At 41.7% G+C, this 143,731-nt stretch overlaps 6 protein-coding genes and 1 pseudogene across 11 annotated transcripts; 4 read left to right on the top strand and 3 right to left on the bottom strand.

The window, feature by feature from the left end:
- The first annotated feature begins 2,771 nt into the window (after nt 1–2,771).
- On the top strand, nt 2,772–32,509 carry LOC115807976 (rho guanine nucleotide exchange factor 4-like). 2 transcript variants are annotated; one of them, XM_030769198.1, is made up of 11 exons: nt 2,772–2,970; nt 22,405–22,550; nt 26,661–26,840; nt 26,987–27,181; nt 27,556–27,735; nt 27,828–28,060; nt 28,255–28,384; nt 28,521–28,652; nt 28,855–29,098; nt 31,785–31,862; nt 32,352–32,509. In XM_030769198.1, the coding sequence occupies exons 1-11, from the start codon at nt 2,772–2,774 to the stop codon at nt 32,507–32,509; spliced, it is 1,875 nt and encodes a 624-aa protein (XP_030625058.1). The 2 variants fall into 2 exon arrangements, with proteins under 2 accessions (XP_030625058.1, XP_030625060.1); XM_030769200.1 differs by lacking the exons at nt 2,772–2,970; nt 22,405–22,550 and having other exon boundaries at nt 26,700–26,840; nt 31,785–31,883; nt 32,349–32,509.
- A 5,458-nt stretch (nt 32,510–37,967) lies between these two features.
- fam168b (family with sequence similarity 168 member B) lies at nt 37,968–41,603 on the bottom strand. Its single transcript, XM_030769342.1, has 7 exons — nt 41,546–41,603; nt 40,236–40,324; nt 39,974–40,057; nt 39,359–39,501; nt 38,914–39,094; nt 38,433–38,557; nt 37,968–38,263 (listed from the first exon to the last, which is right to left on the bottom strand). The coding sequence occupies exons 2-6, from the start codon at nt 40,303–40,305 to the stop codon at nt 38,445–38,447; spliced, it is 591 nt and encodes a 196-aa protein (XP_030625202.1). The 5' UTR covers nt 40,306–40,324; nt 41,546–41,603; the 3' UTR covers nt 37,968–38,263; nt 38,433–38,444.
- A 913-nt stretch (nt 41,604–42,516) lies between these two features.
- Nucleotides 42,517–44,759, top strand: fbxo45 (F-box protein 45). The gene is made up of 3 exons (XM_030768993.1): nt 42,517–42,993; nt 43,653–44,009; nt 44,211–44,759. Exons 1-3 carry the CDS (start codon nt 42,676–42,678, stop codon nt 44,394–44,396), a joined length of 861 nt encoding a protein of 286 aa, XP_030624853.1. The 5' UTR covers nt 42,517–42,675; the 3' UTR covers nt 44,397–44,759.
- Nucleotides 44,760–47,181: 2,422 nt separating this feature from the next.
- On the top strand, nt 47,182–51,530 carry nrros (negative regulator of reactive oxygen species). Its single transcript, XM_030769420.1, has 3 exons — nt 47,182–47,263; nt 48,384–48,504; nt 49,470–51,530. The coding sequence occupies exons 2-3, from the start codon at nt 48,397–48,399 to the stop codon at nt 51,420–51,422; spliced, it is 2,061 nt and encodes a 686-aa protein (XP_030625280.1). The 5' UTR covers nt 47,182–47,263; nt 48,384–48,396; the 3' UTR covers nt 51,423–51,530.
- Nucleotides 51,531–54,999: 3,469 nt separating this feature from the next.
- On the bottom strand, nt 55,000–63,608 carry sh3glb1a (SH3-domain GRB2-like endophilin B1a). 5 transcript variants are annotated; one of them, XM_030768190.1, is made up of 11 exons: nt 63,410–63,608; nt 62,480–62,621; nt 60,982–61,110; nt 60,401–60,534; nt 59,454–59,546; nt 58,954–59,043; nt 58,190–58,213; nt 57,324–57,413; nt 57,073–57,173; nt 56,739–56,961; nt 55,000–56,301 (listed from the first exon to the last, which is right to left on the bottom strand). In XM_030768190.1, the coding sequence occupies exons 1-11, from the start codon at nt 63,470–63,472 to the stop codon at nt 56,194–56,196; spliced, it is 1,197 nt and encodes a 398-aa protein (XP_030624050.1). In that variant the 5' UTR covers nt 63,473–63,608; the 3' UTR covers nt 55,000–56,193. The 5 variants fall into 5 exon arrangements, with proteins under 5 accessions (XP_030624050.1, XP_030624052.1, XP_030624051.1 ...); XM_030768192.1 differs by lacking the exon at nt 58,954–59,043 and adding an exon at nt 58,761–58,782 and having other exon boundaries at nt 58,190–58,233; nt 59,457–59,546; XM_030768191.1 differs by lacking the exon at nt 58,190–58,213.
- A 4,421-nt stretch (nt 63,609–68,029) lies between these two features.
- LOC115806742 (crystallin J1C-like) lies at nt 68,030–71,973 on the bottom strand (annotated as a pseudogene).
- Nucleotides 71,974–76,234: 4,261 nt separating this feature from the next.
- On the top strand, nt 76,235–135,078 carry vav3 (vav guanine nucleotide exchange factor 3). Its single transcript, XM_030768984.1, has 28 exons — nt 76,235–76,441; nt 86,547–86,663; nt 103,741–103,799; nt 103,912–103,977; nt 105,753–105,861; nt 106,221–106,313; nt 106,627–106,695; nt 106,815–106,918; nt 107,027–107,126; nt 107,322–107,417; nt 110,155–110,223; nt 111,396–111,482; nt 111,963–112,048; nt 112,247–112,379; nt 113,278–113,387; nt 115,244–115,345; nt 116,365–116,462; nt 118,918–118,925; nt 122,124–122,148; nt 123,413–123,546; nt 125,697–125,762; nt 126,230–126,264; nt 126,454–126,570; nt 127,623–127,710; nt 128,329–128,455; nt 132,014–132,094; nt 133,307–133,458; nt 135,034–135,078. The coding sequence occupies exons 1-28, from the start codon at nt 76,235–76,237 to the stop codon at nt 135,076–135,078; spliced, it is 2,583 nt and encodes an 860-aa protein (XP_030624844.1).
- The last annotated feature ends 8,653 nt before the right edge of the window (nt 135,079–143,731 follow it).

Genomic DNA, 143,731 nt, shown 5'->3' with positions numbered 1-143,731 from the left:
ATTAGAGATTCATTAGCCCTTGAGTCAAGTTCTCCAGGAGGAAAATTTAATAAAGAGGCTTTTTCAGTCTGACTCCATTCATGTAGCTCTGCTGGCGTGTCTCATGAGACCAGGATGTTCATTCAGCTTCTTCTCAGGTGTGTGTGTATGTGTGTATGTGTGCGCACATGCATATGTGAGTAGTAAGCAGACTGAAAGAGCTCAAACAAGTTCTAGTTCATTAATGTACATGGTCAATGTAACATACATATAGATGGATATGTACCTTACATGCACAACTAAGCACACTGACTCTCTCTCACACAAACACACGCACAGACACACACACTCACAGACACAAGACACAGACAAACACACACACACACCCACATACACACTTGCATATCGTGATGGTGAGGTCAGAGCTTTTGCGCCAGATGTCACTTCTGTAATTAGATTCATTTGTGCTTATTGAATTCAAAGATGGCCGGGAATTCAAATGTGATAGCAACCTCTTCAGCTTTGACTTTATAAGACCCCTTTTTTACTCTCAATTTTGGTTTTGTTATAAGCTCCATTTTCATCATAAATTCATGAAACTTTTTACGATGCAAAATGCCTCCCTGTTGTCTCATAAGATCCACAGGTAAATCATTCTCCATCCCTGCATGGTTTGATCCAAGAAGATGTTCAGTTTTGTGGAGAGCTCCTTCAGTAATGAGAAATCCTGCCTGGGATCTGCTGTTACATTAAGAATTTGTGCCTCTGGCTTTCAGTCTCAGCAGCTATGACATAGCTGACTGGCGGTGTGTGTCTGCCCTGACCTCGTAAATTACACTGGGCTTATCTGTACTGTTTCTGTCTGTGGCATTTCAGCAAGAAGGTTCCCTTGCTCTCTTCTGTGTGAAAGTTCAATAGCTGCATAGCAGTTTATCATTTATGGTGTGTGGTATGGTGTGTGACATAATTTTTCCAGCTTCACGCGACAAGCTAGTTAAGGAGTGTGACATTTTAGGTGTCCGTCTGGCATTTGGGTCGAATATCTGTACAAACATAAATCGAACAGATTTAAGTCCTAAATACCACCCAATGACTCGGATGGTTGTATCTTGGTAAAATGTACGTGTGTTTGTGTAATCTGGTCATCTTTTATGATCTGGTGATGGATCTAAGGTAATTATCTGCATGTGGTTAGTCACTGTGTATGTCTCAACCTGTTCATGCTATTGCTGATTGTTCTTCATAGTCAGCGTCTTTCATTATGCCGTTGTAGTTCAGTGCCGTTTGCTGCTTCTGCTTTAAATGAGCTCTCTAATAAATTCTAACACGTTATTCATATTGTCAGCGTAGCATGTCTTATATATTAATTTCTCGGCTGGTCGCTCTCCCGTCGTCACTCTGTGTGCGTGCGAGTGTGTGTCTGTGTGTGTGTGTGCGTGCGTGTGTGTGTGTGTGTGTGTGTCCGTGTAAACAATGGATTTGTATTCTGCTGGTTTATTTGGTGTTCATATGAAATAGCTATATCTTCTATGGACAATCCAGTTGTGCTGACTTGTTCGGATTTTGTTATCTGTGTAAGCAAACATTACATTTATTTTCTCCATAATATTTTATTTTTCTTAAAACAGTAATAAATTTTGTGTGTTGTTCTTACTCTTTGCACTGGGAATATCAATATCGGACCATCAAGGTTATTTGTAACAGTCTTTACTTATGGGGCCCAGAAAGGGGTTTCCACTGTCACTGTAAAACAGTTCTATGAGAAACAAACTACCCTAAACAAACTAAACAACGACAATGCAACATGTTCTCTGTTAATACACAGAGTAACACTGAGAAGTAGTGTGACCATTAGAGGTTTGTCTGGTGTGTGAATTCTACATTTTATTTGGAGGATATTACATATGAAGTATTTGGTAGTGGTATGTGTCTAATTACATGCTTTACATGCTTGAACATGCATTTGTTTGTTTGTTTGTGTGTGTGTGTGTGTGTGTGGGTGTGTGTGTGTGTGTGTGTGTGTGTGTGCGCGCGCGCGTGCATGTGTGTCTGTGTCTGTGTCTGTGTGTGGGACAGAAAACACAGTATCATCATTCTGAGGGTATTAGCTGGAACATTAGAATTTTCTAAGATGATTGTGTATACTCAGCCACAGAGGCAGAAAATCCCTCCTCATAGCTTCTTCTATGACAGATTAAAAAAAAAAAAAAAAAAACACTAGAGCTTTATTCATGACTGTCAGGTTTCAGCAATTTTTTCCTAGCGGCATCACTTAAGAACCAGCTGAGAGCTGGGGTGCGGGGCAGGGAGGGAGGCTGTTTTCAGTCCCATCTTGAGAGGGGAAAGAGCTGTGTGCTTCAGATTTTCATGCACCCAACACAGCAGTGACATAGCACCCCCTTGGTGGACCCCCACTGATGTCAGTGCATGGCTCTGTGTATGTATGTGTGTGTGCTCAGTGGTAGAGTGAGCAGGGAAGAGAGAGAGAGAGAGAGATTGAGAGAGAGAGAAGGAGGGAGAGAGGGAGGGAGGTGTAGCAGGCTGATCCAGTACAGTGGTAGAGTCTAAGCACTCAGTAGCTGAGGAGAGGACAGCTGTGCCAGGTATTAGGTTAGCGCACACACACACACACACACACAAACGCACATTTACAGACAAACACAAGAGACCACACATTCCGTATCTCTGGGAGTCACTGGATCAGCTCCACCTGCTCCTGCTCCTGCTCCTGCTCCTGCTCTGCGTGGCTTTTGCACTCTCCAGCCTCCTGGTCTTCTTCTGGAGGGGGTCCCATGCGCACGCAACAGGGTTCAGAGGGGGCTGTGCCCTTGCCTGGGGGGAGCTGTGGCAGCAGCAGTGGCAGTTCGGGCCTGTCGCCGGGCTCGGATTCAGACAGCAGCTTGGGTCCCGGGCCAGGTGGACCAGTCACAGGGACCCTACGCGGGGTTCTGTCCCGGTACTGGAGCTTGGAGAGTCTACACTCCACCACTGGTAAGACAGGAGCTTAGACAAGTATTTCAATGGCTCTGGAGAGAAGTAGCTTTTATTAGTGATGGCATGTTTGGTACGAGGACTTCGTTAATCGTGTTTGAATCTGTTGGTGATTACTTGTGGCAGCCTGTCACCTGATTGCAGCTGTACTGCACAAACGAGGATCTGGTACAATTACCTGTATAGACTGTTACTGTTGGTTGATGATGATACATCCAATGAACAGATCTTTTCATTCTTCGGCTGAAGAGGGTTGCTGTTTCCTTTTTTTTTCCGAGTGAAATTTGAAATTTGTGTCTCTGTAACTGGAGTGCTTGAGTTTCTGCTTTAAAGAAGTACAGCACTGTCTTCTCTAGTCTTCTTGACGTGGATTAGCTTAAATGGTCTTACTAGGATTGTTAGCATTTCAGAAAAGATGGATGGGGAGTGGCGAGCAAATGAAATATGACTTTTAATAGACTCTTATTTGGAGGACTGTCAGTATATAGCTTTAGTAAGGCAGTGACATTAAACTCAGTGTGTATACACTGTGTGTATGTTTGCTTGATGTGTGCGTGTGCATGTGGTGTGTGAGACTGTGTGTAATCGTGTTTCTCGGCGCCTGCGGTACCTGTTTGCAGTGTGTGTGTGTGTGTGTTTTCCCGCTGTAGTTGCCAGTGGAGCTGCTTGACTGCTCTGCGTTTAATGAGGCGCGAGAGCTCAGCCCATTAGCCACAGGCGTTAGAGAGCGGCCACATCGGCAGACGTCACCCACAGAAAAATGTGCCTGAGTCTCAGCTTCTCACTCTGGAGTTTGTTGTCGTCCTCCCAACGCCTTCATCCAAGCTCTTCATATTCCGGTCTCTGAATCTCTATCGTCATGGTGATGGTGAGGGGGTGGAACCGTGCCAAGGACTGGAAAGTGCAATATGAGCGCAGCTTTACTAAGTTTAAGCTGACTGTAAACATTTACAGTACTGAGCACTCAGAGAGCTACAGTAGAAAAGCCTGATTTTATTAGAGCAGGGCAAATGGGACATGGTCATATGAACACATAAATGCTTGATAAGACACAGTACTGTCCTTGGAGAGGGTTGTTTTGTTTTGGTCACAGTGGCTCGCTCGCTCTCTTTCTCTCCCTATGTGTGTCTGTGTATATATATATATATATATTTCTCTGTCCTGCTTTCCATCTCTATCAGTTTATCCTTGTCTTTCTCTCTGCCTCTCTCCTTCTCTTCTGTCCCCACATTCTCTCCCTCTCTCTGTTCTCTTATCCTCGTCATCTAAGTGAGGAGCCTGTTGAAACCTGCATCTTTAGTAAACGCAGAGCTCTAATGATTCTGTCTTTAGTGAGGATGTGCAGAAGCCTAGAGCACATGAGAGAAACCAGAATGCAGAGACAACCAGGGATAATTCCATTCACAAAAGCATGACCAACACACACACACACACAATCACACACGCGCGCACGCACGCACACACACACGCACCTTCTGTGCTAGATTCTGAGGACTGACTGTTGATTTCCATATATAATACTTACGTCCTTACATTCGTACATTCATTCCAGGATCCCTGTAAAATTCAGCAGAGTCTGCTATGCTTGTGTGAGTGTTTTAGGGCTTAGTCCATGTCAGAGTTATTTGATGTCAAGTTCAGCAGCAGTGGACAGCAGCATGTTCATTTGCTGAAGACAGGATCCTGGTGATGGCATTTCATAGCAAGATTGATTTTACAATTTGCATCTTTGACCTCTGAAACAGCCTGGGGTTGGGGGTCGTGCCAGAAAGTGGGCTGTAAAAAAATAAATAAAAGCATACAGAATCTAGTTAAGGCTGATAAATCATCTGGTTTGTCCTTGCTGAGTGAAGGTGAAGCACTATATTTTGTTATAGGGACAGAACGCTGAGCCAAAGGTTACGGGAGCAAAACCCGATTTCATATGATGTGGTGGCAAATCTTCTCCGCTTACGATTGGTTACAAGGTACAGACGCAAAATCTTATTTGAGTGACAGGCCCTTGCCACACCCTTCACCATCACAGTGAGGTCATCAGTCCACTTTATTCCATGCCCTCCAGCCTCTGACACCAGTAAGTGGCACGCATGAACACTGACAGAGAGCTAAGCGTGTATTGACTAAGAGCAGGCTTTGTCATCGGGCGGCGTATGATTACCCTGCTCACCGTGATGTGACGTTTCAGTCCAAACTTTTACTGCAGGCTGCATCAGATAAGCAGCTCTCACTCAAAAGAGAACACAAACGATGGCTTTCAAGCTAAAGCTGAGCCTATACCAATCAGAATCTCTTCTTGTCACTGGAAATGAGAGGAAGGCTGGGAGGAGGTAGAGAGGAAAACAAGGGATGTCTAAAAGTGTTTATCCAAAAAGAAAAGGATAGAAAAAATAAAAAAAACCATTGAAGCTCGGTTATAAAATAGGTCATATTTACGCAGCTAAACAGCCCTGAGCTTTTTTTTTTTCACAGTGTTTGCTGTCTGGTGTAAGAGGACACCCACAGCTTATGGGACTACTTTTTTTGTGAACTACTTTTTCACATTTCACAGCATGAAACTTCAGTAGGTTTATCTCTGAACTTTAAGAGTGCCAAACAATTTTGCCGTGTCTCGTCACAAGTAGGGCACTAACGCTGTTACTGTCCAGCCGTCTCTTTTCAACTCATTGCAAACGGTTTTACAGGTATATCCCATGACTTTAGCTGTTTGGAAAGATTAATACCTGTTGCGATACTCTGTGTGAAAGATTTGGATCTCATTGATATTCATTTGTTGTACTGTGGTGGAGACACTGTCTACAGACGTGTGACCAGGATGGGGGTCAGTGAGCAGGGGGAGCAATTAACCAGCTAATGGATTTGTAATAGGCCCATGCCATTCGATTAGCTCTCATCACTTTTACCATAAAAGAGATTTAAAGCTCTCCTGTCTTTTGTCTATGAATCCTTCGCAAGTGATGTCACAGGAAGACTGCAAGGAATCAATGGCCTGAGTGCACTTCCACAGTTTAACCTGTACAAATTGTATTTAACCTTTTTGAAATCTGATCAATAATTCAATCATACAGGAGAGGGGAACAAAAGACTAGACTCTACTCAAGACTAGACTCTTGGCTTTTTATTGAATGACCTTTATTAGTTTGTTTACTGTTTTTCGTGGCTTTTGCCATTCTGTCCCTCCAGCTTGAGGGGTTTTTTTTCTTTGTGAGTAAATATTTTAGAAAGTTCCTAGCTTTAATCCCTGAAGAAATACACTGTGTTCCAGTAGCAAAGAGCACTTACATAAAAAGCCACAACAACAGGAAATTGTCTTCTTTTTTTTTTTTTCCTTTGGCTTCTCTCAGCTCTGACTTCAGTATTGCGTTCAGGCTGTGGGATTTATTGATATGATGAAATAATTTCACAGTGTATCATGCATTTGTTTGTGTACAGTTATGTATTTTTTTTTTAATGAAGATCCCCCTGTGAGGGATGGTTAATTGTTTCTAATTGCTACTAAGAATTCAGGATGAGATGACAGCATTTCTCCATCACTGAGATTATTTTTTTTTTGCACTGTCTCCACTGGCGTGATCAGGCTTCATTTAGGGGCCTTGTTTACAAGCAGAGGGACTTTTCAAAGCTAATGCTAAGTGGCATCTCAGCATATCAGGGTCTCATTTCACAGATGATGTATAATTGTCTGCGTCCTTGCCTGTCCCTCAAGTATGCAGAAAGCTGAAGTAATTTTCTTTTGTCTCTGTCTATGGTTCTCACTCACTTCACTCATTCTTTGTACTCTCTCTCTCTCTCTCTCTCTCTCTCTCTCTCTCACTTGTTCTATCTCTCTATTTTCTCTCTCCTTTGTGAAATTAGATATTTCTTTCTCCTCAAATAGGAATCCTTCCAGCTCTGATTCTGGCATGTTCTCTGAGATGAAGCGGAGCAGAAACCTTTCTGGGGCTCAGCTCCCGGTACCCCTGGTACTCCCACACTTTACTCCCCCTCGCCTCCTGCCAAGCTATCAGAATGTCACAAAGGCTTTCATTGAATGGGTGTTGAAGAGAAAATGACCTCACAGGCTGGGTTGTCACATTGTCACACATGTCTGAAAGGACAGGTGTGTGACAGTCAAGGGAAAGAGTGAGTTCTCCACATTCTCCGGCACAGACTAATTATCCATTTATGCGTTTGACTGCACTTAGCGCCCCCCCCCCCCCCCCCCGCGCTCCCTATATAGTCCTATACATTCTCACATTCTCACGGAGTCCATTCTCAGGACTCCGTGCCTGAGATTAAAGTGGGGTGTGAGTTGTACTGCAGCAGTGGCGTGGACCAGTTCTGTGTTTAGTCCCCACTGAAGTAGTGTGGTAATACAGAGATTTCCTCTGAGGTGTGCTGAGTAAATCAGAGAGCGTGTTCACCGTTAGACCCGTTTGGATATGACTCAGTGCCCTCCTTCTGGAAACCTGCTTTATTTCCATCTCCCACTCTATATTTAGGCCCCAAAATTCATTTGGCCCCTTTAAGTGTACGTGTAAACAGTTTTCGTACCAAACCCCAAATCCTGGTACATATAACAGAGAGCAGATTCTGTCAAATAACTGAACTACTTTTCTATCTCATTTTGTAATTTAGCTGAGGCAAGCATAGTTTGATAAACACATTTTTCCACAGCACAGTTTAAAAAGAATATCTGAATATTTGCCTGAGAGTTATATAAAAATACATATTTTTGTCATTTGTAGACATGACTCAGATTCGGTTGCTTATTTGTGTCACAGCTCTGTTTATTCTTTACTGTCAGCAGTTAAGAGTGTAATAAATTATCCTGTGTTCACTCTCTTGTCTTCTCAAATACATGCTCTCTCTCTCTCTCTCTCTCTCTCTCTCTCATTTTGTCTGCCTCATTTTCACCGCTTTTTCATCTCTTTGCTGCTTTATTGTTCATGCACTTGCCTTTCTTTTTTTTTATCTCTCCTTTTTAAAGACTCCAATGTCTTTGTGCTGCATTGAGATGCATTGCTGGCAGCCCTGTGAGTATCTTTGTCACGTTTCCAGGTGCTATTGAGACGCAGGTGCGATCACAGGAGCTGACACGTTTTTAATTGGTGTTTTTAACGTTTTTCTCACATTTGAGTTTAGTGGAAAGTGAAGTTGATAGTTGCACTGCTGGTTGCTAATGGCAACATGGGTTCAGAGAGAGTTCTTGAAATGGAAGTGGAACCAAGGTTAACTCCTTCAAACTCATAAGTTTGACAGATTCAGCCAAACTCACATGTCTTTCTCTTCATGAGCCTGTCAAAATAATAGTCATGCATAAAGTCAGGGAAATGAATGGCTATGACCCTAACTAAATATGTCTGCTGAGAGGACAGAGGGAGAAGCCATTTAATAGGTTGGATTTTTTTTTGTTTTGTTTTTTTACATCACCCTGATGATTTTATCCAGCAAATTCCAACCTCAGTTAATTTCCTGGGCTTTTAAGAGGCTTAGCTGTTTAGATCATGTTTTGTAGTTTGGGACATACTTTACCTCTTAAGGCATCTCTGTTTTTATTGAGAAACTCAATTTCTTATGTGACAGGTGGTGATGTGAGTTTGAATAAACACATTTTCCTTCCATTTAACGTATCAGCAGACCTTGCAGCATGCTTTGAGATTCCTTTCCCTAAGTGGCTGATTCTAAAACACTCACAAATCAGCTGTATAAGGTCTGCATGATAAGGCATCAATTGTGCAATTCCTTAGATTAGCTCACCTCAGCCCTGACCTGTACTCACTGCAAATAAATGTTTGTCAGACCTTGGACTGGAAGAGCTGACAATTACTCTTCAGGACAATAGATTATGTGTGTGTGTGCGTGTGTGTGTGTGTGTGTGTGTGTGTGTGTGTGTGTGTGTGTGTGTGTCAGTGTGTCTGTGTGTCTGTGTGTATCTGTGCGTGCATGCTTGCATGTGTGCGTGTGCATGTGTGTGTGCACGTGCATGTGTGTGTTTTTGTGAGTGGGTGTGTGTGTGTGTGTGTGTGTCCATGTGTGTGTGTGTGTGACTTTGAAGGCCAGTCAGATTGTCAGTGAAAAGGAGACAGATAAGTCCACACAGTGAGCCTGACATTTGGAGATCTGAGCAGTCTCAGCAAGGGTGGGGGTTGGGACGTGGAAGTAGCATGTTTCTTACTACAGAAAGAGAGCCTCACAGTCGGGTACACTAATGTTAAAAACTGAAAAGGAGGATGACCCCACAAGGCCACAGAGACAGAAAAAAAAAAGAAAGAGAAGAGAGAAACAGATAAAGAGAAAGACAGTGAGTGAACAGAGAGAGCTTTGGAGATAACCATGAGCTGTGTTCTAAAGTGAAATGCCACAGCAGATCGGCAGAGTTATCTGCTCCTTTTGAATGTCATTCTCACAAAGGCCTCGTCTGCTCTGTCTCGATGGACAAAACCAACCCCCCCCCCCCCCCCCCACACACACACACACCACCCCCACCTCATTGTCTTTCTTTCTCTATCTCTCCGTCTCTTTCTATCTCTCTGTATCAGTGTGTGGTTGAACCTGCCCCCCTTCCTCCTTAAGGTGTTGGGAAGCAGCTCCTTTTACCGTGCAATGAGGGAAGGATATACTGGCAACTCAGTGAGGTTTGACCTTGAGGCTGGGAGTACCTTATAGAGAGCATTTAAGTTTGACTGGCATTATTTTGAGGGAGAGAGAGAGTGAGATAAATCGAAAAAAAGAGAATGAAAAATAAATGTGTGTGTGTGTGTGTGTGTGTGTGTGTGTGTGTGTGTGCGTGTGTGTGTGTGTGTGTGTGTGTTTGTAGACTGTACCCCACAGCCCTCAGAATGATACATATCATGAACAACAAGGCTGCACCAAATTCGCGAAGTGAAAATATATTAATATGTGTGATAGCATTTGGCCGTGTGCTAGTGTGAATGTGTGTACTTCCCAATACATGTCAAAAGCAATGAACATACAACCACCCACTCAATTTTTCCTCTGTCCTCACATTTCTGCCTTTCTTCCACCTCACTGACTCTCTCCATCCCTTTCCTCTGTCAGCGTGCTCGGAAATAGTCATGAGGGCTTTGATTCTTTATCTGAGTGTGAGGATGGCCCCGCTACAGAGGAGAAAACTTCAGTATAGTCAAACTGCACACCAGCAGTCTGAGGACATTAAGCTTAGACAGGACCTATGCAGGAGATGACACCAGAGTAGCCGCTGGTCAGAGCACTATGATTGGATGTCTCCTCCGATGATGGAGCCTTCATCGTTGCTGTGCATTAGAGAGAGAGAGAGAGAGAGAGAGAATCTTGCTCACTGTTATAAGCAAGGCAGCCACTGGGTTTGTGTGTGCTACCCATAACCCACTCTCCTGTAATCACTCACTAGAGAAATTATTCAAGGCCGGAATTGGATCCTTGTTTGACCAATGGCATTTTTCATAAAACTGTTCTCTACAGAATAATGCTTTATATTTCCTTTTAAACTCGACTAGGAAAACAGTGTATAATTAATGTCCTAAACTCCTTCAGAAAAAATTTAATGTCCTTAATGTCAGACTGACTGTTACATAAACAGTTTTGTATCGTGTTTATTTCCTCATTTGAACCAACTTGGACTTGACCTGAAATTCCCGAGACGTGGACTTTCTTGCACTCCGTGCCCTAATATGCACTCCCTCAAAGGCCATGGTCCCCACGATCTGTCTCTGCGTGGGGGCAAGCACAGCCCCACAGGATGATACGTATGACACACACACACACACACACACACACACACACACACACACACAGCGGGTCAGAGAAGAGCCCTGAAGAGCGACTTGTTCTAGTGTCATACAAAGTCAAGTGTAATTTCATGCAGGAGAATAAAGTGTTTGTAGAAGCTGAATTTCTCAGTAATGGCAACCCAGTTTAACTGGTGTTAATGTTGAAACTGTGAGAAGCGTGTCTTTCGTTGGGACTGCATTTAACACAGGGAAGTCATCTCTCCTTTATAGGGAAGAGAGAGGGTTTTTTTGCCAGAACAGATTGCAGTATTTGTAAGCTACAATGCCAAAACTGACTGTGTACCCTTGTTGTTAGTTTGGATGAATGCATCTGTAGGGGTGTGTGTGTGTGTTTGTGTGTCTCTGTACGCATGAGTGTGTATTCCTCTGTGAACATTCTCTAACCCTCCCCCATGACTAGTGAGTGGTAAAAAAATAGCAGCGTAAACAAGTTGTCAGCCAGCGGTGTAGTTAAACAGGGCTAACTCAGCCTGCTGCCCTGCTAATGACGGGCCCAGCAGGAGTTGTTCAGTGGCTCTGCCTCCACAATGCTCAGAAGGTGTTTACGGCCATGCTAGGATGGAAGGGGGTGACTGTCACCACAACAAGGACCTGCTTAGAGCGTTGGTGCCCAGCTGTGGGAGACAAGACAGGGAGGGTTAATTCTGGTATGGTTTGGAGATGGTGCGGAGAGGAGAGGAAAATATTAATGGTGGAAAGATATAGTGGATAAGGTATATAGTGGTAAGCTGAAGATGGAAGGGAAGGCGAGCGGGAAGGTACAGGTCTGAGCAGTAAAAGCTTGTGTTATGTCAGATATGAAACAGATGTGAAGATTCATCAGCAGCCCTCCCATTCCTTTTGAGACCATGTATGGGCATCAACTGTCAAAGCCACTTAAAGCCAAGACAGCTAATGCAAAACAGCTCACCGTCCTATCAGTCAAACCAACTCAGAGAGCTACTTGGAGTTCACTGAAAGGAAAGAGAGAGAGTGAGAGAGTAAGAGAGAGATAGAGAGGAGGAGAGAGAAGGCTACTCTCTGTAGAAATACCAGCATAGTGATTGTGTATGATAGGGGTCATTAGTCTGAAGCGACCCGTGTGTGGTGAGTGGGTTGGTATACACTCATTTTTATCTGTGCTGCAGATTTTAAAGGAATGCATTGGCTGATGCATGAAGTCATTTTGTCATTGCTGGGCTTTCGCTATCTTCGTACACGGTGTGTGTGTGTGTGCGTGTGTGTGTGTGTCTGTGTGTGTGCGCCTTTTTCTCTTTAATCCGCTCTCTCCAGGGAGATATTTAGAGATTATCTTTTCCGTTTCCGTCACGTTTCGACCTTTGGCAGCTGCATTCCAGTTTCACGTTGCCTTCTATGAGAGCTGCAGCTGGAGGAGAAAAGCTACATTCTGACCTGGAGCTTTTAAAATCCTACTAGAAAAGCATCTTTTACAAAACGCCCTCCCGTGAGACGCCTAATAAGAATATAATCCAGAAGCACGTTCTTTACAACCTATACTGCAAAACTTGTTATCATTGCAGATTCTGGAATGTATGAAAGGATCAGTTGTTCATCTATTGCTCTGTTAGCTGCATTGTCTAGTGAACCTTAAGGATCCAGTTCTGGGAAGTGTACAGTGACTGTGTAATGACGACTGGGGGGTGACCAACCTCTGTCTTGGCATTCATAAGTTTAAAACAGACCAAAAACTTGAGGAAGTGTTAAAATCCTTGGGACTGCTCTCTATCTCATTATTACAAAACTGTTCCTGATCATGTGCTCTTTCCTTGAGTCAAAAATCACGCCGCAGAGAATTCTCTCATTCTAACCATGGTTCTTTTCCTCTCCTCATCTTTTCTGCTCTCTCCATTTCTCCCTCATCACTCCTCCACTCCATCATGTTCAGGCACTTACTAGGGGAGCGATTAGGTGATGAGGCGTCTCGCGCCCCATTGTGGAGCGTTTATCCACTAGCGACATGGAGGCATCGCTTCTAGCTGAGTCCATATTTCAGCGGTGGGAAGCTCATTAGGAGAAGGGAACCTCTGGGTCTTGACTTGGCGCTGCTGCTGTCAAAGTTCAGAGCTTTGCAGGTTGTTAGCGCTTCCATCTCAACTCCTTCATCCCAGCACTGGGCCACCGAGAGCAGGGACACCCCTCTCTACTGGACTGGATTGGACTGCTTGTCAGCCTCCAGCCTCTGCTAATTAACACAAAATCACGCTAGCAGTCAGGCTCATCAGCACCACAGGCAGAATTGAGTCGAGTGCCACTCTAATGCCTGAAACAGAATTAAGGCCAAGAGGACAGAAATGTCTGAATGAACGAACTCGTTTGATCCGGATAAGTCTGTGTATTTACACTGACTGTAACACACACGTTTTACATGTGATTGTGGAAATTTCTGTGATCAGTTCAGTTATTATCCTTTATCAAAAGCTAGGAACTCAATACAGACTATAGCTGCAGATATTAACTTGAGTAAATGAATCACTGAAGACAGGTTCATGTGAGGATTAGATATGATCACGCAATTTGAATTTTATTTAGACTTTAGGCCAAAAGGTAATGTTTCATAACTCATAGTTATAGAAATAAAGATTCTCAGATAAGCATGACTCACTTCTCATCAGATTAATGTTGTGGGAGTTGTTTTTGTTGTTGTTGTTGTGTGTGTGTGTGTGTGTGTGTCTAAGGGTCTGCATTCCTGTCTTGTTTTCTAAATCCTCCCCTCATCAGCACGGGCTGTCTGGCTCTCAGCTGAAGGCTTGTCTGTGTGTGTTTATTTATGTGTTAGTTCAATGACACAGAGGGGGGACAGAACTAAATTAGCTTTGCTGTGCAGGAGTCCTACATGACAACGGGGAACGATAATGCAGTTTTTGTTTGTTTTGGTTTTGTGGTGTGGAGTATTTGAAATGCTGTCAGAGCAATCTGTCATCTTATTTTTCAGGAATAGTGTATGGTGGTGATTCCTCTCTCTCTCTCTCTCTCTCTCTCTCTCTTTCTCCCTCTCTATCTCTCCTTCTTTCTCTCTCTCGTTTTACCTCTCTTTCTCTATATCTCACATTTTTACATCTCTCCAGCATAGGGATCTTTGCTTCGTAAATAGTCTTCAGATTGTCCGCTGTACAGAGCATTAGGCTAAAGTAATTGCAGTTCTCTGTGGCTTACACACGGCCGGTGGTAGAGATCTCATACCCATATACCTGAATTGTGTTTGCTCATGGTTTAATATGAAACCCAGGGAGAGATATGGCTTATTGCTAGCATTATAACCACAGGTGTATACTTTGCATTTCAATGATGGATTTGAGAATGAGGTTTAGGCCTGTTCTATGTTTCTCTCACACACATATCACCAACATTCTCAGAATGCTGCAGTCAGCAGATAGCTGGGCTTAAACTGCACCACAACCACTCACTGTTGTGTGGACATGAAGAGAGAGTGTTTATGATTCTGTCACGCATGCACACACACACACACACACACACACACACACATATACACACACACACACACACACACACACAGACACATACAGACCTGTTTTTTGCTATCACAGACACAGACCTCCCACCCCCCACCCTCCTATCTGTTGCCTGCCTTTTCCCAGCAGGCTTTGCTGGCCTGTTACGATTTTAGAGCATCATTTGTTCAAAGTCTGCTTGGAATTTCAATGCACATGACAGGGATGCGGTCACTCAGGCTTTTAAATTCACCATATGTTTATGGAGAGGGTTTGCTCATAAAATTCACTGTTGTGAGTGTTGGTGGAAAAGAGGCTGTTATAGATGACATGAGTCACCAGCAGGTCTGCCCACAGTCTGATATGTACTGAGGAGTGGGACTGCAGAGATTGGACCTGTAAGAACTGTGTGTGTGTGTGTGTGTGTGTGTGTGTGTGTGTGTGTGTATGTGTGTGCGCGCGTGCGTTCAGTATGACAGGAGGACAAGAGTAATGTGGTGATGGTAAGGTTACTGTAAATGTGTGATGTTAGTTACAGCCCCAATCAATGAGTCCCGTGAAACTGCTGCCTTTACTAATCTCCATCGATCCTCCCCTCACACTGAACAGACACTCAGAGTTCAACCTCTGCCACTGCCCAAATCTCATTAAAACCCCATTCAACCCCATCTGCCACAGTGAACCTACCCAATATGAGTCTACATACACACACATTCACTCACTCGCCCATATACATATACCCACACAAACACACACACTTACACACAGCCACACGTACGCACACGCACACATACTCATTCCCGCTCACACAGACGCGCGCCCGCACTGACTAACACACGCACTCATACAACCAGCCAGTCTTCCATTCATCTCTTACCAGCACGTACAAACCAGATTTCCCTCCAGCTGAGAGTGAATGCAGTTGTCATGGTGCTGATACGGAACAATCTGTGACAAATTGCACCACAGCATTGTGTGTATGGCTCCAGTTGTTCAGGAGAAGACAAACATTAATCTTGGAATTTAATCTTTGCTTGGGAGTGCATCGGCAGCAATTACTTCAGAAATACTCAGACCCCCTTCCCACCGACATCTGTTCAGAGGGTGAATAGCTGCTTCTGGATTGGTCACCTCAGCAACAGTCAGGGTCCCCTACCTGCTCTAATAGCCCAGTACACTGGGTTTGAACCTAGTGACCCAGTCTGAGTCTACTGAACTCAGTCACAGATCAATAGAAGGAGCTCCATTACCAGGACTGTCACAGTGGCCCCTGTACACAGGCTCTGTGTGTAGTCTAGTATTACGTCTCTGGTGGATTATTGCCTCTGTGGTTATGGGTGATACGATACCCCCTCCTTGTACATTCAGGATTTATCCAGTCCTGTTTATTGTCCATCCTGTGCTTTGAGTTTTAGACCCATAAATGTGTCTGAGGATTAGAGAGACTTTGATAGGCTGCATGACAGGAGAATTTTTGGAAAGAGGTCATTGTGTTTGACTGTTGTGACTGGTTTCTCTCATTACCCAGAAACCCCAAAGTTATATCTCTGTTTTTGCTCCACCAGACATCTCTGATCTGAGCTTCGTAGACAGCGAAATATGCTTGAGTTACTCTTGGCATTGCCGCGTTATGTTTTGTTAGGTTTGTGAGGTTAGTCACAGGAAATGCCTGCTGTCGTTGTTTAAAAAAACACAGCAACGCCATAATCATTAAACCGCATATATGTGAAAGCACATTAGTGTCATATCATGTTGCCATGGTGCCACATTTGATCACAGCAACAGCAGGTTATAATATCACATGAGTAGTAAGTTTGTATATATTGAACATGTTTGTCTGTGTGTGTGTGCGCGTATGTGTGTGCATGAGTGTGTGTGTGTGTGTGTGTGTGTGTGTGAGCTCGGCAAAACACAGTGATAATCACAGCTCTCTGCTGTACTCAGGCAAATCCCATTTGTGTTTCAATTGAAAAGGTCGGCATAAAAATTGTACTCATAAGTCATTTCCAATATACAGCTCAGATACTGTTCATCATAGCGTTTGTGGTAAGATCTCCTCTCCCATCTGTTTTAACTGAACAGATACTCTGAAGGACACATCCCGTAGGGGACTTTACATGTGGACTGATAGATGTGCTAGGATGCTGTGCATGAGTTCTCTGGCTTCCTTAATGGAAGGTGCTCCATCAGCACCACATCTCCCCACGTCCCCAGCACCCTTCCCCTAGCCCGCAGTCACGGACAGGGACACAAATAGGTCAACAGGCTCATTACAAGTACACTGGGCACCTCCAAGAAATCTGTGATTCTCATTTTAGACCGGGAGAAATGGAGAAAAAAAGACAGAGAGAGACTCAGGTAGAAGTTGGTTTTTTTCTCTCTCTCTCTCTCTCTCTCTCTCTGACCATTCATTTAATCATGCCCGTTCGGCACCCCTGCTGGACTTCTCACAGACAGGAACCCATTTCAGTCAGTGCCTCATTACGAACCTGTGTGACTGACGGCCGCCCAAGTGACACCCTCACAAAAGACTCCTCAGGGATGGACAGGACAGGAAAAGAGAGAACACACTCACACACACACACACACGCACGCACACACACACACACACACACAGACACACACACACACAGATACGGAGAGAGAGGGAGGTGTCTAATTTTATGAAAGCACTGTCTGTATCATATCTAAGACACACATGGCAAACCTGGCCTGGGTGAAAGGGAACCCAGAGGGCACAAAGCCCAGCTCATGGGGTATTGTTTTTATCAGTCTTATTTGGACATCCTTGGTTCCTTTCCATTGTTCATTCTCTGTCTGGACTTTGCTACCCTGCATGGGCAGCTTGAAGACAAGCAGACGTTACAGATGGGCCACCTCTGTTCCATCTAGCTTAATATGACTGACTGTGTGTGTGTGTGTGTGTGTGTGTGTGTGTGTGTGTGTGTGTGTGTGTGTGTGTGTGTGTGTGTGTGTGAGAGAGAGAGAGAGAGTGTGTGTGTGTGCGTGTGTGTGTGACTGTGTACAGCTTGGTGTGACTGGTCAAAATGACCTTGTATTGCATTATACAATGCAAAGCAAGTGCATTGTAGAGTACATAGCCTGTAATCACATAGCCATAGTAATTCAAATTTAGTACCCACTGTGAACAATCTTTCCCATACCTGATCTACTTCCCTTTTATTGCAACTGACAGCTGATGACAGTTGCAAATATACATCATTCACAGGGCGGTTCAGCATGATTGGAGAAAAAAGTACCCAGCCACAGACCCAGTTGGGTGAGACTTGAATCTAATGCTTTACCCATCTTGAGGGATTCGAAAGGCTTGATGTTCCACTTCCCACCTACAGAAAACACCCCCCCCCCTACTCCATTACCCCAAATAACCAGGATTAAAAGGCCCTCTGCCCGTGAGAAGTCTCTCTGAGGAATGAGCCTTGCTGACACTATAGAGCGAGGTGCTGGCTGTCTGCCTTCGATGGGTCTCCTGGGGAGAAAAAGAGTGAGAGGGGGGAAAAAAAGATGGAGAGGGAGAGAGAGAGGTGAATGACAGAATGAGAGGAGAGAGAGAGAGAGGAGAGAAGAGGAGAGATTGGGCTCTGAGCCCTGTGGATGTGACAGGTGAGGCAGATCTTGACTACACGCTCTGTCACCTCTGCCAGGCGCTGCCACCGCGCCCGTCTCCGATCCGCCAGCTCCCATCACGCTGACAGAGGGCACCGCCATGCCATGCCCCTAACCAACGTCATCGCGCACCTTCCTCAGTGTCACTCACCCCCTAAAACCAGGGTACAGCCTGACTAAAGTAGGTCAAAGTTACCCCAAAAGTGCTTACTTAGCCATAGCAGAGACACAGTGTTGTATTTGGGAAAATAAGGAGTTTAGTGCAGGACTCTCCTGATGCCATTACTCCATTAAATAAAATATGTCTGTTTTAAAAAGTGCAACGTAATATCAGTATCACAGAAAAGTGGTGTTGTCGACTGTATGCCGGTGCATTTGACACAGAGGTCATGCTGACTTATGGAGGTCTGTCGCAGTCGGCTGTTAAAACTGCTCCATTGATTTTAGGGGGGCGGTCATCGATTGTGCTGCTACTGTATTTTAATGAGCTTATTGATGAATATTCATTTGTTGCAGTATACGTGAGAGACTGACTGTAATGCTGAAATGGATTTGAAGAGGAGACGTAGAGTCATGGCAAACATCTGGCCAGCGCTTGCTCCCAGACCAGTGTACCCCAGGGGAGCTCCGCTCCCAGAGAGTTAAAGGGGGCCAAGAGAGAGCGTGAGAGAGAATGCACATAGGATGTGATGGAAAGAATGGTAAAGAGGCATGGGAGGGGGAGAGAGAGAGAGAGGGAGACTGAGAGGGAGAGGGAGAGAAAGAAACATTACCAGGCACGAGTGAACAGAGTCACGAGAGGAGAAAGAACATGCCTTTACTCCTTTCATCCACTCATTCCAGTTTCTTTTCCTTTCTGCTCTGCTGGTCCCTTTGCATACGTGGAGCGAGGGACCGCCTGTGGAAAAACTCTCTTTCTCTTTCTCTTTCTCTTTCCCTTTTTCTCTGACTCTCTCTGTATCTGTCTCTGTCCCTGCTCCCCCCCCTCCTCTTTCATTCTCTCAAACACACACACAGCAACACACACATATACATGCACAAGTGCACGTGCACATACACAGCAGCGTACACTCACACACACACACACACACTTCTCTATCTCCTTTCAGTCAATACATCTTTGCACATTAGCAAAATCTGTGGAACAGTCGTGAGTTAGACACTAAATAATAAGCTATGCCATCTGAGTATAGACCTAATGAACTATTCTGAATTACAAAATACTTAAAGTAGTCTGTAAGTACTTAGAGTAGTCTGGGACTGTCACTAGCTGAAGATGAGCAATCTGCCTCATAAAATGGCCTATTAATATTTTACAAAAGTTTAACTGCTGAGTAGTTGCAAAATGATTTACATGCCAATCAGACAAAGAAGCGTCTTTTATGTGAATGTGAATGTGAAACCTCAAGTTTCTCCGTCACTCTGTTTTGAGTGAAGCAGGTTAAATGTAAGATTTTACAGAAATCACTCACTTTCACTGTATTTCTGTTCATGAAACCCTTGTTTGTGCAATACAGTAGTTGTCTCTTAAACAGCAGAGAGAGGAAGAGAGAGAGAGACAGTTAGAGAGAGAGGAGAGGGAGAGAGAAAGAGAGAGAGAGAGAGAGAGAGATGGAGAGGTAAAATACACACAGGAGGGGGAATTTAATGACAGCTCGATGTGTTTCCTCATGCCCTGGTGATCCGCTGCCCTGGGGCTACCCCCTGTCATGGCCTGGTTAACGAGCAAACTTGGTCGACAGAGTTCTGTGAGAGCTGGGCGCTCACGCGGGCATCAGCAGGCACGTGCCAGGCCTGCGCCAGCCTCTAGCCCATCGCTGTGCCTGAATTCACCCCCCCCCCCCCTCTTTCCAACTGCCAGGGAGAAGAGAGCACACAGAGTAATCTCTGATCTCCAATAACACTAACCCAAATAAAGCAGATCAGCTCAGGGGAATCTCTAGCTCTCTCAGTCTCTGTCTCCATCTCTCTCTCTTTCTCTCTCTCTCTTTCACACACACACGCACACGCACAATGCTCACATACACAGTGACAAACTCACATACACAATGACATACCTTCACATACAAACACGGAGACAATGAGATGCCTACACACACACACACACACACACACACACACGCACGCACTGACATTCATACAGACATAAAAGCAGATGCCTTGGACATGTCCATCTACGCCCGAGTGTAGACATGAATATTGTCTTTCAAGGACAAAGAGCACTAGCACATTGTCCCTGAACACTCTGCAATACACACAGAGAGAGTGTCATTCACGTTAAACGCAGCTTTTATACCCTCTTATCTAACCTGATTGACATGTGCAAAAGCTCACTCAGAAACCTCTAGAACAAGGCGACTGTGGAAAGATGGACTGTTCGTAGTCTTATCTCCAGGGAAACGTCCCCGTCGATTCACTAATAACAGAAGCAATCAGGACATAGACGTCTCAAAGATCAGTGAGGAGCGTGCCGAGGAGTAGGCCCCTTTTATCTGACCCATCACTGATTGCCCTTGGCCAAGATGGATGTGTACTGTTTAATCTTGATTTCTTAGCCTTAATTCAGAGTCAAACAAACGACAGCACACAGGAAGGCAAAAGCAGAATGATAAAACCATTTGTCTTTTTTATAAAGTCATTTGTTATTGCAGACTCTGCCTAGACAATGTTTTTGAGGCGGATAAATGTTGAGAGAGAGAGAAAGAGGGAGAGAGAGAGAGAGAGATGTGTGCGGAGGGGTTTGGCAGTGGTTGTGTTTGTATACCAGTCGTGGTATGGCAGTTTGAGGAATGGTCCATAGGGAACATTTGTAATCTCCTGTCTCCTCTATGCACCGAAGATGAGGCATACAGAGCAATCTCAAGCCTGCATTTTACAGCTGCTAATAAATAAAAGGCCACTCAATACCTGGCCTCCTGCCACAGCCTTGCTGCTCCACATCAGTGTGCAAGAGCACCTCCTAGTGGACAGCCTAGTGGACAGCATTTCTACAGACAGCAGAGACATGCAACCTGCTGCTACAATTCAGTAGTTATATATTCAGTTTTTCTCTCAGCTGTTTTATGAAGGTGGAATATTTCTGGGAGAAAATTTAAGACAGTAAAATACATTGATTACTAAAACTAAAATGAGGTTTTATGAACCGACCAAAGCATGTTTCTAGATAACTAAGGCAAAGGAAATTGGGAAATTTTGTGCTGTAACGTAAATTTTGGTGAATTTCATGAAAATATGAAAATTCACAAGGATCCCTCAGGGCTGATGGTGTAAAGGTAAAGCTCTGATGTGATATAGATTGTGTGTATGACTAGAGACTGTATGATCAGGCCTCATGGAGTTTTTTCCTCAAGGGAGGCTTTTGTGATAAATGCATTACAAACGTTGTACTGAGGTGCAGCTCTGCTCAAGGCGTAATGTATGCTTTTACGAAGCAAATTTATCCAATCAGTTTCTCCTCCCGCCTCCGGGGGGTTTCTGCATGCACTGTGCTTTCTCATTATGTACAGCTCCCCGTCTCCACGGATACCTCAGTGCTGTAACAGCTGTGTGTGTGTGCAGGCCAGAGCAGTAGGCAGGGTATTTTTAGCCTGCCATAACAGGTACCCATATGCACAGCCACTGAGCAAGGACTGATGTCACTCAGAGGACATGTGTGTGTGTGTGTATGTGTGTGTGCGTGTGTGTGAGTGCGTGCACGTGTGTGTGTGTGTGTGTGCGTGTGTGTGTGTGTGTATGTGTGTGTACAGGCTTGCTGGCAAGCAGAGAAAGTGTTTAATTTATATAGTGACATACTTTCCCTACATAAACTCATTTGTGTGTGTGTATATGTGTATGTGTGTGTGTGTGTATGTGTGTGTGTGTGTGTGTATGCTGGGAGAATATGTTTAGTTTACAGAGCCATATGCTCTCCCTACATAAACTGGTACATTAAGGATGAGACAGATTTCCCCTTAAAGCAGTGGGACACAGTACAAAATATAGAGGTTTTGTTTTTCTCTGTGCAAACATCCTCTGTCTGCTAATTACATAATAGTATTGTTATCACAGTAGCATTGTATTAGCATTATTGTTTTGTCATTCATCCATCACTTATTAGTCTATTTTCGTCACCTTTTTGTTCTTGAAGAGATAGAGTTAATAATGTTTGAGAATGAGACTGCAACACTGTACATGCTGGCAGTTCTCTGTGGCCTTAGAGAAAAAAAAGAAACATGGAACAAAATAGAATGGCTCTATTTGGTGTTTTAGATGTTGTTAGCAGCATTTTTTTTTCTAAGGGTGTCCCTAGAAGCATGATGAGTCAAGCTGTGTGTGACTTAGAAGAAAGAGAACCATTAGGGACATGAAGATACAAGGGCTGTTACTTTTTCTTCAACATATAATGAGCAGATATTGACTTCATCACAATGTATTGCCTATGTTATTCTGTTGGTTCTTATTTCACTATGAGGCAGATGACAAAAGAAAGGTTTGGAGGCAGTGATGTGAAAAGAAAACCAGGTGAATTGCCTGTCCTTATGGGCTTATAGTTAGTCTAATGACTGTTCTCTGTCTCTCTCGCTCTCGCTCTCTCTCTCTCCCTCTCTCAGCGCTGGTAGTGCCTGACGGGGCTCCAGACAAGGTGGGTTTGGGGGATGATGCGGGCAGTGAGGAAGACCTCTATGAAGAGTTCCGCAGCTCTGGACATCGCTTTGGGCACCCCGGCGGAGGAGGAGAGCAGCTGGCCATAAATGAGGTACATCAGCCCTTTCTTCTCTCTCTCTCTCTCTCTCTCTCTTACTCTCTCCCTTATTGCTTTTTCTTCTTCTCCTCTGTCTTACTGCACTGGCTCCTAGGCTCACTCTCAGCACTGCAGTGCTCTGCTTTTGCAAGCTTTTCTGATCATCATGGAATAATTTAGGTGTATGGTAAGGTGTGTGTGTGTGTATATGTGTATATACAAACTGTAGCTTTAAATGACTTTGCAAAGTCACAAAGGGAATGTAAGCACCAATGGTAAGTCAAAACTTATCATGATCTGTATATATGCATTTTATCATAATGTCAGATTTATTTTGAAGATAACTCCGGAGAATTATTGTCATTATCACGTGTTCATCAAGTCAGGTTTGCTTCACACGTACAGCAGTGTTAAAACAGAGAACGTGAAGTCTTGGTTCTAGAGCTAATAGCCAAGCAGGCTAACATAGCAATTACACCTCACAGAGCATCAGACCTGTAAAGTTTGTGAACGAGCTTGTTGAAAAACTCTTAGAGCATGCTGGGACCTTTGCTTGTTACCTGGGAGATATGGAATGCCAGTAATGTTCTGTGAATGACTGAAATATTCTACTGTCCCTTTCCTCCGCTTCACAGCCAATCCTTTTGATGGATTCGAGACAACATCTTGCAGGGAAACAATTTCAGAGGTTTTGAATACAATTTAGCTAAAAACACCAGGAGAGAGGCACAAGCTATGTTCCATCCCATAGTAAATGAAGTAATTGCCAGGGCTCATTGGCATGGCTCCTTGCTTGCTGTGTTATAGCAGGCAGAAATCTGAATGTTGAATCACTGCAGTGTGTTGAGTTTTAGCTGGGAGTGGAGTTGACTTTTTATGTCTTTGGAAATGTGTTGGGTTTGGTCTGTGTTTGTAAAGAAGTGAAAAGAGAGGGTCTATGGATTGTTGTGGTTCTACACTTGGATTCCTAGATTTTCTGTATAAAAGTGCTTGTGTTGTATATGGTCTAGACTATTAAGTGCAGCAACACTGTTAAGGTATAACCATATATTTGCTTTGCTGTAGAACACTGAGCTGTGATTCGGTAACCCACAAGCCTTGTGTGATTCCTTGTATGTGTGTGTGTTTGATAGGTGAGAATGAGACCGTTATAATTTGCAAAGCTTTCCCGTATCTACTCTTTTAATGGAGACAGCTGTGATTTAGCAGAGCACTGAGAAGGATGCAGGCAGTCAGCTGATGTGGCTAATAAACAACCTCCCCTTCCCTCTTCTTTCTCTTTTTTTTGTCTCACTATTATTCTCCATCCATCCTGCCGCTCTACTCGCCCCCTCCCCCGCCCTATCTGGGGTTGCTATGGCCTGCCTGAACGACTCTGGTTTCCAGGATACGGTGCTGAAGTCAGGCAGCTGATTGGTTGCTCATGGTCGGAAGAGGAAAATAAAAAGCCAGAGAGAGCAATTCTAGGATTTAGATGGATGGTTATGCCTGTGTTGCTCCAGGCAGAGAGACAAGCACCATTTTTAGCCTTAGTGTTTATTTAAAAGAGAAAAAGGCAGGAAGAGAAAGGGAAAGCTATTATGGAGGTCTACCAGATCAAGCAACGCTAACCCATCCTTGTGTGTATATAGCTTAGCAAGCCTGAGGGAGAGAGTGAGAAAGAGGTGGGCTCACAGAAGAGGACAGTCAGGAAGAGGAGAAGAAGAAGAATGAAAGGCAAAATTAGCAAGATGCATAAGCAGACTGTCCTAGCCTCCTGACACAGCTGAGAGGAGTAGGGGGAGAGACAGAGAGAGAGGGGGAGAGACAGAGAGAGAGAGGGGGAGAGACAGAGAGAGAGAGAATACGAGAACGAGCGAGACAGATTTTGTAGAGAAAGGCAAACGCGAGAGAGCGGAGCCCGCTGAGCGGTGTCGGCGGCGGAGCTGGGAGGAGCTGGGACGGCAGCGCTGCGTTGCCGGGGCCCCTCATGGCTCGCAGTTCTCACCGCAGCAGGCAGCGCCTAGGCCTGCTCCACACACTACTGCGCTGCAACATGCACCCTGACACGCAGAGAGTGGTAGTCTTCCTCATTATGATGCTCCTCATCATCATCAATGTGGTGCTGATGTTTCTGCTCGCCTTCCAATAGACTGAGAGAGGGAGGAGGGGGGGCAGGGGCAGGGGGAGGGAGGGAAAGAGGGAAAAGTGAGAGAGAGTTAAAGGGACTGGACGAAGATGAAGTAGCTCGTGTGCTGATGGGTATCCAGGATACATGGACTTCAGGGGTCCAGGTAAATAAGTGTCCAATGCTAGCAAGTAAGCTAAATGAAACACAGATGCAGTGTTTTGGCTGGGGTTTTTTTGTTTTGTTTTTTTAATGTCTCTACACTTTGACAAACATCACTCTGTACTTTACTTTTGTTGATAAGCCAAGTGACTTTTGTGGTTCACTGTCAGTGCATTTTTCATGTGGTGATGTGACTGGCATCAAATCATTTCAGTTTCTTTAACTTTAGCCTCTATTATAGCTTACAGACTGTGTACACCATTGCCAGAATCTGCTTCAGCAATGTTGTTTTGATTTGTCTGTCTCCTGCAGTGTCTAATTATATCTTGTTCTGTAATTATCAGACACGTGTACTTATAGCACAGTGTCATGCTGGATGTGCTTGGAAGGCTGACTAGGCTGTGGGGTGATGTGAGGCTTAGCTGTGTTTAATTGTAGAATTGATTTGAATTAAGCAATGAAATGGAGCTGTGCCTGGTGAGTGGAATTAGCTGTAAAGCTTTCTCTGTAAACAGGTCGATTTTGAAAAAGATTGTTGTTTTGCTTTGCTTTATGGAGGTATTTAACTTTCTAAGCTTTTGTGAGGACTTATTTGAAAAATTGTTTTGACGTGATTAAAGTAGTTTATACACTGTGAAAGATGGTAAAGTTTGGTTAACAAATGGTTTTTGGTAGTTTAACTACCAAACATTTAAAGTTAAATGTTAAAATGATTGAGCTAAGCTTGACTGTTACGGATAGTTAACCAAACATAGAGTTGTAGTTTTACGACATAGCTTGTTGTTTTGAACTGTGTTTACTGTATTTAGGTACAATATTGATTTTTGGCTCATGTAAGTTCTATATAACTAATGTTCTGAGGGCTGTAAGGTTTTGTGATGTGCAGTGCATAAGACAGTAGCAAGCTAACTCTGACAGCTGGCTACTACACCAGCTATAGTATGTTGTATACCATCAACTCCAATCTGTAATGTTTCTATGCAAGTTAGTGCCTAGAAACACTATAGATCGGAGGTGATGGTATATACCTGATCATACTTTATATGTGCAGACTTTGTCATGATTGTTTTGGGTTTTAAAGCATCCATATATGTTGCTATAGTGCTCACCTCAAATACTACTTAGGGGCAGCTTCTGCAAGAAACCTGGACAGCCATCGCAGTATGGCTTGTAAGTCTGTGCATATGAATGCGTATTTGAGTGTGAGGTGAACAGTGAAATCGAGTTTTTGTGACAGAAACTAGAAATAGACAGAACCAGCAGAGAGGCAAGAAATCTGTGGGTGTGTCGCCTAGCAACAGGCTTGTAGTGCCCCTTTCTTTGTTGATGGATCGATGGCACTGTGACTTGCCTTGGAGTGGCCCGTAGTTCTATTACTGTTCCGCTTTTCTGTTCTCTTCTCTGTACCTCAGTGATTAGTAGACTAATGCTGTTATAGTGCAATTTTCTGGAATACCGCTTGCTCCGGAGGTCCAGTAACAATTTAAAGCTTCGTTGTAATGGAGTAGACGCTCATCTGAAATGCACTAAATGAATGCATCCCTGTAAGTGTCTCCAGTTGAGTTTCACCTTCCTCAGATATCAACAATCACAGTGCCCCAGTTTCTTCATTAATTAAAAAAAGAAAAATCAGCTTAATCATCAAAGCTGATATATTTTGATCAAATAAATTAGTGGCATTATGTTGTGATTCTTAGTCACACATCTTTCATCTAAGTTTAAATTTGTTACTCTACTTCTTTCTGCTTCTATTGTATACAAACAACTTCTTCAGTGTCTACCTCACCTCTTTAATGACCTTTTGAGTGACCCCCCTGTCCTCACCCAGTTGGCCTCTCTTCTTCTCCCCTCTCCAGCTGATCAGTGATGGCAGTGTGGTCTATGCTGAAGCGCTGTGGGATCATGTCACAATGGACGACCAGGAACTTGGCTTCAAGGCAGGTGATGTCATCGAAGTAGTGGATGCCACCAACAAGGAGTGGTGGTGGGGCCGCATCCTGGACAGCGAGGGCTGGTTCCCAGCCAGCTTCGTTCGGGTGAGGAGCTCTATGCTGGTTGCCAAAAAAGAATAACTTTGGTACAGATCTATAATAGGCTTTTTGGGGATTTAAATCATCAAATAACTGGCAGTGCTTTATAGAAGGATGTGACCATTGAAAGCACATGCTCTTGTGCGTTTTAGTTGCGTGTGAATCAGGATGAGCCAATGGAGGAATACCTAGCTCAGCTGGAGGAGGCGCGGGAGGAGGACAGCCCTGGGGTGGGGCTGCTACTGGGGCCCGGCCTCCCCTGCAAGGAGCAGATGAGGACCAACGTTATTAACGAGATCATGAGCACAGAAAGGGACTACATCAAACATCTGAAGGACATCTGTGAGGTCAGCCCTACACCGACAGAGAGCGTTGGCTTTGGGAGTTCATAGCATGAACTAATTAGATCAATCCCCTTCATGCTTCTCTGTATCAAGATCTCTTTTGGGCATCATAACCATAATTTCTCATAGTTCAGTAATATCGTGGCCTCTGTGGTCTCTCCCTGTAGAGCATTTCATAAGGCCCTCACTATATCATTATACTTTATAGAGGTTCACTAGGACTTGTGAAATCAAGAACGCAAGTATCTCTTCCATGGGTCACAACCTTTGTGCTTCCCGTATGCCACTGGATATTCATGACTTTGACAGACTGTGACACATTTTGAGTAGCAAACTCCAAGCTTCTTTCTCTCTCCCTCTCTCTCTCTCTGGTTCAGGGCTATATTAAACAGTGCCGAAAGCGAACGGACATGTTCACGGAAGAGCAGCTCCGCACCATCTTTGGAAACATTGAGGAAATCTATCGCTTCCAGAGGAAATTCTTGAAAGGTCTGGAAAAGAAGTTTAACAAGGATGAGCCACATCTCAGCGAGATCGGATCCTGCTTCTTAGAGCATGTTAGTGAAAACTCTCTGTCTATTCGACTGTTTGTTAATCAGCTCCTACAAAGGTTACAGTTTGTTAATGACTCCTTGTCTTATTTCTCCAGCAAACAGATTTCCAGATCTACTCGGAATACTGTAACAATCATCCCAATGCCTGCCTCCAGCTCTCCAGACTCATGAAGGTCAACAAGTATGTGTTCTTCTTTGAGGCCTGCCGCCTCCTCCAGAAGATGATTGACATCTCACTGGATGGGTTTCTACTCACGCCAGTCCAGAAGATCTGCAAGTATCCTCTACAGCTAGCTGAGCTTCTAAAGTACACCAACCCCCAACACAGGTACGGCTCCAAGGAAATCCCTTCTGACCTCTTGTGTATTTTGAAAGACTGTAAGGCTAAAAGTAACATCTTAAGTTGATTATCAGCAAGTGCATATAACACATCAATGTGCTAGAGTAATTTCACATGATAAATAACTGAATTAACATGCTAGAGGTTCAATCTAAGTAGATTTTTCCTTTTTTAAAAAACAGGGATTATAAAGATGTAGAGGCTGCCTTAAATGCCATGAAGAACGTTGCCAGGTTGATTAATGAGAGGAAACGTCGTCTGGAAAACATTGACAAGATCGCTCAATGGCAGAGCTCCATAGAGGACTGGGAGGTAGGAAGCAGTTGAAACGTAGGATATCAAATAGGCTGCCAGACCTTTACTATCAGTACAGACTGTTCTTTTCAGACTCATAAAATGGCACTAAATATCTTGTTTTCTTTTTTTTTTTTTCATTTATGTTGTTAAGGGAGAAGACGTTCTCAGTAGGAGTTCAGACTTGATCTTCTCGGGCGAACTGACCAAGATCTCCCAGCCTCAGGCCAAAAGCCAACAACGCATGTTCTTCTTATTTGACCATCAGATGGTCTACTGCAAAAAGGTAACATTTCCAGACAGCGTAATAAGTGATATAATGCACAAAGAAGTCACTGTTTCCCCATAGACAGAGATATATCATTCATAAACGGTGGTCTCTATACATAAGTCGCTACATGTCAGTAGTTTTCGTTGATTGTATGTTATCTTAGTCCTTGGTGGTTCAATGAATTTACTATACCTCGATATTACCTGGTCTCTTCCAGGATCTCCTGCGTAGAGACATGCTTTATTATAAGGGCAGAATGGATATGGACCAGATGGAAGTAATAGACTTGGAAGATGGGAAGGACAAGGATTTCAATATGAACGTAAAGAATGCCCTGAAACTTCGCTCGCTGAATGGAGAGGAGATCCACCTGCTGTGTGCCAAGAAACCTGAACAGAAACAACGATGGCTTCGTGCTTTTGCCGATGAGCGGGGACAAGTGCAGCACGACCGTGAGACAGGTGATCACTCCTTTTGGAAAGCACAAAGTGCTGTGTAATGTACCATCAGAAAATCTCTCATGTTGACATATACATCTTTTTTGCCCTGACCAGTTGTTTTTTTACCATACCTTTTGAGTTTCCTCATCTCAGTAATGCTCTGCACTCCTGCTGCCCTTGCATTACAGTACGCTAATCCCTCATTGAGATGGCCGCTGCATTACACTGACCTCACTCTGGGAAAGAAGAAAAAGAGCTTACTTAATGTAATTAGGAGTCAGTCACATGATTATATGCCAAAAAATAGACAGGTTGTTTTTCAAGTCTGATGCATATCTGAACATTTGACCCAATCACTGGATGTGGGGCTCAAATGAAACATTCCCCCTATCTTTTTACTGTGCTCCAGAGCATTACAGCCAGATCAAAATGCCAATTTTTGGCGCATAGACAGAGTGATGATTATAAGTATACCTGATAGGAACACAACTGGATTTATGACCCAATCTTGTAGATGAGCTGGCCAAGACCCTCCCCCAGCAGGCTGCCAGATTTCGACATTTTTAAAACCATTGCTTTAAATCTTTTCCTCCTATATCATCTGAACGTCGCTTGGTAACCTGGGATCCATCTGTAATCTAGAACCTGATCCAGTCCAATGGGAACCCATGGCTGGATTCAGTGCGGATTACTCTTGCCTGTTTGACTGACAGCACTGTGATAGAGTGGTTTTCATTGTCATTCAGAGCCAAGCCTCTGTTGCTCTGTCTGTTGCTATTATTGGAAATCTGCTGTTTTGATGCGATCCTGTAGCGCATACTTTACGATGGATTCACAGCGGCTACGTTGTGATGATTTCTTTGATACATTGTGATATTTGGCAACATGGTATGTAACAGACACTCAAGTTGAGTGACTTGTTAGATTTTTTCCTTTCTTTCTGTTCCCAAACCAAAGACCCTAGCCAAGTTGTAAATGCCCGGCAAATTGTACAGGCCTTCCATATTAAACGGGAATGCATCACTTACAATTCATAGACAGCACAAACAAAAAGCGGAAAAATATTTACACAACTACATAGTGAGTGACAGAAGACATTGACAAAGAAACTAAACAGAGACGAGCTGGCAAAAAATGTAACAGAATTTTGTGTTGGGCAACATAGAGGTGAGTGCCAAAATAAAGGAAATGCTTGAGTACATGTAAATGAAGTAGATGAGCTGTTTAAACAGTTTACACTTCATGATGCTTAAGTTCACATATAACAATGCTGGACTGGCCCAGTCACTCATTACTTTGGCTCCCATGGGAAGAGGATGAGATATCATTGGCTAGGTTCACACTGTCAGTCCAAATCCGATTTTTTGCATATCCAATCAGAATTCGATCTTCCTGATTGACTGTTCCCATTATATATTGCATGTGATCAGATCCGATCTGTGTGTCCGGGTGGCTATCCTCATTTTCTGTCTTATTCACATTGGTTGCTATAGTCATGACATTGTGCCTGAAAGTAGAAGTAGTTGATATAAACAAACTAAAGTGGAGGGTAATGAAATGGGCTTGCTTATTTACAACCTGGCAATGTGGAGCCACAGCGCAAGTTTTATAAAAAATAATGAGACGGCGTGAGAGATGGAGGAGGCTTGCAACTTTATTTCGCCGTTATCACTGTCCAACGACCTACAACCGCTCATCAATGGCTTCCTCCGCCACCAAACTAGCATGTTTCCTGCAGGTGTGATGTTCACATGAACTTTACGCGGCATCAAAAGTCACAAACGTAAAAAGAAAACACCTGAAATCCGATCAGAGCAGTCAGACCTAAACGGATTTGCAAAAATGCGATTTGAATCAGATTTCTAACCCCATACGAATGCGATTTGAAATGGATTTGTAAAAATCGGATCTCATGTGATTTTTTTCCTGTTCAGACTTGCTACATATGATCGGATTCCAATCGGATATGCACATAAATCGGATTTGGACTGACTGTGTGAACATAGCCATTGAGTCTTTAGGAGAGGTGGTTGTTGCGGCACCTTTGGTAGGAGCTTCAGTGGTCAAGACTGTTCAACTTGCTTATGCTAATGTTTTTCCTAAACTTCCTTATATTTTTGTTAAGAACTGAGGGTGGCGTAAAGATATCATCAGTGCAGGTCAGCCTTGGTTTAAAGGTCATACTCCTTGACCATATATTGAGCACTGCTCTGCATAAGCTCTAAATCAGTTACCTGCAAAATAAGGTGTGAGCAGGCACGTTTTTATCAAGAACAAATTGTTGACAGAATTCTACAGTCAGATAGCAATACACAATCTCATTATTACACATTGTGAGTAAAGTGTTGTTGTGATTTAATGAGCATGACAGTGATGTAAACCTTATCCAATGACCAGCTGATAGCTTAACCCAGCTCAATGCTTAACATGGATTCTGAAGCAGTAGCTAAGAAAATTTTTTTTTACTAGCACCGGCAAAGTGCTAGTGGTGGAAATTTTTTGGAAGCCTCCCTTGAGTAGAGTTTCATACACTTGTAGAACCTACACCAAGATGCGCTGCAGCTGTTCGGTCAGTTTGTAGTGGCCCAGTAGCCTATTAAGACATTTTATGCAGATGTTTCCTTTATTTTAGCACTTACCTGTATAGGTAAGGGAGATACATCCAAGCATGGTACCAGCACATATCTTATTCCATTTTCTCCTGCAGGTTTCTCTATTACTGAGGTCCAGAAGAAACAAGCTATGCTGAATGCCTGCAAAAGCCATCCAGCTGGGAAGCCCAAAGGTACTTCCATTCTTTTCTCATGTGTATTGTTTTCTGGCAGAACTAAACAGCCCTGCTGCCACTCCACTTCAGTCTCAGTCAGCCTTTTCCCCCCCACATCATTTATAAATATCTCAGCAGTAAGGAGTACTTAGAAGAGTGGAATGGGCTCATCAGCTGTAGAGAGGTTTGTGTTAATGCTCTGGATCAAGGATGTAAGCCAGTTCAATCACACCTATATGTCGACATTAGCTGAAAGCCTTATATGTTAGTCTATATTAAGAGAAAACATAAGCTAGACCCTCTGCCCTCTCCCTTCTTTATGTATTTTAGGTGCCATCTTCCATACAATATAGTTCTCATGTATGTATGTCTACTGAGTGTATGTGTGATTGTGTCAGATAATGGAGAGAAGTCTCTACATATACTTAATCAGTATCCACATACACTATATCAGTTTCACACCGTGATTTATCCTTTGAACCGTTCCCTGTGCTTTGGTCTCAGCAGCGGTAACCAGGCCATACTATGATTTCCTGCTCCGTCAGAAACACCCAACGCTGCCCACCAACCTGCCCCAGCAGCAGGTCTTCATGCTGGCAGAACCCAAACGCAAGAGCTCCAACTTCTGGCACAATATTGGCAGACTGACACCTTTCAAGAAGTGAAGAGAAAAGGAGACTAGAAAAGAAGAGCTCTCAGCTCGTGCCTGTACCTACCCTTTTTACCCCCTTTAATTTCCATATTGGTTATGTCGAGTACTTACAAAATTATATTCTGACTTGTTATGATGAAGATGATGGTTATGTAGATTTTTCTTTGAGAAAGCACTTTATTGGTTGGTTACAATCAGACTTGGAGATTGGACATTGTGAATACAATGGAGGGGTATGTCTAGGACTATTGTTCTGCTCCTTCGATTTGAATTTCCACTTCACTGATGGGTAATAATGGTACATTTGCTGCAAATGATTATGTGACTGCTACAGCACGACTCTCTCTTGGAGAGGCTCGACTTAATTTTGTTTTCTAAGTTTTTGTATTTCTTTTTTCTTTTCTTTATTTTTATGTCTGTATGTCAACAAATGCCAATTGTTCTCAGTGCCAGATGAAACACCTTTTCTATTTAAATTAGTTTTGTTGTTGATTTTCAAAAAGGTGAAAAAGGGTTTAGCAGATTATGTAGTTATTTTAGAACCTGGAGAAGAACAATTCAGGCTTTTTTTTTTTACGATGTCAGCACCGCCAGTGAATCATGATTTTTTTGGTTATGATGGTTCTAATGTTCTAAGGCAAGTTAATGGAACCCAAAGATAATACTTAGTTCAGTCTCGAAAATTACATTTTCTTCAATGTAGACATCCCATTATGCTCTTACAATGATGTGGTTCACTATGGATTTCCTTAGCCTTATCTGCATTCCCTGTTCATGTGCACAATGAACTTCATTTTGGAAGTGCCATTTGAAGGGTCTCCTGGTGTTATTTGGAAAACTGTGCATGACTTATCAAATACAAAACAATTTAGCTGCTTAAAAAACCCATATCACTTAGTTTATGGCCACACTATTTCCCCGCCATGTTTTCACACTAAGAGAACAAACCGTGTCAGAAAGCTGCAGCATCTGAACACTGATACACCCTGTGCAAACAAAGACCATCTTTGGTCATCTAAAGCTGCATCTGAGGACTTACCACCACTATATAACCACCCTATACATTTAAGTGTCTGTCCTACAAATTATCCTCCATAGAGAGATGTAATGAAATATTTCTAATGAGATGTTTACTGCACTGTCAGACCCCATCAGTTCCTTTGACAGAATGGATTTTAAACACAACACGCTGATAGTTTTATGAGACTACTCAGTGTGTGGTTGTAAATACAGATGCAAATTACATTCAGCTTTCAAAAGAAATCGAGTCATCAAGTGTTGGCAGTCTTGCGTTATGAATTGGCGAGAATTTTGGAGTCTGAGTGTGTACAGTTTTCCTTAAAGAGAAACAGTAAAAGACAGGGATGTGCCTGTGTGCTCATGAAATTGGATGAGTGTTTCTTTTCTTCAGAACCTAAAATGCCTTTATACATTCCTATATTTATAATTTGTCACCACATACCGTTCCCAGCGCTCTACCCGTTTCCCTGGAGACGAAAAAATCAGATTGCTGTCTCAGACACCTCTCAAGATTTTTTCATTTGACAATGAATATTCATGATCTGCTGCTGAGAGCTGGTTTGTTGTGACACAAATGTTACTTTGTATTACCACTGAAGAGATTTGGAGAGAGAACAAGACTAGGCTGGCTTACACAACATCCCACAACTGCACTGATGCTTCAGACTCTGTGAGTTTTTGTAGGGCGGTTTTTCAGCGTTGCAAAGGGACATTGAAGGAGGCTTCAAACTATGTCATTAAGTATTCAAGAAAATTGAGGTTTCTTTTGATGTTAATATAAGCTTAGACTGGCTGCTCCTGCCTAATAGAAGTATTTTGATTGTTTTTGTCCTAGAATTGGCAGATGCAGTGATTCTGAGACATAAATCATCTTGTCTGAAGTATTGAAATTAAACATGAAATACACAGTGGTACGATGTACTATCACATTATTCATACAGATAGTTAAAATCGATTGACTCAATTTATCACAGACAATTAAAAAAAAACAAAAAACAATGAGTTGGAGAAAGATGGATGCTTTAATTGAAATGCACTCAGTAGAGCAATGACAAGTGTTGGTCATGGATTTGCTGTCTCCACCTACTGATCAATGTCTGGAGATCAGTATTAGATATCAGAGTTAGCTTGACATGCTCTCTCCTCACACTCACACCTCCTGACTAATCTAGAATGAAATTGGGTGTTTGTTCTCGTTTGAGTAGTCTGGGAAAATGAACATGTCTTAGATGGATTGCCTACTCCTGTTATACAGCAGTGTTGTGTGAGAAGCACTGGCAGGGACAGTGAAAGAGCTTGGGTTTGATGAGAGATCTTAAACTGTTTGTGTGGACTTGTCTGCATGTATGATGGTGTGTGTGTGTGTGTGTGACTGCTTGATTTTTTTCCTCTGTGTTTGCAGATTTTCTCTGGTATCAGGGTAGGAGAGTGTTGTAAAGCCCTGCAATTGCATCAGCTGTATTAAGTAGCCCCCCCCCATTACATTACGTAGGAGGTTACATTACGAGTCTGCAGGAGGTTTTTATCTTTTTTGTCTCTCCGAGTGTGGGTTCTTTCAGGCCTTTGCTTTTCTGTCACCAAGCTGAGAACATTAGTCATATTGGAGAATAGCGTTTATACACTGTACTCAACAGCTGCCTGGTTCCGGCTCCGACACTGTTCATCATATTACTCATCTCTGAATTCAGTTTGATGGAGAACAGCAAATTTCATGTCTAAAGAAGTTTGAGTGCCAGGCAATCGCCTTTCTGAGACACGGTTACATGCACATTACACTTTGTTAAATCCTGCCCCCTGCTGGGAAATTGCTATAATGTACTCCCCATTTCACCCCCCCCCTCCCCCAAATGCAAGTAGACTGACTGTTTGCATACTTATTTTACATAGCATGGCATGGCATTGGAATTTTCTTTTTCTGTTGTAATTTATTTTATTCATAGTGCTCCTTTGGCTAAGGTTTTTCTCCCTGTCCCAAGAGTCTCATTCTAAAACATACATATTCTCTTTCAAAGGAGGAAAGTAATTTTCTGAAAGCTAAAAATAATAAAATCTTACCGCTTTTGGAACATTTCTGTAATGCATGTAATGATCAGTCAACTTCTCCATTTTCTCCTCTTTATTTTCAAACATCAGTTTATCATTTGTCTGATTAAATCATTTTCTTTTGTCTGCCTAACAAATAACCGTTTACCTTTTTTTACAATGAGAAAAAAGCTATTTTACTTACCTTGTAAATTTAACATGAGATTTAAAGAATGAACATCGAGATGTTGGATTGCCAATGGCTCTGTCTGCTGTGCAGTGCTCCATATCTTGACTGGAGCTTAGCATTTGTGAAAATGTAAGTAAACTTTGTTAAAATTATAAAGAAAAAAAAAGGAACAAAAGAAGAAAATAAAAAGCATAAGACTGTGTTTCTGTACATAATATTTGTATGTGTCTGGTTGTTTACTTATGCGCTCAGTAATGGGAAAATAAATCCATTAAAAATATTGAAGTGTGAGATTGTAATGATTTCTGTGTCACTGCATTTTTTTACACGTGTACTTCAGAGCTGCTGCTGCTGTTCATACGTCAATTTCAAATTGTACAGCAATGAACATTTATATGATGTTATTTTTGTTCATAATTTATATGTGCATTGACTGATGTCAGTTAAGTCTGATCTCTGTTCAATCTTTTGATTTGTTAACATTTTACAGTGAAAATCTCTACAGGAAACACACACTTTTACGGGATTAGAATGAAAGACAACTATGTTCTATGGAGCCTGCATCAGTATCTAATTCGTTTTTTCAAGAAAGTTACAACATTAAACACACTGGATTCAAACTGTGTGTGTAATACCACCATCTGGTAATACAGGGGGTTAAGGTTCAGAGCACAGTCGTCTGTGCACACCAGCCTCGAATCACACATTATTTATACCTTTCACCATGCAACAAGATATTGAAAAAGGGAAACAATTAAGAGCGAATTAAACTGTTCAACAGTTTTTCTAAAGATGTAAATATCACTTGTGGTTTGTTCGGGAAAAGAAGTGTAACAAAGTGTGTCACAACCCAGATTCACCAGTTAGAGCTCATTTTGCCCAACAGCAGCTAATGACACGGTGGTTTCTCTGGGAGCGCTTGCTAAGACTACCGCACATGCCAGTTCCACTCCAGGATGTATCAATTTATCTCATGCCAACAGTCAAACAGTACACAGCAACTGAACAAATGTTCAAAATACCTTAATGATTCTCACAGCTGGTGAATGTGAACTGTTTTGAAGATTCAATTTTAGGGCTGAAAGGGTTGGATAAAATGATCAAAATGCTGACAATTCTCATAATCGTATTTATTTTTTGGTCTTTCTTGAAAATACAAAACAAAAAACACAAAAAACATTACAAAACATTCTTTAACTGAGGTGACATAGGCAACATATATGAATAAGTAAAAAGACAATGAAAGTCAGTCAGTTATGGTGCAAACTTGAGGTAACAAGCAATGTAAAAATTTGGGTCCTTAATAACCGAATGACTCAAATTAAGAATTACTGTGTCTTCCAGTAGTGCTATCAAATTAATTTAATAGAGTTTCACAAAAAAAAAAAAAAAAAAAAAAGATTCAACTCAGTATATCACATTTTAACCTTTAAAATGTCTCAGGTTAGCAATGATTCTAATGTCACTCTTTCAGTCAGATTTTTAAAGAGATAGCAAAACCCACTCAAAGACACATAGAAAGAAGTAGGCATGCTCTCAGCTCTGTTTCAGACACTTTTTTGTTGTTCAGTGGTTTAACCAACCAAACAAATGTACCCCACACAAGCAAATGTGAGCCATACACACACACTCACACACACACACATTTCACTTCCAAGTGGCAGGAGTAGAAGAAAAATGGTATACAGTGGTGAAAGAAATGTATCTGAAACAGGCACAGACTCAAAAGCCCCGCCCCCCCCACCTCCTCTTATATTAAAGACATAATATTTGTACGTGTATGGTTGCTTACTAATGCACTCAAAGTAGTAAGAAAAAAAAAATGTCTGGGAGTGAAATTTCAAGGACTCACAGCATAGTTTAAACCTGCCTACTGCATGTGTCAATTTGACAGACGATTAAAGGAAATGCAGAAATACCCTAAGAAATAAAATCAGGCTGGTAACACTCGTCTAAATAAAATCCAACTTAAAATCAAAAGAAATGTAGGATTTTCACTACAACACTTTTTTTTTTCAAATGGTCAGCTTCAAATGTCTGAAAGAGCGGTTTGAATTTTGCATTAGTCATACAAAATTACTTTTTTTTTTTCCCCTTGCCTTTGGATTTTGCTTTTGACTATGTTGCATCAGTCATGGCAGGTAGATTGAGCTAGCATTATGGTTAACAATATTTACATGCATTCAATTAGATATGAATTCAAAATAAAAACAAATTCAAACTCCCTTTTTCTGTTTTCACCACTTAAAGATTTAGCTATAAAAAACTGCAAGACAGTCCACAAAACACAAGTTTGCATGGAGTACTAGTCGTCTGATGTGAGATATGCCGCAAAGAGATTAGAGTGCTGCTGGGTAATGTAGTCAGAGTGGAAGGGCCATTGTCCACTTTCCAAATGGAGCCTTTTTTTTCTGCCGTTTGGATTCAGATTCACATTAGGTTTGGAAGGAAGAACAACTGGGTGGAGAAACTGGTGGCGTCAGCTCCAACTGTAAAATACTGGACTGTTTAAATGCATATCTACCATCGTCTTACCTGGGGAAACCACAGAAAGCATCAACACAGACTGAGGAAAATAACACTGATTTAGTTTTCTTAAATGAACGTATGCATTTTCTAGCCACTAAAAAGTTGCAATCTGTCTCTTCTTTGTGAGTTATTTTTTCTGAGCCAAGGGAACTGACAAGCATATGTCTTTACTCACAGTGCCATCTGTTCACCACTGAGGAGGCACATAGCTGTAGGTGGGTGTGCCAGGGGGTCGATATGTGGGCATCGTGACTGGATGGGGGGCTACTGGAGTTGGGGAGTGAGTTGTTAACAAGGTCCCTGGAGAGAGGTAGGGACAGAAAGAGTAGATTGAATGTAAACCAATATATTAGACTAACTAGACTACCGGGAGGTATTCCAGAAAGCAAGATTTCTCAGTTAGCCAAAAATGAAAACTATCCAATGTGAGACCAGAAAAAGCACATTCTTACTGGACAATCTTCACTTTTGGATCACCTGCTGAAATGAGAAATCTTTCCTTGATGAATTAACCTTTGGCCTCTAGTAGTGATGAACACATTGTCCAGAGACATCTTTTTGAATTTTAACTTCAAAACTTTATTTGCTTCCCCATTTAAAATGAAATCGATGTTTTTCCCTTAAAACCCACTCCAGGACCCAAAACTAAGACTTACCCGCTGACATAGCCATGGTGGTTCCTGCTACCATTCCCATGGCAACACCGTTTGGGCGGGGGGGAGGTGGGATGGGAGGGGCATACATTGCTGCTGGCATTCCATTGGGCTGGACCACTGTAGTGTGATGAATGACATGCGGTGGTGCAGCGAACAGGGGCTGTGTGTAGTAAGTGCCTTGCTGCTGTGGAGAGAAAAAAAAAAAGTTTTGTTTTGTTTTGTTTTTTCCTCTCATATTTTACATGTAGGCAGCTAACACATCTAAAATCTTGCTACTACAGCTAGGCAGCCCTACAAATATAACAACTTCAGAACTGTGTTACAAATCACTCATTTATACATCTTCAGCTTAACTCCCATATTGTAATGACCAAGTCCTTTGGGTGCGAGATTTTAATATAAATGAAAATCCATCCCTCAGTTTGAGCAGGGTATTTGAACTGACCTGTGCGTAGGGGTTCTGTTGTGGGTAAGAGCTCCTCACTGGGTAGACGGCCGCTGGGTAAGGATTGGGTGAGGAGGAATAGGGAGGGACAGCACCAGTGGTCGGAGAACATGACATTTTGAATGGCGTCCCTGGGGCATAACCTGAAAGAGAAAAAGACTGTGAACTAAAACACGGGAGTATTGTAGAGGTCATTGTTAAACATGTGAGAATGAGGACTTCAGGGCTTGGCAGCATTATACTTCTCTTGAGGGACTACATGACGAGGTCCTCCATTGTCCTCCCAGTTATACAAAACAAAGGAGAGAACTGCTAATAGCAAGCACTATATGGATAACACTAACTACAATTAAAGATAATGCTAAAAAGCTGTTTTTTTGTTGGGTTTTTTAACTATTTCTAGGCATAACACATCACCTGTTTCCCAGTTCTTTATACAAAACAACATTCTTTATTAACCAGTATGGTGTAACTATGGTGCAAATGGGTACAAGACCAGGCAGGTCTTCCATGTGGATCTACACGACACAAACACTGAGCATCAGATGTTGGGGAGGGGGTGCTGCATGGAGGGGGCAGGAGAAGGGGTGGGTGTTCGTAGCGGGTTACCCTCACCTGTGGGAAAGGCTGGGTTTGCTCCGGGGTACATGTTTGGGGAATAGGCAGGGGCAGCCGCCGCGTAGCCTACAGGAAACCCAGCTGTAAACAGACAAGTCACAGAGGAGATCATGAGCTTCACTGACCAAACAAAGTGTTTATGCAGAGTGCAATGAGAGCGATGCATTTCAACATGGTCTTTAATTAAGTGACGATGGCATGAGGAAACAGTGTCAATTCAGTCTGTTGTGTGTGAGCATAAGAGAGCTCTCCTGTTTACCTGGGTATCCTATTCCTTTAGGGTTGGCATATGGAACCCCTGTTGGTGCAGGGCTGTAAACAGGGTTCATGGTTCCCACCTCTTGATTGCTTTACAAAGAACAAATAGGTAAAGAAATGAGGCACCAGTATTTACTAGTTAAGGGCAGTGCAGTACACAAATAATATATGTATGTGTGTGTGTGTGTGTGTGTGTGTGTATGTATGTGTGTATGTATGTGTGTGTGTGTCAGTATCAATGCTACCTTTCATGTGTCTTCACTGTCTTATGAATAATTAAAATTTTACGTCTTTACCAGTTCAATCACTACCTAGCTATCCCACAGGGCTCCTAGCACTCCAAAATACAAAATACTCTACAATCATGTCAGTTCGGGTTAAACTCAGTCGACGTTGGTAAATTTGGAAAGATATCAGCGCGGTCGTATTGTTGATACTTTGTTGTTAGATTTCTGCTAGACTTTTGCAAGCATGAAACGCATGCTATAAAAACCTACTTAAGTATAACTATTGTGTTAAAAGCGCGTGAAATGCGAGCTGCACTTTACAATAGCCAACTCATCGGTGTTCAATACACTCATGAAAACGTATGTTTCTGATTGTGAAGCAAATTTCATGTCACTTCAATGTGACTATAATGTCACTAAACTCATGAATGTCAAGGAAATGCTCGAGTATGCGCTATGTCTGAGTTATGTAGCACGACTGATGGAAGTTATGCACGTGCAGTACCACAACGTTGACCAAAATCGGCAAGTGGCGTTCAAACACAGACAACACCGAAAGCAGCACTTCTAGAACGAACTTAGTAAATAGCATGCCGCCATTTTTGGCCAGCAAAAATCTAAAATTAGCCATCAGTTTTATAGATCAAAATGAGGCGCATGCTAAATTTAAGTTTTTACTGCTGAAGCTTCTGTTGCTACCATGCGCATCTCTTCTTCCCTTTGACCATAAGCATGGCTTTCAGTTTGCGTTCCCGATTGTAAACTGACGCTGTTCGCCCTCGATTAATATTTCACAAGCATCCCGATTAAGCTAGTTTAACTGCACTCTAGCTATCACCACAGCCACTGAAGTATTCTTCATCAAGGTTTCGCCTAAGGACCGTGACAAGTGTTAGTATGCACAATGAAAGCCATCGTGTACCACAGGCCGCGGATGGCATTACATTCCTCGGCTTCAGCATCTTGCATCCCCGCTTATCCCATTCACTCCAATATCTACCTCCAGTCTTGGTAAATCTCATCAACAGGTAAATCAATTTAGGTGTTATCATCTATGTGTGCTACTGCTGTGCGTGTTACTCACGATCGTCGGTGTTCTTGTGTTGACACCGATTCTTCTCTGCAATGATCTTTATCCCAAATTAAAACGGTATTTTCGTCTTCACTCACTGTCCTGTTCTCCTACCTTGTCTGGGAACGCTGCGCAGCAATCCTTTAGCAACGGGCGTCACTTCCGAGTACGTTCACTGATGCCTCTGTGTTATTACACCCATGTCACGTGTAAAGGTTCAAAAGCGCGATATGGCCGTGTACATATTAATCTTAAAAGCGTAAATCTTGTAGTTTTTACACTGAACATATTTTTGTGAACTTAATTTTTAGGATAACGATGTTCAGGAAATGTACATTCAACTGGAAGAAGGAAAATTGGTGCCTTTCTTCTCTTAAACACAAAAGTACAATACATAACCTAACTCTAGACCCTGAATTAGACTAGAATTTTGTTTACCTGGTGTGACTAATTATAGCGCCAAATCTAACAGATCTGACAGAATGAGCAAGTAATCATTTATATTTTATTGCATTATTGTTAGAATCATGTAATGTACCCCATACCAACTGTATGTGTTCAGGCATGTGCGTATTGCACTGTAAAAACTTAGAAAAAAATAGACAGCCAAGTGGCAGTTTTGTCGTATGGCTTAAGATTATTGTTGTTTTACTATCACAGCTTTCGGTGGTGCTCTGAAGTGTAATTCAAAATATTTAAATATTATTTAGCATAAGCTAAATTCCATGTTTACGCAAACAGGGCAGTCTTTCAGGTCCTGTAAGACCTGTAAATTAAATATAATTAACATTTTAATTAGCAATAGCAATACACCAGCTATAAAGTGTTAAATAATTTTAATTAGTTTTTATCCCTGCTTCTGAGTAAGATTTTGTAGTAAGAGTCGGGAATATCCGCTTTTCCCATTTTTTGAGCGGTTATATCCGGGACCTGCACAACAGTCACTCCGAGTCATATCTCCCTTGTCTCTCCACCCTCAATTCCAACGCTGTTGTTATGCCTGCTGGGGTGAACGATAATGATTAGTTAAACGTTGCTTTACCCTGATCTGTCCCGCATTTCTTTGACCGATCCATGCTTATGCTATTGGGTTTATCGGGAGCTGTGCCAGCACTCAGCAACTAATTTCGACGGTCCTCAAAATGTCTGGGGCCGCCGGTGGAGGGGCGTCTTCTTGCATTGGCGCAGCCGCTGCGAGTTGTAGCTCAGCCGGTTCCTCCTCTGGCCCAGCAGGCACAGGCGGAGGAATCGCAGGCAGGCTACCAAGTCGAGTTCTAGAGCACATCTTTTCTTATTTGGATTTACCAGACCTAATGAGGTGCTCTCTAGTGTGCTGGCACTGGAACAACTGTCTAGCTGATGAGAATAGCGAGGTGTGGCGGAGCCTGTGTAGCCGTGTCCTCAGCGAGGAAGCTCTGCGCTCTGACATACTTTGTAACCTGTCAACGTACAAGGCAAAGGTAATAAAAACAGCTGTTTCGAATTCTGTTTCATTCACTCTTTTGCATCACGATCGATGAAGCTAACGTTTGCGATTTGTTGTCATCTGAGTCTGCTAAACGATTATTGGTTACTATGACCGTGTTTGTTTTTGTATTTGGACTACTGTTCATTCATTGCATCAATAAATATGTTCTCCTGCTATCTATGACTTGCAATTTACTCCCGCCTTTACTACTGTTCATTTACGGGTACCATTACCAACTCATCTGACGATCGATGATGACGTCATCTGTAAATATTAGCCCTGGTGGCTACTGTCCCACTACTATAATGTGACGTACTTACACGCGCTTTCTCACCTGCTGACTAAGAGGTACAGTATACGAGTGCAAACCAAAATGTTGACTCTTGGCTATGTGTAGTCAAAATGCCCTTGAACCCCAGGCAGCATGGAAAAACGAAGAATTCATGCCCCAGCTGTGATGTCTTGTTGCTAGTCTGTTTTGTTTTGTCTATGATAGTATTTGAGCTATCGTGAACTATCATAATACGTTACGACTGTCACATGAGCTATGACAGCGTTGAGTTCGGAGTTGCTTGGTAATTTACTTTAACAGCTATACTCACAAAATATAGTAACTTAGTTAAATTGATCTTCTTTCTCCTCTGTTCGTAGCTAAAGTCCTTTCAGCATGCCCTGAGCTCTCATGACTGCTCCCGTAATGTTTACGTCAAGAAGAACGGCTTTACTTTGCACCGCAACCCTATTGCCCAGAGCACTGATGGTGCCCGTGGCAAGATTGGCTTTACTGAGGGTCGTCACGCCTGGGAGATCTGGTGGGAGGGACCCCTTGGGACTGTGGCTGTGATTGGCATAGCAACCAAGAGGGCACCCATGCAGTGCCAAGGTTATGTGGCACTTCTAGGAAGCGATGACCAGAGCTGGGGCTGGAACCTGGTGGATAACAACCTACTTCACAATGGGGAGGTTAATGGCAACTTCCCACAATGCAACAATGCGCCCAAGTACCAGGTACAGAGGTCTTTTCAAGTTCAGATAGCAAGCATGAATGAATTGTCAAATCACAAATCCGCTAGCTTCTAACTGGTGTTTAGATCGAGGATGCCCAGGTGTGTCTGTGTGTCTCCGAGTAGAGCTGTCTGTGTTCATGTGTAAAGTAGCTTTGAAATTACAGTAAATATTGTAATATTGTATTTACTGTTTTTTTGGCAGATTGGAGAGAGAATCCGTGTGATCCTTGACATGGACGATAAAACTTTGGCTTTCGAGCGGGGCTTCGAATTCCTTGGAGTGGCGTTCCGGGGCCTTCCCAAAGCCTGCCTCTTCCCGGCTGTCTCAGCTGTCTACGGCAACACAGAAGTGACAATGGTGTACCTGGGCAAGCCCCTGGATGGGTGAACAGGTGCAAGTAAAGTGCCATAATGAGGAAGGCAGAAGAGTGCCAAGAGCACGGGTGGCATAGAGGTGGACTCTTTTAACATTCCACTGCAGGAGTGAGAGCCAAGCTGGGTGTGCTGGGATTGGTGGAGGATTAAAGGGGGGGGGGGGTAAAAAGGAGGCTGACTCTCACCAGTACTTATCAGCGGAATCACTATGTTTATACGCCGTAAATGTTTCTCTCATTGACGGCCCAGGACGTTGTATTTTTATTTCATTTTAATCTAATTTATGAAGTAACATTGCAAAAGCCGGTAAATGTAAATTGTAAGTAAGCCAAGCCAGACTGGTCATGTGGCAAATTTTATAGTGTAATATATCTGATTAAAAGACATTCTTATTCATGTTATAATTATGGTAATTAATATGATGGCTTTAGCTGTTTACCTCTGTAGCATGAATTGGGACTGATATTGAGGGAGAGGGGGGGGCAGGGGGCAGGGTTTATGCCATTGACTGAGCCTACGCCAAAACTTACAGTAACATATCCGTTATCTTTTGATGACAATGTTGCATCAGACCTCAAAAATAGGACTGCGATCTTAGGAGAGTTGATTGTGTGCATGCAGAATAACTTCATCTTGGTTCCCTGTTGCCATTTGTGAATAAGGAACAATAGCAAAGGTGTTTCATAATGTAAAATGTTACTCTACATCCATGTTGTGGTCTAGTAGCATATCATATTTATTTATTAGGTTTTATCCTGAGTAGAAGGGAGGTGAGAGAACCTACAAATAAAATCTAAATGGTGCCAGTCTGTGAAAGGATGTCAACCTGTTTTTTCTGTATTTGTGTGTGTGTGTGTGTGTGTGTATGTGTGTATTATTCTAATAACACTGCAACAGTCTGTATAACTTATTCATATAATACTGCAACAATAGTGCTTCTGATAGTGCCATAAAATATGAGTGAGTGCATTGCATCTCATTTTTAATCGATATGCTCGACCCTCACTTGAAAACCCATTTCTTTTCTTCGTTCCACAACCACCAGAGGGAGTATTTCCCTGTCCTTTGAAGGCAAATCAATTGGAATGTCTGAAATGCCATCACTATCTCCCTACACGATGACTCTCAGCCCAGTTAACGTCCTCATTTCCGACTCATAATCGAAAATTAAAAGTTAACCTTTGAACGGTATACTGTAACAGTTTGTACAGTTTGCTACTGTTTGCAATTTACCTTTGTCAACCCCTGCCCTGGGCTGGTGACGAAACGTGTCCATCTCAGTACAGGAAGTAGCATGTGAGTGACACATAAGCTGTGGTCAGCCACAGGGGGATCGGGTACTGCAGAGGTTTGGGCTGCTTCACTGTATCATTCTCACCTTTATCCCTCTTTCTCACCAGCATTTTTCCACACTGAGAAGTAAACTGGCCTTAATTTACCCAAGTTGCCCTGTTTTCTTTAAATTACATGCTGAAGTGGTTGTCTACACTTTGAATATAGCTATACACTGCAAACAGAACCATATTATAGGCCCCCACAAATCTACTGGGTTATTTGGCCTCATTAGATGTTTGATAATAAAATGGGTCAATAGGTTGAGTTTGTAATATTCTTGCTAGTTCACCAGTCTCTCAGGAGAAACAAAGATGACAGACTGTTAGTGCACACTTACCTATTCTATTCAGTAAATATTACAGCAGTGTTTATAGTATTTTAATTTATTTATACATTTTCCCAACCTGAGGCAGTGGCAATCCTGGAATGAGAATCTGATTTCAGTCTTGTCAGATTCTGAAGACCAGAACACAACAGTGATCTTCTCAGTCAGCAGTTAAAAACCTAACCATTGATATGTTTCAGTGGTTCGTACACATAGGGCCAAAGCCTAACCACTTAAATATACCCAATAGACACTCTCTGAATTCACCACTTCGCACAGTCAACACATTCATAAATCTAGTCTCAGAATATCAAACCAAATGCAACAATACCTTAAAAAGAGGAGATTATTTAAATAACCATAAACATGTCATTCTTGCAAAATTGGATATGCCTTTTAAAAGCATTTGCCAACCAGCTATCTTACAGTGTATCTCCATATTAACAATGCAAGGTTGTCAACAAATGTGAAATTAGTCAGCCTAACGAATGTGAAAGCTTTTTTTTTTTTTTTTTTACGAATCTAACTGTGACTACTGATGCACAGAAACAGCAACGGAAAGCAGTTGTTTGTAGCAGAAGGAATGGTGTTGCTGCTTTTAACAGGAAGGGTGTGAGCTCGTAGTGGTTTCCTCTTCAGTAGTATCTGGAGATCTGAATCAGTAGTGGGTGAAATGGGTGTGTTTCTTCGGCAGGTTCTTGTGGTCTACACAGTTCAGCAAAGAGGGGTCTAAATATTAAAGTATTTCATGCATTTCTCAGGCAATTCTGTATTATTTAACTAGAGGTTTCCCCATGAAGAAGAGGCATGTTGGCTGTATGATTGATTCCCATCAAAGAGCTTACTGAGATATGACCTTTGCTGCAAAGCGATGTTATCCATTTATTTATTTTTTCACCTTTGTTTTCCCCTCATGTTCATATGATGTGCATGGCCAGAGTCCGTTCATGGGGATGTGGTCGCTTGAAGAGCGTCATTATGCATATTCTCTGACCTCGCACTGTGAGACTTTATGATCTTGGCAGTAGGGCTACATGTGACTTGGTTTCCGTTGCCTGCTTGCTTCCGCAAATACTAAAGACACTTGTAAGAGATGCAGCAGATGTCAAATGCTCGCATCTTCAACAGATCTGGTCAACTGTGGGATCTCGCGGCGAACCGAAGTAATGGTCTGGAGTCGAACTGGCTGCTGCGTGAAGGACGCAAGCCTTACATAAAACGTAAGTGCACGTATGAATCAATCGCTACAACCCACACGGTAACAGAAAGCTGCTACCGCTCGTGAGATTCATAGAAATCAAGAATCAAATACAGCTGTCAGTCGGATTGCGTTAAAAATTGTGTTGGCAAAATCAACACTACACTGCTTTACACATTAGCTTAACGATATTATTTTAAAACAATTTTAGATACTACAAGAATTCAGAACGTTAAATACGTGGTCTAAGAATGGCTGGTGGTCTGCAGTTTTGAATGATGAGAAGAACTGCGGAATATGCGGTTCACAGCAACTTCTCAAAGTCTATTTTCTTTCTCAGACCACTCGTACGATAGCAAACAGACTGAATTTGATTGACCTGATCTGACCTGTCACCTATTATGAATGCAATTTTAAAACAAGTACTGAAATTGCTTTGCTAACATGGTGATATAAAGTGAGACTGTGAAGTGTGATATCCGCGCTCTAAGGAGAAAGATGGGCTACTTGAATAAGCTCTATGAAAATGCAATGAAAGCAAGTTATTTCAGTTTCAAGCAGCATTGTTAGAAATATTGTAAGGAAACGTAAAAACACTCCTAATATTGTTTTTTCCCTTATTCATTTACTATAACTGTTTTAACTGTAATTGAGTAAACGAACCTCACAGTGAATTCTACAATATATTTTAAAATATCTTCATTCAGTTAAAATATCTATACATTCAGTCTATTTAACCCATTGCAACGCCCCCTACCCCCCCAAAAAGAAAGAAAGAACAAAAGAAAAAGAGATAAGAATCCAAATCAAATCAAAACCTTAAAACTTTCAATTGTCCGACTAGATTATTATCTAAAACGCAGTCCAAGAGGATTATTTGAGCACAAAACCAGTTCTATCAAATAATCCGTCTACTGCTAAAACGAACTAAGACCTTCTTTGCCGCGAAATGTGCAAGGCCAAATGTTTGATAATAATAAATTTAGGTAAATGTCTACGTGTTTCGGTGGGATTGTTTGGCTACACATCGCTATGAATAAGAGGATGGGTGAATAAGTTTTTTATGTTGGATAAATCGTTTTTACCGTGCTAAAATCGCTCTTGAATTTAATCATGGCCCCTGCCATGTCTGTTTCTCTCAGTAATTATGTTAAGATGCCCATCCATTGCACTCTCCCCATCCTGCTGCACCGTGCCCTGTTGCCCGTGCTGGTCATCCTGATGCCAGCCTCCTGTCATCCACGCGTCACTGCCTGCAGATTGGTAAGAAAAAGGGACAATATTCAGTTATGTCATCTGGTGTAACATTACATAGTTAATAATGGAGACAACAATTAGGAAACAAAACAAAAATAAGCATTTTAAATGGGTGTTCATATGTACAAAGAGGATACTTGGGGAAAACTGCTTGAGCAATTAATTCAGTTCATTGATATTTGTCTCTAAATAATATTTTGCCAATGTTATATGGCTTAACTTTTAAAATATAAAGAGAGAAATAGTACATAGACTTAATGTCTTTATTGTGTATGTGCCTTTCGTATACTGAGAGTAGAGAAAATGCTTTATTTAGCTAAAATAGTGTTGTTAAGCAAGTCATGCATAATAATACACAATGAAAGATTAGACAAAGAAACAATAAATATCGTTAAGTGCTGTCCTGTTGTTCATGTGTAACATTTCTATATGTATTTCTGGGTGAATTTTAAATAATCATATAAAATTCAGACTGCACGGGGTTTTTCAATAGAAACTTTTTCATCCTTTCAACAGTTCACCAGTGTCTTTCTCCTCAAAGTGATTAGTTAGTCTAGAATCAAAACATTCACATGGGATTTAGTTTATTTTGTAACACGTTCGCCCGTTTTCTTTTTGTATTTATGGAACAACAATATTTCATCATTTTGATGAATTTGTAAATATCATTACATTGACAGAACCACAAGAAATGTTTATGAGCAGGGACCTCTTGCATACTGCTCGTGAGGAATGAAAAACACAAGTGTTCCTATGTACCTTCTGCTCCGTAGTCATGTGAATACACATTAATTAGTACGTTTTAAGGAGCAGTACTAAATATACAGTATTTTACATTTAAGAATGACATTTAATTGCATTAGAAATAATAATTAATTCCAGGATCATTGTACCCTTTTATCATTGTGAAATTAAATGGTGAAAAGAAACAAAAACTCCTCATTTCTTTCTCTTCCTTGATGTCTGCCTAGACTCAACGCACAGCTCTGTGTGACAACGGTCAGCTCCAGAACATACCAAATACCCTACCAGAGCATATAGAAGAGATCTTTTTAAATGAGAATTTGCTCCAGATAATACAGGACGGTAGCCTCTCCAGATACCCTTGGCTGCGCTCTCTTAGCTTTGCAAAAAACCTTTTAAAGACAGTGGAGTCAAAGGTGTTCTCCCACACACCTCTTATAGAGAGTCTCAATCTAGCAGACAATGAGCTTCATCATGGATACCAGCAGGTTGGCCAATCACTGCATCCTTTGTCCAAGCTCAGGAATCTGGATCTCTCTGGAAACAAGCTCACAGAGGACATGGCCTGCGATCTTCTACAGAATCTCAGCTCTCTTGAGTACCTGTCCTTATCAAACAATCTTCTTTTAAGGCTAGATGAGTCAACCTTCAGCAGCCTTTATCAGCTGAAGGAGCTGAACCTGGAGAAAAACTTGCTGTATGAAATTGATGGAGCTTTTGACCACTTAAAGAAGTTGCGGAGGCTCAATTTGGCCTTTAACTTCCTGCCCTGTTTATGGAGGTTTGAAATGACCCAACTATTGGTCCTGAATGTAAGTCACAATGCCATCGAATGGTTCATAAGCAACCAGGATCTGAAAGAGACATTTGAACTAGAGACACTAGATCTGTCTCATAACCACCTCCTGTTCTTTCCCTTCTTGCCGACCCACAGCGTCCTACGCACTCTGTTACTGTCTCACAACAGAATCAGTTTTTTTGGGCACCTAGCAAACAAAACTCTGCAAAACTCGACTAGCAGCGTTCGGTTCTACAATCTGAAGGGCAGTGAGACTAATGTGACAGTAGACCTCTGGGATGACAGCCTTCATGGAGATCTGTCCTCTGTGGAACTATTGGATCTCAGTGGAAATCAAGTGGGATATTTCCCCCATGGCTTCATTAAGAAAATGCCACATCTCTATTGGCTACGGCTGAGAACGAACTGTCTGGAATCCTTGAACCTCACAGCAGAGGAGCTGCCAGCAACTCTGTATGAACTAGATGTGAGTAACAATAGACTTACTGAGCTTCGTGGTGACCATAGTTCAGCCAAAGAGATGAACAACCTAACGCATCTCAACATAAGTCTAAATAATATCCAGCAGCTGCCTGCCAGGGTGTTCACTACTCTTCCCAGGCTCAGTGCAGTGGACATCAGTTACAACTCAGTGGATGTATGCTATCCTGGGGAGTACAGTAACACTACTTTATCAGACTGCGCTGTCTGGTCAAACATTGGCTCTCTGAAGCAGCTCTACATGGCAGGATGTAGCTTGGCAAGGCTGCCACCTTCACCATTTGATGGAACGCATTTAACTCACCTTGAACTATCGAATAACCCAGATTTAGACCTTAGCCATGGGTCTTTGAGAGGTCTTGAGGGAACTTTACAACACCTAGGACTAGGAAACACGGGCTTACAAAACTTTGACTTTTCACCATACCGCCAGTTGCGTTCTTTAAACATCTCCAAAAATTTTCTCTCAAATCTTCCAGAATCCATGTCACACTTAAAGTTGAAATTGCTGGATGTGAGGGACAACAAACTGAACACCATCTCCACACAACTTGCTAATGTGTTAGCTTACGAACTTGAGACTCTTTTTGTGCAAGGGAATATTTTTAACTGTTGTCGATTAGACTGGTACAAGAAGTTTAAGGAAACAAGAACAGTTCATATCATAGACGTTGAGTATGTTATGTGTCTGGATGTAGCACACATGAAACACAGCCTCGCTCATTTAAACTCTGTGAACTGTGGCAGTAACAATGAGGAATCCATTTGGTGGTTCATTTTGCTTTTCACAACTCTCATTCTGAGCTTGGTTGGCATTTTTGTCATATATATCCTCACCTTCAGACCAAAAGTGCTACCCAAGGCAATAAAGAAAAAGTGTTGGAGACCCACGTCATATTAGCCAAAATAATGTGTGAAAGTTGTACAATAAAGCTACAAGCAATGTTGCTTCATGTGTTCTAATTTGCTGCAAGTGTGGGAAAAAAAGACAATAACAACACTAACACCCAAAGTGTCACCTACCACAATTGCTGAAAGGTTGTGGTTGTAAGCCCCTGAGCTTTGACACAGACCTTTGTAATACTTAACGTTACAGCTGTGACACGCCTATGCCGAACAGTAACTAGTCTGTCAGAACCTATAGTATGGTTTCACTTATAGCCAAACTGCTCTGAATTGCCCTGCCTTTTCTAACATGTAGCAGATGGTTTTTATGCCTGTAAGATTGGATTTTTTTTGTTGTTGTTGTTTGTTTGTTTCAAGACATTTGGTCAAGTACAGAGTACCTTAAAGAGAAACTGATGATAACCACATCAGAAACAGCAAATAACTGTGAATGATCAGATTGATAGATTGATTACCCCCCCCCCCAACAGCCCCGAAAAAAAAAAATCCACCCCTGGTAACCACCTCTGACTGAAACGTATTGTTAGATGAGCATGTTTGGGAAAGTACTCTGCAAAGCAGAATGGAACATCTGCACAAAAAATGTTGTAGCCTATTTCATTTAATATCAGAATACATCAGAAACAGTCATAGTCACCATTGTTGTATCATGTCCACATATTATGTCCACATATGTCTTACTTTGTCCACAAAACCTTGCATAAATAAATAAAGGCATAAATACATAAATGAATCATACAACAGTAAATGACTTAATTATTCTTTGTTTAACTAACACAAGGCAATCTGTACAGTTAAATCAATCGTTCACACGCCTGAGTGAGTCACTCTGTCTCTGAATCTGTTTGAGAAATGTGTGGGATACCCCAATGTTGCCTCCAGGGAGCTGATCCGAGCAATGTGGGGTTTTTGTGTGTTTTGTGGGTCAGTGATGCACACACGCATGAATAGGTGAACATGTTAAAATACGTTTGCAGAGCTCGTGTGATGCAAACAGTTGCTAAAAGCAGCAGAGGAAACATGAAATTTCCTGTTTTGCTGTGATGTGCAGCAACTGCCCAGTTCTTAGTTTCAAAGAAGGGGGGGGGGGGGTTGGTAACTGAGTTTTCCCTTTATGCTGGGCTCTTAAAATACAGCTGTAAAAGGCCCCTAAGGGACTACCTTGACCTTTATTTCTAGAATTAGCCTCCCAACACTTTCCCATTTCAGCAGATCATAAGCTATGTTGACTTAGGTAGGAGGTGGTCTTCTCAGTTTAGTGCTGTCTGTGTCTTTAGTCCTTGCCACATGACCACAATAGCTGTATGAACAATATGTATTTTAGTTGCTACAAAACAAAACAAAAAAAACCACAATGAAGAAATTAAAAAAAAATACAATTCAAATTCATATGAATGCAAGACAAGGCACGTCTCTTTAAAAAAAAAAACAACAACATGTGGCTCTTCATAAAGCCCAAACATGGAACAAAACACGTTGAGGGGGACTTGTTTCCCGGTGGTGTACCACACAAGGTAATCCAGCGTGGCCACGGCAAATATCCACAACGACCAACTGAGGCTTCAACATCGAGTGGAGTGTGCCGCAAAGTAGAGAACCGTGAACTCAGGTCATTGAACATACCTAGTAGCAGCTCTCCTATAGTTTGTTCTTTGGTGATTTTGACATGGGCCAGAGTGTATGGGGGCAGAGAGAGAGAATGGAGCCAATAGAGATGGCAACCCACAACCCTGTGAGCTCTACGTGTGTGAGTCGAGTGTGCCTAGAGTAGAGTGTGCATGTTAAACCAGAGTGTAACCAGAATACCGCTGTGGTGGTGCGCCGGGTCATAGTGGTTTAAGCAGAGAGAAAGAGAAACTGGGGGAGCAATGTTAGAAGCCTGGGCCCCAAGCCGCGGTTGCTGTCTGCAGGGTTTGATGCGACATATCCTGGGTTCACTTTGGACTAAAAAAAGGTCTCTTAATTTCAAATGAAATCTGATTGCATTTCATTTACATTCTCATTTAAGTTGGATTATAATGTGATCATATTAATACACGAGTGTGAGAGAGCAAATAAAGCCAATAATAAGATTTGATGTAATGATAAACTCATTTTAGGTGGTTTTGGAAACGCCACTATTTCGCTGTTGGAGAAAGAGGTGGAATTTTAAAACAGCTTTATGTGAAAGAGGAAATGTGCTTTAGAAATCCTTTTTTTTTCCCTTTTCTGAGGTGACACATCACATTCATACAACTCAGCAGATGCACTAGGATCATAGATCCGTTACAAATAGATGGCGGCATGTGACTTTGGGTTTTGTGACTTCCACATTAAGTCAGAGGCTAAGAGAATATTTTATTGAAAACCTCATTAGCGGTTCTGTCAAAAACATCAATGGATTCATGCACTACTATTTCTTCCCCTTTAACAAAACTGAGACAACCTCAAAGTCAACTTTCCCATCAGAAACTGTTCCTCTCCTCTCACGTTATGTGGGTTATGGCGTATCCAGTTTTTCCATTGTCAGCGTATTATTCAAAGTTTCTGTTTTGAATGACAAAACTGCTCAATCTGAATATTGCTAAGACTAATTACAAAAGGACAACCACTATTTAAACTCATGAAGCGTGCTCGAAAGAAGTCTATGATGAGTATTTGGCCCATAGAAAACCAGTACAGGATATCGGTCAGTGTGTCCTGTATTCACCAGAGATCTCCTCTGTTACTTATTTAGTAGGTGCTAACGGTTGTAGGGGGTCTGGTTTATTATAGCAGGGGTGTCCAGGTACTGTGGCTTACTATCAGGCGGAAGCCGTTTGGGCCGGCGTGTGAGACTCATGGGTGTCTTTTCGGGAAGGAACTGAGTGAGGCCCCTCGGCATATGAGAATGAGTAACGGGCAGCAGGAACGTCCGCCTACCTCTTAGCCCACAGCACAGGAAGTGAAGAGACCGCTTAGCTCCACTTCCACTTAACCCTTTCCTCGCTGACCTTCAGTGACACACACACACAGTCGGCCCCTGAACATGAATACCTCAGAGAAAAGACTTACGAGTTCAGTTTATACACAGACAGTATTTTTTAAAACATGAGAACTTTACATTCCTTTGATAACACAAATTCAAAATGACTTTATGCCTTATGTATACAGGACTAAAAACTGACACAAGTATTTTACATATACAAGCAATTGAATGCTTAGTTGCATTATTTGCACGACACAGTTGAGAAACACCGTGCTCAGTAGCGTTAAATTTCTCATGTGCTTCTGACCACTCTGTGTAGATTCTAATCAAAGGAGTGTAAGTTACTGCAGCAAAGTAGTAGTGCTTCTAACAGAGTCTGTGTGCCTGTGTGAACAGTTTTATGATTAGTGAAATCCTGAGTGAGGGGTCTGCCCTCTGCTGGCTACTCAGAGAAACAGTACTAGTCTGACAAAGGATATACGTAAGAGAAACAGTCATCACCCAAAACCTAATACATTAAAGCACAATATAGAAATGATAAAGAAGAAAAAGACACCGAAACACTGAAAAGCTACATCTTTTTTTTAATACATAAAGCATACTGTCTTTACAAATCTATAATAACAATGAACACAGTTGTTAAGCAGATAAAACTTGTGTTGTAAGCCATTATAAAACTCCACAACTGTACTGAATATAAATGAAAATATGTGGGAAAGGGATACATGTTAGCATTGATAATCAGACCACGTCTTAAATAACTTTAAGGCACTATAACCAATAAAACTATGTCAAAGTCATGTTGAAATTTTAAGGCACCTTTGCCAGGAAATCTTGTGTCAAACCATAAAGTTGTACCATATGTATAACTTTAACTGCTCAAGATCTATGGTAGAAGAAAAGAAAGACTTTTCAATTCAAGTCAAGAATGTGTTTTCAATGTGCTTTCTTTAGATAAGGTAGAAGTTGAGCAGAGATGGTATGTGGCTGGTATCCATTCATCAAACTGAGAGGATAACATTTGAAATGTATCTTTTGATTTGCAAAATACCTGAAGGGAAGCTTGAGTACAGTTAAGGCATTTTATCTGAAGGCTTCAGCGTTAGACAGTACAAAAAAGGGAGGAACTTTAAGCCAAAGCAGATCAGACAATCTCTAAAGCACATGGTTATTATCCTGGAGTCAGTCAGCCCTGTAATATAATTCATTTCTCTCCACAGTTCTCACTCTTCATCTCTAATCTAATGGAATTCAAATGGAATGCCCCTAGACCTTATACTGTCATCTTTAAGACTCCAGAAACCACAGTTATCAGCTCCTCTCTAAGGGTCTAACCAAGAACACATGACAGTACAAGAGCCTTTGAGGTCCTCTTGGCCAAGGAGAGATGGTGGTTTTCATACACCTGCATAGAATATGACTCAGTCCCAACAATTCAGTTGACATTCAAGTGCATCCTCTATTTGTATGTAAATACTTTTTTTAAAAAACTTAAATAAGAACACCATTGCCCCAAATACACCAGGGACTGTTGACAGTTATGGGAACAATTCCAAAGCACTTAAAAAAAAAAGAAAAAATCAATAACTTTTTGCACTACTTATTCTGTAAACAGTAGAGGCGCTGACGTCTCGGCTGAGGAATCTGGGACGTGTTGCATTGTGGGTGCCCATGTGATACTGTAGCATGAAAGCGGCTCATACATTGTTGCATATATGTTACGTTATAAATATGAAAGTCACAGCTGATTTAACGGGTTTTTTTTGTGTTTTTTTGTGTGTTTTTTGTTGTTGTTGTTGTTGATATTCCTTAGATCCATTCAGTTCAGCAGCTCCAGGTAAGTGATTGGCACTTTCCCCTTCTGGTTCCCACGTTCTCCCATTAACCAATCAGAGTCCATGCCTGGAACACTGCTCACCATGATGACCTGAAAACACCCAGGACAAGCCACAAATGAGGATTCGTTGTACACATCAAACAACAAATCAGTGCCTGTCCACGAAGAGTTTGTTCTCAATGTCCCAAAATGACAAAAGGAAGAGTGGAAAGGCAGAAATCTTGGCTTTTTTTTTCTGCTCACAAAGGTAGGAAGAAGAGGAAGAGATCACTCCAAAGTATCACCATGAGGAAGGAATTGAACACTACCATCTTCTTATCTGGGTTCCTGTTTCAGTCTCCTTCCTCTTACTTATTCACAGCCATAGCATTCTGAGACTTAGCAGTCACAAATACATACAAAGCATGCCACACACACACACACACACACACACACACATACCCCTTAACTTATATTCCTCATACACTGGATTCCCGGAGGTGTTTAGTGTTTTTTAACGTAATCGTGGTGTTACGTGAGAAACTAACCTCGTCGGCCAGCAGGGAGAGCTCGCTGCTGCCCGCGGCGTCGTAATCGTACAGCACCCTGGCCTTCCGGCTTCCGCTGGAGCTGCGCAGTTCGCTGAAGCCTGAGGACGCCCTGCCCGGAGCTGCGGGCAGTGAGGCTGAGACAGGGATGGTTGGAACAGAGATACTTGCCCCTCCGCTTGCCAATGACTGGTTGTTATTGGAGGAGAATGTAGAAGGGAAACTGTGGTAGAGAGAGACAGTGAGTGTGAGAGTGAGATATGTGGGATTAGGGGGAAAGTGGGTATAACTTCCTTTTTAGGGCGACAGAAGATTGTTCAATGGGTTATTGTACCTGCCCAGCTGTTTTTGGAGGTCCACCATATATTGGTAACACTGAGCATAATATGTGGTCTGGGCCTCGACAAAGTCATTCAAACAGCGCAGGTGGTGTGCCTGTGGGAGGGAGAGAGAGAGAGAGAGAAAGTGAGAGAGCTGCTAACACAGTGGAAAAAATGAAATAGAACAGAAAGAAGAGAAGGCAGGTGCTGAATAGAGCGGTGAGTGCTGGAAACAGTGGCCTGGGGTGATGGCCGTGGAACGTACGTGTGTGCTGCTGATTCCCTCCAAAAGCAGCCTGGTGATCTCAGCCTGTCTGTCAAACTCGCTCTGCGTCATCTTCAGGTCCTGCTCCGCCTGAGACAGAGAGAGAGAGAGAACAGAAGCCAGAGAGAGAGAGACAGAAAGAGACAGAGAGAGAGGGAGAGAGAGAGAGAGAGAGAGACAGAGAGAGAGAGAGAGAGAGAGAGAGAGAGAGAGGGAGAGAGAGAGAGAGAGAGAGACAAACAGGGAGAGAGAGGAGGCGTGAATGACTATAAACTCCCTATGTAGGCCACATCCGGGGCACTATTTTGGAGAAGATTATGGGCCTGACTCAGACGGCCCTTGCTCTAACCGACATCAACTGTGTTGACCTGAGAGTCTGCAGAGTAGACACAAAAAGCAGAATAAGCCATGTCAACACAATGTTACAGTAAGAAACGGTCATTACAAATCAGTTAATACAGTTAGATGCAGGAAGTGAAATAATACCACAAAGTGCTAGGAATCTGACAGAAACCTTTCCTTATCCTGACTTTACCAGAATATACTCTATAAGGCTAGCTGTGGCCTTTGTACTCCATGTACCTGTACTCCTCAGGAACGGCACAATTCAGGCAAACATTACATTATTCCTTGATATGAACTAAGTAGCAAAGGCAGGAAAAGCCTTGTGAGCTTTGACGGATGGTGAAAGGAACACTGACAATGGTGTCGTACAGCTCCATTTCTTCCATTTATTCACTATTGTTCTTTACAATTAGCCTGGGGTCGAACGCCGGAGCAGTCTACAGGCTCCTAACCACAGCTGTGACTGAACAGCACTGCCAAGAGGCCCCTGGAGAGCCAGAATGCTAGAACATTCCTCTTACCTTTGTCACTTCCTCTGCCCACATCTGCACAGCGTTTGAAAACAGTGACACAGTGATTAGACCCAAAATTTCGTCAGAGGACCAAAATCAGCCAACTCATCACAGAGACCACTTTACATACACTCAAGTACAACGTGTACACACACATACACACCACAACCCATGTGCAACTACACAATATAGACTGCTAAATCCACGACACAAGCCACTACAAACCTAACTGGGACTGATGTATGGGGAAAGTAAGATTTTAGAGCAACTGAATGCTTGTATAGAGGAAAAAAAGAAAACAAAACAACAACAAAAAACATAGTTTGGAGCTTTCAGTGTGGTAAAGAAAGAATTCCAAGCAGATGAGTGGCTAATAACGAGATGATTGGCTAATAAAAGTATACCAAGCTGCATTGCGACAGGCTGCTTACAGCAGGACTGTGCAGAAGTTAAAGCGCTGAGGGCAAACAGCAAGGCCGCGATGTTTTAGGCAGTGTTAGTCATGAGAACAGTCATTGTCAGCAGTGTTCGCACTTCTGTTATGAAAGTGGAACAGAAGCCTGTGTACAAGTTTTGAAATGCTTGGCACTGTTGGGCAAACACTGCAATCCTCTAAAACATCTCATGCTAACGACAAAAAAAACAAAACAAAACACAGGTCACATAACAGCTTAAAGGAGAACTAAAAACCCATAACGCTCTGGTATGCTTTTCTGAGGGAGACATAAAAAGCACTGCTTCTACGCGTCAGCAAAAAAAAGACAATAACAAACCTTCAGCCATTTGACATGAAGGAAGTTCACCATGAAAGCAAAGTTAGCCGTGTAACCCACGTCTCCTGGTGGAGAAGTGGTGCTAAGCGGCTGAGGAGCATGCATGAAAGAGAGTGACGGAGAGGAACTCAGGCGACCTGCGTCTTACAGTCAACAGTTACGTTCAGGAGAGAGGACAAGACAAAGCCCCCCCCCCCCCCCCCCCCCCAAAACGAAGACAAAACGGGCTCGAAGAAAGAGGAACACACACTTCCTTGGGCGTAGTTATGACATGTGCTGACCTTGTGGGGCAGTTTGTTATAAAACACAGCTCAAAATGTTTGTTGCTTTAACTTGGGCTCGGGGGGGAAGACTTCTCCCTCTCGTGGTTAAAACAGATTTCCTTATTTATGAAACATTTAGATCACTCACGGTAATGTGAGAAGATGGGTATTTATTTAGGATGTGACAAATGTTTGTGAGAGGAATTGTTGTACAAGATGCAGGGATATGATTCTCACCACGGCTCTGGCATCGGCTGCTCTGGCCTTCTTAAGTCGTGTCTTTGCGGCATCCAGGTCCAATCGTTTGTTCTGCAGCAGCTTTCGTTCTTTCTGCACAGAGGAATCAGGGGGAGGAAAGAAGACAGATATTTCATCTGCATTCTAAATAAAGTGTTGGCACAGGTTGAGCTGAACAAATGTGCAGGCATTTCACAGGGTAATTATGTTACCCCATGACCATATCTGGAGTGCCGAGGTAGAAACCAGCCTCAAATAAATAAAGTGGCCTATGCTTGCTTTTTTTTACGTTTCAATTAGAGCTAACCCTGGGTGTTGCCTTGCAGAAATGCCCATGAATATCATTTTTCATGCCTGATGAGTCAGTGGCTGCTCAGAGAGATAATTTATTCTGGGTTAGTACTGACAGCCTTAAACGCCTTGACAGATCTGGATGTAAGCATGAACTAAAACTGTGTACTGTTTCAATACAGAACTAAGGGTATAGTGAACTTGTTAGCCTGCAAACTAACTTTTATCAGCGACTTTAGGCAGGTTACCATGTATAGAAACCAGGTGTGTATTTAAAGATTATACTGCTTTAACCAATGAAAAATCCGTTTTATTCAAATAATAAGAGGAGAAAGAGGGAGGAGCAGGCAGGTAGCATGCAAGTGTTAACATGTGACATTATATCACCCTTACTTCACCACTTCAGCACCAATTAATTCAGCTTTGCTAAAAATGGCTTTATGTGTTTTCATTTAAATATGTGAAATAATAATTGGAATATCAACTTTAGTAAAGAATGTATTAAAACGGCCGATTCGCATATGTATTTGTTGAACTCTATGTCTATGTCTGGTTTCTTTGAGGCATTATCTCACCCTCTGTTATCTCAATCTCGTGTAGGGGGCAAAGTACTGTTGACACAAATAATCTAATCTGACCAGTCAGTTCAAGCTCACCAGTATGGTCTTGAAGTCTCCTTCCAGAAAGTTCCTGAAAGGTGTGAGGAAATTGATGGCTGAGCTCTGGATGAACTCCTTCTCTGCTGCTCCTATCTGTTTCTGGGTCTCTCCGCATTTAATCAGTGCATTTCCTAAAGACAAAGACACAGTTGTGTCCATATACTCAGCCATTCTCAGCAGCACTGTCTGTCTGTGAGTTTAAAGGAGTTCAGCCACCGTCACAAGCTCCACTGATGGAGAAAATCGTTTTGCCAGTTTCAGTGACAAATGAAGGAAGATTTGAGCAAATTCACATTATGAAAGATACAACTGAGTGTGTAACTTAGACAAAACCCCAAAATGTACAAAATGAAGAGATTTTGAAGACATTAAACCAAAAAGGGTGGAAACAGTACAGTGATACATATCAACACGGGCAGAGGGTGTGACTGAAGCCTTCAGAAGAGATCATCTTGGTCTAGTTATGCCTCGTTCTAATTACTGAAAATACTACTGGAGAAAGTAAAAGTGACTTTAAACCATCCTTGCGTATTGTTATAGGTTTCCAAATTTTTTGAAAACAGAGTAAAAGTGCTGACCGTAGGCAGTTCCAGGTCCAAATTCATTTCCAGAGTCAATCATGGATTGCCCCAGCAGCTCGTGGTTGTTCACTCGCGAAGGCACTTTTTTTTCCAGTTTCTCGTACAAGAATTCTTCTATCCTCACATCTGCAAATTGTAAGAGGACAACTCAATTACATCAGCAAGCGGGAGTCATAAGACAACACAGTCTTGAATGATGTGACCTTCAAGGCCTCAGATATCAGTCAGATCACAAACAAAGATAGTGTACATTGGACAACACAGAGATAAGCCTAAAATGACTTTTCTTTCCTAGTGTCAGAGAACAAAGGACAGTTTCTCTGAGCAATAGAGACTAAATCAGGCAAAATTTAAAAACAAAATACAGTCCTATAGTATGAAATCTTCCTTAGTACATTGTTAGTTTGACAGAGATTCATGGTGCGATGGTACAATTGTAATGCAATTGTAACACTGTAACTGTATAGCACTGACTTGAAATACATGAACATACGGTACCAAAAGCAAAATGTGTGGGGTCATCAAACATCATTAACCACAAATTTATAATAAGCAGCTCATAACATCATTTTCAGTGTTGTGGAAAGAAATTTAAATGCCATCAAATACAATAAGTACAACCAAACAATGCAATTAGATGATTCAAAACCAGTTTTCTTAAAGGTCACAACTGACGCTTCTTTTAACAATTCTATTTAAGTATACAGAGGGAGTGTAATTCGATTTATCAAGATAACTTACTTTTCCAGTTCCATCAACAACCAAACCCCTAAAAGCCGCTTTCTTAAAAGTGATTAAACAGTTAAGCCTGGGTGATATCTGTTTATGAGACAAACAGCAAACAGGTGTGTGAAAGTTTGTGTGTCTTAAGAAGCTGTTTCTAGTCCCATGTTGATCTTCTCAGTCTGAGTGTTATGGCAAACTGAGCAATGTGGCACCATAGTGAGAACTTTGAGGAGGGTCCACAGCTGTGGTTTCTCTTGCAGGGATGCTTTGGTGTTGTATTTTTGGTCCACTCTAACACCAACAAGTTAAACCAAAGTTGCATTAGTTCTGGAAGGATAGGCATCTCACTCAAACGATGAATCAATGACCAAGAAGTCCAGAAAACGGGGGACTTACAAAGCCAAAATGTGAAACGTCTTTGACAAAGAATGCCATTCTCACTCTTAAGCAGAATAACTTGGTTCCAGGGATGTGACACAAATGAAAGGGCACAAACAAGAATTATTCTAGTGAAATATGTTTGAGAGAAAATTCATATACCCGACATAAGAACTGTTTATCTCATTTGTTTGACGTGTAACAAAAAAAAGTCAGCAAACCTCCTTTAAGTCTAGTTTCAAAACAAGGGGATCAAATATAAGCCAATGTAGTTTATATGTCATATCAAAACCAAATTTAAATATTTAACTTTTTTCTTAAAACAAACAAAAAAAAAACTCTCACTCTTGGTTCACACTGTGGAAGTTGTTCAGTTGTGTGGTGATCTTACTTGGGTTTGGCTGTAGTAAAACCTCTGTTTGCTTCATGATCTTCTCTGTCCAATGCTTGGTGCATTCTGCCCTAGTGAGAAGGTTCTCCAAGTGTGCATCCAGCTCTGTCTTTTCAGCCTGTCCAAGTTTCTCCTCTGTGAACTTGGTATAAACGAATACACAGGTGTCAAATGGAATACTGTGCGTTGACACATACTGAGTAAAAACGACCGATGTGCACAATATAGAGAAAAAAAAATCGTAGGATGCAGCAAGTTTTCTAGATCTTTGATGGGCTGACGGGTAGTTAGCAAACTAACGGGCAAATCCATGAGTCTGAATGTTGCCTATTGATCAGGAGATTACTAAACTGAAATTAGCTGTACTAAATTTTGAAAAGAAGTTAAGCCTAGCGTTATATATGGCAATTGTTGCTACCCGGCAACCTAATCACATCAGAAATATCGTTTGCTCGTAAAGCAACGTTAGCGTCAGTTAGCCTGCTAGGTAGCTATAACCAACTCAATCTCAGTCTGTGGATTCAGAGACACACCGGATGTGCTGCGTTCGCTTTTTAACTTTTGTTACTTCACATTAGAACATATAAACTAGCAATAAAACAAAGAAAACATGTTTCAACCCAGTACCAAAAGCTCAACTGTTAACACACGGTCATGAGTTCAACATTACATTGGTAGGAAGTAATAGTTCTTAACACCAACTTGTGGCCCAGCGGGTAAGCTAGCTAGCCGGCTACTAAGCTAACTCATTTTGCTTGGCAGCTCGATGACCAAAGTGAAAGTTATACAAGGCCTCGCATGCATCGCAAAATGTAATTAACTGACAGCTCGATGTACGGGTGTATTAACAGTTTTAAGGTTTTAAGGGAGAGATTCGCTCAATGTGCTGAGATATATAAATTAAATTCAGTCTTCAATGTTGAAACTTACCTGGACTGCCCGACTGAGGAAAGTACCGGCATCCGCTGCTAGTCTTTTAACATTAAAATCCATTTTGTTTTGTACTTAAAAAACAGTTCACTGAAAACGTGTCCATCCACTATAGAAACAGATAGGATAGCATCAATATTTACGTTTGTTTCAGAGTGGTGGTTTGACAGCACAACTCTGTACAGCTGAAAGAAAGGAGTCCCACCCACAGTTACAGAGTGTGAAATGTACGTCTGTGGAACCACAGGCGGGCTAAGATCAGGCTGCCGTGGGAAGCACAAGCACTAGTTCTTGTTAGGTGTGCTCGGAGTTTATTTGCATGTTTCTGACATACAGATGCAGTGAAAATTTCTTCACGCACCGACGGCTAACTAGAGATGATCTCTATTAACTCTTTATTAGACATATATGTTTTTACGAGAAGAACGCGACTGTCCATTTAGATGAACTACTTTACCCAGAGGATACAAAATCTCAGATATTTTTAAGTATAAATGTATAATTATATGTAATATGTAAGTTTACAATTAAATTAAAAACAATGGATTCAGTATCAGTTGTGTGGACATTTCGAACTGTCTGTGGATGCAGATATGACATAGATCCTACACTTTTTAGCCACCCCCTCAGTGGAATAATTTAAATAAAATACCAGAGCTGTGTTGAAACACGAACCGACGCAAAAAAAAAGCAAAAAAAAAAAGCCTACACTAAATGGAATCGAGATCTATTTTAGTTGGTGGTCCAAACTGGACCACATAAGGACCACGTTAATAGTGTGACCCTCGTAGGAAACATCGTAAAACTGAGGGCGTGTCCTTTCTCTTAATTACCACTCCTCACCCAGTGCGCCGATGCAGACACGTTTGCTGACACCATTGCTTGTAGAAGTAATCCACGCCTCAGTTTCCTTTTTGGATACCGTTAATGTCCGAAACTGTCTTGTTATACACTCCATATCCACAAGATGGGAGTGTAATCATGTGCTGTCAGATAAAAAACCAGCACATAGACTTGAAGAAATTAATATCATAGACAACACACATCGTTTGAAAGCAGCGGTTTAGCTGAAAAATGTTTCATATTGTTGACACAATTTAGTATACTTATGACACATCACAATATACTTAAGGTTGGTGTTACTTACAAATCATTGTTGGGCACGTTCAGCCTAATGTTCCATTAAAACCTTTGGGACGTTGTTGGGAGATTTATAGGAAAGGACCTATATTTACATGTTTTTAAATCATGCTTTACAGAGAAGGTACTAATAAGAAAGAAAGAGAGAAAAATGTGTAAAAATACATTTGTCCGTGGTTGATTCATTGTCATAAAACATTCTCAAAATTTTCACATCCAGTCTTTAAACTGTTCCATCTTGTAAAGAAAAAGAAATATTCCACACTAAAATATTTCTTATTAGAAAGCACCGGTGTTTAGAAGCTGGTCTGAGGTCAGTTCTTTCATGTTTTACAGTAGTTTGAGTGGCATGCTTCCTCTTCAATGTGCTCCTGCTGCATGACTGATAAAGCAAGGAGTGCGTCGCCATGGCCACGCTGAGAGGAAATGGAGGCCTTAATGAAACTCTCATCACATTGAGGGTTTTGTGGCGCACAGGAAAACATTAGGACAGAAAAAGGAAAACATTAGCACGCTGCTATATGAGAGCTGGTCACTATTTCCCATGGCTTTTTGTTGTCTTTTCATATCAGAGTATGGTCTTTGCTGCCACATGTGCAGTCTTCATATCGTAATATTTCTCATGAACAAATACCTTTTTTGGCTCATAATGTCCTTAACCATTTTTATGAGTTTATTGTAAAATATTCTTAATCTTTAGGTAGAGTAATAATGTACTTTAAATGATGGCTTTCAGCAGAGTATTAGCATGTTATAAAATGTGACAGAAAAGGGATACAGTATAATCACTCCATGCATCCCCGGGTGATTAAAAAAAAAAAAAAAACTAAACACACGAACAGATGACCTCTCTTAAGTTGCTAGGTAGTTTCAACAAAATAAGTTTTGTGTTTTCTCAGAGACCAGATTAAAATCCCAGATGAAATCTTGGACCATATCAACAAACTGTATCTTCAAGTCATCCTGATAGCTATACCCTTTCTGCACAGTCAGCACTGCTGTCAGCCTCATATGGTAAAATGGTTATTGCAGGTGGACCAGACTACAGCGAGCCCAATAAAAATGAAGTGGGTAGGTGGTTTCATTCAGACAAGGTGGGAGTATGAAACATTTAGAGACATCATACCCCTGACTGGGGTAAAGTTTATAGTCCCTGAGCAGGTAGGAAGGCTGGCTCCAATCAGTGGAATAGAAAAATGAATTAACTCTTCACTGTTTTAACAGATGTCCCCATTATTGTGTCGAAACATTTTAGGGCGACAAAGAAAACAAGGGCAAGTGCTTGAAAACGAATTGTTTCCGAAACCTTCCAAAAAGGGCTCCGTTTTCAATACAGTGTGATTTCTCCATGTTCATTCACAAACTGTCTAAAATAACCCCAGTTAAGCTCTGTTTTGCATTTTTACAGTTGACTAGTAGAGCGGGCATGTACAAAGTGCACATTTATTCATGTGTGTGAACCTGACTAATGCTAGTTAAGATGAAGGAGCAATTGCCTACAGTTATCCCTGCAGATTTGGGCCTTCTAGCCCTTTGGCCAGCAGAACAGAAACAGTACCCTGGCTTTGCATTTGACATAGTAGCCGGATCTTCCTCCTCATGTTATTTTTTTTCCCTCTCTGAGAACATTCCTGTCAAACACAGACTTGTTTACAACATGTCTATAAACAGAGATGTTCATGTAGAGGCAGTCAGCATTGGCACGATTTCCCCTTTCCAATCTGTTAACGTTTGGACATCAAAAGTAATTCAACCATATATCACAGAGGGCATATTTGACTTTTGCTGCTGTTAAAAATATGTTTTCTGTTCCCTGAGATTGACTGTTAGTGAACGTATGAGTTTCCCTGAAACCAACATTTTTAGCTTGAAGTAGAAAGTGAAACAATCTCACATGTAATGTGAGTTGAGTCCTTAGTGGCTTTCGGTTACCTTACCACTTTGCTCTCAAAACACTTTAAATGATTCAAACATTCAGATGGTTTTTGGAACCTAATGGATATCTTTTTTTTCACTTGTGCTGTTTTTAGAACTATACTTACCTTTCAGAAATGTAAGTCATGAAACAAGTTACATCCAAGTGAATATTTATTTCATATTGTTTTATTTATTCTATATTTCAACAGATTTGTCAGTACTACAGCTGTGATGAAATTTAAGCAGTCGAAAATGTTACACAGAATACAAATGATTATCTTTAAATGTGAATCAAGCAAAATCTATGAAAGCCATTTCTTCTCATCTTCATGCTTTGGCTTGGTTATGTCTACAAAGAAAAAAAAAACATGGCTGTATCTGGGTGCAATTAGGAATAACCCAGGCAGATACCTGCTGGTCCTAAGGAAATAGCTAAGCAAGATCAAGTGACTCTCCTCATTACCCATACATTAATATAAGACCTTTGGTTTCACAAGCTGTGAAGTTCCTGCCTTTGACTGATTATGCTAGCAGCCATTTGAAATGCATGCATACACTGAAAAAGCACTACATAACCCTAGAGAGACATCAATGAGAAAATGAAATCGAAGCCTTTACAATATTATAAATAATATGCAGATGTAATATTGTAAGGATACACTGATAATGTTAATTATCTTTTCTATAGAGTTTGGTAGGTTGATAAAATAGGTTTAAGATATAGGTTGTAGTAAAACAATGTCACAGTTCATATCAGCCTTACCAGAGTCTCAAGGTCAAATTCTCTCTGTAAGGGTTTACATCAGTAACTATTATGTGATTCAAAGTTGTGATACATTTCATCTGTAGGTTGAATGGGCAAAATATGAGAATAATTTTATGAATCTGTAACACTCTAACTGAAAACATAGTAACATGGAAGTTAGATTAATGCTCGAATAACAGCTCATGTCCTTTGAGGAACAGAAAAGACGTGAGGATTCACTGAAAACATAGTCACATGGAAGTCAGATTGATGTTCGAATTACAGTTCAAATCCTTTGAGGAACAGAGATGTTGCTGCCCGATTCGCTTGCTTTGGCAGAGTAAGGAAGCACGCTCCTGTTTTTTCACTTCAACAGAACATGTGTTAAACAGCAAGAATATTCAAACTTGTTGAAATCCACTTCCTCTTGAGCAAAGTGTGTTTCTGTTCCCTGAGTTCGCCTGAACTTCATAAACAAAGGTTATTCAAATTCACATCCATTTCAAAACCACAGGTGTCCCTGAACTCAGTGGTCATAGTGAAATATTTTAGTAATATTACAGATGTTAATACAAAACCAAAAGTTTTATCTTAACCCAACAGGAAAAAGATAGAATCAATTTTCAGTTTTGCTACAGTTTTAACATAACAACAAGAATCAAGTTCCACCCAGTTGGCTTTAGAATGGAACTTTCATGAACTGTTTCGTCAAAACTTGTGACCTGAGATGAGTTTAAGCGATATCTGATTTCATTTTTGGTCAGTATTTAAAATGAGGGGAAAAATAGGCGTTTGATTTGGAACTGTTCTTTTACAATTTAATCTTGCCTTAGGCTCACAATCTTCTTTGCAAGCTCAAGCAATAGGGGATACCTCAGGGTCTTACTCTTCCAGGACTCAGGGATCCCCTGGAGCCCCATCTGCAAGAAAGAGAGAGAAAGAGGAAAGAGAGAGAGAGAGAGAGAGAGAGAGAGAGAGAGAGAGAGAGAGAGAGAGGCAGTTAGTTAGTGCTGTTGTAAATGCTGACAGTCCACAGGCAGACAGTATGGGGTCAAACTCATTAAGGAGAAGTCAACAACAAGGTGCTAAAAGGCAGAAAAAAAGGAAAACTCTTATCAACTCAGTGTGTGCCTGCACATTCTCTGACAGATTCCCTCAAAATGAATTAGTCTATGATTCAACACCACATGTTCAACAGTCCGAAAGCAAAGTGAGCATAGCTGTTACTCATCTTTATTGTTCTGTGGTAAAAATCTTTTGTCACAGTACTCAATACGTCTTGAAATATGTGTCCTTGAGGATGACTCTTTATACCTGAGCCCCAAAGCAAGCCCCAATGAAAGAACTTCTGCTACAGGTGCACCCCCCGCAGCGCATGGTGGTCCTGACTGCCTCATCCAGCCCGCCAGACGTCAGGACCCCATGCAGCGCTCCTTGGAATGCACCAGGCAAACCTGGAAGAACCATGGACATGGAAACATGCAGAGAAAAAGACATTACCCATGCATTATACTTTCATTTCCCAAAGGAGGAACAATAAACTTCTAGTCTTAGAAAGACCTGGAAGTCATATACATTTATCTGTCAAAATGAAGATATGTTTACAGTGTGCGGGCTTCTTTTGTTCCCCTCATGTACCTCTCTCAATATTAACAACCATGGATATTCAGAAGGTCAGGAGAAACTTATGTTGTTACATTCCAAAGCCAGAAGTGCAGGTTTACAGCAGGTGTGTTAGTTATCAGTAGCTGCTCTATACTGATGTTTTTTGCAGGCATGCTTTTTATCTTTGAAAATAAAAAAAAAAAAAAAAAAAAAAAAAGATTGTCTTAAGCTGCTGGATCAAAAAAAAAAAAAAGCATCTATCTTATAGCATAGCTTATCACAACTCCTCAGGTAGTAATGACAAAGAGCCAAAGCAACAGACTGGAGCCTGCTGCCGCCTTGGAATGGTTTCGACAGTCAATCCTACCTCATGTATTAGAGAACACGGCAGGTATGATGTCCTGTGGAGGCTTGGCTAGGTTCTCCTTCACCTGCTGCAGAAATCCTGTGACAGTAATTAAGAGGGAAAAAATATTTCACTTTTACTGCCTCCGTATGGATCATAAAAAAAGAATAATCTGAGACTAAAGATTTAATTTTTTTTTCTCTCATGTCATGTCTCCGTTCGAGAGAACGCAAGGGTTGATACAGACAAGAGCTGCTTTGAAGATTTGAGCTTAGAGAGGAAAAAAAACAAAACAAAACAAAACCAGCCAACAGACATTTCAGTCAGTTGACATTTCAGTTCAACTCAAAGTATTTCGCCAATAAGACTCAACAGTATTTGAAAGAGTACACTCCCCAAAGCTATGGCCTGTCATTTAGATCATAGAGAGATGTGCACGTGCACACACACACATACACACACACACACACACACACACACACACACACACACACACACACACACACACACACACACACACACACATACCGATCACAGCTCTGTCCAGATCTTGAGGGTTTTTCCTGTTTGGGTCGTTCAGTTGCTCTAACACACGGTCCAGGGCTTTGGAATCAGGGCCATTCAGGATGTAACACTCCAGGAACCTGAGGATGTAACAGTATACAATAAACTACTGTGTGACCAGTGCTTTGCATCCTTAGTGGTGTCTGCATTCACACTTATGCTTTGCATCCTAGTTAACTATTGACATGTGGTATCAAACTGGCACAACTTTTTCAAGCACTAACTACAGTAATTATACTCCTGAATGTGTTTACTTAGATTATGATTCACGTACTGGGATCAATCTGTAGACTCATCTATAGAGGATGTCAGTGTGTTTTACATTTCCAATTAGAGCATATATTTACATTTACAATATAATGCCTTTAACAGCTCAAACATACATATGACTGAGTCCTTTTGAGGCTCAAAGGTCAGAAAGATTACCTGGCAGCAGTCAGAGTGACAGCCACACACGCATCATAATTCTGAGTGACACGGATGGCTGCCTCTACCTTCTCCAGCAGCTCAGGTTTGCCAGCGTACAGAGCTACTATGGGGGCCAGTTTAGTGATCCCATCCATCTGGTTATCCACATCACATCCTGTATGAGGAAAGAGAGGACGCATGTCCTAAATTATAGATATCATCCATACAGAATATGCCCTGTGTGCTCTATGTTCTACCGAAAGCAAATGAAACTAAAAATATTTTAAATATGCAGCTAAAAACGGCAGAGATCTTTCTGGTTTCAAAATTTCTACATCTGTGTTTTAGCACATAAAATGTAGCTCACTCTGTCGCATAAATAATTCATTTTTGTTACCAGTCTCCTCTTTCCCAGAGTCCACATTCCTCATGAAGGCTTTGAGACTTCCGTTTCTCCATGGTCCTGGAATAGGAAGTATTGCCTTTGGACCTACAAATGAGGAATTGTTGAGATGGTCATGACAAAAGCTACAAATTTCTGTTACTGTGAGCAGTTTACCTCAAATTTCCTTTTCTGAAAATGCCAACATATACATAACACTGAGTTACAAGAGGGTTTATTGCCCAATATCGACAGCAAGAATTGCTATCCGACTGTGTCAGCAGATGTCAATGATACTGTCTGTCTCTCTTGGACCAGACAAGGAATGGAAAACAAACATATTTCTCTCATAGTGTTCCACAGTTCACCAACGTGGTCTGTAGTCTCTGCTAAAAAAAAAAAAAAAAAAACTCACCTCCTTTTTGTCTGTACGGGTTATTGAGTGGCAGGTCATATACTGTCCCTGGACCAAAATATTTGTATGTCCGTTTGGTAAGATCCTCTACATTCAGTCCTACGGGAATAAATTGAGTGGTAAATCCTGAAATTTTTCATTCTCCATTGTTAGTTACATTGTTTCTTGCAGCTGTTGCAAGAAACATTGTTTCTTGCAACAGCTAAGGGAATTTGTAATGTATTCAAGGTAAAAAAAAAAAAAAAAAGGTCAACTTAAAATTATGAGGTGACTTCCTTCACAGCTCGACGCTCAGCGTTGGGGCCATTTAGATTCCTATGTTCCTCAAAAAGTGGCCTTACATATTTAAATCAACTTTCCATTTTCACTGTGTACACAGTGTATTGCTTAAACATATGGACTGGAAACAGTTTGATCATGCGTGTCATTCACCTCCACATTCACAGAGAGATTCAAGCAGAACATAAGCCTGGTCCCCATAACACGACTGCTCTCCAGTCTCCCTGGTGTAGAATGGGTTAGCAGACTGAGGGCGGAATTCAATGTAAGGTTCTGTCTCAGACAGGAGAGCCTTCAGACGCTCAGGGTTATAGTTCCAGTGCAGAGGCTGGGCTGGATGGGAACAAAAAATATGAATGAATGATTAAAAGCAGAAGTCAAAGATTCTTCATGGGTCTGATCACAGCAGAAATCAGTCTGCGTGTCATTATTTCTTATTCTTTTATCAAACCTTGCTATGCGATAATTAGTAGTGATTATTACGCAAGTAAGGAAGGCACCATGATAACCATAGAGGTTTATCCTTGCTGCAGCATGAACAGATGGCCTGGACTGATAGGTGACTCTAACTGATAGGAACTGTCACAACTGCTGTTGTGTATTACAAATGTTACTTAGAGGAAATTAATGAATTATTCGTCTTAAGGGGAAAAAAAACCAACAACAAAAAAAAAACTGCGAGTGGGGAAACTTTACCTGCTGCATCAGAAACAGCTGCTCCAATAATGGCTCCAATGACCCTGTCAGCCAGAGCCAAGGTCATCTGAAACAGTCAGCAAGTGAAGTCAATTAATTCTCAACACCATGTTTATTTTAGGGTTCTCTTGATGAGATTTTCATACAGTATGCAGTCATAATAATAATTGCACACACACAGACACAGACACACACACACATACACACACACACAGAAACATACATTTTTCTTTACATCCTGTAAGGGATTTCCCACTGATCTCCATTTTACTGTAAATAAAAACTATATAAAGCTGTAAAGTGGTATAACACTGGGTTGTTCAGTATCGACAGTGAAGCCAGGGGTGATTTTTATGTATGAATACTTATGGTATGGTTATGACTACTACATGCAACACAAAAACCTCATGACATACATATTCATTCACTTTTCTTGACAACACAAGCACTTATTTTCACATGCTCAAGTAAAGCCCTTTCCACCAGCCAGACTCTCTCTCTCTCTCTCTCTCTCACACACCAGCACACACACGCATGCACACACACGTGCACACATGCAGACACACACACACTGTTGTGGGCCTTAATTTAGTTTTTATTTGAGTAAATGTTTCTTTGAGCAAATGAATAAATTGGCCATGATGAAAGTCAAACACAACAATATTTTCCTACCTTAGTTTTTGGACTGTGCTGATCACCACTACACCAGCCGTGTATGGGAGTTTGTTGTTGTTGTTGCACTGCAAACAGCTTATCTTTACTTGACTTTAAGATATATTCCAGAGGAGTTACACCCCTTTGCTGACACCCAAAATCCACTGATTGCCTGCCTTTTTCTTCCCAACATGCATGACTTTGCACTTCTAAATGTGTCCTGTTTCAGATCTTTATTTATTCTTTATGTAAGGCATTGCTACACATGCCAGCCACAAACTGATCCTGTCACTTCAACATCTAACCAGTTTTATACAGCAGACCTACATACATTTTCCACATATTGTAGTTTTTGGCTATTACATTTTAACAAACTGAAAAATCATATTTTGACATTGTTGGGTTTTAATAACTAGACCTGTATGTCATAGAAAACTGCTTCTCACTGAGTGAATTCTAGTACTGCTACTACTGTAGAGGACAGTCTGCAATGAATACAGCCATAATTTAATTGTCTTGGACTTCAAGGGCATATTTGTGCACTGCTTTTGCCTGAACGTAACATTCTTTAACAATCCCGCGGCTCATGGATCAATTACTCACACGAAAGCTTGTTTGTTACCACTACAAATCTTTGGCGCTACGTTTTGTTCTCTTCAGATAAGATGCCATGCAGCTCTTAAAAAATGTTCAGTGACAGGTTTTTTTTTCTTGTGGAAAGGAAAAAGCACAACACAGTTCTGTCCTCTCCTTGGCCAGCTGACAGCACCCCCCCCCCCCCAAACCCCCACCCCCCCACCCCACCCCGTCTCTGGTCATACAATCCTATGAGGCATCTGTCTTTCAGATTCTCCTGAGCCCTTCTGCCTATTGATTTCTCAGCTAGACCCAAAATGAGCCTCAGACCTAGGGAGTGAGGGCTATTTTGTTCTCCGGATCAATACTTCTGCAAAAGGATTAGAGAGAGAAAAAAGCGTTTTGTCCTGATATTAGCTCAAAGGTCATCGCTCTTACTCCCCTAAATGTGGATTTAAGTTTTATTTGCCATGAAATTGCCTGACTAAAGTGGAAACCTGAGCTTTTCAGAATCAGGAGGATGACGAAGAAGAAGAAGAGGAAGAAGAAGAAGAAAAAAAACAAAACAATTACATTACTATTCCAGTAAATTTACAGTCAGTTTTGAGAAATCTTTTGTCAGAGAGGCCACAGACTAATACCTGGCAAATGTTTGTTCCTGTGAATGGCTAAAGTTATATTTTACACACAAAAATCACATGATGTTTTGGTACATAAACACAGCAAATATGTCATCCACTGTCACCAAAAGAAGCATCATCATCATCATCATCATCATCATCATCAGACCAAGACTCTTCATGAATGACTTGTGCAATGCAAAGAGCGACAGTGCGGGCCATAGCTGGGACAGTGGGAAGTGTGGCAGGATGACAACATTTCTGAAGGCTGTGTGTAGCCAGCTTTGATCAACTGGCAGATGGGCTGTAGCGTGCTGGCTTCTGCTAGCGCTTTAAAATAGAGACCGGGAGGGAAGTTGAGGTAGAGGTTGACCTCTAACACACTGCACTCTCTGCTTCCTTCCTGTGTCTAACAGCCTTGTCAAACTTCCTCAGTCTTTGCTCTGACGAATCACAAATACAAGGGGTGTGCCAAACAGACCAATCACCAGCTGTTTGTTCGTTTATCCCTCCGCTTTGCTAGCTGTATTTTAACAAGTCTGAAGTGTCGTAAAGCTCTATTTCATAATTAATGCTTGTGTTAAAGATCTGAGATTCACAGTTTGACATCTGTCTAATTACCTGTTTGAATTAATCTGCGACATATGTACAGTGTTTTCACAGTACAGTTTAGCAGTGTTTTATTTGTTGATACTGAGATGTTAAGGTTTTGATGGTTATTAGAAGGCAGATCACACTTTTTTTCCCCCCTCTTCCATATGAGAACGAGTGAAACGAGAAACACAAACCGTACGCTGAATGGCTGAATCTGGACTCAGGCCACACTCCCAGCCATCTGATCGTCTGTGCTCTAGCATAAAGCACCATGCTAACAGCAACCCCCCCCCCAACCTTTCAACTTTCATGGAGTTGAAGCCTTAGGGGTCTTTCAGTCCATTACACAAAGATGAAAAAGAGCTACATTTGGGTCATGCTGAGTTTTCTGTTCATTGTTTTACTGCACATTCTCCAGATAAGTCTTACTGGCACGACTCATTTCCCACTCACACTCCTTCCTTCTGTAATGTAAATAGCTTGACCCAGTACCTCGGAGAGACAGGAGTGGGATCCTTTCGCGCTCTTCATCACGCACAGTTCACAAAAACATTCACATTCTTACATGTAGACATTCAGCAGTAAAACATCTGATTTTTTTTGCTTCTTAAATTTCACATAAATATTATTCTGCTAAGATTACGTGAAGTATGTAGGACATTTCAATTTATTATATAACAGAGTTTGTCTTTTTTTTTTTTTTTTTTTTTTAAATCGGAAATGGTTGCATGAGCCATTGACAAGCTCCGCTCTGACAAAAACATGGTCAGAAAAATAGGATATCTGTGATATTCCACTAACATTCAAACAATGCATATTCCAGCTAACTGATTCAGCCCTGTTTATTTCTCCCTCACTCTCAGTCTCTGTTTGAGCCAGTGCATATGAGTGGATTTCAATATGCTTTTCAATGTTCTTGCCACTGAACTGAGGATCAATCAATACACAACAGTTTAAGTGGTGTTGTATAGGCCTACGTGTCTCTGCAGAGACATTATAATTACTCCTCATGCAATTCATCTTTATATTAATATGCCTGTATTTGTCTTCAATATGCAAAAGCAAATATTCTCACAGGAGGAGGTCATATTTGGTGCACCGTGGGGAGTAAGCAAAGAATTACGTACGCTAAAATATTTCTTACATGGCATGGTTTCAATTGCAATGAAATGATCTACGTGAAACATGGCAATTTAAGCAGATAAATCAAATTAAACTGTTATAAGCCCACTTCAGCGATTGTGCACCTCACTGGAGAGTGGTAAATGTTGAAATTCAGGTTCGATAGTTCTTCCGTTTTGGTTATTGATCATTTCATTGGTTATCGACGGGGACTTTCTTTTCGCAAAAGAAAAAAAACTGCAAAAATGCACGCAGTTGTGCAAACCCTTAAGGACAGAGAGAACACAATCGAGACTCATTTTTCATCAACTTTTCCACAGCGCTTCGGTAAACGTGACTAACTTCCCATACTTGACAAGGCTGTTGCTGAGTACTCGGTATAATTTACACGGAACATATGAGTGGTAGGCGGAAGACAGTGGATAGCAATCGAGTGAAGGGAGGGTGGGAGGACGCGAAAGAGAGAGGGGGGTGGGAGCAAAAGAAAGAGATAGAGGGCGAGCTACGAAGAGGAGAGAGAGAGCTCTCACGGATTTCTGTCTGTTCCTAACTGTACCAGGCGCTTTCCATCTTTGAGAGTGGATCTTCTACCGGAGAAGACGCGTGTTCATTCTGCAAAATAAATGGGAAGTGAAAACGAAGCTTGTTTCCGAGTGTCGCGCTCAATGTGAGGTGACGCGACCTGTGATCAGACCAGTTCATTCTGCAGTTCATTAGTGCCGACAAGATTGGACAAAGTAGCCTTACGTTTATTTACCAAACATGAAGGAGTTTTGGAGGCAATGTGCGTTGTGGTTGATCAACTGCAAGGTGCTACCACCGACCCACCGGGTGACATGGGAGTCTGCTCAGGTATTCGATCTCGCCCAGACCCTCCGGGATGGGGTTCTTCTGTGTCAGCTCCTGAACAACCTGAGACCGCAGACTATAAATCTGAAAGAGATCAACTTGAGACCACAAATGTCACAGGTGAGAGAATTAAGAAAAAAAAAAACCCTTCAGAACACAGAGCTGTTGACTGATGGAGTAAATTGTGGAAGTGAATGCAGTTCTTGCCTGTATTGTAAACAAGCATCAAAGCTAATGGGCAACAGCGCGAAACTATGAGAGTAAAATTTTAGGAAATCATTAGGCTGATTAATCGAGGGGCCTGTGGTTTCCAGAAATGCGTTTAGGTAACTGGTAGTAAAGGAAGTTGCATTATTTTCGCCTTTCTCTTCACGGAGTGCTCTAGTACCGTTATTCGCGTCCAACGCTCCTGCCCCCTGCAGGTGATGGGGGACACACGTCAGGTGGGAGCGCTTTATACTGCTCAAAGCACACAATATTGTTGCACTCTAAATTAAGTACATAAGCAGAGAGAACAAGAAAGAGAGAGAGAGAGAGACCGTGAGTATTGGCATGTATTAAGAGTGTAAAACAGAGAAAGAGACAGAAAGTGAGTGTGAGTGATTGAGTGAGTGAGAGTGAATGAGAAAGACAGAGAGAGAGAGAGAGAGAGAGAGAGAGAGAGACTGGACCAGTAACTCTTATTTTCTATAGTCTTATGACTATGTCTTGTATGATTCATGGGAGAAGGTAAAACTGATTTTAAATGAGCATGACTACCAGGGCTCAAAGCCAATTAATTAGCCTAGACTCTCTTTCCAATGAAATGGACTTTGTTTTTGTTTTTTTTGGTTTTTTTTTACTCAAAGGAAAATAAATGCAGTAAGTGAAAAAAGTGCCTCCCCTTGCCATCTCTGTTGATATATTTTGAAGCAGTATGGTTGTTGTGTTAAGCTCCATTAAGTTCTCTGTCTGTGGGGTGCCTACTTTATCGAAAACAGCAGTCACGGCCACCTTTCTCTCTCTACATTGTCAAAGACCATCTGCTACAAACCTGGCCCAGATTATGTTTTCCTCTCACATCCAACTAAATCTGTCTGTGCAGTAGTCCAATGACAGCACACAGGGGACAGTTATTCAGTGTGACCCTTGACCAGTCTCTACTAAACCCAGTGGAACCCATGTACATGCACGCGCACACACACACACACACACACACACACACACACACACACACACACAGACGCACACTGATGTACTCCCTCGCTTCGTGACACAGCCCTTGATTCACAGTGACAACCATGCTGAAGCAAAAGTCCACTGTGTAAAATCAATAATCTTTATATGCATCAAAGCAACGCTGTCTCTGCATCTGTTTGCATTTGACAAACAAAGAGAGTGAAGTTTTCTTAGGAGTGCATTCTTCAGAGGCAAATCTAAAAGTCGATACCAGTTGCTTTTAATATTCTTGTAGAGTTTTGAATATTATTTTATTTTCATTTAGCATCGATGCTCAAGCTGAGCGTGTTTTGAAAATCTGTTAACATGATGTATATTGCTATTGGCATTTTTATTGCTGTACTGGCCAGGAGAAACTGATGGATTGTGTGTGAGCGATGGTTTGTGTGAGGCTATGGGAGAGCTTGTGACTGCAAAAGCTGAAGATTAGACTGTTGCAGTGTGGAAATAATTCTGGCCTCAGTTACTGTTTTGAGAAATACTAATTCCCATTGTTTGATATTCTCTGGAGTTTGTGAAATGTCGGAGCGTGAAATATGTGCATTTTGTTCCATTTTGCCCCATTAGGGTCATATTGTGCTTATGTCAAAATCAATTTGTCATTCTTTGTATTAGAACTGATAATATATTCAAAAACGTAAATAGTAATTCATTCAATATACCTTTGATACAATAACACGCTGCTAGAACTCACTGAGGCTCATTTGAGAGCTCAACTAGGATGTGCACTATTGTAATGTATGTACACATTCAAGTACCAAACCTGCCATAGCTCTTAAGATGTGTATCAATGCTGAGCAAAAGACAAAGAATAAAATCAAACAACTTTGTACTCTTAGTGTGGAGGTTAAATTTACATAACTGAGGGTTGAGATGTGCATGAGGCTGTATTCCATCGTGAATTATTCATGAGGTGTGTGGCAGCTATTTTATCATTGGCTCATTACCACGCATGGGACGCAGGCGTTCTACACCCAAGGGACTGGTGACAGACAAAGGCAGTGAAGAGGCCCGGTGTAAAGATGTAGTCCCAACCTCATCTTCTCACATCCAAGGGCACAATGGACTTTTAATATGGCCCTTTTAATATGGCCACAGCTCTGTAATTAAAACACAATGTATTGCGTCCTCTGCTGATTTATAAGGCACTGTCAACAACAGCAGGGCTGATCAGATGGAGAAACAGGCTGGACGTGGTAATTATGGTCTGTACTCTAGTGAATGGGAATTAATTTGACACAAAGAAAGAGCAATTTTACCAGTTACCCGTGACTGAAAGCATAACAAGTTCAAACTGAATCTTAAAATGGTGTTATTTATTTATTTATTTTTCTTTAGGCACTAGCCTGTTCATTTTTTCTTTTCTGCAGATTATCAAGCCTAGCCTCAAACTCAGTTCTCAACTGCAGGTACAGTGTAGTGATTCTACTTGTTAAACGAACAGGAGATAGTAATAGTGGTGGTGACAGGTGTTACAGTAGCATGCAAAAACTAACCCGCTTTTAGAAACAACCCAATGGTGAGCACACTAAATAAACAAACAAACAAACAAACATTAGAATCAGCAGTATGATGTTTTGTGTATGCATTACCAGACAGAGAAAAGTTCATTTGCATATGGAATACATCATTTAGCCTATTTGTGTCTCTCTGATGACGTCTGTTGAGTTTCTGGCTGCGGAACACACAATATAAAGTCACCGGACACTCTCACGAGATTGGTGAGACACCCCACAAGATTTTATGAGCGGGAAAGATGGGAGAGGTGAAACACATCCAGCGAACACTAGGTCAGGTGCTTTCCAAGCAATGACGCCCAGGAAATGAGGAAACGGGATAGAGGAAGGAAGTGAAACTCAACGCGATGTGCGAGGATCTCCGCTCTGTAGTGTAGTTCCCATGATATCAGAGCCGCTCCTCTGGTCTCCTCTCATTTATCTAAAGCTCTTAACCAGTACATGCTGCACTCAGCCTACACAGTGCCTGCACACTCACACAAAGGAGAGAAAGAGTACTTGAGCTCTACAAGAAATACATGAAACCATTTCAACCTCTGGCTATTAAAACTTAGTTAACTTTCACACCTATGGTAGATAATTGTTTTTAAATACAAATTGTCCTGTAAATACCTCATTCTCTGCACTTTGTAATGTTCACTTATCTAGACCATTTTGTCCTTTCATTCAGTAAAGCTTTCTACTGTATGTTAGTGTTACGCACAGTGTCGGTAGAGGACATGTGGAGCATACTGTATTACTTTGTACACTCATGTTCCATGTTTTCTCACACTAGGTTTTTCTTATGTAGTGTTGTCAGAGCCAGGGAGTCTGGGGTTTATCAGAGGAGCTAAGGGCAGGGGAGTGCATGAGGAGGATCAGAAGGTTACTGGTCAAAGAAACCTAGTTTCCTCAGGAAACATTTCACTCCACTGATTCTCAGAGTTTACTGAAGACATGTGGTTCAGAGCTTACACAGTGAGATCTGATTAGAGAGACATGCAATGCCATAATTCAGATCATTTTGTGTTTGTATGGTAGCAAGGGAAAGGATTTTGGCAAAAAAGGTCTCTGAGCTACTACAGCTTGTATTTAGAATATGTTATAAATAAATAAATAAAGATAGACAGTATGCAGTCATAATAATAATTGCGCACACACAGACACAGACACACACACACACACACACAGAAACATACATTTTTCTTTACATCCTGTGAGGGATTTCCCACTGATCTCCATTTTACTGTGAATAAAAACTATATAAAGCCGTAAAGTGGTATAACACTGGATTGTTCAGTATCGACAGTGAAGCCAGGGGTGATTTTTATGTATGAATATTTATGGTATGGTTATGACTACTACGTGCAACACAAAAACCTCATGACATACATATTCATTCACTTTTCTTGACAACACGAGCACTTATTTTCACATGCTCGAGTAAAGCCCTTTCCACCAGCCAGACTCTCTCTCGCTCTGTCTCACACACACACACGCATGCACACACATGCAGACACACGCACACACTTACACACATAGACGCACACATGTGCGCGCGCGCGCACACACACACACACACACACACACACACACACTGCTGCTGACCTTTCTTGCTGTCACCAAGGTAACAGGCTCTACTGTAAGGCTTTGGGGATCAGGAAAGAGAACGACCTGGTGCAGTAAAAGGGATAGTCCACTATCAGCTCATGAGCCTGAAGATTAAACATTTTAAAATTCCACAAACAGCTCAAGCCTTTATATTTTAATTATGAGGAAAATGAATAAAGGGAATTTTATTTTGTAAGGACTGTGGCTAATTTTAAATTTCCAATTGTCTCAACTTCCTTATTCTATTTAATTAAATATGTTTGTCTGTATCGCAGCGCTATGAACATCAGTGCAGATGCAAATGATGATTAATGCTGAGAAATACATTGGAATGAGATTTATAAAAAGCACAGACCTTTTACGCTGAGCAAAGCTCTCCCACTTGCAGGCAATCCATATTTATTTCATTTGAGCAAACCTGCCTAGTCCACTTGATGAGATTTGTATCGTATTGCGAATGTTTTAAGGGCTTTTTGTCTGTACTCATATCATTAGGTGGAAGAAAGAAAGATTATTAATGTTCATTTAATTGCATTTTAATGTTGCTCTCCATTCAAATGGTGGGTTAAATGGCCCATTGAAAAGTGTAATGTCCCAACTATGACATGACAGTATATCCGGGGGTTTTTGTGAGGGTATAAACCTTCCCAACCGAGATCCTGTTCATGTTCATATTTGCAGAGGCAAAAGGGAGTTGAATGTGTGGATGCTCCAGTGGTGAACCGTAGTCATCTAACCATAGCTGGACTCAGATGGTTCGAGACACACATTGCCTCCAGCACTGATGCAACCTTTTCCTCAGACCCCTGCTCGAACAATGAGAACACAGTGCAAAATTAAACAGGCATTATTACATTGTCTGATTCCTGCTAAAAATAAAACAGCAATTTGAGCAGTGGTAATTCATCGGTTTGGTTGGTATTTCTGTAGAGCGCCAGACAGAGAGTAATATAAATTTTTACCCTTAAGTGAATGTAAATTGCGTTAGAAAACTGAGATCGTGTGCACGGATGTGTGTGTTTGAGTGGTGAATGATGTGTTACTTAACCTTGCACAAGCAGTTTTTTTTTTTTTATAACAGAGTATCAGAGTGTCATATAAATGTTGTGGGTGACAGAATAATGGGAGCTACGTTAACACTGTCGCACATGCTAACGCAGATAGCACCTGACTTCACTGTCAGTTCAGCTGAGAGTAGATGCATGGGTATTCACAGTAGCCTCCTGAGGGGAAGGTTGGGGGAGGAGAAGAAAGGAAGGCCAAGAGATGATAGAGAGATGGGGAGGAGAAGAGAGAGAGAGAGAGAGAGAGAGAGAGAGAGGGAGAGAGAGAAATGGTAGAAGAATGAACCTGGGAGCCAGTGGACAGGGGGTGGGAGTGGGCGGTAGGTTGGGGGGGGGGGTGTGGGGGTCGCTTGTTTAATGTTGACTGATGAAGGTTCTTCACACATGGCCCAGGATGCACTGCTGTGGCGTGTGCAGTCCTCCATGAAGGGCACTCTGCCATGAGTCTGCAGATGAAGGCAATTTAGCCAGCAGTCACTGTCTCCGCTCTCCCAATATGCCACCTCTCTCCTGACCCCTTTAATAGGACACAGAGTCACAGCAGGTGGCACAGTACCAGAGTATGCATGTCACAGTGCATTCACTCATATGCACTGGTCTGTAAAATATAAAATAGTTATCAATATTAATCTATTACTAATCCACTCCCGTTTCGTATAGAAGTGAACTATTGATTATGAGAGAGCAAATTCAGTTTCATATGAGTTTGGATAGAACACTCTCCCCCATTATAACACTTGCTAGAAGTCTTACTGATCCACACACAATTGCCTCTTTGCAGAAGATCTGGCTTGTTTATTAATTCAGAATGTTGCTTTTAAATGTGTTTTGTCTGAATGAAATATTTATTATATGTAGTATGTGTTATAATGTTTTAGCTACTCACTTGTAGCGTTACAGTTTTTGTCATTTAAATAATGTGAAAGTTAATTATTACACGATTGAGTAATAAATAAGAAAATTAAACCATAGATAAATAATTTAGTTGATGGAACTGTTGGATGATGCGGGCTTGGCTTTAAGCTGAAGCATTGATCGCTGTCTGTGAATTATGGTTGTGTCAGTGGAGTTCTTCATTAGCTGCATTACCTTTCTGTCTTTAAAACGCTTCAGAGAACATTTGCCCGGTCCGCCACCATTACAGAAAATCAGTTCGATGCAGTTAGCAGATGTCATTTCAACATAGATTTATGAACATATCGCCTGCCTCACATATTCAGCTGTCTGCCAACAGATCAGGGTCCTAACTGCAGGGGCAATGTTTGATGTGCTTCATAGGTTTTCCTTCATGATGAGATAAACGGACTTTTCTGTATGATATTCTATATGTTGGAAGGGGGACTGCTGGGAGAACAGGCAACTTGTGTGGGTGTTTTCTGTGCACCCTGCTTGTTTAGCTCACTTCTCTGTTGACCCAAATTGGACCCAGTTGTGAAAATGTGCAGCTGTTTCTCTTCACCCAGCACTTTCTGGTCCTCCAGTCCAGCTGATGTTTCCTGATGGCAGTTCAAAACGTCTCCACTTTTCTTTGTTGACAGTTCTGCTCACATAGCTGCTTCATTCTTTTGCTTTACACAGGCCCAGTTTATTTTCACCTGCTCTTTAGCGTTTTCACACAAATAATTCAGCCTAAATTTCATAACCATATTGTAAGCAATAACCATACTGTAATAAATGTAATATCATATCTTTACCATAACACGTAAATTTAAATTTAGGTAAAAATCTGTCTGGATTCAAGTTGAATTCTCAGCCCTTATACTCAAGGCGTTGGATCTTAAATGTGAAACTTATTTCTCTTCATCAAATTCAATTGATTAAAGAGTCCGTTGGGCCTCTAATTGAATTTCAGCGAGGACCTGATTCTTCCTTTAGGGGCTGTGCTATTTCATTCCTGTTAATTGACATTCATTAGCTAATAGGCATGAAAAGCACAGAGGTTTGCCTAACTGAACTTGTCTTGCGTGGTCATAATCTGAGATCTCATCACCGAGGATGCGATAAGCCGCGCACCGCGCATTGCTTCAGAACAGACTTATCGGTATGGTTGCCATAGAACCTCTGAGTGTCGTGTGGAATACATAAGTAGAAATGGCCAGACACATACATACACGTGATTTCAGAGCTGGATCTGCTCCTCCGCTGTTCCCACCCCCATTTACCATCCTTTGTTTCACAGCTGGAGTTTCATTAGAGATGAAATATGTTGCATTCATCACAGTCACGTTGTGAATTCGCGTTCTCACGAATGTGACATTTGCGTGAATGTTTTCTGCATGTAATGGGACATTGTGGTGCTTTACAGACTTAATGCAGATATGTGGAACTCCAGCAGAAATGGCTGCAGTGACCTGCTGCATAGTTTGAGTAACGCTGCCAGAGCAGGTTCTGAAGGGTTTCGCATGCGTTTGCACGCAGGCGGGAGGGTGGGCAGGGGCCTGCGTTGTCTCAGATGAACTCCTCTGAGGTTTGGGGCTACTTAATGCGCAAGACAGTGAGCAAGCTCAAACGATCTCCTACCTCGCCACGCTCTGCTATGCTTGTTAGCTCTCTCTCTCTCTCTCTCTCTCTCTCTCTCTCTCTCCTCATTTCTGTAGGTGCTGCCGAGCGGATTCAAACGCATGACAGCACTGTTTCTCTTTGATATTATGCCTCCCTCAGGACACTGTAAGACTCCCGAGTGTCTGCAAGATGTGCCTCTCTGATAAAGTGCGACTCAGTAGAAGTGTAAACATTAAACGTGTCTCCTAGCTGCATATTGTTACATATCTCGTTTGTCTTATCTCTGTGCTTAAGTGGCTCAAGGCCTAGTTCAATGAACTCACCTAAAATGTCAAAGAAAGACCCAGACTGTGTTTCTGAGTCTTGAGCTTTAATGTTCATAATAGATCAGAAAGAGATAGGTAAACATATGAGAAACCCCTAACACATAAATTATAATAGAACAAAATTCAGGGAAGATGACCTTTCTTATGTCCTTGTTTATTATATGCAGAAGACAGAATGAAGCTAAAGATGTGTTAAAATTCTACAAGATGTCTTTGCTTTTCTACAGAGAACAGTATTCTGTCTCTCTCTCTCTCTCTCTCTCTCTCTCTGACAGGACGCCACAATAGACAGCATGGAGGGCTTGATGGTTTGCTTTAGTCATCTGATAAAGCCACTTCCTGTCAAATGTAGCCTTGCGAATGAAGCATGCTAGTGAAAAAAGTAAAAGTGAAGTCTATCAGTCTTAAAAAAAAACCCTCTTGGAAAAGGACATGAAGGTAGAGTGAGATGTTCGTTGATAATGTGATTAGTGAGGTAGTCTTCTGAGGACCTCCGGAACTCCAGAGCTTGTCTGACAACTGTCTGTATTAAAGGGAAAGCTTTCTGTCTGGCCTAGAACAGGACGCTCATTAAGATTCTTATCAGGGGATTTGAGGAATATGGCCTGTCTTTCTCATTTGATTTGCTTACCACCATTTCCTGCTTTAGCCATTTATCAGTTCGATACACACTTTATATCAATTTAGAGATTTCTTTAAAGAACCATCAGCATTTGTTTACAATTAGAAGAGAATACTACAGACTGTGCTGTACGCATAGATGTCAAGTCAGTATGAAGGAAACGATTGGAAATTCCAGTGTCAAGTTGTAATTGTATTTGTTATGTGAATGATATATAACGTGATGTAATAGCATTCCAGTTTGGAAATGGCTCAATTTACACGCAGGGTAACTAACAAACATGTAGGACGTATTTCTAAATAGAGACAAATTAGCAGATGTCTTTATATTTCTGAAATGATGTCATTTCCACATGACACGTGTTGTTTTGTCAACAAATTAGTTTACGGACATTTGCGGCCCTTGCCTGAATGAGACAGTTTTTGACATCCTTAGTTATACCTTATTACATTTATCACATTTTCTATCAGCAGTTTGTCACATATGCAATATCAGTCTCAATGGCTCTCCTGTTAATCCTAAAAAGTCTGCTGAAGAGGTTAATGCATTTTATAGGTGTGACAAAGCACCACTCTTTCCTCAGATGAAAGCCAACACCCTGTATTAGCGTTACCCTGCTGACTCTTGTCTTGATACACTCTCTGACTCTATGTGTTTGGATGTAGCCCAATTTGCTGATTTTCATTAGGCTGCTGGGCCAAAAGCATTCATTACACAGAACCGTCTGGACAACCAAAGAGTTGTACATTCATTTTGTGGTTTACATTGTTATCAGGATGTGTTACTGGGGACCTCCCACTTAATCAAAGATTTGAAAGTACAGCTGGTTTTCTCTGCCATTACCATTCTAAAATATGAAACTTTAGGCTTGAATTTTCTGTCGAGTCACTGTAATGTTTTTTGTGGGATGGCCAAGATAAATTGTAAAGCAGACTTCAGCTTTTTCGTCCTCGTAAAATTCAAACCAAGAAGTACATTGAGGTTTTTTTTTTTTCAGACATTTTGTGCCAAACAGCTGCAGAGACGATTGTGCAATTCGCAAGTGCAAATCTGAGGAAGTCGAGTGATTAGCCGTGCATTTTTCAGATAGCCAAGAATATCTAAATATGATTAGGCCTATTGTTTTTAATGCTTATTCTCAGTCTAGACTTGAAAGAAAAACTTTAAGTCACCCATTATGGCGTAAGTGGATGGAATAATTTGTTCTCACTCGAGATCAAGCTGATAAAATGGTTACATTTGGTTTCTCTGTATTTCTCAACTTGCTCCCTCCACTTTTTTCCAGCTCTCCTGTGGATTCTTTGATTAATTGTCCAGTGTACGGTCACACAAACTGAATTTTTTATCTTCACAATAATGTACTGTGTTACTCTGCTCTGTTTTCAGTTTCTTTGTCTGAAGAACATCAGGACCTTCTTATCCGCCTGTTCGGAGATCTTCTCCATGAAGAAGAGCGATCTGTTTGACCCCTTTGACCTCTTCGATGTCCGAGATTTTGGAAAGGTGAGGCCATAAATATTTACTTTTCTCTCATATTTAGCTTTCAGCTTCTTCTGATCCAGTTTGATCCAGAATCAAATCCAATGTGTTCCTAAAACATGGACATGGCTTCCTGAAGAGAGGATTTTTCTTTTTAAACGTCAAAAGATTTTTCACTACCCAGTCTTCTGTACACATGAATAAGCGTTTTGGGTATGATCTAAGCATTTGCCTCAGTTGCTCTGAGACGTGCCAAATGAGGACAGAATGGTGTTTGAGTTTCCACTCATTAAAAAGCTACATTTTAGAGCTGATTGTGTGTGTGTGTGTGTGTGTGTGTGTGTGTGTGTGTGTGTGTGTGTGTTTTAATGGAGTTAAAAGCCTTGCCTTGGTTCGTTATTTCCTCTGAGACGGTGAAGCTGTGTGTGTGTGTTTCTGCAGTCTCCTGCGTTTTAAATGTCTGGGTCTCTTACCCACCCTGCTGATAATGTAATAAAGGCTGTAGTGTGTTTAATTAAAGATCACTCGACTACAGCAGGGTGACGGGACTTCCCTCTGAGAGGGTGGGACTTCGCTGGTAGGGACGTGTGGCGCTTGAAGCTTTGATGAGGATATGGGTCAGATGTTTGTTTCTGATGTCTGAGAATGTGTGTGTGTGTGAGTGTGTGTGTGTGTGTGTGTGTGTGGGTGTGTGTGTGTGTGTGTGTGTGTGAGTGTGTGTGTGTATGTGTGTGTGTGTGTGTGTGTGTGTGTGTGTGCTTGCTGCGGAATGTCTATGTTGTTATGTAGCTTAAGCTTTGCGGCGGTAATGAACATATGAGTATGTGTGTGCGTGTGTGTGTGCGTTTGTGTGTGCGTGTGCGTGTTTGTGTGTCAAACCCATACTGAACTCACTGATGTACAGCCCCAATCTTGTCAATACTGACGTGGCACCCACAGAGCCAGATGGTCCTCGTGTACAAACACACACGACCTTTCACACCTCCCTCATCTGACCTCCAACAGTACTCAAAGATACTTCTTGTAACTTGGCAGCACAACATGAATTATTCTCAAATGCTCAAGCTTGAAACTACATAAAAAAAGAACATAAATAGATCATTGTCAAATTGTTTGTGCCTCTGACGAAACACTGAAATAAAGACAGCTGATCGACACAAATAATTATTTATGTAATATATCTAATGTTGTTTGTGATCATTTTTTTTAACTTGAAATGATGAATTAGGCTGTTAGTGATGAAAGTCCTGTTGGATTGTTATCAAAGTGTCATTTTCACCCACATCATGAGAGCTTACATGTCACAGCCCACACGTTTACACATCAGACATTGATATACCTTTAGGCTACAGATCACAAGTCTTTTAGCTTCTCTTTTAAGTGGTATGAATCTTCTTAATTCAGTTTGTGATTCTTCTGCGTGGGCTCAAAACAAGCCTTTTTTTCCTTCAATTTGTTCTTAGAAATTAGGCTTTGATCAACAAGCATCATGCACAATAAAGAAATGATGCATAGAAGTCAACAGGGCCAAAACTAAAAATAAATAATTTGCTTAACCATTCTCGAAGGAAATAACAGTTGATCTCTTTCAGTCGGTTGTTGCGCAATTTCTTCCTTTCTGCCAAACCCCCGAAAAAGATAAATTCTAAAAATGTCCATCAAATAGCTAAGTTACATTTTTTTTTCTGTTGGCCTTTTAATTCATCTTTATGGTTAATTGTGTCATGTTTCTTAAATTTGATTTTTTTTTTTCGTCCCTTTTCTCTTATCCGGCAAGCATTACGGCCCTCAGAGCACTCATGATGTGAATGAATAGTGAAACTTTCCATCAGATTAACAGTGATTTTGTAGCCGTGTTGAAATCTCATGCCTCCTACGCTGGTGAAAACGTCAATCAACAAAAATTGAATTTGCTAAGTGAAAACCTCTTCTTTTTTCTTTAATGCACTAGAAATAACATTTCATTGTAAAAAAAAAAAAGAAGAAAAAAGTAAAGAAAAAAGAAAACAGGTCAAGCTGATTCATTCCAGACTCACTAATGGAGAGAAAAAAAAAAACAAAACAAAAAAACAAATAAGAAATGCTGTCACTCATCTTCAGCTTGCAGTATGCTTCATTTGTATCGTCCTTGTATGGTTTAAAAATAGGCACCACAGTAATCTCAAATAAAACATGCATTCAGCTCATATTCACTTTTGTAGGAGTGTGCTCTGAGAAAGGTACAAATTTTTTTTACATTCATTCTGCACTGATCATCTTTCGAGGAAGGTCGATCCTTATTAGAAGAAACTGAATGTAAGCTGGTCTAAGCTACTTTGACAGGAAGAGACTTGTCTTAGATTCATGTTATGTCAGGTTTTTTTTTGGTTCCTAAATGGATTCCCCTCTGCTTTAGTTGGGGTAGAAGAGGTTGTTCATCAGGGTCTGTCTTCCATATGTCATGTGATCTTGTCCACAGCTGCCTCTCATATGAGCACATCTGCTAAGTCTCTTATCACAGGCAGCTTCTGTGTTTTCTTTACTCAGTATAGCGGCCTAAGAGCAGCTAGACAAACACGCGCGTACGCACACACACACACACACACACATGCGCTCTCTCTCTCTCTCTCTCTCTCTCTCTCCCTTTCTCTGTGTGGTAGCTGTTTTTTCCAGTTCACTGAAAAAATAAAAACCCCAAAACAAAATTTAAAAAATCTGTCCTGTTTATCTGCCATCTTTGATTATTTAATTTTGTAGCCGGTCCTTTGACAACTGAAGACTGTTGGTTATCAGTGGAAGAATGGCCCCTCTTTTATTATTCGTCAAGAATGAATGATTTGTGATTTACCTATGATTTCTGCTGTAAGCTGGCATGCTTTGTATAAAGGATAAGTTTCATGAGAAAATATAGGATAGCTACTTCACTAGTATGAAAACTAGTAAAATGAAAATATTTGAGAAACAAATTTATTTTATGTTAGCAGCATATTTTTTTTGCATGTTTTCAGAAACTGACCAAAGATAGTATGACACATATACACATTCATATATACATATATACATAAACACACACACACACACACACACACAAGCACACACACACAAATGATGTACTATATACTACTGAATATTTCTGTTCCTTTGGGTGTGCTAATGAACATATAGATATTGCACTGTGTTGTCGATGTCTTGAGCTCTTGATTGAGAGCTTGTTGTAATGATTTCTCTTTATATATTAATAAGTCAATAGAAGAATATCGCAGCGGCGCGGAGAGACAGATTACTGCCCACTTTCCCACCCCTCTGATGAGTAATCTAATTCGGTCTATTCATCCATTCATCATCCAATCAGTCTCAAAAACAACAGAATCAATCATGGCGCGCCTAATCTTTAAAGAGGGTCTTCATTCCGGAGTGACTGAAAGACATAGGTGGTAACTGAATTGAAGTCATTTACATTCAAAAAGAGAAATAATTCCCATTTTAAATTCATAATTTAGGGCAGGGGTATATTTCTGGAGTGATTGTGATTAATTATGGGGTTTTGTCCAAGAATGGGCTTGTAATGGAGGGTTCTTGTGCGCCGATTCTAATGGAAGGTTCGATGACATCAGTCATGTGATTTCTCTGTCAGCACATTCGCTCTATTTCTGAAGAAAGAAAAACGCTGATGTGCGATAACTGCTTGGGAGTAAGTAGAAGTGACATGTTACGTATGTGTCTAAATAAACTTTTTTGGTCAGATGTTAAAGAAGTGAGACATTTCGCCAGTACGGATACTGCAACAACAGCAGTAGAGGATTTGTCTACCCTGCAGATTTTAAAAGGGAAACAGTTTGACTGAGGCTTTTGAATTTGCTGCTTGGAGTCATGGTCACTACAGTTGAAGGAGAAGGCATTCTTCCACCATTTAGGAAGTTCCGCTGTCTGTCAAGTTCATTTCTTTATACTCTGTTTTAACCTTAACCATATGCATTTTTCATATTCAGTTCCTTTTCTTTGGACCTGTGGTCAATGCTTTGATCATTCAGTCAAGGAGAATGAAGTGTTGATCAGAGATAAACTGTCTAAGAGAGGTTAATAAAGGGTGGGGAAAAACCTCCATGCACCTACAGAAAGAGGTCACAATATGTCATTGCTGATATGTTCTATTCCTCTGAGACCGGGGCGCTTCAGTATTTTCGGTCTAAGCTCTTGGTGAGAAGTGTTTCCACTTGTTCGTTTTATGACGCATAGTAATTAGCAGTGATGAGTTTCCTGTGTTCAGTTTTGATTGATTGTCTCCGAGCTGAGGTTTTATCTGATCAGTTAAACTGCGTAAATTTTGCACCCCTGACTTCTAGTGCTAGTAGAAGCAAAGATGTTGATGCACAGGAAGTGACACGTTAGTAAAAGCCTCTTCTTTTTGATTTTGAAACCACGGCGGGGCCTCTGCAAAGACTCCCTGAGCTCAGCTAAATCTTCATCCCCCCCAAGCCCACCCCTCCATGCAGAGAGAAAGAGGTCAGATAAGAGAGGAGGTGAAGACACATCTGTGCACTCATTGGATTTCCAGGGTTAAATATATCACCGCTACTGAAGAGAGAGACAATAATCAATAGCTATCCTTTCTCTCTCTCTCCATCATCCCATCAATATCTCTCTTCTTCTACCCCCATCCCCTTCTCTTTTTCATTCCTTATAAACTGTATCCATAAATCCATGAATGCCCCCCCCTCCCCCCCAGCATCTCCCTGTGGTGTTATAGTGCCCTTCAGAGCTTGCACTCCTGGGCGGATGTGCCATCCTGGGTATCAAGTGACAAGCCAGGCCGGTAATAGATACTTAGGGGACAGTTCTGGGGTTGGAGTGGGGGTTCGGGGGGTGGGGGGGGTCTTGGGGGTGTGAGGGGTCCATGGGCCTGTTCACATCCGTGCTGAGGGATCACACTGGGTTTGATGACACAGGGAATGTGCGGCTCGCTTACAGTACAGTCCACGGCCAGATTCCTGTCGTGGCCAAGCATTGTGTTCCAAATGCTGGCATAAACATGTATGTCCCTGCAACACGGGGTGAACTCAGATAATTCGCCCTTACTGTAAGGAACGGGCAGGAAAATAAGTGGGAGAAATGAATTGTTAGTCCTCCTAGTCCATGTTTTTCTCATAAAATGTTAGTCTGTTGCCTGACATTTCAAAATGAATTAGAAACTCTGTTCTGTTTGGTACGAACCTCTAGCGTGTTATCAAGTGGCTGTTGCATTTCTGGTGTTTGAGAGTTGTCACGGATCTTGACATTTGATGTGACTGAATTGCATGCATCAGTGTGTGTTGCTGGGTCTCTTTGTGCTTGAGTGCATACAGGCTTGTTTGGTGGGGGGCAGTTTGAAGGGGTAGGGGTTGGGGGGGGGGGTTGGTGGTGTGAGAAACCAAACAGAGACTGGAGTGTTTCTCAGCTTCCTCTCTTACAGCTGTGAACTCCTCTCCGGCCGTCTGCTTGAAGCTCTTTTAACAGCTAGACTTTGATGAACACCACGTTCTTCCCTTCATCTTCTAATGCTTCTGGCAACTCTGTCCTTGCACCGATGGAACATTCTGGAAACACTGTGGTGGGGTTTGAGATTTTGAGAGCAGGACGGTGTAGCGGTGATGGTGGGGGGAAACAGCAGTTGTCACTGGCACTGGGCAATAAATCTCAGAGAAGAGGCCAAGGTCACCAGGCTCATTTGGAGGCGTGGACAGGACATTAATCTGTGTTTAATGTGCGCAGTGTAGAGCAAAAGAGCATAGAGAGCTCAGAGGCTCCAGACTACAGACAGCTCCCAGGGGCTTGACTCATCTGAGAGACAGGGAGACAGGGAGACAGGAAGCAGGCAGCGGAAACACCCCTATCTGCCCTCTCGACACATCTCAAAGGCCCAACAGATGAGTGCTGCTACTGCTAGATTAAAAGAGTCTGGAGAAGGGGCCTCAGCAGTGTTCCTGTGTACGTGAAAGTGTGTAGATCATTGTTTGTGTGTGTGTGTGTGTGTGTGTGTGTGTGTTCATGCGTGCGTATTTGCGTGCACATTTATTTAAAGAGGAGGGTGTCATGCTATGAGTGTGCACGATGGCAAATTTGATTGTGTTTGTGTCATTCTAAGAGTAGCCTGACGAAACCGGTACTCCTGTGTGTGTGTATTTACACCTATGTGTTTGCGTGCCTCTGTGTGTGTGTATGTGTGTGTGTGTGTGTGTGTGTGCGTGTGCGTGTATTCCTCTTAGTACACTAATGCAGGTGCATTGGTTTATCAGAAGACTGTCAGGGTGACAAATAGACCCACCCCCTGCCCTCATCTTCCTCGGTCCCCTGGTTGTGTTGCTCTGTTCTGGGGTGAGTGAGGGAGCAGCGAGGGCTGGGCCTTGGCCCCTTAACCCTCAGCCCTTTGACTTTAGACCTCTCCACCACATCTGCCTGTTCAGCAGGGGGCCCTTGTCTCTGCCCCTGTCGTAAACGGCTGGAAAACACTCGTACTTCCTCTTTCCTGCCCCCTTAGGCAACGCAACGCGGCGTTCCCTTAAGGCCACACTGTGGGTTTACTTCTTCTTCCTGTGGTGTTTCAGACCCATATGAGCCCTGTTGGAGGGAGGGAGTGAGAGAAAGAAGAGAAAACAGGGAGGTGGAGAGGTGGCACACAGCCCTGTTCTTATCTCTCTTGGCCTAGCCTGGGGCTAAGAGGCTTTAGTACAGTGCTAAACTTCATGTGGTTTTTGAAAATGTCACTTCTGGTAGAGAGGGAAAGAGTGAGTGTTGTTAAACAGAGAATTCGTTTCATGGATGAATGCGGGGAAAAAAAACTAAACTAAAAAACCCTAATGTCAGAGATACATTTTTAGACATTTAGGCTTGTACTCAAACAGCAAGAATAGTTTTGTGACTTTTTGTGAATTACTCAGATGTAATCCTGTTTCCCAGTTCATGCTGTAGTCTTTTGAGGGGTTTTGATGTGAAGCTGGATACATGCATAAGATATGACATTTCAGTAACCTTTCATTTTGTTGGTCAGTTTTACCTCGGGCATAATTCATATGTAACTCAGAATTCTTGAGGGTTAATGTGGTTTTCTGATAAGATCCATTTTTCCCTGATGACTGCGTAAATGCCGCACAGAAGTATGGCTCAGCAATTTGTATGTGTTCCCAAAGCTAACAGATTCATAACAAATTCAACGGATTCCATGCCTCATGTTGAGCTGTCTTGTAATTTTTCTCACACATTTCAAAACGTGCCCTGACTTCCTGTGACGTTTGTTACAACAGCGTTGCTGTTAACATCAACCTCATGATGACAAAAGGCTCATGTGAGGAGTTTCAGACAAAAATTCCGCTCTTGGGCTCATGTTATCATACACAGAACGTTGTCTATATCGAATTTTGCAATGTTTATTTGGCGAAAAGCAGAGCCGGCATTGACCGAAGCGCTGCAGTAGAAACGTAGGGCGTCAGTTCGGATGGCCTCCGCCTCTTGTGTTGATATGTGACTGATGCAGCTCACATGGAGGTGTGAAAGATTAAAGATGGTTTTGTGTTTTTTAGTAAACTGTGTGCCTAGCTGCGGTCTGACCTGGCACGGATGGAGAGGTTTCTTCTGCTTTCCTGTGGACCTTACTGAGAGCAATCTGGTCAACATTCTGCAACCATTGGTCTTGCTCAAAGCTGACGCTGTGGCAAACATCAAAGGCCTCTTGCAAAACCGTCCTGCTTACATAGCGCACTCGCATTTCTCATCTCTTCGCTGTTATGTGTTGTGAGCTTGTATTTTGATGTCAGCTATACGCCAAACCATGATTTAGCATGAATGACATGTCTGTCTTTCTCTTTCTCTAGGAATGTGTGTTTGTGTGTGTGTGTGTGTATGTGTATGTGTATGAGTGAGAGAGAGGTGGTAACAGTTGTCCTCTTTGCCTTTATGAACCAGTTAAAAATGATTTCTTTCAAAGATATGTAATCTGTAGTGCATGTTTGAGCTTTGCTCTGGTTTTCTGCGCTTTGGGGCGATATCTCAGGATCTGGTCAGACTAAAGTAAAGCTCCCTCTAAGAATGTCTCTCGTCTCAGTGCATCTAAAAAACGCCACGAGTAAAATTTTCATGAGGGTTTTAAGCAGTTGTCTGAAATGAAGCCGGATAGTCACAGATGGCCTTACTTGAGCATCCCACACGTCCCTGTCAAGCGTGGAGGGGAATCCACTCTAATCTCAACTCTGCTGTCTGTGTTACTGACAATGGGCTGCCAAAAGATAAAAACAAGTTTTATATTCATTTGGTAAAACATTTTAATAAACAACATCAGTCACCCAAACACAAAATCCTTTTTTATTCTTTTTATCTTTTACAGTTGCTTGGTTACATCAGGATTTTTAGAATTCTGCTTCATGTTAAACTGATTCTCACAGATAGGTTAAAGTTATGAAGAACTGAACTTCAGTGGTGTTAGTAGATAATGCATGCCTGCAAGGCATCTTGTGCTTGCACACACACACACACACACACACACACACACACACACACAAACCGAAATGGTGGGCAATTCATTTTGTCCACCAATACATTTCATGTTGAGATTAACGGAAGAGGCTCCAGACCCATATTGATTGCTCATCTTGTCTGTTGAGTGGGTAGTTTGGGCATCAATCAAGATGTACAAACAACTCAGATCTTTTATTCAGATATTAAACTTTATCTCGTCTCCTTCCAGCCCATAGGGACCCAACAGATCAGGTCCAAGGTCAGTCTCGTAAGATCAGAGAACTGAGATCATATAAATACTGGAGAAAATTTAACATTTCAACACACCTGTCCTATTGCAGCTCTGCATTTAGTCTTCTTGTACAGCTTAAAAAAACTTTCATAGTTACACATGTATTTTTTTTTTTTTTTTTTATGGTACTTCACATTGTGAGTTTGTGAGATGAGCTGTTTGTTGAATTTTGTAATGACTTTTTTTGTGTGTTCAGGAAGGATTCAGAGAAAGGTTTGAACTGTATTTGAGAAACAGAGAGCAGAAAGCTAATCTCCTCAGTCATGAGAATTGCTGGCTGTGTATGTGCGTAGGAGAAGTTCACCCTTTGTCCCTTTGCTGTTTAGCTATGCAATTAAAAGTGAATTTTCAGCAAAGCTCAGCATCGAATATTGCACATAGAGCACTGATAACGGCAGACCAAGACGGTCATATTAGCAACATATTACACCCATTAATCCTTTATGAGAAAACAGTTTACAGTGATTTAAAAAAAGCTCAAACTTGCATATTTGTTCAAGTTTTTCATGACGAGCACTCGTGAGTCACTTTTTTTGTGGGTTTTTGGTAAAGAATTTCACAACTGACTTAGTTCCTCAAAACATTTGTGTTTTCCTCTTATAGCTCCAATTTGGGGTTTTTTTGTTTTTTTTTAAATTACCGTTGAAAGTCTCAAAAACTCTGCAGCTGTAATCTTTTTCTCTCATTCCGGATAAACTGGGAGAAAACCCATTGAACTTTAGCCTTATGAAACCACATAAGTCTGGTTTGAGTTTTTGGTCATCATGACAGCTGTTTCCTCTTGGGTGGAACCCCACCTCAGTAATGGTGATTGGGATATCACTTTTTATCTATCCTCATTAATGTGATGAGCCATCTGCAATGTCTCTTTATAACTAATCTTGTATTCATATGATTATCTTTGTTCGTGAGGTGGAGTGAACATGTTTTTGATATATTTGTTATGTAAAAGCAAAGGTCACTTCCTGTTTAGTGTTGCTTGACTTAAGCTCAATAGGTGGAGGGTGTCTTTGCAGTTTTTATGTTCTCACCGTGATTGACTCCTGTAAGGCTCAGACCATACAAGGATATCTTTAGAAAGCTGAAAAAGCATATGTATTAATCAGTAATATAAGAATTGTAGGGTTTCCACAAGCAGAGGGTTTTCCTGAAGGCATTCTAGCTGATTACTGGATATGCTTGGCTGATCTAAGGAGGAAAAAATATTTGGGTTATGTAAATCTCATTTTGGAGGCCATATGTACAAAGATGAATTCATTACGTAATTTCTGCATTTCTAATATGACTTTTTTTTTCTTTCAAAAACCAATTACCCTTTAGGAGTTTTGGTTAGATTTAAAAGATGATGTGTTCTTATTCCAGGAACTTATATTGGAGTTCCCCTTTGTACAGTTACGCTGAAACCAGTACATTTTTAACAAAGCAAGCTGCACTGAGATTTCTTTTTTTCTTTTCCCTTCACCCTCTTTCTCCTTAACAATTCTTTTCTCTTCCAGTAAGCACAACTCGCAACAAGTCCAGTAATGCCAGCATAGCTAGTGCTAGTTGTTGGCACTGAAATGATTGCATTTTACAAGCATCCAGGTTAAATGTGTGAGATACTGCTGGAGTAAGTTTGAGCTCGCTAGACCTGACTGGGCAGCCTTAGCAGACGCTAACAAAGCTCCAGGGCTGTGTTTTAGTAAACTAAACTTCTTAAAAGAGCTCTTTAGCTGAGGAGCTGGGAGGTGTGTAGAGCCTTAACTGCTTACAGCTGACGCCACATCACACTGACAAGGACTGCACATCTTACACGAGCAAGCATTACCCTAAAGTCATCTGCAACCCACCGCACACAGTTAATCCATTATTGCAGCTGAACTAGTGGTCTTCATGTCAAGCATCTTTTAAATTGCACGGACAAAAAGGGCCATAGTTGAATTTTGTCTAACTTTCTCTGTATAACTATTTTTTCATGTCTAGCAGACAGAATTTTTATTACGATGTCAGTTACAGAATCTGTTTTCCGTAATGTAATTTAATAACTGTGGTGTTAATGTAGTAACACTCTAACACACATGCGAGATTTATTTTATGGCATCACACAGTTCTCACAGATATGCTCTTTGTTTACGCACAGTTTAATAAACACAGTTCTTTCATGTCAGACAAAGTCAGCTCAGTTCACACTTATATTCTGGATTTATAGATATGTATCATGTCCTTATTTGGAGACAAATTTGATCCAACATGTTTTTTTTTTTTACTGGGGTGAGTGTTTTAAGTGGGTGGGTATTACCAGTCTATGTCTCTGTTTACTGTCTATCTCTTCTCAGTGTCAGATAGGTGTCCTCTAGCCTCTAGAGTCTAAGTCAAGATGCCATTAAGCCCCTGTGATCCATATCTTCTGGTTTAAGGTCAGGGGGACAGGATAGTAATAAGTCTTAGGAATGAACATGTGACTTTTCACAGTCCTGGAAGGACATTGTCTATAAAAAATGGCCTGACTACATGTTGGGCTGCACTTACGACTCCAGTAAATGAGTCTACAAGAAGTCTTCTTCCTGCAGCTTCACTACAGAGGCCTGACAACCACAGTTGTCTCTGAGGGGATTCCCGCTTCAAAAAGCAGCTCATGTTCCCTGCTGTTATTTTTCTCTCTCTCTCTGTCTTTCTCTCCATCTCTCTCTCTCTCTCTCTCTTTCTCCCTCTCTCCTTCTCTCAAGGAGTGTAAAATACAGTGTAATATTTCAATAAAGAAGATGAGCGGGGAATTCGGCAGGCATTGCAGTGCAACATAAGTGTGGAGATAGCAGTCCTTCACGGATGTTGTTGTTCTGTAGGGCAGGGATAAGGCTTTGGCAGACGCCGTGATGCTCCCAATGAGAAACACAGTGGCGCTCACAGCTGGAGTCTTTTAGCTGTAAACCCAGCTGTGTCTCTGAGCAACACATTGAGAACTCAGAACTCTCTTAGCTAGATTAGAGGAGCCTAGTGCTTCGGTGATCACAGGCGCCAGTCATGGTCCTATCACCACCAAGCTAGGCTAACAACTTGTGACAGATATTCAGATGATCTTGTGGGCAAAATTGCGTGACCTAAGACCAAATATTCTTGTTTTCCTCCTTTCTTTGTTTGATGTTTGAATAAAAACATCTATGGAGTGAATAAGAGTTGGACTCCTTTACAGCAGAAACAAGATGCTACTGAATCAGTTCAACAACTATGTGCTGGCCAAAAAAACCAAACCAAAACAAAACAAAACACAAGCATGAACAAATGAATGAGTGAATGGATGGATGGATGGATGGATGGATGGATGGATGGAGGGATAGATTTTAAAGGAACTGTTTGCAAAGGAACTATTTTGAAGCAGACTTGACACATGAAACACTGGAGGTAGCGGGTGTAAAAGATTGTGTGAGTGTGCTTTTGGGGTTAATCTGTTAATATCAAGTACTAAAACATGTCACACACTCTCTAATATAGTGCTTTTTTATGTTTTGCAAATGCATCATTTGGCTGATCTTCATTGACTTTCACTCATAATGTTTTTTTTTTTCAGCTTTTTGAATTAATTCATGCTTGGACTTTGTAATGAGGAAACAGTGTAAAGGCTGTGTCTCCATTTCAGAGTGTTCCCTTTTTAAAGCTTGAAAATGTATGCAAAGTTAGCCTATAGCATTTTATACTGTGGTCTTTGCAGCTTTGTTCTAAAAATTAGTACCTTTTATTTGTAGACAAACAACACTGCAACAACTTCACTGAGTATGTCACTTTCGTTTCTTATCTCTCTGAACCTCATAATACATAGAACCCAGATTGAAACCACCTGCTGTGGTGCATGCTACGTGCAACCTATACCACCCAAGTGAAAGCAATAGCACACACAAAAAAAATCTTTCTATGGTAATGTATGACAGAATGACAAGAAATTCATGTTCAAACCAGGCTATATCCGCATGCTAAATATTTCATTATGTTTCATTAAGGTAGTCGGTTATCTCTTCTTGGAGTTTTTCACCATCACCAGCATTGCAAGTGCTACTTATGAATATGCATCTGCCAAGATACATATATGTGTGTAAGAGTCTTTGTGTGTGTGTGTACGCGTCTTAGTATGTTTATGGGTGTGTGTATTTGTGTGTGCGCTTGTGTATGTGCAGGTGTGTGCATGTGTGGGTATGTTCATATGTTTATTTTTGTGTTTTGAGGTGGTCTGTAAATGTGAAACTATGTGTGCACGCATGCAGGTGTTATGTTGCTTGCCCACACGCACCCTCGGGGTAGATGTCTAGGGGGGGATGTCTGTACTTGTCTGTGTGGTGACCTTGTGTTTGACCTTTGGGTGTCAGATGGATTGGACTTATAAGCTTATCAACATACCTCCCTGTACAAGATAGATGGAATGAGAGAAAGAGATGTAGGAGGGGGAGGAAGGAGAAAAATGTGGAGGGGGAAGGGGTTCCTTGAGAGAACAGGAGAGCGAGAGGAAGAGCAAGAAGCAGGCACTTAGAAAACGGACCTAAAGATGAAATAAGAATAAGTCTATGAGAGAGATAGAAAAGGAGAGAGATGAGCCCAGTGAGAGAGGGAAAGAGAATGACATTAAAAAGTGAGCGTGAAAGAGAGAGAGAGAAAGAGAGAGAGAGAGAGAGAGAGAGAGAGAGAGAGAGAGGACGATGGAGAATATGGTACAGAGAATGTGTCTGACATTCTGAATAGCAGCTGCACATTTGCAAACAAACACACTGGCTAATTAGGCATTAGCAAGCATAATGAGCCGAGACACTGATCGGCAGCGAACGTTCGTTTTTTGTTTTTTTTGTTTTTTTAATCCAATGATGTTTTAAAGTGTCAGTGAAATTGGATGGAGTTTCTTATCTGACGCACCTGGCAGGCAGACTTTCTGACATTCCAGCAGCCCGGAGACTTTGCAGAGTAATCTGGGTTAATTGGGTTTACAGCAGCAGTCCACCAACCCGTATCCTAATTAGTTTTTGCTGTGGTTTGCATGGAAAGTCTTTTTTTGCTGAGAAAGAAGTGTTTGAGCTGATGTGCTCTAGACTGATTTTTTCCCAGAGTTGGAAAAGTGCTATTTGCAGCACTTTATAGTTGGCGTGTCTGTTTTCATACTTTTCATTGTCCCCAAGTTGTAGATTTATTCATGTTCCAGAATGTAACAGCATAATTAGACACTGTATAGCACAGTGTAATGTGATAAACCATTTTTAAAGAGGTTTCAAGACATGTATGCTGTTTTTAATGTATGTTTTTTCAAAGTTTGACTGGTTTGAAAGGCAATTGTGGAAACACGTAAAGAAAAGGTGTGCATTAGCACTCATACTGACATTTTATGTGTTGTCATTTTAGTCTTTCATATGCCACATCTGCCACTTACCAAGTCATTGTCTATTTTAAGGGTTAGAACTCTGTCACTCAGAATTACAGACATTAATTTGAATAGACCATTGTTTACACTGAGTAATGATAGGGGCCAGATATGATAAAATGGGATCAGACACACAGAGCGATGCATATACACACGTACACATGCAAACACATAGACAAAAAATATACACATACACAAGGTACCTGCATTAGATGACGCCAGCTGTAAAGATTTGACTTTAGAGGCTGTGCAGATGAAGTAGATGTTTTTTTGCCCACTGTTACCTGGTCTTTCATCAGTGTTTCTCTGTACTGCATTGTAAAATACTCTGCTTCTAACACTTGTTGTCTTAGTCAAACCTCTGCTATACTAAAATCCTGACAGTATTCTATATCTGTAACATCCTGACAGTATTCTATGTCTGTAACATCCTGACAGTATTCTATATCTGTAACATCCTGACAGTATTTTATATCTGTAACATCCTGACAGTATTCTATATCTGTATCATCCTGACAGTATTCTATGTCTGTAACATCCTGACAGTATTCTATATCTGTAACATCCTGACAGTATTCTATATCTGTAACATCCTGACAGTATTTTATATCTGTAACATCCTGACAGTATTCTATATCTGTAACATCCTGACAGTATTCTATATTTGTAACATCAGGATAACATTCTATATCCTTAACATCCTGACAGTATTCTATATCTGTAACATCCTATACTATTCCGGTAACATCCTGGCTAAGATTTGGGTAAGTCTGGCAAAGTGAAAGTGCTGGTTATGATTTGTATGGGAAAATTATTTACAGCCCCTGGGTCTCATGAGATTTCATAATTTCCGTAAATTATATACCACAACTGTGAGACACTCTCAGTATGACTAGAGCACTGGACTGCCTACCCTAAGATGGCTCCCACCAATACCACACCCCTTCATCTGCTTTAAAGTATAAGACTCTCCACTGATGAATAAATTGTCACACTTCGTCTCTGCCACAAGACCCAGTTCCTCCCTAAGACAGGAAACCAGACCACTTGTTCATCACTATCAGTCATTGCATCACTTCCGGTGTAAGACGTCAGCTGTTAATAGCCCTGACTAGTATGAGAAAATGACAGACTCACTATACATGAGCCTTTTCCCTTCAACCTAGAAAGTCAACAACTGTTTACTTTATGTATGGGAAGAGTGTATTATACTAAAATGTAATAGAAAACATCAATAGTAATTTGATGTAGAGGAATTGTCAAATTAGAGGCAGAGGATTAAGTTGAAGCTGACAGTGAGGTGAGGTAATGCTTACACATGAGTGGAGGATAAGTTGAAAACAGGGGGATTCCATGTAGGGATCTTTTCTTTTTAAATGCTCTGACCGTGTTTAGCACGCCCTGTGAGAGTTAACCCACCAAAGCCTTCATAATTTCACTGCCGTAGGTGTAGCAACATGGAGTGATTTTTTTTTTTTTTTTTTGCTCTGAAAGATGATCTCTGATCCGAACGGATGAAAGTCTAAGCTCACACACACACACACACACACACAAACTGACACATATGCACTCGGTATGCTCGCGAATTCAAAGCACCCATGCTCCACTTCTGTCCTTGGCAATTAATCATGTTTTTTTTTTTTCCCTCCCATACCAAGGCAGCTGTGCATGCGAAGTCCACATGTTGTCACTGGGACTGGGACAGATTGAGCCTGAAGTCTTCACAAAGAGGAAAATATCGTTCTGTTTATTCTCTGTCTCGCTATCGCTCTCTTGAGGATACGTCTGCCTCTGGCAATGTCCCATGTTTGACTCTTTCACTTGTGTGATATTAACAATGTTAAAAACACATTAAAGCCGCGTTACACGTCTCTGTGACCACTTCAGGGTTATGATCAGAATGGGCCACGTTCACCACAATATACCTCTTCAGTAATATCCTTGCTCAGATAATGTACATCAACAGCACTGACTCACTGATCCTGATGGATTCTGTAGTTCTGTTCATTGTGACTGTTAAGGTACTTATAGAGAAAGATGATCCTACATTAGGGGGCAGAGAGTGGGCATAGACCGAGGGACTACTCATACAGGGTTGCGTGCAGAACCTGGTTAGCACGAGTCGTTTGCAATGTAATTTACTGGAAGCACTGGTGAGGGGTGGGTGAGTGGGTGGCTCACAGGAACTGGTGTGATCACTATTGATTGGTAAAGACTGCAGCCAGAGGCACAATGTGTGTGTGTGTGTGTGTGTGTGAGTGTGTCAGCCCCGATGCACTTGTATGCGCACACATGTAGACACACAAAAACACACACTGATCTCAAATGCTGCAAACCAGTTGTTGTACAGTGTTTTAGGTCTTAATAAATCCTTTTTTTTTTTTTTTAATTCTGTGAGGCATAATATGAGACAATGACTTTATTACATGAAGTGTGGTTTCATACAGAGTGGTCTTATTTAGTACTTGTTTTGATAGATTAATTGTCCTCCAGAATGGGGTATACAGTGTAGAGGAGGTGAAGGACACTGTTTCTATTGATCAGCGTTGTGTGCTGCTCTTCACTGGACTGTGAAATCTGCTGTCTCGTGCATCATTTCTGCGAATTGAAGTGCATTTGTTTAATTACAAGGTTATATTAATTGTCTTTCATGATGGCACAAATCCACTGACCATCCTGCAACGGCCAGACAGATAGTTGTTTGAAGAAAAAAAAACCCTTAGGATAAAATGAATGTTAAAATGAATTGGCAAAATTGGGACACTTTAATTCCTGAAACAAGTATGAACTGCAGTAACTGTGGTATAACAGTATACTTGGTTTATTGAATGATACTGCCCCCTGCTGATCAGCCAGAGGTGCAACATTCATCAGGTAGCGCAATGTGAATGTATATAATTTTACAGTTTAAACTGCTATGATAACTGTCTGCAGAGTGTAAATGTGTGTTTTTTTCTCTCTCTTTTTTATTTCAGGTTATGGACACACTGTCCAAACTCTCTCACACACCAGTTGCACAGCAAAATGGGATACGGTATGTCCTTAAAGAAAAGATGAGAAATGACTTTTGATTCAATTAACTTACTACATGAATGGAAACACTATGTTTTATACTTATTGTGTGTTTGTGGCTTTCTGTTTGAAAGGCCCTTTCCAACAGAGGAGAGTGTAGAAGATGAAGACATCTACAACCATTTAGAGGACTTGATAGAGTAAGAATAGCTCTCATGTACTACTTTGTGTCTTTTGTTGCTGATGGGAGTACAATGCCATTCAGTGATAAGGCCAATTCTACTCACTCTATTAACATAATTACTAATGCTTTATTGTGTCATATCATCAGCTATTGTATATTGACTTTGTGTTGGAATTAACACAATTCTTATTTTCTCTTTGTGAATGACAGCACTAAATGTTATGCAAAGAAATCAGTCTGAGCCCTATCTCACAGTATTATTTAAGAGTTTAGAGATATGAACTTAGCATATACTTCTCATCAAGACCTCGGTTTAAGACTTTTTCAATACGTGTTGCAGTCCAAAACTGCTGGCTTGATGGCTCTGTTAAAATTTTAAATTAAAAACATGTCAGGGTTGGTCTCAATTTGAGCCGGTGATTAAACACTTGCACATAAAATCTCTAGTATTCTTATCTGTACCTGGTCTTAGATCTGGTCAGTACATTCTGTGACCTCCATAATGCTAACCAGACAGTTAATAATCTGTTCACATGCCACTGCTCTCCCAGTACATGGTTTTGATACTAACAAGACTAGTCAGGGTACAGCACATAGCAAACACTCATTTCCTGCTCCAGGCTAAGGCATGTGGTCTGAGCCATTTTCCCTGGCCCTCACCTCCAACACACAGCACAGCTGCTAAGCTAATTGCTTGAGACGTGAGCTGTCAGAGTTAGCCTATGGCCTCGCTTAGCCTGTTTTCAGTGCTGCCAAATACGTGTGTGTTTACGTGTGAGCATGTGCATCTGTGTGTGTGTGTGTGTGTGTGTGTGTGTGTGTGTGTGTGTGTAAGTCTCGTCTGAGTTGACAGAACGTTGAGGCTAAAACAAACCCATCCATAAACATGGACGTTACAGTGGGCATTGATCCTAATGGAGGCCGTAGGCAGCGTTTGATTGGCTGTCTCCTGGCAGCCTACAGGATGAGTCTAAAGCTATTACAGGCTTCTCTTTTCACCGCCATGCCAAACTGCACGCTGACTGTCGACTCTCGCTGTAGCCTAGGGTTGTGTGTTTGTGTGTGTGTGTGTATGTGTGTGTGTGTGAGTGTGTGAGTGTGTATTTGTGTGTGTATGAGTGTGTGGACATCACTGACCCTCAGGATTTGTCACACCTTTATTTGATACGAAATGTTAGTGCAATATGTCCTATAGGTTCTCACACACAAACATGTGTAGGGGAACTTGGTTTTATGAAATAATTTGTTTTTGCATCAATACATATTGCAGTTACTCTCACACCCTTTTTGACAGCTGCCAGTTAGTGTAGCAGGCTGTCTTGTTTTCGCAATGGAACAGTGGAGTTATACTGATACCTGTCACATGTACAGACACAAACACATGGACACACACACACACACACACACACAAGCAAGTATACTATGTTAGTTGACTTCTGTTCTTGATGCACATGGCTAGCCTTTGTCTCTGTTTGCTCCTGGAATTTACTCTAGTATTCAGGGCATTCTGAGAAATGCTTGGTGTATAGCTATGATTAAAGATAGAAAATCTGGACTCAAGTCACACTAAAGAGGCCTGTAAACTTATAATGTCTTAACACTATACACTCATAGGTAAATACATATTCTAATTATTATAGCACAGATATAGTAATTTTGCTACCAAACAACTTGTCACTTTCCTCAATGCTAAATTGCTGTGAAGCAATAAATATGATGAAATCGAAGTGTAAGATGATGTGATATCTCAGCGTTTGTCACTGATGATGTCATGCATGTTGTCTTTTTCAGTGAGAATGGTGTGGAGGATGAGGAGGACCTGTATGACTGCGTGTATGATGACGATGAAGGTGGAGAGGTATACGAGGACTTAATGAAGACTGAGACTGGACCACCGCCGGTGAGTGAACTTCACAATTTTACCTGTAACTCTGCCAGGTAGACAGCTGCCATGTTTCAGTTCTACTCTTTGACTTAACAGCATGGCAGTTAGGACCTCTTTATGCTCCTTTTCACTTCACTCTATTCGCCGCAGTGCATGACTAAGATAGATAGAGTGAGAAAATGCCTAAGGGTGCTGCTTATGTGGTGAGAAGTCATCTGAGGTTGGATTTTTCATGCTCTCTCTCTCTCTCCCTCTCTCTCTCTCTCTCTCTCTTTGACCTTGCCCTCGGTTGTGGTCTTGACCTGCAGGCTGTTTGGGTTCAGTGTTGCATGTGCTTGGCTTTGATTGAACGACTGTGTCTGTTGTGATTACAGAAACAGGCAGAGACAGATATCAGGAGCTGTTGTCTGACCGAGATCAAACAGACAGAGGAGAAATACACTGAAACACTGGAATCCATAGAGAAAGTGAGTGAGGCCTTGCCCACTGTCCTGCATGATTTGCCCTTTGCCGTTTATATATTTAAGCACACTTCAACACTTCAGATAAAAGATGCTATTTGGGATGTTCTGCCTTGAATCACTCTCCAAAATGATAAATCATTCTCACGTTCAGATTTCTGTTTTCACCAGAAACTCAATAGTTTTCCAGCACTGTGATGTGGAGTTGAAATGGATATGTTCCAATTGTTCTGTAAATATTTACGTATATTTTCAGTAGACAATCAATGATTTGCCTTTTGTCTTAATTTGTTTTTCTTCTTTTTTTTCTTTTTCACAGTTCTTTATGCAGCCACTACGACAATACCTGTCCCCTGCGGAGATCCAGAAAGTGTTTGTGAACATTCCGGTAAGCTGCACAGATGGGAATACCTGAAATCTTCTGTATAAGAAAGGAAATAATACTAACTGGTAGAAACACATTAATTATTGATTTTAAATTGCCTGTCATGTGTCGTTGAACTACAGGACCTGGTGAAAGTACACAAGAGCCTTTTGGGGGAGGTGCAAGAGTCAGTTGAACAACACAATGCTCGAAACCTCTACCAAGTTTTCATCAATTATAAAGAGAGGTGATAATGCCTGAGCATGTTTTTGTACATGTATCTCTCTATTTTTCTTTCTAAATCTGCCTCTGTATTTTTGCTATCTTTACATACCACTATGCTTTGATTTTGTAGATTACTTATCTATGGGAGATACTGCAGTCTTGTGGAAACAGCCATTGCTGTTCTGGATACTATCAGTAAGGAAAAGGAGGATGTGAGGTTGAGATTAGAGGTAAGAAACTAAACTTCTCTCTCCAGATAGTATTAGGTGACATTAGAGAGTTTCACCTTAAGGTAAATGCTGCCCCCTAGTGAATGCTTAGGTCACAGCCTACAGTTATGTCTCTTTTTTTTCTATATGGTTTTACTGAAGTATTGAAATGGGTGACTGAAAACTGGATGACATTTTTATTGTAAATTATTTTAGGTTTGTTCAAAAAGAGCCAATAATGGAAAGTTTACACTGAGAGATCTCCTGGTTGTCCCCATGCAGAGGGTTTTGAAGTATCATCTACTACTTCAGGCAAGTTATGTTTTTCTATACATGTGTTCTGCTTTAGCCTTAAAGTATAAGTTTCATTTTTGCAGATTGCGTTCAGCTCTTTCGTTGGTTTGCTGATTAAAACATTACTTACTAACTGGTTTATAAGTTTATGTAATAGAAAAAAAAGTTGAAAATAACCCTCAAACGTATACTTGTGATATCAGTAATCTTTCCGAATTGTCCTCATATTGTTTACACAGTGTAGTGTATGTATCTGCACTTACCATCTCTATTCCACAAATTTCTTTGTCCTGAGCGGGACCTTATAAAACAAAAATTTGAGGAAGAATTTTTTTCTTAAAAGAGCTAGAACGGTTCACAAATTTTCATTTTATTCTCCGTCTCAGCAGTTCACTTATGTTGATGAATATATATCAGTACATCTTAATATCATTTACACTGTGATAGCCAGTGGCCATATACAAGCTAGATATAGGCTACTACATGAAGTACTTAAGACATGCTGGCTTCTAATCCCCAAGATACCATGAAATTTGCAGAACTACCATAATAAACAACTGAGTAACAAATACAGTTTTGCCCCTTTAACTGATGCTTTTACCTAAAGTGTCCTGCAGTTGTTGTTACTCTATGATAAAAGTCTTCCACCTCTTGAGCAACTTTCTGGTTAAGTACCTTGCTCTGGGTTATGTCAAGAATGAGTTATCATGTTTGGGGTGTAAACCTCCAAGGGTCTGGTTACTGGGCCAAGATCCTTACTGACAAACCATTATAGTCCAAGTGTGCTTTAGAACATCAGAAAATCCAGATATGGCTTGTAAATCATAGACTCCAATTCTTGGTATATGTAAAGTACACAAAACTAATGAACAACTGCACTACTGAAAGTGGCCACTGGGGGCAGTGTCCTCCACATTATCATTCTCTCGCAGCTTGTGCTGATGCACTGCTCTGTACATAAGGACTAACTCTGTTCTGTGTACACTATACATATATAGTCGGCTATGAATATTTCATGGGACATCTTTACTCCTCACATCTTCGGTCCAGTTTAAGTACTGCATGACCCAGCCATGCAAGTCTTCATAAAATAAACGAGTGTGTGAGAGAGAAAGTGGGCTTGAGCACGCAAGAAAAGCTGTGAATAGCGTGATGACTGCCCCACTGGTCCTGCTACTTGTGGGAACCAGTAGGGCTCCCACTGGAGAGGACTGTGAGAGTGTGACACTGTGTGTGTGTGGTTGTGTGTGTGTTTGTGTTTTAGTGTGCGTGACAGTAAGGTGGTCCATGGCATTGCACTCTCTCCCTCCCTGTCCATCTGGCCAGTTGTGGGACTGATTGATCTCAGAGGGGTGGGAAGGCAGTGGTGCGGTGTGTCATGTTGGTTACGCAGACAGCAAGGGCGGGAAAGGCTGTCTACTGCCCCTCTGCAGAGCAGGTTAGCGTGTGACAGGGCTCTCTCTGCTCTGCTGGAGGAGAGAGAGAGAGAGAGAGAGAGAGAGAGAGAGAGAGAGGCAGACAGACAGGGAGAGAGAGAGAGAGAGAGAGAGAGAGAGAGGCAGACAGACAGGGAGAGAGAGAGAGAGAGAGAGAGAAAGAGAGAGAGAGGCAGACAGAGAGAGAGAGACCATCAGAGAGATAGATAGATGCAGAGAGAGGCAGACAGAGTGACAGAGAATGAGACTGACAAACAGTGTAAGTTTTTTGGAAAAACCTTAATTCTACATGATGGGTGATGGGTGAGGATCGAGATTAGGTTCAGGGTTTAAAAAGTGATGAAAAGAGGGACAGAGAAAGGAGAGCTGAAGAGAACTGGGATTGTGATGGTAGCGGTTGCTTGTTGGTTGTCAGCACTATCTGGCAAGTCTTTGTCTCACTTCCTTCCTTTCTCTACTTATCTCTGCCTTTTCTCTCCTTCGTTTTTTTCCCCACTTCTGCCCCTCTCTTTCTCCCTCTCTTTCACTCTCTCTGTGTGAGGGCGCGTGAGTAAGGATGAAAAATACGCCAGTGTCCGCCTTGCTTGTGATAATAATGCACAGGTTCAGCTTGACTGACACAGGGGATTTGGCTTGTGCCGTGCGCCAATATATCTCACAGGCCAAAGGGAAGCCATTTATCTGGAGCTGTGGAAAGGACATGCATGCTACCCTTACTTATCCCTCAGTCCGGCCTAGATGTCTTGTTTACTCCTTCCAGGGAGCAGGGAAGCAATTTCAAGCTTGTGGGGAAAAAAAAGGAGAAAAAAAAAAAGGAAAAAAAAAAAAGTTTTATTTCTTATTTCAATTCTCAGTCCCCGATGCTGGTTAGGATTTCATTTTCAGGTGTGTGTGTGTGCTTGAGTGTGTCTGTGTGTGCCTCTGGTGTTTGTGTGCATGTCGAACCTGGTAATCACTTTGTTTATTTGTCCTTGCTTGTTTCGCTTGGTTTCAGCTGTATTAAATAAAGTATGGTTTTATGTCCCCAATGACTTAAGCCAAATGTGCTGTCAACAACTCTGGTAAACAATTCACATGTTACTGAGCACTAGCTAAGTGTCTGTCAGTGTGACTGACGCTCTAATTCCTCCATGTTTCTCTCTGTTCCCGCTTCAGTATCTGACAGGACTTGACTTAGCTCATCATGGCAACGCTAATTAGCTGATGAAAAGTGGGTTCTTAACAAGTTAAAAAAACAGAGTGATGCTTGTGTTCTTCATCTCTCTCTCTCTCTCTTTCTTTTTTCTTTTTTTTTTTTTTTTTTTTTGGTAATCTGACAGGAATTAGTCAAACACACGCATGATGCCACCGACAAGAACAATTTACGCACAGCACTGGACGCCATGAAGGTGAGTGGTTGGGGTGGGGGATTGACGCTAATGATGTGTGCTAGCTTCCCTTGTTTGGCTCGTGATTTAGCATTAGGCTCCACCTCAGCTGTCACAGAGGCCAGGATATTCAACATGCAGGATATGACGCATGCAGGAATACAACTACTGTGTTAATCAGATTGCATTTGATTCTTAATGTGTCACATTTTTTTTTTTAAATTAACGGCATAGGTCAATTCAGCGGATGGTGAATGATTTTCTATGTTTTAGTTTTGACTAAGAGGAAGTTGGTAACTGATAGCCTCTCTCTGTGATTGTCCTAAAACCATTCCCTGGAAGTTATTTAGAATCATGTCATACAGTGTCAGTAGCAATGCTGTATCACTGTTAGTATGGCAATTTTTAGTCTGTTCAGTAACGCTTAAAGTTCTTTCACTGGGTGATGAACATTCTCCCGTTCTCCTTGAGGAATACTAAAAAGAGGCTTTATTTTCTGCAGCCTGACAATGTTTTCAATGTAAAGAGATATCTTTACAAAAATCAGTGACCCCTCTTGATTCTTTAATGATCAAGATGGTGGGGGATGAATTTTGTCAGGTATGCGTCTTCTAATTGAGGTGAATCAAGCAATAGAGAGAAAGAGAGAGAGAGAGAGAGAGAGAGAGAGAGAGAGAGAGCAAAAGCATGGAGGGCTGTTATGATTTCATTTGGATGAATTAGCCACTTAGCATTGATTGGGGTATCAGGCTAACATGGTTAACCTCCTCAAGTGTTTTCGCTGCATGCCTCAACACCGCGAGAGCCTGCTGTTCTCTTCCACTGATTACCTCACACCCCATGATAAATGAGATTCTAAACAGCACTTCTGAAGTCCTCCAATTCTGTGTTTAGAATGAGATTAAAAAAAACAAAAAAAAAAAAACAACTTCTACTCTGTGCTCAACATGTTTTTCTTATTTTTTTGTACAGCTTGATGAAACGTGCTCAGAAACAGAAGAACTTATTGTGAATCAGGAAACTGAGCTCAGCTTTATATATCAATAAGGAAACCCTTATGAAGAATAGATGATTGTTTTTAGGATTTGCTGGAACTGCATCGGAGTAAAAACACTTCCTTATGTGTAAGCTGGCCCAGAGTATGACCCTTTCATGATTTGACAGGTTCATTTGTTTGTGTCACCTGTATGTAGGACCTGGCTCAGTATGTTAACGAGGTCAAAAGAGACAACGAAACTCTTCGCGAGATTGACCAGTATCAGAAATCCATTGAAAACCTGGTAAGTCACAGCTAATGCAGTTCTGTCCCTGAAACATTTGCAGATTCACAAACAAAGGCAGATTGACAAAACCATATCCTATGCTTTGCAGTTCTGTCCCTGAAACATTTGCAGATTCACAAACAAAGGCAGATTGACAAAACCATATCCTATGCTCGTTGTGTTCAATTTAAACTGTGCGTGTTAATGTGCCAATCTGTTACCACTGTCTTAATCCAGTATGGTGCATAGCCTCTACACAGAGCCTATGTTTGAGATAAGGTCTAACGATTAACCACCAATTTAGCTGGAGTAGTGTGAATGCAGAGTCATTACAGTGAGCTTTGCCTCTTTTGTTGGACATCTTTTTCACGTTTGAGAATACAGATTCTTTTGTTGTTTTGCTGTTGGTGAATTGACCCCACTGTGCAACACTTCAAGCCAAGATCTCTTCTGTTTCTTTTTTTTTTTTTTTTCCTTGTCTGTATTATCTTTCTGCAGAATCAGCCCCTTCGAAATTATGGGCGGCCAAAAGGTGACGGGGAAGTTCGAGTAATTTCTGTCGACAAACGAGCCAAACAAGATAGGTGAGATTATCTCTCTGTCTAAAATGTTCACCTGTTAAAAACTGCTCCGTTCTGAAACGTTGCCAGGTTATATCTCTTTTTAGTGGCCCAAAGGTTGAAGAGGAGTGGTTTGCAAGTGTGCCGTCTTCTTTTTTTCTTTCTTTTTTTTTTTCCTTTCTTGTTTTCTGACTTTTTTTTTTTTCATTTCTGACTCTGCAGACACATTTTTCTCTTTGACGCGGCCGTGATCGTTTGCAAAAGACGTGGAGACATCTACGAAATGAAGGAAATGATCGACCTCCACAGTTTCAAAATCACCAACAACCCCACCTCAGACAGAGAGAACAGAAAGGTGCGCAGAAGTTCAGGCCCTAATGGCTGTTATCTGCATTTTACAGTGTGCTGATGGCTTTATGTGAGCGAGACGAACGTACAGACACAGCGAGCGTGCCTGCCTCACCGTAATCGTTCAAAGCTTTTTTTTTTTTTTTTCGCCTTAGCAGCCAAACAGCTATCATGCCCACAGATGGTGTTCCTTATTAAACATTGTCTGGAGCCTGAAAGCAAACATAGTCAAACAAATCAGGCAGGACTAAATGAGAAAACATGATGTCATTTGTATTGAGGCATGCTGTACTGCCAGGGGCGTATTCACTCGCCAGATAATGCTGTAAATAGGAGTTGTCATTTAAAAAAAACGTGATCAAATTCATCCACTGCAAAAAAAAAAAAAAAGGATCTTTTCAAAGATTGATTAATAAATAAGGGAAGAGTGTTTATAGCTAGCGTGCATACATGTTTCTGTTTAATGCGAATGTAGAAATATGCATGCTTGTAGGTAGGTACATTTATGTGTACATTTGTACACGTGTATGCATGCACGCGTACGCACACGCACAGTCACACTCATACACACACACACACACACACACAAACACACTGTGTATAGCAGCTTTAGAGGCCCTGCGTGACACAAACACTGTAAGATAAATGAGACTGCCACATGCAGACCTGGTTAATGGGTCTTTAGCATTGCTTTATAAATGGACCCATCCCCTGTCTCCCTGACCCCTGTTGTAGGACATTCCAGAGGGCTTGATGCGGTCTGATCTCTGCTAGGCTGGCTAAACGCAGGTCCTGTGATGTGGATAATCAGGGTGATTAAAAGGGGATGGGTCATCGTGTCTTTGACTGACTGTGTCACAGCGGTTGCATAAGTGACCCTCTCTCTGCGTGTATTTCTTTTGCAGTGGTCCTACGGATTCTACCTCACACATAACCAGGGACAGGCTGGCTTTGAGTTCTTCTTCAAGACTAAGGAGTTGAAGAAGAAATGGCTAGAACAGTTCGGCATGGCCATGTGAGTGTTTGTGTGTGTGTGTGTGTGTGTGTGTGTATGTGTGTGTTTTTAACTTTCTGTTCAGTTATCTGGTTGCACTTTGGTGTGTGTGAGCACTTGTGTGTGTACGTGTTTGTAGGTCTGCTTGTGTGTGCAACTTGTGTTTGCACTTATGTATATGTGTGTGAGTGTAAAAGGCGTGTTTGTCTTTTTATATACAGTATTCGCTCTGGAGCATTGAACTGTGTCTTACCTCACTTGTTTTTCAGGTTTGTGCGTGTCTTGTATGATTATCACAGCTGTCAACTCTCCTGACACTAGACACAAAGACATAATCAAACATCAAGGGGTTGTCATGGTTCCTTTCCAATAGCTGCAAGTCTAAGGTTTCATTTTGAACCTGAGCTGTGTACACACCCGGATTGAGGTCATGCTTGCTTAGCAAAGCACTTGTGCAATAGAGCAAGTCTCAGAACATGATGTTTTCTTGAGTTATTAAAAAAAAAAAACAGAGAGAAAGTGTGTCTAAGAATTTCCCTCATGTACCTAATGGGTAAAGTTCAGCCCTGCTGGAACAAGAGGATGAAAAGAATGATCTGTAGAAACTGAAACAAAGCCCTTTCCCTCAAACATTACGGGTTTTAGCTTCACAAATGATTAAATATGCCCTTTTTGATTGCTGTACTGGCACATAGTGGAAATCTGGAACAGTAACAGTGAGCAAGAGAGAGAGAGAGAAACTAAAAGGGAGAAGAAGAGCGTATGACGCACCCACGCACCAAACAATTAAACCTCTAGTAGTTTACTCACCCTATAAAAGAATACAAAATAAGCAAATAAATAAAGAACAACAGCAGAAAAGGGAAAAACTAGATGCAGAGAGAGTGAGAGAGAGAGAGCAGAGTAGGGATTGTGATAGAGGAGTAAACTCACCACATAATATTTTCAAGGCAGACGAAAGAGGTCTGATATTTGTAAATACATTGAGCGCAACAAATAGACTTAGTTTACAGCAGGGGGTATAGCTATGGCCATGAAGGAGAGAATAGAAGCAAAATCAAGGCAATCAGATTCACGCAGAGAGGGAGGGAGAGAGTGAGGGAGAGTGTCACAGACATATCCATAGCTACAGCACTGGGTAGAGAAAAAAAAAAAGAAAAGTGGAATAGCGAAGAGAGGGGAAAAGAAAAAGCACAATGTCACGGAAAACGTGGGAGTGAAAAAAAAAAGAAAGAAAGAAAGAAAGAAATGAGGCAGGGTTGATTAATTTTTGGAAATTAATGAGTTTGGAGTAGAGTGAAAAGAGGAGCATTCATTCATTTTGGAAGCCAATCAGTAAGTCTGCTTGCTCCCCTGGTGAGAGTGTGTAATGATGTTTTCTCCCCTCTCTCCTGTTTGGACCCTACCTGCCTACGTGGGCAGACTGAAGCACCATTCTCCTTTATGCTTACAGACTGCAAATGACACTCCAAACCCAAACCCGGGGAGTCTCTGACCTGCCTATCAATCAAATCTTTTATTCATTCTGTCTATTTATTTGGGCCTCGCTTTGTGCTTTAACAGCTCTATGGGGAAGAAAGACTGATATGCATTTATGCAAAGATCCCTGTTGATCCAATGTAGAGTAATACTGTGGCAAAGAGCAGGCTCTGAGCTTCACATTTCAGTTACAGTTTTGTGCTATAACTGTAAAGTGTATTTGTCTAATTTTTTTTTTTTTTTTTTGGTTGTAACTTGTAAATTGGGAGCAGTTCCTGGATGGATTTCAGGAATGGGCATGAATGCCTGGACAGGGGATGACTAACCGTGTTTGTGTGTGCTGTAGGTATATAAAGACTTTTCTCTCTCTCTCTGCCTCTCTCTCATTCTCTCCACAGATCGAACATTCGGCCTGAGAACGGCAACTATAACTTCCACGACTTCCACATGCACACCTTTGAAAAGATCACCTCCTGCAGCTCTTGTAACATGCTGCTCAGGTATGCCAATCAGATCGCATCATATGAACCATGTGACACCACAGTGACATCCAGTGTGCCCATAAAGAAGACACATACCAGACATATAGCACTAAATGCACTCATGACTAAATCCCCCTTAGTCAACATACTAAACCTTCATATACAGACATAGATACAGACTGTATATCGGTATGCATTTGTGAACAATAAATCCGTTTATAGATTTCAAAATAGATATTGATTTACAGAATGGGTTATGGTCTGCAGATATAATTCCCTGTTTTAGTTTCCAACCGTATTGTGTGCTGCATCTGCTCCAGTATGTTGGGTTAATATAGGGTAGGGAGTTGACGGAGGAGATGCTGTCTTTCTCTTCTCTCCCTCCTCACTGTCAGAGGAGCTGTCAGAGACAGATCACCGCCTAGACTGTGATCATCACTTAAATGATCAGAGGAAAAAGTGTGGCCAGTGATGGATGGAGGCGATGGAGAATTAGGGCGGCTGTTGACAAACGCGGATGCGACCGCTGCTAGAGGAAGACGATCTCGCATTGCACCGCGGGCGTCTGCCTGTGTCTGTGTGTGTGTGTGTGTGTGTGCGCGCGCGTGTGGTATCGTGTTGGCGCGCAGAACTTTGCCCGGTGTTCGGCAGCTGTTTAAAAAAAAAAAAAGAAAAGAAAGAATGCGGCTGGCTTCACGGCGTGTTGAGTTTTACATCATTTTAATGAGCGCCTTTGGAACGGTTATGTAAAAGGAAAATAACGCTTCAGGCACATTGGGTCTGTGCAGTGTTAGAGAGACAGAGCAAGAGAAAGAAAGATGGGTGGTGGATGAGTTGACCTCAGTCTGAAAGCTTTAGTCGACAAGACGCGTCCCTGTCGCTCAGCCATCATCATGTTTTCTTCCTCTTCTTCTCCTCATCCTCATTTCCACCCTCCCGCTTAACCTTTATCTACTGAGAGCTAGAGCCTTACAGTGAATGTCATCTGTTTTTCCTCTCTCTCTCTCTCTCTCTCTCTCTCTCTCTCTCTTCTCCAGGGGAATCTTTAACCAGGGCTACCTGTGCTCCAAATGTGGTGCAGGTGCCCATAAAGAGTGTTTGGGCAGATTGGGGACCTGTGGGAAAACAAACACAGGTGAGGACCTTTCTGTATTTCTCTCTCACTCTCTCTCTCTCCCTCTCTCTCTCTCTCTCTCTCTCTCTCTCTCTCTCCCTCTCCGCCCCTCTCCCTCTCTCTTTTTCCCTCCAAAGCACAGGCAGACATACTGTATCACAGCATACCACACAAAAATGTCCTTGCTGCCACATAAACCTATTGCGGTATGTGGCATAAGTCATCGTGGATATTTTAATATCTGACTTTTCCCCGGCGTGTGTGTGTGCACGGTGTGAAAAAAAACGTATATGTATATATTTAGGGTGCTGGGGCTGTACTCTTTGCTTCACTGCGCTGAGGCATTGTAAGCAGCCCTGTGGTCCTGAGATGTTAAATGTGCTCATGTGTCAGCGTGGCATGTAAACACAATGCAGGCTAATGGTGAAACAGCTACTCTGCCATAACAGCCCGGTCATTGTGCGTAACTCTGTGATAACACACTCAGTCTGACAGAGATGCATGTGTGTGCGTGTGTGCGTGCGTGTGTGCGTGTGTATGTGTTTACAGACAAACAGGTCTGACAGGCTAATCGCAGTAATGACATGTTTGTCTGAGTGTGTGTAGTCTATTTTGGTTTGAGTGGGTGTTGTGTGTGTGTTTATCTTTACACGTTTGTTGTTGTGTGTACTTATTTATGAGAGTACATGTATTTGTATTTGCATGTGTGTATGTGTGTGTTTTTGTATCCGTATGTCTGAGTGTGTGTAAGTATTTCTGTGTGTATTACTTTGTGTGTTTGTGCATTTTGTGTGTGTGTGTGTGTGTATTTCTGTATGTTTTTTTGTGTGTTTGTGCATGTTCATGTATGTGTGTATGTGTATGTGTGTGTACATGCTTGTGCGTATGTATTTCTGTGTGTATTTCTTTGTGTGCTTGTGTATGTTTATATATGTGTGTGTGTGTGTGTATATGTATGTGGGTGTGTGTATGTGTCTGTGTGTGTGTGTGTATGTGTGCATGTGTGTGTGTACAGACAGCAGTGTGATGCCTGCTCTCATAGGTCCTGGCATCAGTCACTGGGCTTTTGTGAATCCACAGTAATATCCCTGCTGCCTGGCCCAGCTGGGCCCCTCATGGCCTGACTTGATTAGGCCCTATCGGTGGGGGGCTGCTGAGATGCCAAGAGACAGCCGCGTCTCCCAGAATTACCCGCCTCATAACTCTGCTTTCAATACCCCACTTTACCTCAGTCCAATACTGCTCTCACAATAATGCCAAAAATGCATAAGTGTTCATAAAAAGGTGACACAGCAGTCTATCATACTGTACTCGAGTAACTCAAATATGCTGGGGGGTAAAAATGTGCACCATCTCGCTTAACTTTTTCCCTTTCCTCCTTTTCTTAGTTGAAAATTCTAGAAAATCTCTTGCACACTAATAACCTCCAGTGCTGCTGAACCTGAACCTGAACCTGTTGTGAATTTGCTCCAGCCTTTGGGTGCTGGACATCATGTTTCATAAACACACACAGGTCGTCACGGGGCTGTTATTTCAACTCTGCATTATTGTTGTTTACAATGCACCAGGTTCCTTGTCCCCCCCCCCCCCCCACTCCCTTCTCTCTCTCTCTCTCTTTGTTATTGGCCTGTGAAGTGCACATTCTTACAGAAGAAACAAAGTTCACTGTAAAGCAGGCTGCCAGAAGAAAGGGGTTGGCTTGACTGTCTGAGAGGAGCCAATGAGCTCGATTCCAAGAGCAGAGTTCTGGTTAGGCCCGCCCACTCAGTCATTTACTCTTGGCAGCTGTCAGCTACCTGGAACAGAGCAAAACAATTCTTAAGAAAAAAAAAAACCAAGCACAAAGCCGAGAGCAGACGCTGTACACACCTCACTCTAATGAAAGCTGCCTTCGAGCGTGTGTGTATACTGTTTTGGTAACTTTATGTCTGTGTGTGTTAGATGAGAAAGAAATCATACTAACCATGCCTGTCTTCAACTTCTTTGCAGAATCTGGCGGATTCAGAGCACAGGTGAGAAAGATATGACTTAGTTCATAAAACTTTTACCACACGTCTGCTTTGTGCTGCAAGAACTGGGTGATCGATTTGTTTTATATTACTTCTTACTGAGAGCAATATGTAACTTGATGTTGGTCATATGCGAAGAATGATTCCTCACTCCTCATTTATTCCTCATTTTTTGTATTTCTTGTGTTTTTGTGCTGAGTATATAGGGCACTAGATACCTATGACCAGTATTACACACACTTACTACATTCTGAACTTCTGCATGTAGGGCATTGTGAGCTACTGCTAGACTCTCAGCCAAAAGGATAAAGGACAATATGCATTTTATATATACATCATGCAGATTCATTTCTATTAATTAGCTTAGTCTGTGCAGGAACTACCTGTAGCATCAGTGACAGTACTTCAATATGAAATATATAAATAAAAATGAACAGAAACTAGTTCATTCAGTTTAATGCATTTAGGTTCAGTGGTATTAATGTTACATAGTCTATATAATAAATACCTGCAGAGCTGATATCACTCCCAAGATATGGTCTATGTAAGATAAACATACAGGTTAACTCATATTGGTGGAGCTGGGTTTATTCAGTTGATGCATGGAGATTTGATGCTTGAGGGTGGAACGGAGTGATAGTCATGGTTTAAATATACATTCCAGGATTATATATTAAATTACCTACATGCCATGTGCATAGTAAACTGATATGCAATACATTTGCCCTTGCTGTAGTCTATTACTGTTTGCGTGTGCAATAGTGCATGTATGGATGGATGCATACGACAGAGAAAAGCCGGCAGAGGGATATACATGCATCACTGTATGATACATGAGACTGTGAATAAGACATTTGAAAGAGGTTTGAGTTAGAGTTTCCATCTGTAATACTAATCAATTCATAATGCTCAAACTGCTTTCTGCAGTATTGACCGAGCCTCTTATGGACTTCTGTATCTGTGTTCTTCTATAGATCATATGTTCATTTACTTTCATTTCAGGAGCGATCTGGGCATGTTCGACGGTCAGATCCAGGTGAGTTAACATTGCCTGCAAGCACTCACTCACACACACACACACACACACACACACACACACACACACACACACACATACATGCAGGCCAGTGTTATATGGCGTGACGGGTAGTCTTACACTTGTCCACACGTAGCATCCACTTCTCCACCTCCATGTTGTTTGTAAAGGTTTCATGAAGTACAGCAAACTCTCCAATTTCAGAGCACTCAGAGTGGTATAAAAGCATCATAAATCTGTGCTGCTGTCTCTCCGTCGACCATCAGGAAGCCCTCCTCTACTCACACTGCATTGAAATGAATGGTTTGGGTCTTGGTGGTTTCATAAGTGTTCTAGCAGAATCCTGTGAACAGGCAGAGCTGGCAGTGTGTATGGTTGTTTTGGATGGTGTTGCATAAGGCTGAATTTCTATGGTTACCTAAACTGATTTATGCCCTCAGGGGGCAAGCCCCTGCACGTTCCTCAGAGATCGAAAAAGCTACGAGAGAAAACAACGCAGTGTACTAAAGCATTTAACCTCACGTGGCTTATCTAATTCAAACACTGAAAGGGGTTAAACCCAGTTATCCTTTCCCACGAGTACTAGACGGCGGTCTCAACGTATGGAACCAAATTGTTAACGGCTTCAAACCATTATCTTGCGTCTACGTACACATTACATTCACATACGCTTCAGAGTTTTTTTTTCTCTGCCTCGGATACAGATAACCTAAACATGCGGGTGTTTCTTCAGAAAGGTGGTTTTCTTTTTTCCAGAGTGTTTTTTTTCTGGACTTTAATGCAAAGTTAAAGATTTAACAAGGCATTCTGGCTCTATCTGAGGTACAAAGACAAGTTGTGATGTATGTTTCATGTGTTAGGCCCTGTTCGCTGCATGGGTTTCATTTTCTACTCGATTTTTCTGAATTAAGCGCTTAATTTCAAAGCGAATGCAATGCTGTGTGATATGAGACATCACAAGGTCTAGATTGCTTCTGTGTCTTTTGTATTTTTTGACATGTGTAAGGCCAACTTTGGTGCAACACAAGTAAACATGAGCAGAAAACACATTTAAACAGCACTAGTTGTTTTGACAGCTCTTTGATGTGAGCTCCGAGCAAGTTCCGCATGTTTATTTTTGTCGTAATGTTCCTCTCGACACCAACGTGAAAAGCCCTGTTACTTTATTCCAGTTCGTTATCTCTTGTTTGATATTTCTTTAATTCCACTGTCAAACAATAGTTTTCCAGTTTTGCTCCAGAATATTCATCGCCATATCAGTTGCAGTTTTGGACATTCGGAGAGCAAAAATTGTGCGACAGATGGATTCTTGCCAGTCTCACTCTATCTGACTTGACACTTACTTTTGTGTTCTCCAGGGTACATTTAAAAAAAAACAAACAAAAAAAAAACAACTTGTTGTTTAAAGCACCTGTCTTTGGTAACCGAGATGTAGCCTAGCTCTTACTCACAGTATATTATTAACAAAATTACTGGTAAAATTTTTGTCCGACAAGAGAAAAATAGACATTGGTGGTATACAGGGAAACCCAGACATCCAAAAATGCACCACAGTTGTGAACTGTTTGGCCTGAAAATTTAATGCTGATAGTGACAGACGTCAAGCATACCTCCAGCCTTTGTCTTCCTTTTGTTTGACATTGAGTTCATTGATGTCAGGTGATGAAGGACTGTTACAGACTTACGAAGCTGTAAGACATTACTCCGGCGCCGACAGTAACACTTCCCCTGTTTTTTGTGTTAAGGGTTTCATGAATAGTTGAGATAAATAAAATCTGCCTGAATGGTAAAACAGGTCATTCCGTACTGTAGTTTCCTGCAGTTGCCCCCTACATTACTCTGGTGTCGGGGATCTCCATTAATTGGGTGTGTTTGCGAAGAGCACAGGAGATGCTTAATGGTTCTATAAAACGTTTGGATTTAGAAAGTTCTTATTCCTTAAAATCTTTGAAAAGATGTTGAATGTTTGCCAAGTGCTTTCCAGGTGAGAGTAGTTTCTCTTAATTCTGACCACAGTGGCAGCTGAAAGGACATTTCAGTCTATCTGCAAAAAGACTGACTTGCCCTCCCTCCGGTTCAATAATTTTAATTGAATTCTTATTCATTTCTCTACTGGTTCTCTCTGTCTTTCTCTCACCTCCTCTTCTCTCTCTCTATCTCTTAGCTCAGCTCAAGTTTTAGACATTTTTTTCCCTCTCTCCTCCTCTACTTTCTCTTTCTTTCTCTCTGTCTTTCAATCCTGTTTTATTTTTAGTCCTTTTTTCTATTTCTTTCATTCCTCCTCTGCTTTCTCTTTCTGTTTTCTTAATTTCTCTCTCATCCTTTCATTTCCATGCCTTCTCATTTTAAGACATTTGGCTCTCAGTGGTCTAGCACTCCAAGGATCTTTTTTTTTTTACAGGAGTGTTCTCTGAGAGAAAGAAAGAAAGAAAGAGAGAAAGAAAGAAAGAAAGAAAGAAAGAAAGAAAGAAAGAAAGAGACAGTCTTTTTGTGCTTACTGCCGGAGCTCTTTGTCTTCCCGCTTAAAGACGTTAGGGTTTTCATTGTGAGCCCCAAAGAGTCTCCCTGAGCGAGCTGTATCCTTAGGCTGCCGTCTCTGTCTTTTAAAGCCGACTTCAAAGCGGCCAGCTGTGCTAGCGGACTGAGGCGAAGGCCAGAGACCCAACGCAGACTGGGCTCTTGTGCTCAGGGCTTAAGGAGCGGAGCGATGGCCATGGCAGTGGCTGCTCCACAACTTTTCACAAAGTCTCCCCAGACCTCTCATCTTCAGACGGCAGAGAAACACATGGACACGCTCTCACCCAGCTGAGACTCTCAGCACTGTCCATTCTGCTCAGCACAATCACAGATACACACACACACACACACACACACTCATACACACACTCATACGCATGTGTACACACATGCGCGCACACACTCATACACGTATCCACGTATACATACACACATATGCACACAATATGCACACAAACACACATATACTCGTACACACACACAGAAACATAACTTCTGGCGTGAGCATTAATTCTCATTTCAGTACATGTTCAGCAGCTCATTCAGCACAGTTTTTACCCAGCTTTGGGAGCCCAGTGAGCCCAATTACCATAATTACTCTAAAAAAACCCATCTCTCCATTGGGTAATTAGGGTAATTTCCACAGCCACACAGCTGACGTTTCACGGTCAGTCTCTATACGCTCTAGTCCGGGGGCAAGAAATGAGTAATGAAAACAAATAGGAGCTTTGGTACAGGAACTGCAACTGAGGGAGACGAAAAATGCTTGGAGTGCTGCTTGTGGGGCTGTGTGCGGTCGTGTGTGTGTGTGTGTGTGTGTGTGTGTTTGTGTGTGTGTGTGTGTGTGGGTGTGTTACTCACTCAACTCCAACAAGGCAGATAGAGAGTGCGAGTCACCCTACTTTTGACTGCCATTATAGAGACTCATTACAAACTCTTGTACTATTGTTGAAGTGAATGAGCCACTGTGTCTGTTAGCACAAAGAGGTGAGATTAGCGCGTGCTTCCCACACCTTAACAGGTCAAAGATAAGACTCATGGCTGAGACTGGGCAGAGCTGTGGCGTGCAGAGGGGTGGCATGACTGACGGACGTGGAGTGTGCCCGGCTGGATTTTATGTCAGTCGAGTCGTGTCCGGCCGTCTGCCTCGCCGGAAACGTCAGAACTAGCTCATCAGGCGAAGTGGTAATGAAAGTGTGTCGCGTGTGTCAGAGGTCCCTTTGTTGTTAAATGCAGTTTTTCTTCTCGTTGTCACAGGCATAAACACACATTAGCACGTTCGTTTCCTTGATCTTTCTCCTTCGTTCTCTGTTTTTTTCCTTCTTGCTTTCAACAATTATCTTTCTTTCTCAGTCATGCCCACAAAAACATAAACACAGACACTTATCAGAATTCTGTCTGATTTCTCTCAGGCTTCCCAAAGATGCTGGTTATCAGGAATTACTATGGCGTGCCCAGCCCCATGTGTGGACCACCCTTAAACATCCAGATGAATGACATCATTGAAGTGATGAGTGCTGATCTCCACAGCTCCTGGTGGCAGGTGAGAACTAACTCTCTCTCTCCTTTCCCTCTATCATGTCCTCTTCCTTCCTTAGTTCCAGAGAATGACCAGAGAGATCGACAGAGAGAGAGAGAGAGAGAGAGAGAGAGAGAGAGTGGTAGGATAAGGATTGTGTCGTCTCCAAAAGCAATCTATTATGGCAGCTTACTTGGCATCAATCAACTGCCTTTGCCATGGCGACATGTTCTGCTAGCAAGTCAAGCCATGCCAAACGGGACAGGCTGTGAAACAGTGGTTAATCCACCCTTTGTGTCAATATTCAAGAGCTGTTGATGCAAGCTGTGAATTTCAGTGAGAATTTTCAGTGACTTGTAAACACTGCACACACTGTGGTGCATGTCCGTGTGTGACGGAGTAAGAAGCCAAGACAACATGTTCTTATTTTTGTCACATCCTGACTCAGAGGGAAGTTACATCGCAAGCAGATACTCCAAAAGATAAACACAAGGATACTTAGACTCCAACCCACACTACACACAACAAGATACAGCTTAATGACTGGCACTCCTTCCCAAAACAATCTAGCCAGTCGGGGAGCATGCCAGCTTTGCGTGGGTGTCTTAAATCGCCCCTGAATGCTTATTCTCGCACACAAGCAGGAGGAGGTGATGAAATCAACGCTGCACAAAGACCCATGGCCTAGCCAGACGTTTCATAGCCCACTATCTTTTTGCCTTCTGACAGCAAGAGACTGCTATTTTTACCATCTTATTCTGGCCACTTCATTGTTGGTCTCTACAACTCCTCGAAAGGGCTGCATTCAGCTCTGCACGCTCATACAACTCCCTGAGTGCGTGCGGGGGCATTCTGTACGATTTCTTGAACTCTCGTGTGCTGTTAGGAACACATAAGCGAGGAAAACATCATCCAGACACTTGGCAAGATAGTTTTATCTCTCTGAAGTCTGAGCTTAGGTTTAAAACCTGTTCACTCAGATTCATGTTAAGGTGTTTATCTAGTTTGAATATGAACTGAATATAAAAGTCGTGGCTAGCCTCCTATAGGCCAGTGGCTTTGCACCGGTTGGATGGGAGTCACGTAAACGCAAACGTTCGTATCACAGGTAGCCCGGAGACAATTATTTCTGCTCTGGTGCCAGACGAACACAATGGCTCACAATAATTTCATTTTGGGCTTTTGGCTGCCATCTGTTTACTCTAACAGGGTTATGAGTTTAATCATTATCATGTGCTAAATCTGCAACGGATAACCAATAGCAGAGCCCTCTAAGAAGCGCTGATAAAATGTCATTACGCTAAATGTATTGCGGCCGCTTAAGGATCAGGTTACAAATCGAATTTGTTCAAGACGGGGCAGATGAGACTGAAATGCATTTTCTGCTTCAGCTGAAAGACAATCTGAAGAAAGGGGAGCCAGCTTTACAGAGTGCCAACTTATAGTTTCACATAATGGTCAAGTTTATTGAGGCAACACAAAATGCACTGCCATCATTGCACATCACTGCATCAGTGGCCAAGTTATTGGTTTGTATCGCGTTACTGTCATCATAGCAGGAATAATGGAATGAAATTGAGCGTTATAGAATTTTTTTAAAATTTATTTTTCTTTTCGTGTAATTATAGGTTACGTTCGGTCAGTCAGCATAAAACACTAAATTACCGCTTCTAACGTTTACTCAATTTCATATGTTATGAAATCTCAAATGACCGATGGCCAGCTTTCACGCGCATCTCTCAGAGTTCATTCATTTGGCAAAGGCTCAGCGAAGTGGCTTATTTAGCCACGCACGGCGAGTTAAAAACCGTGTTTACTCTTGGGGACAGATTTATCTTTTTCTTATTTTCAATGCCTCCTTATAAATCAGCCGTTCACTCGCTCTGGTACTTCAAGATATGCTTTAGTGTCATTATCATTGGGAGACACGGCCTTTTTCTACTGCTCCTCTACTCCCCCTCCTCCTCCTCCCTCACCGCCTCTCTCTCTCTCTCTCTCTCTCTCTCTCTCTCTCCTTTCTTTTCTTTCTTTCTTCCTCTCCACAAGCGCTGTCTCAACAATAATTAACTCTGGCTGTAAATTTGTACCGCAGTGTGTTGTGAGCTAATTGTTCTTGAATTATTGAGAAGGAGTTGCCCAGCTGAATGTAATGCAATTATCCGTCATGGTTCCAGGGTAAAGTCTTGACGACGGGAGAAGTTGGCTTCTTTCCAAGCGACGCAGTGAGGCCGTGCCCATGTGTGAGCAGCAATTCATAATCGCTTTTTATATGCCTTAATAATAATTTACGTTTGGCCAAGTAAATCAATATGTTATTTTCATGATGGGACATCATGTAAGCTTCCTGTTTTCAGTTGTTGTGTCACAATCATTAATAAGCAATTTTTTCAAAAATATTATTCTTAATTTCTAAAGTTAAATACTTTTCATATTCAGTATATTTTAGGATACAGACATGCATATTTGTGCCTTAGGTGACCTGTGATAAGTGTCATAAATTGTTATGATTACGACTATGAAGATAAGGCAGTGTTGGCAATCTTTATGAGTGTCATTAGAAAAAACTGCCTGTGGCTGTAAAAAAAGAACTGCCAAATCAATGTATGTTGCCCATGGGTGAAAGTAAGTTCTTTTAAACAAGTAGAAAATAAGTGCATGTTTGGTTGGATTTCACCCCATTGATATTCTATTACTCTGTCTTACTCAGCTCCCCAAACCGGTGAATTACTCCGCTCAGCCGTGGTATGTTCACACAGTCACATTGTCTTTGTCTGTTACTGACTTTATATTTTGTATATATAACTGAATGTTATTTGTTTATTAAAGGCAACCTTGACGTGTTTACTGTAAAGTCTGTGCTATAGCAGTATTAGCCAATTAGCATTGTTAGATGCATGTTTCTGGTCATTGACTTGTCTATGTTGTCTGCAGGTTTGCAGGGCTCATGGACAGAGTGCAGGCTGAAGCAGCGCTCATGAACAGAGGGAACAGCACCTACCTGGTCCGGCAAAGGGTTCGAGAGATCAACGAATACGCCATTAGCATCAAGTAAGTCAACATGCTAGGCTAAAAACATCTGTTTGAAAACAGTGCGATGACACCATCAAATGATTTGGAATAGATATCCAGTTGAATCACTTCATTTCTTCACAGGTATGTAGTATGTTTAGATGTCTTGCACTTTTTGAATAGTCTGTGTTAATGTAAAAATGTCTAAATGTTTAGCACAGCTCTCGATGTCTAAATTTCTTTCAACACATATGTCAATCCTTATCTCCCATTAGAAATTCTCTCTGTGACGGATGGTAAAATTTCCCCTAGCATTTCTCCATGTCTTGTTAAGCCATTTCTACAACTTGGTCAGAAAAAAAAATGTTTTGTGTCCCCCCCCCCCCCCCCCCCCCCCCCCCCAAGTTTCTTTCATGTCAGGAATGAAGTCTTAATTGCCTCTGTGAGCGCAAAACAGAGCTAGAGAATAGAGCTTGTAGAATGCTGGGTGATGGGTCAAGGTTATTAAACATAGACAAAGAAAAGAAATATATAATCATTTGACATGTTTGTTGAGACGGTAATAAAAGCTTTGAGATCATCAATAGGCCTTCACTTTTTCTCAGTGGAACAGTGTACATTACACTGCCAAGCGGCAGACACACACACGAACAGCAAACATTTATTGTGGGACGAAAAAAGGACACAATTCTGAGTACCATATATATATTTCAGTTCGGAATAAGTGCTTCATTGCATTCACAGTAATCTCATTTATACTTTGCCGACAAAGTGCATGATTAGAGATTTAAACTGTCATATCACGTGTCACATATCAATTATAAAAGTCATTCCAAATAACACTGAACACCATTCGTGTTCTGCTCTCCTCGGAGAGTAAAACCAGTGGCTGGAATTTATCCATTTTGGCCCCTGTGTCGGCGCTAACAAAGAGCCTTTCTCCACTTTATTGACCACCTTCTCTCCCAGAGTCAGGAGCTTTTTTGGCCAATGCATTACCATGGCAGCGAGCCCCCTGAGGAGGGGGAGGGCTCTTATCGATCGCAGTGATCACCAGAAAATTACACTCATAATTTATTCATCACCCACAGGTATAACAATGACGTGAAACACATCAAGATCTTAACCAAGGATGGCTGTTTCCACATCGCTGAGAATAAGAAGTTCAAGAGTATATTAGTGAGTGATTTTCTTTTTTTGGCTTTTTTTCTTCAATAACCGCTGTGTTCTATACGATGCTCTGTGTTTAGATCTTTAATGAAGTGTCAGAAGCCTCATATCCTCTGTGGTTGGGATATTGTGAAAATAAACATTTTCAGGTCCACATGTTCTCTAAATTGATAAGAAAGAAGAGTTTTTAAGGGTAGATAAATGAATATAAGTGCTATTTTAAATAAATCAAAATATATTGTATTAGGATTTTCATTTTATCCAGTTACGAGATGCCCGTTATTACCTCATCCATTTTCTTTTTTAACGAGCCTTATATATAAACAGCCTTTTCACGTCATTATTCTGTGTGAGACTCAAATGCCTTTTGTCATTTGCTTTTGAAAGCACTTTTAGATTCGATTTTGCAAATGCCACTTAAATAACATTATTGGATTTTGAATACCGCAGTCTTATTGAATCTTTCCAAGTATTTTTCTGAGCTCTTGGGCTTTCTACTGGGGGGGATATTTACCCGCTATTGCCTGTGTGAGCTGGAACAGGACTCTGTGTCTGTGTTTGTGTCTGTGTGTGTGTGTGTGTGTGTACAAGTGAATTTAATTTCCTGACGGTGTGTCTTTAATGCAGGAGCTGATTGAGTACTACAAACATCACTCCCTACGGGAAGGCTTCAGGAGTCTGGACACCACGTTGCAATTTCCCTATCGAGAACCAGAGAATGCCGCTGTGCAGCGCTCCAGACCTGGGGGAAACAGTGAGTACCACACTCTAAACCCAAACTCACAGACCTTAATAAAGCACCAAAATGCTCACAGCAGCCTTAGAAATCATTAACACTGAACACTGCTTCACATTTCTCTGTCTGAGCCATTTGCTCAGTTACATTAACAATGTGTTTTTATGTCACCTCAAAATCAAAGAAGTTTGCCACACGCCAAATCTCAGTCTTTAAACGGTATTGCTTGTTGTGATTTTATTTGCCGAAGGTTCATTCGGCTGAATTGCAGGTAGCGTTGCTTTTAGCGGTTTCTATGGTCCCTAGGGCCGTTGCTATGGCTGCAGTGGCTATGAAGTCTCATCATTAAAGAGTTTGAATTGTCTGATGTTCACCTTGGAGCTCAGACAATAGACCAGGCTCTGAACTAGCCTCTGTAACGTGACCAAGCCCTACAGAGGCACAGCAAAAACATCTTAATGAGAGACACACAACATTCTCCCCCAACGCCAGTTATTTTGATAGAACTACTGTTAACAAAATAGCATTTCTATCACTCCATATATGCTAACATATAACATAATGCAAATATAACGCAAAATAATAGTGAAACAATGCCACAGTAGTAGAAGAAGTAGTTATAGTGTATTTCTAATATTAATCTTTTTGGAACGTTTCATTTCAGTTCAGTTTGTGGCAGCTTCACCTCTGTAGTTCTGTATGGAGGATACTCATTGATATGTGTAACAAAATAAGTCCACGTAGAGCTTTTGTATCGAGTGTACACAGGTCGTTCTATGCGGGTCCTGTGCAGTGTTGAAACGGTTAAATCTAGAGGGCAAGCCATTAGTGTACTCGTGGTTACGAGTTGGTCTCTGAGTCTGATTGAGACTTTACGACGCATCGCAATCAGCGCTTAGATGAGATTTCATTGTAGCACCATATGTCAGTGTGTGAAAAACAAGAGAGGAAGGGGGCAAAAATAGTCCACGGATTGCTGAAGGTCGTGCGGAGAGTGGAAAATGCTTCCAGATTGCAAAACTGCATTTTCCTCTCAGAGTGTTTGTCACTCAAATGTTTCACTCCTCAAAGACATGGAGAGAAAAAAAAAAAAAAAAAAAAAAGTTGGGGCAGGGGAACGGGGATGAAAAAGTGTTTTGGACGTGAACCCCTGATTAAAGAACAGAATCGCAGCCTCCGTTACTGTTGTTCTTCTCCTTTACCTATCCCTAAGGCTCACTCTCATTAAATCCCTCCCTTTTTTTACATCTTCTTTTTCTTTTTCTCACTTTACCTGATTGTGTAAATGCAGAGTTGTGCTTTTTTTTTTTTTTTTTCTTTTCTCATCCGAAGCAGGATTTTTTTTTTTTTTTTTTTGCTGTTCCAGTTCCAATCTGGTATCTTTCCCATAAGAGAGACCAGGTGAGCATTACACAGGGGACTAATGTAGAGGATATTAAGTGGAACTATCTCTTCCTAATGGGGCTCAGGTCCCACATGGACAGTGTTATTAGAGAGGATCGTGTGAAAAAAAAAAAAAATGCTCAGCAGAAATGTAATCTATAGACACTTAAAATTCGGCTCATGTCTCTCCCGCAGTCTCTGTCCCTTTAATTGAATCGGTGGCCAGTGTTTGTCTGGAGTCTGATTCTTTTTCATTAGGCACTGGGGTGGGTGTGCTCTAAGGGCCTGCAGATGAGATGTGAGAAGATGAAATATTTAAAATTCATGCCTCTCTTCATTTATGTTCCATACTTGAAATTATATATATATACACACATATACACACACACACACACACACACACATATATGACATTTCTCAGACGTGTTAGGCTTTCCAAACTCTTTAGCAAATCTCTGGCTGATATTGTAGAGGGTAAGAATAAGCTTGTATCTCAAACGACAGATCCATAATTTGGATTATTTACATTACGGAACACGATAACACACCGACAACAGAGCGAGGGAGCATTTTTGTTTTAAAACGAGTGCATGGCCCTCCATGAGTGTTTTGTTTTCCCCCCTCTCTCTCTCTCTCTCTCTTGCTCGTTCTCTCTCTCCGTCTCCGTGACAACGTGGACTGAATCCAAAGCGTGCGCCCCGACGCTCGTCAGCCTCTCTGACATCATGGGTGTGGAGGCTGAACAGAGAGGAAGGTGTTTGGAGAGAAGACAGATCCAAGCTCATGAATAAATGCATAGTTCCAGTCAGGCCTAAAGGGGGGAGGGGGGGGACCCCTTTAAAAAATCTACCAACAGATGTCTGAGAAAACAAGAGGCAGAAGCATCTTCTGCTACGCTCAGTCAGAGCTGTAGCCCCTTTTGCCCAGAGAGAAAAAGACAAAGAAAAGTGGAACAGTGGGTGGAATAGGCTTTAGTGTTTTATCTTGTGCTTATATTTGTATCGAAAGTTTTTTTTTTTTTTTGTCGGCACACAGCGGTTCTTTATGTTTTGTTTTTACTTTTTATTTATTTATTTTTTTTATTTTAGCTTATGACAGACGTGCCCACACACATGAAATGACAGACCCAAACTCTGTGTCTTTTACTCGTAGAGCACGGTAAAACCTGAGCCTTTGTTAGCTGCCAGCACAGGCCAGTCCAACGGAATGGAATCTTGGTGTCATGTTGTTGGCTGTCAAAGCCCAGACTTTTTTTTTCTGCCGTTTCAGAATTTCTGGTCTTGTCAGTAACACCCTTCAGGGGCTTGTGTTGGACTTTGTCGGTACAAACTAGTTACATGTTTCAATCTGCACCTGCAAAGAAAAACAACACCTTCTATTGCACCTCATCTTAGAGCAACAGAGACGGTGCTGTTCCTGTCTTCTTTTTGTTTTGTTTTTCAACTTTAGTTTTATTTATTTATTTCGTAATTTTCTTTTAAACTTGTGAAAAGTGGAAAGGAAAAAAAAAATAGCATTTGCTTTGCTGTTAGGACTCCAGCATTGGGATACTAGGGCATTGTTAGTTACACAAAACTCCACAGACGAGACGAGGAAGAAACATATTGTGTGGTTGACACACACACACTGGCGTTCAGTGTTACCGGCCGGCTGCTCAAATAGAGGATCAGATGGTGTTGGGAGCTGGTCTCTCTGCTGGGGTGAGGAGCAGCTGTTGCTATAGCACGTCTTTGTTATGGGAATACAGACTCAGCAACCCAAGGAACTGTACCAGCATTACAATGTTCCAGAGCCTTGCAAAAAACCCCAAAAAAAACCCACAACCCAACTAGCTCTTGCTCCCTGTTTCCGTTAAATGTAGTCCAATCAGAGCCTTCTTAGTCATGGCTCAGTGTATGATTTACGCAGTGCTAAACCAGTCTTCCACCAAGACATTTTTCTTTTCTTCTCTTTTTTTTTTTTCTATTTGTTGTTAAAAATAAGGAACACCTCTGTTAACTGGCCATCATTTTGCTCAGTGATTTTGAGTTTTGATTAAACATGCTTTATCTTTGCTTCTTTCTCTCTCTTTCTGTCTGTCTGTCTCTCTCTCTCTCTCTCTCTCTCTTTCTTTCTTTCTTCTCTCTCGTTCACCTGGCTGCTCCCTCCCTCACCGCCCCTCCCTGCCTCTATACTCTTGCCTGCCTGCCATAGCCCCATTGCTCTGTGGGCTTTCTTTTGTAACTCCTGCCGGCTACAGCTTTGTTCCTCCCTCCTCTGCTCCCTTCTGGTCAGGTACAGGTACCGTTTTTCTCTTCCTTTCATTTCAGCTGCTTTGCAGTCTGAGCAGGTTTAGCCTAGCTCAGTTCACACACTCTCTCTCTTTCTCATTCCCTATGCATTTGCCAAGCATTCCATCTCACCCTCTCTGTGTGTTTGTGTCTGTGTGGTGTGTGCGTGACGTGTGTGATCTGGTGGGGTGGGGCGGGTGTGTGTTCTGTCCTCATTTGTGTTGTCTGTGTGGGGGGTTGTGATTCATAGCTTGTCTAATGTTACAGACACTGTTTTGTGTGAAAACATTGTATGTCATTTGCTAACTGGATGTTGCCAACCGACAACTGACTCTGTCAGTTGTTATCTCAGCTTAAGCCTCATAGGGTTAGATGTTTAGTTGTTAAGACCAGTTCAGTGCGTTTTAGTGCTTGAGTTATTTTAAGGAGCAAGTGACTTATGAAGGGGAGGACAAGATGAACACGGCTGACACGTCCAGCCTTATATCTCCCTCGTTTCATTCACCTCATGCGTGGAGCGTGACGGCAGGGTAGGGGTAGCTTGCGCCCTGTGCGTAAAGCGCAGCTTTTACAAAGTGGTTAAAGACAGAGTGCTCTGGCACACTGCTAGGTCTGGCTACAGGTTTTTCCAGCCCCAAGCTCACAACCTCAACCCATCTCTCAACTTCAGAAAAAAAAAAAACAAAATTCTTTTTCACATTTTCCAGCCGCGTTCGTCCTTTTGAATTTGATTTAAAAGAGGAAAAACAACATTGGCATTTCATCAGTTGACCTGAATGTGGAATCCTCAGAATGGAGGAGAGTAAGTGCTCTCCCTACCTCCTTTGAAAGCTCACGCAATGTGATTAACCCGACGTCTGAGCGCGGATTACGTTGTTGACACATCTCGAGACATAATCAAAACAGCCCTCTTCATTTTGATTGGATCCGTCCCAGATTTGTGGGGAATCATTTATTTAAAGTGGATGGTGCTGAGACCAGAGTGAAGCTTAGTGATTATATGCATCCTCAGGGAGCCCACCGCTGTCTAAGAATGAAGGGGAGCTGGGGGGTGAAATCCAAAAAGATGCCGCATTCAACATTTCCCTCCATTTTGTGTTTGTGCGTTTACCTTCTCCTCCTCCATATTTCCGTCTGATCCTCCCACACTCTGCGCTCACTCAGGCCTTACTAAACCTCTCATCTGTTTGTCTTTTTTCTTTTCCTCCCTCACTAGTGCTCACCCCGAAGGTCATAGGAGTAGCCATCGTGCGGTACGATTTCAGCTCCAGAGACACGCGGGAACTGTCGCTACAGGAGGGGGATGTGGTGAAGATTTACACCAAAACTGGGGCCAACGGCTGGTGGAGAGGGGAAGTCAACGGCAGGGTGAGTAGAGGACAGAGTGAGAGAGGGGGAGACACTTGTGACACTAATCCACACCAATACATCAGATACACTATAGAGTTTAGCGCACTTCATGTCTGAAAAAGTGAACCACTGAAAGAGCAACAGCGAGAGAGAGAGAGAGAGAGAGAGAGAGAGGGGGGAAAAGAGAGAAGGTGTCTGACCCCTAATGGATGAGCTGTTAATAGTACCAAATCAGACACAAACACGCATTGTGTGATTGTTCCTCTTGCCTTTGTATTAAGAGTTTTTTTTATTTTTTTTTTTATTTTACAGTCATGCTGGTTATCCACACACTTTTTGCACTTAAACGGAGGGAAACACTGTCAGGCGAAAAATACATTGATAAAAGCTCTTCAGAGAAGCAGGGGCTAAGACACAATCTGACAGCCCACTCAAATTCAATACAATAAGAGGCAGCATTTCACGCTAAGCCCCAACAGCTTATTTGTACTGAGAATTCATTGGTCTGTCAAATGTGTTCCACTACTCTTAATCCTCATATATAATGCTTTCATCTCTGGGGCCCCAGCAATAATTTAGTGAATAAAATGTTCAAAGTTTTTTTCTTTTCTTTTTTTTTTTTCATGGATGCCAGTAATGGATGTTGTGATCGCTGGTTACATTCTCAATAGCTCTTGCTCCTACTCCTATTGAACTAGATGGGTCTGCCGCTGAGAAAGAGCGTGTGGGTGTATGTGTGTGTGGGTATGTGTGTGTGTGTGTGTGTGTGTGTGTGTGTGCGTGAGGCTGCTTAGCACTCGGATCCCGCGTCAGGCCTCATGTAGTCTCTGGCCCCGCGCTAACTGCGAGGTTCCTGTCAGGAACGGACCCCCCAGTTGGAGGGAGAATTGGGTGGGCGGCAGCGTCACAGGGGCTGTAAATGACTTTGTGGGATCGGGAGTAAGGGATGGAGCCCGTAGAGTGGGTGCTATTAGACCCTTTCACCCCATTTCTCTCTCGTTTGTCTTTCTCTCCCTCTCAGTGAGTTATATAACTGGAGCGAGTGCTCCAGAGCAGCGAGTCAATCGCCCACTGTAGCATTTTTTTATTTTCCCAGTCCAACGGTGTCCATCAAAGCCTGTAAACAAACAGACTAACAACTCTGTCAAATGTACTGCCTAGTCCTCATTCACCTCCCCTAACTTTTACACACACACACACACACACACAATGCCCATGGTCAAACACACATACACACACACACACACACACACACAATGCCCATAGTCAAACACACACACACGCATTCACTCACACAGTGCCCATGGTCAAATACATTCACACATGCATGTAGTTCTCATAGTCACACACACATTTAGTTGACATGCCCTATGGTCAAACAGTCACCCATATCCATAACCACACTACACACACACACACAAACACACCCACACATACATATACGTGGAAGCCGTGTTATACACACACCTACAGTTACATACACTTTGCACACGTACCGTGTGTAGCCACTGGGATGACGCAAGGTCCCTGTAAGACTCTACTGTAGTTGGCCTTCTTTAATCACTCATTCTCTCTGTCTGTGCTCTGCTTTAGGTTGGCTGGTTCCCCTCAACCTACGTTGAAGAAGCAGAGGAGTGAGAGAGTGTGATGGACACAGAGTGCAAAAGAAAATCAGAAGGAGAGAGAATGAAGCAAAGGGTTTGGACGGGACCAGATTTGAACTGTACTGAACTGAACTCACCCTTAAGCCTCCAGCCTTACCTTGGATGATGAGAACCCAGTATTGGTCAGTGCTCCCAGCATCACTTACTCTCCTGATGTGCTGAGAGATTGAGAAGTGGGCTGGTTAAGTCCAGTTGTGAGAGGTGATTGGCTGAGTTCCAGATGTAGGGGAGAGAGAGATTTTCCTACTTGTCCAGCCTGCCGGAGCTGCAGAGTTCCAGACGATACCCCAGGATGTCCTCCGCACACTGGCCAAACACCATCGCGCCTCCTCACCCGTCTCCTCACTCCTAATTCCAACCCCATTCCGTGCCTCTGCTCTTAGTGCTGAATATTTGAGTGCCGTCTCTCCCGTAGCTGGTCTCTGCCGAGCTGGGGACAAGAAAGAGAAAAGGAGAAAAGAGAAGAAAAGCAGACTAAGATAAGACTTTGTCTCCTCAGAAGTGAAAACGTGTGTCCTGACCTTGGCTCTGTCCCACTTCTCTACTGTTATTGATGACTCCATCCTCTGCCCCCTGAAACATGCGCGCGCACACACACACACACACTCACACACACACACACACTGAGCTCGGAAGGGCTCGGCAAGGAGACAGCTAGAAGAGGGGGCCTTGGTTAAGTTCCTCCCCCCTGTTCAAGATCAGATTAAGATCACATCCATCCAGGGCAGAAAAAAAAAATCAACCCGGTATCCCGTAGTATCGCTTCCCGTAACTGATCACCCGACGTTGGGTTTTTTTTTTTTCTTTTTTTAACTGGTTCAGTTGATTCTTCTTTATTTCCCTTCTCTGTACCTCTTGAAAAGGATCGCTTGTTGTTTTTATGTTTCGTCTGTTTTGTTTCGCTTTGTTTTGGTGTGTTTTGGTCTCGCTTATCTCAGGAGCTGCTGTATTGTTGGCTGTCACAGATTGTTTATCTGATTCGCGCGTGACTGTGTTGTCGGGGAACATGCGAGAGGGGGTGGCGGCTGTTGACAGGAAAACAAAAGCGATAGCTGTGACAGGGCCTGTACGTACAGCTCTTTCCACGAGGCCTCGCCGTCAGCGGCTGCCTCCCCGACTCCGCGACGCGACGCGGAGCGACACTTCTCGCCGCTCCGCGTTGCGCCGCCCAGAGGGGCATTGCGTTACGCGCGGTGCCACGGAAAAAAAAAAAGGCCTCTTCTTAATCCTTTAATGAGAGAAGGGGATTTGCACACATTTAAAAGAATAATTACTAACCACAAAACACTTTTTTCCTGAAAACAGCAGTCAACCAGATAATACAGTATAATGAATACTCAGAGGAACCACTGAAACACAGATGATTCAGAGCTGCTGTAATGGAGAGACTGAATGTCTTTTTTTTTTTTTTGTCCTCTGTGTGATTGACAGGTTCATGAGCTTTGTCTAGTTCTAAAATTACCTATGGGCATTCTCTGTGTCCCTCCCCCCTAGCAAATCGTTGTTTCACTGAATCTTTTAAGAGTACCAGTAATGTGGATGATAGGCATAATTACAAACTCTAGCACACTGCAGATAATGAGTTGTTGTCTCTTAGATTCACACGTTCTTGCCTCTCCCTACATCTATTTTCGGAAAAAAAAAGCCACTGAGGATTTGAAACATCTACGGGACCTACACCGTATTTCCCTAGTTTGCACTCTTATTACTGGGAGACAGTGGGTGGGTTTATGTTGTGATAAAACCTGATAAAACTCATAATGTTAACACAGTTCTCACGATAAGATGGACAAGTTTAGCATAAATGAAGAGATGCTAAATGCAGATATACTGCAAAGATCTGTGTTTCTCTGTGGGTTTTTTTCCTTTTTCTTTATTTTCTAGCAAGTAGCATCTGAACCCCTAGTGCAACCACATTCTCCTTTGTGAATGGCGTTAATATGTACATTATACAGCAGTTTATTTATAGAGCATATACAATAAAAATGTAGCTTTTCAGTGCACAATACAAAAAAAAATATGCATTAGCAAACCGACCAGTGTTAAAAATATGTCATACAACATTCTGTAATCACATAACTGAAACTCATACAGGAATTGTCTTGCTGTTTTCATGTGATCTTCTGTATCAATGCAACTGTGAGATGTTTTAAGTCAATATCTGTTTGTTTTTCATTTTCTTCTGGAATTATTTTTCTTTCACGTACTGTCATTCTCTCCGTGAAGTGTGACTAGCTCGTCAGATTACTCGGGTAAGAGTCTGCAGTGTAAAATGATGTATTTTGAATCTTTGTAAAAAAAAAAACGTATGTGGATATTTATGGTGGATTTTGTGAAGAGATGTTTATGATGATATATTATTGCTGTATTGGTGGGTAAAATTGTGTCCCTGCTCCTAACCCTCCCTGCAGTACAACCTATTGGACACTAGGTGTCAGCAGCATAAGAATCTATGAGTTCCTCTCATCTCATTAGCTCGTCTCTGATTTCCTAATGCTTCTCCACCTTCAGCTGTTTCCTTGGTCTCATCCAATAACCCTTATGGGCCGATTAGGTTTAAAAACCTTCGTCGGATTCCAGAACGTTCCTACGCAGTCCGGGAAAGCATTGTGCCTTGTCTTTGAAACATTACACTGTGTGCACGCCTGTCTCTAACTCTTTGTGGAGAAAACAACATTAAGCCCAGATTCCAGTTTAAAGCTCTCATTAGCAGACTAATATTCGCCCGTCATATAAATACATATATATATATATATATATATATATTTTTTTTTTCTTCCTAGTAATAATCTCCCTCTTTCTCATGCTCTTACTGAAGTCAGAGGTTAATTTTCTTGTTTTGGGACAATTTTCTCTGGTGCTAAGCGAAAAGAGGATTTGGCCCAGTGCTGGAATCTGGGAGGAGAATCTGTGTGTAAGGGAGAGATTACAGGTCTGTGCCTGGATGCAGTATGGTGCGTACCCTCCACGTCAAACCAACAGAATTGGTTTTCTAAGCTTTCGCGCCAGTAATCTGTTCGTGCTCCTCTCTCTCCGGAGAGATGAGCTTTGACAGCGTGGATTTAGCAGGGCTTCCACATATTGGTTTATATATTTATTTACGCAGTACAATCTGTCTCGCTGCTAGGACTCCAATCATCGTCTGATCTCTTAACCTTGAGGATGGACTGACTTGTACTCTCTTTTTTTTTTTTTTTCCTCATCCCATCTCTCTTTCTCTCTCTCTCTGTATCCTACTCTCTTGCTTTCATAATCTCATTTGATCTCTCTCACTTCTTTCTGGTCGTCTTTCCTTCACACGTCTCTCTGTCTCTCTAGCAGTACCAACTGGAAGGTACCAACCAGCACTTATAGTATGGTACTGTGAGTTGCTTATTTTGAGAGGTGATTTATTAATAAAGGTGGGAGGCAGTCTTCACTGTAACTCAAGACTGTTCACACTGTCCTCTTAGTACCATGCCAGAATAGCATTTTTTCCTTTCTTTTTTTTTTTTTTTTTTGGAGCCATTGAAAAATCACAGATAAAAGCCATATTTATGTAAGCGTCCTTGAATTACGAAATTGCTTCGGTACTCACAACAGTACATTGTTAGTAATCTTTTTATTCTTTTTTTTTTGTCCATTGAAGCCAAAGACTTATGCATACTTGACACTGAGTCTGGACGCCATGGTAACCTGCCACAGTGGCCTAACCTGTAGCCGTGCAATTAAAGTGTTTTTTCAGCACCACAAGTATACTGCTGTACGATATTGTACATAATGTATATATCTCACAATAAAGAAATGTATATTGCTTTCTTTGTAAACTGTGAGTGTGTGTTTTGTTTTGTTTTTTGTTTTTTCTTTTAAAAAATCGTATCTCTATTGTTGCTTTGTGACTCAGCTGCCACTTGGAAGAGAATTCTTCAGTTCTCTTTGAGATCCAACATGAAGAGAGCTGCCGCCTTAAATGTTTTACTAGCTGGGCTTTTGGAGGTCTAATTGGCTAATTGGTGTGCTAGTGAAGTTTGGAAAGGGAAACTCTGGTATTTGCAGTTAGTTAAAGGCAGGGGTGGAATAGAGAGAATGATGAGATGATCATTCAGACAGAGGCTTCTCTTTGTGTCTCTTTGGTTATCAAAGATGTAGGAATGTCTAGACTGAGATGACTGCAGGTCATGTGTGCTGAATGGGCAAAAGAGAAAAATGTTGCATGCTTCAGGATCCGTTTTCAAAAGAAGAAATTAATATTTTAAATACCTCTGCGCTCCATTATTTTAAATATTTATGATGAAAAAACAGGTATCCTCCAAGTTATTATGAGGAATGTTAGCGATAGTACTCCACCAGTAGATGTCTGTTCAGTTCCTCTCTTTGGTTTCAACTGTGGTTGGTGCCGCTTTAGCTAAACCTGAATTTCACTAATGAAAACCAAGCACTTTTTTTTTTTTTTTTTCAACGTCACTGAACATCAAAAGCACCGTTAGTCTTTTATTGGCAAACTCTCATATCACTGTTTCACTTCTTCTCTTAAGGACAACTAAGATAGTGTGAACTTCAGATGTCAGTCCAACTGCGTGTGGTGGCGACGGTAGTCTCCACCATCTGCTCAGGCTTATGTAACGGAGCTGAAGAGCGACAGCGAGGCAGAGGGCGTCGCTCTCCTGGCCTTCCCGTGATCTACCACCAAACGGGGCATAGAAAGTTCCAGAGCCCTCTGTCCGCCGCCGGTCACTCGCTGCGGTTCTGAATGCTGTCCTGCCACCAGCGGAGCCAGGGTTACCCGGGCAACAGATGGTCACACGAAGTGACTGATACTCAGAGAGGGTCCTGACTGCACTAAAACAGTGGAACTTTGGCACTGTATTATGTACAGCTTTCAGTGTCTAGCCAGGTTAACGCAGCTTGGAGAACAACAAAAATGTAATATGATGTTTTTGAGAGAGAACATGGACTTTAAGCTAGAACAGCGTTGCTCATACAAACATTACATCCATTAAAACAAAAGGGACATGTTTTTAGCAATGATTTTCATTCAGTTTTTCAAATATCTATCTGAAAGTCAGAGGCAGTGTTGTGTATTTATCACACACCTATTCATGTATTCCCTGCATGCACACTCATCCATGACATTTTCTTTTATTAGATTCTAATGTGTGGGAAAAATGATTGTAATACCGCAGCATAACCGTAACTAGGACGATGCTGAAAAGGTGGCAGTGTTTGTTATTCGGAGGCAGGGGTAACTAGGCAGAGTGTCTCTCCGTTTCACTGGTGGTGGAAGTTCAAGCCTTGGCCCTCTGGGATCCTTCCTCTGCTTATGTAGTCACCATCATGCAAATATCAAACTCCTTTTCTCCATTCCACAGACAATCCTTACCTTAAATGACGACAGCTGATCTTTCCAAAAACGCTCCTGTACTTAGCCCACCTCACTTCTCAGTCAAGCGTAACCCTCTCTGACTCACACTCAATTTCGGCTCTTCTGTCGCTGTTACACTTCTCCACCTCTGTGATTTCAACGAGTGTTTCTGCCAAGATCTGAGTGCCACCCTGCCCTGCAGGTTCAGCGCAGATACACTGCTTTTAGACAGCAGTGGCCTAACGTCTAATAAGTGTTGTTTGCCTGTTACTGACTGTGGAGGCAGACAGACAGGTACCTCATGCTAAGTGGAGATGGAGAGACCTGACTCCGGTCGTGGAGCGATGGGGGTCAGGACAGGAGGCGTGGGATAAGGTATTGTACGCTGACAGAGTCTGTCATCTCAAAGACTCAGACACTTGAATCTGATAAGATAAGAGTCACTGTGTTGAAGGTTTATGCTGGAACCGCCGTGTGACTGAGGGCTGTATCTCACGATAGATCTATAGGAGCTTTCTTACACCTCCTTGCAGAGGAGCTTGCTTACACCTCCTTACATAGGTGGAGGGTGTTGATATGTGCTCAGATTATCTTGTCACCGCCGCATCAATGAGGATGTTTCTTTCATGTGTATCTATGTGTAGTGTGTGTGTGTGTGTGTGTGTGCATGCGCATGTGCGTGCATGTGTGCGTGCGTGTGTGCGTGCGTGCGTGTGTGTGTGCGTGCGCGCTTTAGGTTTGTGTGGCATTGTGTGGAGCAACTGTCCCATGAAGACATAGATGTCTGAAAAAACTGACCCAGAAGGGACATTTTGCTGGTACTCACTTGGGAAAAAAACTTTTTTAATCCAGTCTAACCAAAGATGTATTTCTTTGTGTACTGCAGTGCTTCACTTGTGACATATTTAGTTACAAAGCAATGTGCAATATAATTCATTAGAGGGTCTAGAACTAAAATGTCAACATTTTAAACTCACACACACACACACACACACAAACACACACACACACACACACACACACACACAGAGGAGTAGATATAAGTCTCCAGTTAGTAGAAAATATAATAAAATGAAATAAAAAATGAAAACATGTAGAGCAATTTAAATTTATGAGTGGCGTAATACTACTCCTCGGTGTCTATGAAGCTGTACCTAATAAAGACATACTTTTCATTTTTTTATTGGTGAGAAATCACAGCTTATCTGAGTTCTAGAGATACACAGCAAAGTGCAAAATTGGTTGGGAGTGAAGTTTATTCCAAACATACTGAATGAAAAAACTGAAAAATAAACACAGTGCAAAACAAACAAACAAACAATACAGACAGGTGAGTATTTTAAGTGCATGCTTGGCCTTGCAACGGCACCCAGTCCCTGTTTCAGGGAAGCGGAATCAGACCCTTTCCCAAACTGTGTCTCTCGCCCTTGTGCACATCTGTGGGCTCATCAGTGAGCCGTGTATTGTATGCCACTTTCCACAGCTAAAGTTACAAAATGCACAAGGTAGTTAAGAACATATTGGAACATATTTCTTGTTCTATTTTCCAAGTCAGAACCAGCTTCCAGGAAAAGAAAAGACTTTTTTTCTTGGTTATTTATACAAAAAACAGATAGCCAAGTGCCAAGTCTGACTTTATGGAGGCCGTGCAGAGCATCCTAGTTTTTTTTGCGTCAGACTGGAACTTGCCTATAGTTTTTTTTTCTTTCTTTCTCATTATTATTCAAAAATATGTGAACAGAGCAAACTGACCAATCATCTGAGTCTAATGTCATAATAATGTGGTGAAGCCACGTATTTTGCAACATCTGCAACATGTGTGTGTGTGTGTGTGTGTGTGTGTGTGTGTGTGTGTGTGTGTGCATATATGTGCGTGTGTATTTGAGCACTAGGGATAGTATTCCCGGGTGTCCATTCCTTGATTGGAGGGTATTTTGGGAGTTCTCAATCTTGTTTATTTATATATATATATATATATATATATATATATATATATATATATATATATATATATATATATATATATATATTTATGTATTTATTAGCAGTCCTTACTGTACAGATTTTCTACACTGCACTGTTGCCAGGTACTCTTCACCCACACTAGAGTAAGTAAAGGGGAGGGACAGGATGTTGGCGAAATGCATGAAGGACAAGCCACATATTTATCTGCCAGCAGGGGAAAGCGAGAGAACATGTAGCTGAGACGTCACAGTCTGAAAGAGGCTGTGTGTTTTGGATCTTGCCTGGTTCCAAACACAGCTTTCCAGCGCTGCATGTTTAAATGCTAGATAACAGTTTTATTCTGGGTGCTGGCTGCAAGGATCCAAATCTTTTATTCATGTGTGCTGTTTGTGTGATGCATAGAAAATGCGCTGCGAGTCGGTGAGTGCGTGTTTGTTTGTGTGTGTGTGTGTGTGTGTGTGCATACACAGACAAACTGTGAAAGTAAGCATGACCAAATTGGTTTAGGAACAGTTTTTCAATGATACAAAGGACTCAGAAGACAAGGACATTAGTCTACCTAAAAGTAGAACTCACTTAAAATTAAAGAAATATTTCAGTTTACACACACACTCACACACACACACACACACACAAAAGCATGCACGCACGCGCACACACACATCCCTAAAAAAACGGCCCTAACTTATTTTGTCATCCCATTATTAACTCATTTACCATCTCTTGTACAATACAAGGCACTGCTGTTTGCTCTCACATCTTCTACAGCTGTAGCAGTGAGGTCATCTTTCAGAGCAAGTTTGGTCCTCATATGCGGCGGCAGACGGATTATGATGGAGAATGGAGACATACATCTCTTCTATTTCGGTTCTGTGTGAGTGAACACTCCCCAAAACCGACAGCTGAGCCACTACTCCAACTGTGCCGAATCCCCAGCGCCCCCCCCGGACCGCCTCCGGATACAATTCACTTTCATTTGTCATCCCGGAAATGTGATGGCGTCAGCGTTTCTCCTCGGCACCGCGGAGACAGCTTCTTAGTCCAAATGCTTCTTGAGGTCAGTGGACTCACTTGGGCAACATTGTTTTCCTAATGCTGCCTTTTCAACGAGATCATTTCTGTCCCTCTGCTGCCACTAATACGGTATGAAAGAAGAGAGAAAGAAAAGAGAGAGAGAGAGAGAGAGAGAGAGAGAGAGAGAGAGAAAGAATGCCAAATCAAGAGAGTCTGGAAGTTTAAATTGTCAGGTATCTTTAACTCAAGTTAAACAGGATGCAGTGGGCTTGTGCATCAGTGAATATTGTTTGGATTTAGAGACATT

The sequence above is a fragment of the Chanos chanos genome, chromosome 3 (assembly GCF_902362185.1).
Source record: "Chanos chanos chromosome 3, fChaCha1.1, whole genome shotgun sequence".
NCBI classification, from domain to species: Eukaryota; Metazoa; Chordata; class Actinopteri; order Gonorynchiformes; family Chanidae; genus Chanos; species Chanos chanos.
Note: the sequence above shows the minus strand (reverse complement) of the source record. Positions and strands in the feature narration are given on the sequence as shown.

Bases quoted from the DNA above. Each gene is read 5' to 3' on its own strand.
- LOC115807976 (XM_030769198.1), top strand. From the start codon at position 2,772: ATGCGCACGCAACAGGGTTCAGAGGGGGCTGTGCCCTTGCCTGGGGGG. The intron at 2,971-22,404 runs GTAAGACAGGAG...TCCCTCTCTCAG, and splicing joins GAGTCTACACTCCACCACTG to CGCTGGTAGTGCCTGACGGG. The intron at 28,061-28,254 runs GTACGGCTCCAA...TTTAAAAAACAG, and splicing joins TACACCAACCCCCAACACAG to GGATTATAAAGATGTAGAGG.
- fam168b (XM_030769342.1), bottom strand. From the start codon at position 40,305: ATGAACCCTGTTTACAGCCCTGCACCAACAGGGGTTCCATATGCCAAC. The intron at 39,502-39,973 runs GTGAGGGTAACC...TTTCTCTTTCAG, and splicing joins AAACCCAGCCTTTCCCACAG to GTTATGCCCCAGGGACGCCA. The intron at 39,095-39,358 runs GTCAGTTCAAAT...TCTCCACAGCAG, and splicing joins AACAGAACCCCTACGCACAG to CAAGGCACTTACTACACACA.
- fbxo45 (XM_030768993.1), top strand. From the start codon at position 42,676: ATGTCTGGGGCCGCCGGTGGAGGGGCGTCTTCTTGCATTGGCGCAGCC. The intron at 42,994-43,652 runs GTAATAAAAACA...CTCTGTTCGTAG, and splicing joins TGTCAACGTACAAGGCAAAG to CTAAAGTCCTTTCAGCATGC. The intron at 44,010-44,210 runs GTACAGAGGTCT...TTTTTTTGGCAG, and splicing joins ACAATGCGCCCAAGTACCAG to ATTGGAGAGAGAATCCGTGT.
- nrros (XM_030769420.1), top strand. From the start codon at position 48,397: ATGCCCATCCATTGCACTCTCCCCATCCTGCTGCACCGTGCCCTGTTG. The intron at 48,505-49,469 runs GTAAGAAAAAGG...ATGTCTGCCTAG, and splicing joins GCGTCACTGCCTGCAGATTG to ACTCAACGCACAGCTCTGTG.
- sh3glb1a (XM_030768190.1), bottom strand. From the start codon at position 63,472: ATGGATTTTAATGTTAAAAGACTAGCAGCGGATGCCGGTACTTTCCTC. The intron at 61,111-62,479 runs GTAAGATCACCA...TACAATTTGCAG, and splicing joins TTTACTACAGCCAAACCCAA to ATGTGAGGATAGAAGAATTC. The intron at 59,547-60,400 runs GTGAGCTTGAAC...TCCTCTGTGCAG, and splicing joins GAGACTTCAAGACCATACTG to AAAGAACGAAAGCTGCTGCA.
- vav3 (XM_030768984.1), top strand. From the start codon at position 76,235: ATGAAGGAGTTTTGGAGGCAATGTGCGTTGTGGTTGATCAACTGCAAG. The intron at 76,442-86,546 runs GTGAGAGAATTA...CTCTGTTTTCAG, and splicing joins TGAGACCACAAATGTCACAG to TTTCTTTGTCTGAAGAACAT. The intron at 123,547-125,696 runs GTGAGAACTAAC...TCATGGTTCCAG, and splicing joins TCCACAGCTCCTGGTGGCAG to GGTAAAGTCTTGACGACGGG.